Source organism: Hemiscyllium ocellatum, chromosome 5 (genome assembly GCF_020745735.1).
Source record: "Hemiscyllium ocellatum isolate sHemOce1 chromosome 5, sHemOce1.pat.X.cur, whole genome shotgun sequence".
Lineage (NCBI taxonomy): Eukaryota > Metazoa > Chordata > Chondrichthyes > Orectolobiformes > Hemiscylliidae > Hemiscyllium > Hemiscyllium ocellatum.
The window spans coordinates 109,945,054-110,089,232 of record NC_083405.1 but is presented as its reverse complement, the minus strand read 5'-3'; positions in this window follow the sequence as shown (position 1 = coordinate 110,089,232).

The window sequence follows — 144,179 nt, the reverse complement described above, 5'->3', positions numbered from 1 at the left end:
TGGTTTTAATGGAATGATTATGATTAAACAAGACCAATATTGCTTCATGTGGTTTTAAAATAAGTCATCTTCTTTTAAATGTATTTTATACTCTATATATTCAACGCATATTTGAGCAGCAAATTAATGCTTCTTTTTCTCAATTTAGCAAAATCTGTAAATTGTTTCCTCAAATGGATCAGTTTAACACCTCATTACATACTATATGCTGGTGTCTAGCCAGTATAAATGCCATGCATTAACTCTGTACAAAATTGCAAAACTGTCCTTTCATTAGAAATATAATCCAGTGAATTGTTGTGATTTTTTTCGCCGAGCAGGGAATTTGTGTTGCAGACGTTTCATCCCCTGTCCAGGTGACATCCTCAGTGCTTGGGAGCCTCCTGTGAAGCGCTTCTGTGATCTTTCCTCCGGCATTTGTAATGGTTTGTCTCTGCCGCTTCCAGTTGTCAGTTCCAGCTGTCTTTTGCAGTGGTCGGTATTTTGGGTCGGCGAACAGAACCACAACAACGAGCACCCAAGCTACAAATCTTCTCACAGACTTTGAATCCAGTGAATTAATTAGCTGCTTTACAAATATTCAGTGTTTATTTCATTGGAGAGCACTGCCCATGTAAGTGCAGAGGTCACATTCCTGAAAATATTCCCAGACCCTGGAAAACCATTTGTTTTAAAGCAATTTCAATCTCGCTCATTTAAATTGTTATTTCAAGTTTTTTATTGTTGCTTTACCTTTATCGTCAATTTGCTTTCTCAACCTATTCATTATTTTCGCAGATTCAGAATTATCTTTGAAACATCTTTCTGTGATGGTTCCAACATATTATGATCCTGAAATCAATGGATGCCAATGACACTACAAACAAGTATGATATGTAGGTTGGAATACATCTAACATGGTAAAGACATGAAAAACATAGAACAATGGGTGTTAACAGCATAGAAGATAATTTGGACACAGGACATCGGTTAGGCCGCTGGTGAAATATTACAAGCAATTCTGGTCTCCTTCCTATCAGAAAGATGTTGTGAAACTTGAAAGGGTTCAGTAAAGATTTACAAGGATGTTGCCAGGGTTGGAGGATTTGAGCTACAGGGAGAGGCTGAACAGGTTGGGGCTGTTTTCGCTGGAGCGTCAGAGGCTGAGGGGTGACTTTATAGAGGTTTACAAAATTATGAGGGGCATGGATAGGATAAATAGAGAAAGTCTTTTCCCTGGGGTAAGGGAGTCCAGAACTAGAGGGCATAGGTTTAGGGTGAGAGGGTAAAGATATAAAAGATACATAAGGGGCAACTTTTTCATGCAGAGGGTGGAATGTGTTTGGAATGAGCTGCCAGAGGAAGTAGTGCAGGCTGGCACAATTGCAACATTTAAAAGGCATTAGGATGAGTATATGAATAGAAAGGGTTTGGAGGGAAATGGGCTGGGTGCTGGCAGATGTGACTAGATTGGGTTGGGATATCTGGTCGACATGGACAGGTTGGACTGAAGGGTCTGTTTCCATGCTGTATATCTCTCTGACTCTATGATTCTATCAGTCCTCAAAACTGAATTGAACAGGTTGGCATTCAAAGCTGCAAATGAGTTGGGAAGAGGAGAGGTGATCCAGGATATGCGACAGAAGGCAGAAGGTTGAATGTTAGTGTTAGCAATGAATGGCCAATGATGTGGAAATAGAAGAAACAGTGAGTTTCTGCAAAGCATCACATGGTTACAAATTACAATATTATTGGCAAAGGCCAAATTTGAGGAATACAGAGTTCACACAGCATTGTGAGCCTCAAGGAATTTACAAAAATAGGGAATGAGTGAGGCCATAAGGGAATTGGTGACAGGGATGTACAGAGGAACCTCGATTATCCACCATTCAATTATCCAAACATTGGACTATCCGGCAAGATCAGCAGGTCCCAATGCTTGGCTAAACTATATTATCCGGCATTCAATTATCCAGAATTCAATTAACCAAATAAAATACTCCTTGCCCACGTCCACTGTAATCCAGGTTCCTCTGTACTTATTAAATGTAAACATAGCGGGACAGAGAATCAATGTAGTACAGTGAGCATGACAACAACAATATTTTTATAACAGGAACAGAAGCTGCTGGAAAAGCTCAGCTGGTCCGGCAGCATCTGTGAAGAGAAATCAAACTTAACATTTCGGGTCTGGTAAACCTTCCTCAGAACTATGGTAGCTCGGAAGTTGTCAGTTTATATGCAGAAGAGAGGAAGTAAGGAGCAAAATATAGGTATGGATAGAGCCCAAAGAGAGAGAACAGTTGGAGAGAACAAAGGAGTCAGTGACAATCTGACTAGGAGGGTGAATAGTTGTTAATGGAGACTGTTATGGCTATCAATAGATGGTGTGTAATGGCAGACTATGTGATAACAAGGCCTGGTGTGTGGGGTAAGGGCTGAGACATGGAGGAATACAGGAATGTAAAATTATTGAACTCGATATTGAGTCTGGAGGGCTGTAGGGTCCCCAAGTGGAAAATGAAATGCTGTTCTTCCAGCTTCTGCAGAGCTTCACTGGAGATGTTGGCCAGGAAACAGAGTGGTGTGTTAAAGTGGCAGACAATTGGAAGCTCAGGTACATTTTTTTGCCGACAGAACATAGATATTTGCAGACCCTGAGCTTCCAGTTGCCTACCACTTTAACACACCACCCTGTCCCCTGGGCAATATCTCTGCCTCAAACTTGCTGCAGTGCTCCAGCGAAGATCAGTGCAAGCTGGAAATACAGCATCTCATTTTCTACTTGAGGGCCCTGCGGACTCTTTGGACTCTATATCATGTTCAATAATTTTAGTGCCTGTACTCCTCCACGTCTTAGCCCCCTAACATACATACCAGGCTTTTTTATCATGTTAGTCTGCCATTACACACCACCCATTGTTAGCCATTAACAGGCTCCATTAACAGCTATTCACCCTCCCAGCCAGATCGTCATCGACTCCTTTGTCTGTCTAACTGTTCTTCTCTCTCTTTGGGCTCTATCCCCACCTGTTGTGTACTCCTTACCCCTCTCCACCCTATTTTCTGCACATAAACCAACATTTTCTTAGCTACCATCAAGTTCATTGGACCCGAAATGTTAACTCTGATTTTTCTTCATGGATACTGCCAGACCTGATGAGCTTTAGCAGCAACTTCTATTTTTGTTTCTGATTAACAGCATCTGCAGTTCTTTTGGTTTTTAACAATATTTTGTACTCTTATGAGGTCTTTACTGTAATAAAATACTCCAAAGCACTTTGCCGGAGCAGTGTAAAATGAAATAGGATACCAACCCACATAAAAAGATATTAGGGCAGATGACCAAAAGATTTGTCAAAGAAGTAGATTTTAAGGACTGTCTTGAAAGCAGGCAAGTGTGGTAGAGAACTTTAGGGAGAGAATTCCAGAGCTTAGGGAAAAGGCAATGGAAGTTTCAGCCACCAATGATAGAGTCAAAAATGATGAAGGATCCATAATTATCAGAACACACAGATATCTCAAAGGATTGTGAGAGATTACTGAGATTGGGAGGAACCAGGCCATGAAGAATTTGAAAAATATGATATTTTTGATAACAACTTATCGATCCTTCAACAACATGACATGTCCAAATGCACCTCAGAAGAGCATTAAAAAATAAGGTATGGCACTGAACAACATAAATCAGATCAGACAAGCAAAAGCTTGACTGAAGAGGTACATTTTTTAAGAAATGTCTTAAATGCCCTGGTGCAGAGGGATCCAAGTGTCCTCATTCATGAGTAACAGAAAGTTAGCATGCAGGTACAGCAGGTAACAAAGAAAGTGAATGGAATATTGACCTTTTTAGCTAAAGGAATAGAATATAAAAGTAAGGAAGTATTGAGGCAACTGCACAAGCTATTGCTGAGACCGAACCTGGAGTATTCTGCACAGTTTTGGTTCCCTTATTTGAGGAAAGATGTAGTGGCATTGGAGGCAGTTCAGAGGAGGTTCACTAGACTGATCCCAGAGATGAAGGGTTTGTCATATGAAGAGAGGTTGAACAGTTTATGCCTGTACTTTCTGGAATTTAGAAGAATGAGGGGAGATCAAATTGAGGTATTCAAGATGATAAAAGATGCTTCCTCTTGTGGGGCATTCTAGGATCAGATGTAATAGTCTGAAAATAAAGGATAGCAAATTTAAAACAGAATTGAGGAGAACCTAATTCTCCCAAAGGGTTGTGAATCTATGGATTTCAGTACCTCAAAATGCAATGGATGCTGGGACAGTGAATAAATTTAAGGACGAGTTAGACAGATGTTTAATTGGTAATGAGTTAAAGGGATATGGAGAGAAGGTAGGAAAATGGGGGTGAGGAGCATATCAGGCATGATTGATTGGCCTAATTCTGCTCCTGTATCTTATGAACTTATGATGCAAGCAAAATAAAGAAGCTAAGATGTATAAGGAGGGAATCTAGAGCTTGGGTCCTTGGTAGTTGAAGCAGAGCAATTATATTGAAAATGCAACAGCAAGAATTAGGGGGAGGGAATGCATATATTTGAAAATCACAATGAGAATTTTAAAATGAAGATATTGATTAACTCAGAGCTAAAGTAGGTCAGCAACCCTACTGATAGTATAGACACAATACTCAATATGGGTTATGATACAACATTATGAAGCGATGTGAGAATCAGCACAACCTACTCATCTGACACAAAATTCCTCCATACCTGAAGTCAACTGAGTGCAATCCTGTGATTGCCTCCAATTCCGATATAACTTCCTAGATAAGTGGACCAAAGCAGTTCACAATATTTTGTTGTGGACTGGCTACTGCCTTGCTTTGTTTTAACAAGGCCTCCTTATTTTCGTACTGTATTCCCTTTGAAATAAAAGGTCAACAGTCCAACTGTCTTTCCTGTTACCTCTGACCCTAGATATGAGCATTTTGTTATTCATGCACAAGGATCCCACATCCCACTGTGATGCTGCTTTCTGCAGCCTTGCTCCATTAAAGCAATATTCAGCTTTTTATTCTTCCTGACAAAGTGCATAACATCACATTTCACACATTATATTCCATCTGCCAGTTTTTAGCCCACCCGTGTAACCGATACGAAACCCCTGGTAGGCTCCTGTGATATCCTCATTACTTGCCTTCCTACTGATTTTTGAGTCATCCAGAAATATGACAATAATACATTCACTTTCTTCATTCAAGACAGTACTGTACATTATAATTAATTGTGGCTTCAGCACTGATTACTGTCACAGTTCATTATTTACAGGTTGCTATCCTGAAAATGCCCTCTCTATCCTAATTCTGTTTTTTGTTCAATATTTTCTCCCATGTTATTGATATTTTTAAGTCATCATTTACTGGCTTTTATAACTTTCCAATCATCTGATTTACCATTAATCTTTTTTTTTTCAAATTCCTCAGTTAGCCGCAGTCAATTTATCCCTTTCCTAGAATCCCCCTACCTCAATGGGACAAATCTTTGCTGCGATTCATGAATTATTTTTTCACGTCTGTCATTATTCTTCAACTGTGCTTTCCGCTAAATTCTTTTCCCTGTCCACTCCAACAAAGCATTTATTACTATGTAACTACCTTTATTTAATTCCTGTCTCTTTGATCAAACACAGGCCAAGAACTAGTGCATTACAAATATTGGTTTGCAATCTAGGTACATGAAGAGTTCAATTCCATCTGAAAATACGGTAAGTAAATCTTTGCATGAAATTATCCTGTACAGTCACTGAAAATAGATGGGTCAATGACTGTTAAAATATGCACATAAATGCATTAAATACTGTACTAGCAGAGAAAAATAAATGCTTTCATAACATGTAAAACAAAAGTGGGAAATTTTCCAACAAGAGATGCATTTTAAATTAAACTATTACTTTTCACAAATGGTTCAGCAGTCTTACTTCTTTCTCAGAATTTAATTGACTCTCAGCTTCCTTAAATGTTTTCACTTAACATTTCCACATTTGAGGTAATAGGAATAAATAATAAAAAGCACATATTGAATTCAAGTAAAGACAGGAAGTGTTTGGAAATCTCAGCAGATCGGGGAGCATTTGCCAAAGTGTTGAGGAGGTATCACAGAGACCTTGCAGGGTTAGTGACATGGGAGGTTAGAAGAGCAAGCGAGGAAACATGTTGCAAGCAACAGTGAGAGTATCAGAACATGAGCAGTGGATGGGAGGTGGATATAGGATAAGAGATAGAGTGACTGTGAGAAAACAGTAGAATGTAGTACATACCCTGGCAGTGCAGAGACCTTCTTCTGGGTCTGCCACAATTCCTGTGGACCACAGAGAAAGCATTGACTAGGATAGACTGCCAGGGTTGGCTGATGTGACCATCTGTGTCAGTCCTCTAGGAAGAGGATGGCTTTCTTCTGCATCAGCCCCTAAAACAGGCCCTTCAGATTCCTGTTGGAGAATCACAGTCTGATTATTTGTTTCACTTATTTGTTCAGAAGGTAGTTAATGCAATGTGCTTGATACGATACAGTGAGAAAGATGACAAATCCCTCCCAAAAACCTTAACACAATTCAGGCTGAGCAGAAAGAACCCTAAGATTTAGCCCAAATGATCTTTTAGTCATATTGGTTTAAGAATGAATTTTGACCAAGGACACCAATGAAGAACTCGGCTGCTTGTCTTCAAAATGGTGCAATAGAATCTGTTACATCCTGAGAATGCAGACAGGAAGAGTGGCACGGTGGCACAGTGGTTAGCACTGCTGCCTCACAGCGCCTGAGACCCGGGTTCAATTCCCGACTCAGGCGACTGACTGTGTGGAGTTTGCACGTTCTCCCCGTGTCTGCGTGGGTTTCCTCCGGGTGCTCCGGTTTCCTCCCACAGTCCAAAGATGTGCGGGTCAGGCGAATTGGCCATGCTAAATTGCCCATAGTGTTAGGTAAGGGGTAAATGTAGGGGTATGGGTGGGTTACGGGTCGGTGTGGACTTGTTGGGCCGAAGGGGCTGTTTCCACACTGTAATTAATCTAATCTAAGAGAGCCCACCTCTGGCAAAGCAATGCTGCCTCACTACTGTACCAATTTGTCAGTCTGCATATTGTAACACACCCCCAGAGTGAGACCTGAACCAATACCTTCTGGTTCAGAAGCAAGCTTGATACTTTAAATGTCAGTGGACAATGTTTAAATTATATTTTCATTTAGTTTCATGATTTTGCCAATAGCAATGCATTTCTGATCAGTATCTCAAAGCAAAAAATGCAGTTGTGTCAAGATAGAGTTTGTAAAATCAATATAATCTTAAATAGTCAGATGAGAAACTTAGGACAAATTTTTAAGTGGAAATCCATTGGAAAATTATAACAAGATTGTTACAAATACATTGATAAAGGAATAAATGTACTGCAGATGTCCAATCTCTATTCTCAAGCTCCAATGTACAGATAGCGAGAAATGCACCTCGATCTTCTCTTTATTATTTGCTGAACTAGACCTCAGTGGAAACTATGAAAACTCATTTAATGTTTCCCTTTATTGTAGAAAATTGTCTCCTCCAAATCTTTTGAAGCTAGTAAAATAGCATCTACTCTTTTCTATTTTATAGCTTTGAAAACCATGCAGCCATCATTGTGGATAATGAAAAAGAGGAAGGTGATAAAATTAGTGTACAGGACATTTCTTGACAAACAGCTTCCATTGAATTGAATGAATAGTGTTATCATGAAATTATTATCTAGCCACATATGCAGAAGTGCTTTAAAACTTCAGGGTTCAAACAACCAGAGACCTGTATTCTTTTAGCCATAGAATTTTTATGAGGTAAACACGTTTTATATCATAACTAATTGAAAACTGGTTCTGCTTACAGCAAAAATAATTATCATAAGCTAACTTGCTCTTTGCAAAATATTTTCTGGGACACCAAGCACAAGTACAGGGTATCATGCCATTCTTAATGGTTCATCAATTTAAAATTGCCCTTTCTATTCTCTCATAATACACTTTGGAAGTTCCACATATTTCATTTTATCTCAGAATTATTGCTGATTTGTCAATCATCTGGCTTGACAACCTTCAAACATTGTGACCTTTAAGAAGTTATGTACATCATGTATGACAGACTATGTAGGCAGTGGTGTGCATTGTGCACTTCTTTGCACTAACACAGTATTTTACAAATTACTATACAAAACATACTGGCAATAATTATGACACAAATGGTTCAGCAGTCTTACTTCTTTCTCAGAATCTAATTGACTCTCAGCTTCCTTAAATGTTTTCACTTAACATTTCCACATTTGAGGTAATAGGAATAAATAATAAAAAGCACATATTGAATTCAAGTAAAGACAGGAAGTGTTTGGAAATCTCAGCAGATCGGGGAGCATTTGCCAAGGTGTTGAGGAGGTATCACAGAGACCTTGCAAGGTTAGTGGCATGGGAGGTTAGAAGAGCAAGTGAGGAAACATGTTGCAAGCAACAGTGAGAGTATCAGAACATGAGCTTTGGATGGGAGGTGGGTGTAGTATAAGAAATAGAGTGACTGTGAGAAAACAGTAGAATGTAGTACATACCCTGGCAGTGCACAGACCTTCTTCTGACTCTGTAAGTTTAACATACTGTTAAGCTTACTTACTGTAGTTTGTTGGACAATATTTAATCATCTTGGGCTGATACTTGGAATTTTTTTAATCATACATATTGATCACTGCAGTTCAGGAGCATGATTAGCACATTCAGAGTTAAGCCAATTGTGTAAATGTGTGTCAAGCAGGACTGATATGTTTCTCAACTCCATTGACCTATATTTTATTCATTTACTTTGATACTTAGACCTAATGAGAAAACAACCTTAACTTTGAAATTTAAAAGTGATCCAGTGTCAACTGATTTCTGTGGGACAAAGTTATTTGTGCAAGTTTGTGTCCTGATTTCAATCTCACTGCTAATATGCTAAAGTCTTATTTAGCAAATGTCCCCACCACCCCCATTTACCAAGCGAAATTGTTTCACCATTGAATCCCTTTATCATTTTACATAACTCTATTACTTCCATACTCAACCTCTGATACTCAAGGAAAAGCACCTCATCTAATATACTTTGCTATCATTCTGGTGGATGTAGAGTTTTTTTTTCAAAACCAATATGTCTTTTATTAAACAGATCTGCAGCATCTGTGGAGAGAAAACAGATTCTCCTGTTCTGAAGAAGGGTCACAGGACTTCAGACATTAACAGTGTTTTCTCTCCACAGGTGGTGCCAGGCGTCCTGAAGTTTTCCAGCAATTTGTTTCAGATCACTAGCCAGATTTTATATTTATTTTTGTTTTATTTGGAGGCTTTTAATGAATCTGGAATTAACATCTAGTCTAAAAATTATTGTAAAAGCCTATCTCATTCTTAACATCTTGTGGGGAAGGAAATCTGCCATCCTTACCTGATCTGACTTATGTGTAATTCAAGTCCACAAGCAATACAGTTCACTTTAAACAGACTTTGAAATGATGTAGCCAGCCAGTTTTAAATATTCATGACAATGTGGAAAAGTAATGAAATTGGCAACAGTGAAAAACTCAAACCTCCAAAATCTCCTTATCACCATCAGGAGGTTGGTGCCAATATTTGACTAGTCAGACTAACCAAACAACAGGATAACAAAATCAGATTCAGGGCATCATACGTCACAGTGTCCCAGACACCACCATCATCACTCCTCAGTATGTCATGTCCCACCAGCTGGACAGACCCACAGGAGATGGCGGCACAGTGATCGACAACAAAGGAGCACAACTGAACAGCAGAATTGACAATGAAGATAATTATTGGTGAAGAAGAGAAAAGTTCAAAATGGAAGAGCTCTTAGAGAGAGGAACAGATCTTCTTAAAGGTGGGTCAATTTAAAAGAGATATGGCAGTGAGTAAAACACTAAATAATGTCTATTTGTTAGATTAACTGCCATAGGGAAAGCACCATTTCGATGACCACTGACAATTAACTGCCAAGATTTATTTAAATTTAAACCAGATGTGTTGACCCTAATTGGTCAAGTCATCACCCTGAGAAATAAATAGGGGAATTTTTGAACATGTGTACCTGTTCTTTATGCCTGCAAATAACAGCGTCTTATGAATTACTATACATTACTTGGAGTATGTGTGAGTGTGCCACATTTTGAGCCCAACTAATAACCCTAAATTGGTAAACAGTATAATTTGCATGTTCAGGATTATTTAGCAAAGGTTGCTCTATGTGTTATTGAGCTTCTTATGCATTTGTGCTTATATTCTACCATAGCCTCGACATGTGGTTTGTGGTTGGATTGAAAAAGAAGGAAGCATATGTCAGGTATGGACAGGATAGATTGAGTGAATCCTTAGAAGAGTATAAAGGCAGTAGGAATATACTTAAGAGGGAAATCAGGAGGGCAAAAAGGGGACATGAGATAATTTTGGCAAATAGAGTAAGGAGAATCCAAAGGGTTTTTACAAATACATTAAGGACAAAAGGGTGACTAGGGAGACATTAGAGCCCCTCAAAGATCAGCAAGGTGGCCTTTGTGTGGAGCTGCAGTAGATGAGGGAGATACTAAATGAGTATTTTGCTTCAGTGTTTACTGTGGAGAAGAACATGGAAGATATAGAATGTGGGGAAATAGATGGTGACAACTTGAAAATTGTTTATATTACAGTGGAGGAAATGCTGAATGTCTTGAAATGCATAAAAGTGATAAATCCCCAGGAACTGATCAAGTGTAGCTGCAAATGTGTTGCTGGTCAAAGCACAGCAGGCCAGGCAGCATCTCAGGAATAGAGAATTCGACGTTTCGAGCATAAGCCCTTCATCAGGAATGCATTCCTGATGAAGGGCTTATGCTCGAAACGTCGAATTCTCTATTCCTGAGATGCTGCCTGGCCTGCTGTGCTTTGACCAGCAACACATTTGCAGCTGTGATCTCCAGCATCTGCAGACCTCATTTTTTACTTACTGATCAAGTGTACCCTAGAACTCTGTGGGAAGTTAGGGAAGTGATTGCTGGGCCTCTAGTTGAGGTATTTGTATCATCGACAGTCACAGGTGCGGTGCTTGAAGACTGGAGGTTGGCAATGTGGTGCCACTGTTTAAGAAGGGTGGTAAGGATAAGCCAGGGAACTATCGACCAGTGAGCCTGATGTCAGCAGTTGGAGGGAATCCTGAGGGACAGAATGTATATGTATTTGGAAAGGCAAGGACTGATAAGGGATAGTCAACAAGGCTTTGTGCATAGGACATCATGTCTCACAAACTTAATTTAGTTTTTTGAGGAAGTAACTAAGAACTTTGATGAGGGCAGAGAGGTAGACATGAGCTATATATGGACTTCAATAAGGCGTTCAACAAGGTTCCCCATGGAAGCCATTTTGATACAGAACTGGCTCAAAGGTAGAAGGTGGTAGAGGGTTGTTTTTCAGACTGGACCTCTTTGACCAGTTTTCATTGTTTATGTAAATGATTTGGATGTGAACATAAGAGGTATAGTCAGTACGTTTGCAGATGACACCAAAATGAGACGTGTAGTGTGTAGTGGATAGTGAAGGTTATCTCAGATTACAATGGGGTCTTGATCAGATGGGTCAGTCAGCTGATGAGTGTCAGATGGAGTTTAATTTAGATAAGTGCAAGGTACTCCATTTTGGGAAAGCAAATCTTAGCTGGACTTATATACTTAATGGTAAGGTTCTAGGGAGTGTTGCTGAATAAAGAGACCTTGGCATGCACATTCATAGCTCCTTGAAAGTAGAGTTACAGGTAGATAGGATAGTAAAGAAAGCATTTGGTATGCTTTCATTTATTGGTCAGAGTATTGAGTACAGGAGTTGGGAGGTCATGTTGCGGCTGTACAGGACATTGGTTAGGCCATTTTTGGAATATTGCATGCAAATCTGGTCTTCCTATCAGAAGGATGTTGTGAAACTTGAAAGGGTTCAGAAAGATTTATAAAGATGTTGCCAGAGTTGGAGGACTTGAGCTATAGGGAGAGGTTGAATAGGTGAGGGCTGTTTTCCCTGGAGCACAGAGGCTGAGGGGTGACCTTGTAGAGGTTTATAAAACAATGAGGGGCATGGATAGGGTAAATAGACAAGGTCTTTTCTTTGGGAATGAGAGGACAGAGGTGTATGATGAGAGAAGAAAGATATAAAAGAGACCTAAGTGGCAACTTATTCATGCAGAGGGTGGTACATGTGTGGAATGGGCTGCCAGAGGAAGTGGTGGAGGCTAGTAAAATTGCAACATTTAAAAGGCATATGGATGAGTATATGAATAGGAAGGGTTTGGAGGGATATGGGCCAGGTGCTGACAGGTAGGACTAGATTGGGTTGGGATATCTGGTTGACATGGATGAATTGGACCGAAGGGTCTGTTTCCGTGCTGTCCATCTCTATGACTATAACTCTATAAATAGGAAGTGAGTTACTTGCCGCAGGATTGCCAACTTCTAAATCATTCCTGCAGAAAAATAGGTGTTTACATGGCTTGTTCAGTTTTATTTTGTTCAGCAGTGATCTCCAAGATGTTGACAGTGGGAGATTCAGCAATGTAGTAATACCATTGTATATCAAGGCCTGGTGGTTACTTTCATTCATCTTTGAGATGGTTACTGCCGAAGACTTGTTTGGAGGGAATAGGTCTTGTCACTTCTCAACCCAAATCAGAACATTGTCTTGGCATTGTAATTTGCAGGCACAGACTACTTCCTTGTCTGAGAAATGGCAAATAGAAATGAACATTGTGCAATCATGAGCAAACATACCATGTCTTATGTTCAAATGGAGGGAGGGCCATTGCTGAAAATGGCTGGATATGACTTAGAAAAGTATGAACTGGGGAATTTCAAATTTTATTCTTTGATTTAATGCCTGAGTCATCCATTAGTTGACATTGTTTTTGGAAAGGAACCATAAACACTGACTTAAAATGGCTAAAGTTAAAAATCACACTACACTAGGTTATAATCCAATAGGTTTACTTGGAAGGGCAAGCTTTTGGAGTGCTGCTCCTTTGTCAGGTAGCTAGTGAGGCAGGATCATTGGACAAAGAGCTTATCATAAAAGATCAAAGTGTCATACAACTGATGCGACATACTGAACAAACCTAGATTGCTGTTAAATCCTTAATCACTTAGAATGGGATTGCAGGTTTCAATTCATTGATATGTAAATCCCAGAACTTCTTTCAAGTCACCATCCCAAGATAACTTAAGGTTTTATAAAAGAAAGATAACATCTCAGGTCAAGCAATACATTCAAGGTGTAAGGTTAGAGTCTATCTGTTTCCCAATCACTTACAAAGTAGGAATTTATAAAATGTCACATGGACTGACTGCCGACAGTGTGCTTTTTGAACAAAATGGATTGTATCGTCAAATCCAAATCTACAAACGCAAATTCACCCCGTAGATGTGTATGTGTGTGTGTGTGTGTGTGAGAGTGAGAGAGAGAGACAGAGACAGAGAGAGAGAGAGAGGGGGGGGGGGAGAGGGAGAGAGTGTGTGAGTATGTGTGCGTGCGCGTGCTTGATTGAGTGTGTGCACGAGTGTGACAGGGTTTATGCCTGAGAGAGGGTGAGTGCGTGTGTGTGTGTGTCTGAGAGAAACCATGTATGAAAGGGGGTCTGGGTGAGTCTGATTGTGTGTAACAGTGTGTGTGCATGTGTGCTTGTATGTGTGTGAGAGTGCATATAATGTAGTGGGGTCACCTGTAGTGTGATGAGAATCCAAGGTCCCGGTTCAGGTCATCCTCATGGATCCAAACTTGGCAAACAGCCTCTGCTCAATGACTCTGCATTGCTGTGTATCCCAAAGTCCGCCTTGGAAGACGGTCACCTGAAGATCCAGGGCCAAATGTCCCTGAAAGCTGAAGTGTTTCTCTACTGGAAAGGAACATCCCTGTCTGACGATTGCTGTGCAGTGTCCTTTCGTCCATTGTCATAGCACCTGCTTGGTCTTGCCAATGTACCATGCAACAATTGCCAGTCGGGAATCACTTCAAAGGTTAAGGACATTTGGCCATGGATTTTTGGATGTCCGTTATCCAAGGTGGACTTCTGGATACGCAACAACGCAGAGTGGCCAAGCAGAGGCTGATAGCCAAGTTCAGTACCCTTGGGGATGGCCTCAACTGGGATCTTGCATTCATGTCACACTACAGGTGACCCCACTACATTATACACTCTCGCATACATGCACACACACTCTTACACATGATCACACTCACACACTCACATAGACTCCCTCTCTTTGACACAGCAAAGTGCCTCATTTGTTAGCACAGCTGCCTCACAGCGCCAGGGACCCAGGGTCGATTCCCACCTTGGGCAACTGTCTGTGTGGAGTTTGCACATTCTCCCCATTCGCTCCAGTTTCCTCCCACAATCCAAAGATGTGCGGGTCAGGTGAATTGATCATACTAAATTGCCCGTAGTCAGGGTAAATATGGGGAATAGGTCTGGGTGGGTTACTCTTCGGAGGGTCGGTGTGGACTTGTTGGGCTGAAGAGCCTGTTTCCATACTGTAGGAAATCTAATCTAATCTCATCCACATGTTGTCTCTCAGACATTCATGTGCACACACTCATTCAAACATCCACACACACACACACATATAAGTCTATGGGGTGAATTTGCAGATATCATTCTATATTGTTCAAAATGCACACTATCTGTCAGCAGTCAGTCCATATGACATATTATAAATTCCTTCTTTGGAAATAGAACAAGTTTGAACCAAGGTTGTGAAATAGGCAGACTCTAACTCACGCCTTTGATGCATTGTTCTGAGCTGAGATGTCATTTTTGTTTATAAAACCTTCAGTTTTCTAGGGAATGTGACTTGAAAGAAGTTCTAGGATTTATATATTAATGAATAGAAACCTGCAACCCATTCTAAGTGATTAAAGACTTAGGTTTGTTCAATACACCACATTAATTGTAAGACACTTTGATCTTTTACTATAAATTTTGTGTCCTATGATCCTGACCCACAATCTACCTGACTAAGGGAAAGCTTGTACTTCCCAATAAACCTGTTGGACAATGACTTGGTGTTGTATGATTTTTAACTTTGCCCACCCAAGTCCAACACCGGTACATTATGGCTTAAAAAAGCTAGAAGAATCACTTGGCCACAAGCGATTATGTTTCAACAGTGAAACAGATGCACTGTATAAAGTTGACATTTTATCAAAAGGCACCAAAGTCAGACAGCAGACAGGTTTCACTACTAAACAAAAAAGTAAGGCATATTTATTCTACATAATCTTCTAGCCTTTGACAACTGGAAAAATGGATTATTCACTATTTAAATTATTTAATTACTTACATACAAATTTAAACTCCTCAATACCTAAACATGCACAATTAATTCACAACTAAGATAGACAAGAGAGCTATCTCAGAAGAAATAGCAAGGGTGAAAACCTTAGGCAAAAAGGAGCAAATTCAGTGGATTAAATGCTCAGAACAAAAGGGTAGAATAGATGACTTCTTCACAATTGTTTTGGTACTTAGTAACGGTATCATGTTTGCTTTATGCACTCATGGGATATAGATGTTTCTGCCTAGGCCAACATTTATTGCCCATTCCTAAATGTCCAGAGGGCAGTTGGGAGTCAACCACATTGTTGCAGATCTACAGTCACATGTAGCTTAGATCACGTAAGGATGGCAGATTTCCTTCCCTGAAGGACATTAGTGAACTATATGGGTTTTTCTGACAATCCACAATGGTTTCATTGTCATCATGAGACCCTTAATTCCAGATTATTTATTTAATTCAAATTCCACCATCTACCATGGTGGTGTTGATCACACAGTGATAGAAAGTCTTCAATTTGGCATGGCCAGTTCTGATTTAGGTCTTTTCTCGTGTAGTTCTTTTTTCTTTCAAAGTCTTTGATTGTCATTTCCTGATTACAAAGGCTAATAAAGAGCATATTATCCCTTCTTGTAGGCTTCTTGAACGTCTGAAATCCAATGCCCCCCATTCCCCACCCAGATTCCATGATAAACTTCAACTAAAATAATTCAAAGACTATTGTTTAGCAGCCTTTCAACCAAAGAGTCAGCACAGAAGTATCAAGTCAAGCTTCTCCAAATGTTACATGACTAAGAGTCATGAATAAGTGAATAATGCACACTTCCACTTTTGAGGTTTGAGTTGTTTAAGTAAAGACCTGGTTCATTCTTTGCAATACAACATCATTCAAACTTCAGTTTTTCCCAGTTAACATACCAAACAAAATGTAAAGGAAACAACAGCACAGTGGTTAGCACTGCTGCCTCACAGCGCCTGAGACCCGGGTTCAGTTCCCGACTCAGGCGACTGACTGTGTGGAGTTTGCACGTTCTCCCCGTGTCTGCGTGGGTTTCCTCCGGGTGCTCCGGTTTCCTCCCACAGTCCAAAGATGTGCGGGACAGGTGAATTGGCCATGCTAAATTGCCTGTAGTGTTAGGTAAGGGGTAAATGTAGGGGTATGGGTGGGTTTCGCTTCGGCGGGTCGGTGTGGACTTGTTGGGCCGAAGGGCCTGTTTCCACACTGTAAGTCTAATCTAAAACAGGACAAGAAAAACTCAAAAGCTGAATGCAATATTTGCCACTGCTGAAGCCCCAAGAGACTAAACAATTGCAGAATCAAGTTAAACCTTATGCTTCAAAGATTGCCTGAGAAATTTAAACTGTGTACTACTTTCATCTCCTTTTGTCCTGGTTGCTTTCCCTTTCAAACTTTGTCCCTTTATGTGTGTGCATTTCAAATTATGTTGTTACTATTTCTTCCTGGGGTTAGCAAATAATAAAATTGCTATTTCTTTCATTCTAGAAGACTATGTTATTGATGCAGTAAAAACTAGCTCACGGCATTTTTGATTGGAGAGAAGTATAGCCTTGTCCTTAGAGAACTTAAATCTTGTTGTGCCCAATTGGCAAAGTTAAAAAGAAGGGAGCAAATTTACCCTCCACGGTTGGTTGTAATGGGACTGTGGTGCGGGAAAAGCACAGCAGGTCAGACAGCATCCGAGAAGCAGGAGAATCAACGTTTTGTGCATAAGCTTTTCATCACTTAATCCTGATGAAGGGGTTATGCCTGAAACATTGATTCTCCTGCTCCTCCAATGCTGCCTGACCTGCTTGCTTTTCAAACACCACACTCTCGACTCTGATCTCCAGCAACTGCAGTCCACAATTTCTCCCTGTAATGTGATTGTCCTGGGACTGAGAAGATTGGCTTGCAACAGCCACTAAAAGCCTACTTCTTCCTGGGTATAACCCCACCAGTGAAACACTTACCCCTTGATTCCCACTAGTGTACACTTTACTGGAACTTCTTGTTTGGTCAAGTGCTTCTTTGATCTCAAGAGCAGTTGTTGGTGGAACCCAAACTAAACATCAGCGAGGAGGTTACTGGTGTGTGAGTTCTCCTTCCTACCAATTTCACTATTCATAATGCCTTCCATCATTTTGCTGATAATTGAGAGTAGACTAATGTATGTAAATTGCCTGAATTCTATTGGTCCTGCTTTTTTGAGAGCAGAACAAATGTGGGAAATCTTCCATGTTGCCAGACAGATGGCAGTATTGTAAATGCATTGTAAAGATAACAGTTTGCATGCCCTGAAGGACATGAGTGAACCAGATGAATTGTTACAACTAAGCAGTAATTTCATGGTCACCGTTACTGATGCTTGCTTATTTACTTCAGATTTAATTAATTAATTGGCTGTATTTAGATTTCCCAGCTGCTGTGGTGAAGTTGAACTCAGAGCTCTTGATCATTAGACAAGGCATCTGGATCACAATTGGATCATTTGAATTTTTTATTTTGCATTTTATCAGTTTTGTTTTAGCTACATTGGCTAATTGGAATTACAGAATAATACAAATTCTAATCAAATAACGATGCAATCTTAATTTATCAGCAGGTAGCAATAGATTAATTAAAACATAATAGATTGCAAAATGTGTTGAATTAACTACGTAATGCAGTATGATAGCAATCAGAAGGAGTGGATTCACTGCACTAAATGGAATTTATAGCCCAAATTATTTGATCTTCCTCTGTAATCTTGCACTCTCTCCTAAGTAATAGACATCAACAACAGATGTAGGCAATAGTTAAATATCTGACAATAGGAAGCTTAGAACTTTCTGCATGTTTTAAAATACTTGAAGAAAGCAATACAAATCTCGATTTCTTCTTTTTTCATTTGGAGAAATAATAAATAATTGAAAAACATATCTTTTCTCATGTAATGAAAAGTTAGCAGTTAACATTGGCGCAAATTTACGTAGTTGTAAACTAAATAATTTACTCCAGAATAATGTAGGACCAAAGGGATAAATTGTGAGTCTGCTCAGACTAGTTTGTATTCCCTTGAGTGCAGAAGACTAGGCATTGATCTAATTGAGGTACTTAGGATGATTAAATAAGTTAATAGGGTAGATAGAGCTCTTTGGTAGAGCTATCCAATTAATCCCATTTTCTTCTGCTTTCCATATTATGCTGTAATTTGTTTTCTTGCAAGTAGTTAACCAATTCGCTTTCAAGCATTACTGTATTCAGGTTCTTGTGGTGCAGTGGTAGAGTTCCTGCTTCTGAACCAGTAAGAGCTGGGTTCATATCCTGCCTGCTCTGGTAATGTTTAATAATATTTCCAAACAGATTAATGAAGAAAATCAAGTGCTACTGTTGAGTGTGTTCTCACAACTGGTGGTGCTGTATTCCAGGTCATAATAACTCGATGTTTGTCAATAGTTTTGCTAGTCATTTTAAACATATACATCCCACTTCACCCTTATTTGTCACAAAAAATCATGATGATGATGTTGTTATTTTAAGTTTCAATCTGTTGTGACTTTCTTTAGGGATGTGAGCAATATATATTTATCCTTTATATGCATTCACTGTTCATGTGTTTTTTTTTAATGGAATATCCAGACAGCACTTCTTTCAGTAAACAGTCTAAGGAGAAAGGAAAAGTAGAAATCTGCCCCAGGCAGGATAACTTCAGTCAGTCTACCTATGGTCTCAAAGACAGAGGAGAAAACATAGATTGTTTTTAATTGTTTTATATGGCTAGAGTACTTGAACTATTGTCCACTCAATATCAAAATGAATAGAATGCGCAATCCCAGTGGGAGGTCTTAGATGCTGGTTGAAGCTATGTGGGCAAGGCTGGTTTCTTTTACCAGCAGAAACATAATCAGTTGGCTGTCTACAAATTGACCAAAGAGACTATGCATTATTCAGAGAAGCCAATAGAGTCATTCAATCATACAGAAAGGAAACAGACCCTTCGGTTCAACTGGTCCACACTGACTAAACATTCCAATCTGACCAAGTCCCATTTGCCAGCATTTGGCTCACATCTCTATCCTATCCTATCCACATCTCTAAACTTTTCCTATTCATATATCCATCTAGATGTCTTTTAAATATTGTAACTGTACCAGCCGCCACCATTTCTTCTGGCAGCTTGTTCCATACTGCACCACCCACTGCATGAAAAATTACCCCACAGATCTATATTAAGTCTCATCCCTCTCACCTTGAACCTATGCCCTTTGGTTTTGAACTCATCAACCATATTTTCTAAATGGGGAAAGGCTTCAGAAATCTGAAACACAGAGTGACTTAGGATTGCTAGTTCAGGATTCTCTAAAGGTTAACATGCAGGTTCAGCTGGCAGTTAGGAAGGATTCATTTCAAGGGGGCAAGAATAAAAGAGCAGAGATGTGCTGCTGAGGCTGTATATGGCTCTAGTCAGACCGCATTTGGAATACTGTGAGCAGTTTTGGGCTCTATAGCTAAAGAAGGATGTGCTAGCATTGGAGTGCATCCAGAGGAGGTTTACAAAAATGATCCCAGGATTGTAGGGCTTGTCATAGGAGGAGCGATTGAGGACTCTGGATCTGTACACGATGAAGTTTAGAAGGATGGGGGTGGGTGGATCTGGTTGAAACTTACAGATTACTGAGAAGCCTGGATAAAATGGACGTGGAGAAGATGTTTTTACTAGTAGAAGAAGCTAGGACCCAAGGGAACAGCCTCAGAGTGAAGGGGATAAATCTATAGAAGTGAGATGATGGAGAATTTCTTTATCCACAGTGTAGTTAATCTGTAGAACTCTTTGTCACAGAGGGCTGTGGAGGCTAAGTCATTGAGCATATTTAAAACAGGTTCTTGATTGGCAAGAGGATTGAGGATTACGTGGAGAAGGCAGTGGAATAGGGTTGAGAAACATTTCAGTTATAACCAAAAGGCGGAGCAGACTCAAGGGTCGTTTTGAGACTGAATAGCCTAATTCTGTGCCTATATCATGGTCTAAAATTGGCCATATCATGAGCGGATAAAACATTAGAATGATAGTGTGCTCTCCCGTCTCAATCTTATAAGATACTTGAGGGCTTAAAAGATAACCCAAATACAGGAAAACATATTTGGAAAAAGGCAATAATGGTTGGAAACAATGAAAGAAAAGACATTAGGTTTTTGTGTATTTGAGGAAAGCTTATACAGGTAGACAATCCTTTATCCAAACATCCAAAAACTGAAAAGCTCTGAAATCCAAAGGTTTTGTTTGTGAAGTTTTTTTTCTCATTAACAAGGTTGTTTGGCATGCAAACAGTCAACCCAAGTCGACACCCACTTGATGTGTGTCACTCAGATGCAACGGGGGAGGGGCATGGCCAAGCACCAACTGGTTTGTTTTTACTTAGAAGTCTGCTCCTCCGATAAGATTTTTAAAAATTTCACCATTAAACTGTCACTTATTCTGAAAACCGAAAAATTTTGAATTCCGAGAAACAGCTGGTCCCGAGCATTTCGGATAAAGGATCATTTACTTATCATCGAAAAATGGCTTTGTGCCTACTGCACAACTGCTGAGTATTGTGCAGAAACTTACAGTTAGATATTACACCGATAGCCAGGAAACCAGGAAATTAGAAACAAGTCAGGAAAAAGTTGAAGATTGAATTGAGAGAGTCAGAGGGACTAGTAGAATTAGAATACAAGGTTACTATGGCACACATTATATTGGAAAGGAAGAAATTTGAATGAGAATTTCAGAGCAAAGGACTGAAAAGTGTGGTGAGTTGCAAGCATGCATTCACCTTTACGAGACAGGGCTTCACAAGGACATGGTACAGTTTTGTAAAATGTGCCATATGACCGGAAAACTGCAACTTGCCATCAGACTAGCTCCTCTAATTTCCATTCCAGAAACATTTAGATTAGATTACTTACAGTGTGGAAACAGGCCCTTCGGCCCAACAAGTCCACACTGACCCACCGAAGCGCAACCCACCCATACCCCTACATTTACCCCTTACCTAACACTATGGGCAATTTAGCATGGCCAATTCACCTGACCCGCACATCTTTGGACTGTGGGAGGAAACCGGAGCACCCGGAGGAAACCCACGCAGACACTGGGAGAACGTGCAAACTCCACACAGTCAATCGCCTGAGTCGGGAACTGAACCCAGGTCTCAGGTGCTGTGAGGCAGCAGTGTTAACCACTGTGCCACCGTGCCGCTGTGCCGCCCACCATTTAATACAATGGTGAAAGACTTGACTGAAAATAAGACTGAAAAATCAGTATATCTTTATGGATATGGCTACACAGCTCCCAGCGGGCAATTCCTTGAGAGCAAATTCTACCAAGGTAATGGGAATGAAGTTAATTCAGTTCTTCACCTGATCTGGATGATGGATTGAGACCTAGTTGGATTGAAGTTCCAAATGTTTTCTCTCATATATTTCAGGAAGTTACGAGCAGTCTGGGTGAAACACAGTTTAAAGTCCTCCATATATCACAGCAGGCACAATGGACTTGAAAATGATACCATTCCATCATCAAAACGATGATCAGGGAATGCTTTCATGATGAGACAGACGACTAGATTTTCTTTTATTTTCCACCCGGTATTCACCAAGTGAAGTTACCATTTTTACTTGATTTGAATTAGTTTGTGGATGAGGTAAGGTATCCTCTGAAACTACTTAATATTTGTAAAACTGACAGACAAGTCTTAAATGTTGGGCTGCGTACTTGTGTTTCATGACTGGCCCATTTGAGCCCACAAAGTGGCTCAGGAACACCTTAGAGTTTCACCACTGGAACAGTACATCCAGCTGAAAGCAGTAATCCAATACATGTTGGAATATGTCTGAATTGAACACCGTCAAAGCAACTGGAGTGTCTTAGTCATGTTAATGCCTGTGTCTGGTGGTGCAGTCTCTACAGAGACTATAGAAAGGCCAGTGCAGTAAGACTCCTATTCAATTCCTTGCTTGGAAGATTCTATTGATAGAGTTAGTAGTGCCACATTTCTTAGCAAAGCAGATTTTATAAAGGGATACTGGCAGGTTCCTTTATCCCACGGCACTGAAGAATTATCTGCCTTTCACCACACAGACTTTTACAATGCCAAATGATACCATTCAGGCAATGAACTAACTAACAAGAGTGAAAGCTCCAAAAATATACCAATTCTCAGTCCTAGGGCAGCCCAGCAAATTAATACATAGACAAGACTGAAGTATTTGTATCCATCTTCAGTCTTGTGTTCAAGTCCTCACATTATGGATAGCAGTCATCAGCCAACTCAATTCACTCTGCATAATGTCAATAACTGATTGAAGATTTTGTAACCTGCAAACACAACAGGCCTTCACATGGTTAAGAAAGCAAATGTAATGTTGTCATTTATGTCAAGATGGTTGGAATGTAAAAGCAGTGAGATGCTGCTAAGACTTTATAAAGCTCTGGTTAGTCCCCATTTAGAATACTGTGCCCAGTTTTGGGTCCCACATCTCAGGAAGGACATACTGGCACTGCAGCATATCCAGCTGAGATTCACTCGGATGATCCCTGGAATGGTAGGCCTGATATACGATGAATGGCTGAGGATCCTGGGATTGTATTCGTTAGGTTGAGGGGAGATCTAATAGAAACAAACAAGATATTGCATAGCTTAGAAAGTGTGGACATTAGGAAATTGTTTCTGTCAGGCAGGAATATTATGACTCGTGGGCATAGCCTTACAATGAGAGGGGATCAATTTAGAATGGAAATGAGGAGACATTTCTTCAGCCAGAGAGTGGTGGGCCTGTGGAATTCACTGCCACAGAGCGCAGTGGAGGCTGGGAGGTTAATAGTCTTCAAGGCAGAGATTGATAAATTTTTAATCTCACAAGGAATTAGGGGATACGGGGAGAAGTGCAGGTAACTGGCGTTGAAATGCCCATCAGACATGATTAAATGACAAAGTGAACTCGATGGGCCAAATGGCCTGACTTCCACTCCTACTTCTTATGGATTATGGTCTTCAGTAAGAACACTGAAGACTTGGTCTGGCCCACAGTGGTCTCTAGACGCGGAATGGCAGTCACTCGGTACAGTCTGGTCTTGCTAATGGCAGTCTCTCAGCCTGGAATAGCAGTCTCTCAGCCCAGCTGGTCCTGGCCTGTGGCTGTTTCTCAGCCTGGAATGGTGGTGTCTCAGCCCAGCCTAGTCTGGCCCGTGGTGGTCTCCATGCCCGGAATGGTGGTGTCTCAGCCCAGTCTGGTCTTGTCCATGGCGGTCTCTTGGCCCAGCCTGGCCAAGCCTGTGGCAGTCTCTCAGCCTGGAATGGTGGTGTCTCAGCCCAGCCTGGTCTGGCTGTGGTGGTCTCTAGGCCCAGAATGGCGGTCTCTCGGCCCAGCCTCACCTGGCCAATGCGGCCTCTCAGCCCAGAATGGTGGTGTCTCAGCTTAACCTAGCCTGACCCATGGCAGTCTTTTGACCCCACATTGCCAGGCCTGGCCTGGCCGGTGGCAGTCTCTTGGCCCAGTTTGGCAGTCTCTCAGTTCGGTTTTTTGACAGCCCGTAGCAGTCTCTCGGCCTGGTTTGGCAGTAGCTCAGAATGCGGGTGGGTTCTGCCCAGGCATGTTCCAGAGACAGCAGGGGGAGATCGGGAAGTTGGCAGCTACAACAGCAGCAGCAAAGGCATCATGGCCCAACACGGGAAGAGTGACCAGTGAAGGATGCCCCATTATCTGCTGCAGCAGCATTGCGAACAAGGAACGAGTTAAGCAGAGGACTCATCAAAGACTAGAGTCATGAAGGCATACAGCACCGAAACAGACCCTTCTGTCCAGCTCGTCAATGCCAAACAGATATCCTAATCTAATTTAGTCCCATTTGCCAGCACTTGGCCCATATCCCTCTAAACCCTTCCTATTCAATTAAGATGTTGTGAAACTTGAAAGGGTTCAGAAAAGATTTACAAGGATGTTGCCAGGGTTGGAGGATTTGAGCTACAGGGAGAGGCTGAACAGACTGGGGCTGTTTTCCCTGGAGCATCGGAGGCTGAGGGGTGACCTTATAAAGGTTTACAAAATTATGAGGGGCATGGATAGGATAAATAGGAAAAGTATTTTCCCTGGGGTTGGGGAGTCCAGAACTAGAGGACATAGGTTTAGGATGAGAGGGGAAATATATAAAAGAGACCTAAGGGGCAACTTTTTCGCGCAGAGGGTGATACGTGTATGGAATGAGCTGCCAGAGGAAGTGGTGGAGTCTGGTACAATTGCAACATTTAAGAGGCATTTGGATGGGTATATGAATAGGAAGGATTTGGAGGGATATGGGCCGGGTGCTGGCAGCTGGGACTATTTTGGGTTGGGATATCTGGTCGGCATGGAGGAGTTGGACCGAAGGGTCTGTTTCCATGCTGTACATCTCTATTACTCTATTCATGTATCCACCCAGATGCCTTTTAAATGTTGTAATTGTGCCAGCCTAAAAAAAAATAAAAGAAGACAAAAAAAACCTTGCATGAAACATAGTCAGGAGCCGAACAGAGGTACAATGTAGCTCATGCTGCAAATGGAGTTATTGAGGAACATCTTGCTGGGAGCCTAAAGCAACATCTCAACTGTTGCAACTGGTCAGAGACAGTTTACAACATTTCAAGAATAATTGACTGCTACATTTTCCATAGCATTTTTCTTGCAACCCAAGAACACAGACTGATGAGCAGGAATGGACAAAAATAAGCAGAACCAGAGTGTTATAGAGGAAAGGAAGCAACAGGAACAGAGCAAAAAGCTGGTGGTTTAGCCACTAGGGCAAGATATGATCCGAGGAGCACTTCAACAATAGTATTTCTGTAAACTACAGATTTCAATTACGGAGTAATTAGGCCGTTATTACTTCTAGCTCTTCTCATTCCTTCTAATTACTGTTAATGGTCTTACCTAGTCTATATCTTTATTACTCTTTTCTGCCTTTAAGCAGCATCCTGAACTTTCAAGAAGGGACTTCACCTTGGTTTCTCATGGAACATAAAAATTAAAATCTCCAATCAGATGAACAACGACTGAGTTGTAGGGCAGCTTGTGGAACATTAATGGATTACTCGAAGATACTATCAGTGTTAGTTATTCTTTTTGAAGAGGAAAAATGAAATAAAAGGAAAGACAAGAACAACCTTGACAATATAAGGAACAGCAATGAGGTAAGTGTTGAAAATAGATTTTTTAAAAAGTGTGGAAAATCACAGAGAAGAACAGCATCCACATTTAATCACCAAGCAGCTATTACCCCCATGTGCAAAACTGCTAAGGCCAGTTTTCTTTTGATAATGAGTTTGCTAGTTATGTAGAGTCATAGAGTCACAGAGATGTACGGCACAGAAACTGACCCTTCAGTCCAACTCATCCATGCCAATCAGATATCCCAACCCAATCTAGTCCCGCCTGCCAGCACCCAGCCCTTATCCCTCCAAACCCTTCCTATTCAAATACCTATCCAGATGCCTTTTAAATATTATAATTGTACTAGTCTCCACCACTTCCTCTGGCAGCTCATTCCATACACGTATCACCCTCTGCGTGAAAAAGTTGCCCCTTAGGTCTCTTTTATATCTTTCCACTCTCGCCCTAAACCTATGCCCTCCACTTCTGGACTCCCCCATCCCAGGGACAAGACTTTGTCTATTTATCCTATCCATGCCCCTCATGATTTTATAAACCTCTATAAGGTCACTCCTCAGTCTCTGATGCTCCAGGGAAAACAGCCCCAGCCTGTTCAGCATCTCCCTCAAGCCAAAATTCTCCAACCCCGGCAACATCCTGGTAAATCTTTTCTGAATCTTTTTAAGTTTCACAACATCTTTCCAGTAGGAAGGAGACCAGAATTGCATGTAATATTCCAAAAGTGGACTCACCAATATCCTGTACAGCCTTAACATTACCTCTCAAACCCTGTACTCAATACTCTGACCAATAAAGGAAAGCATACCAAATGCCTTCTTCACTATCCTATCTGCCTGTGACTCCACTTTCAAGGAGCTATGTACCTGCAGTCCAAGGTCTCTTGGTTCAGCAACACTTCCGAGGACCTTACCATTAAGAGTATAAGTCCCCCTGCTAAGATTTGCTTTCCCAAAATGCAGCACCTCACATTTACCTAAATTAAACTTCATCCTCCACTTCTCAGCCCATTGGTCCATCTGATCAAGATCCCAATGTAATCTGAGGTAACCTTCTTCGCTGTCCACTACACCTCCAATTTTGATGTCATCTGCAAACTTACTAACTGTACCTCTTATGCTCACATCCAAATCATTTATGTAAGTGACAAAAAGTAGAGGGCCCAGCACCGATCCTTGTGGCACTCCACTGGTCACAGACCTCCAGTCTGAAAAATAACCCTCCACACCACCTTCTGTCTTCTACCTTTTAGCCAGTTCTGTATCCAAATGGCTAGTTCTCCCTGTATTCCATGAGACCTAACCTTGCTAATCAGTCTCCCATGGGGAAACTTGACGAATGCCTTACTGAAGTCCATTTAGATCACATCTACTGCTCTGCCCTCATCAGTCCTCTTTGTTACTTCTTCAAAAAAACTCAATCAAGTTTGTGAGACACGATTTCCCACGCACAAAGCTATGTTGACTATCCCTAATCAGTCCTTGCCTTTCCAAATACATGCACGTCCTATCCCTCAGGATTCCCTCCAATAACTTGCCCACACCAATGTCATGCTCACCAGATTATAATTCCCTGGCTTGTCCTTACTGCCCTTCTTAAACAGTGGAACCACATTAGCCAACCTCCAGTCTTCTGGCACCTTTCCTGTGACTATCAATGGTACAACTATCTCAGCAAGGGGCCCAGCAATCAATTCCCTAGCTTCCTACAGAGTTCTAGGGTACACCTGATCAGGTTCTGAAGATTTATCCACCTTTATGTGTTTCAAGATATCCAGCACTTTATCCTCTGTAATCTGGACATTTTTCAAGATGTCACCATCTATTTTCCCACATTCTATATCTTCCATGTCCTTCTCCACAGTAATGCCTGATGCAAAATACTTGTTTAGTATCTCCCCATCTCCTGTGCCTCCACACAAAGTCCACCTTGCTGATCTTTGAGGGCCCCTTTTCTCTCTAATCTTCCCTCTTTATCTCAATAAAGGAAGCAATTGGATGAGAGGTCACATGCCTATAGCAGGTAACAGTGCGCAAACAGTTTGAAGAATCACTCCTCTGAACATCTGGAAATCTTCTCCAGTCCAGCAATGCAGGACAAAAGCTTCAATTTTCGAAATCAGACATTTTAAAAATATAAATGGTGTTCATATCAAATTGAAAGGCATTAAAACAATGCCTTTTGGAATATCTGGATTGATATTTATAATTGCATGAAAAATTAAATATCCCATTATGAATATATGCATTTACAGAAAAAAGCACATTTCCCGAACTGATCTGGCAGTAATGAAAATAATGGAAGTATCATTAATAACAATAATTAAGCAGAGTCCTATAACACTTAAGAATTTTTTTCCTGAAAACTGACAATGTACATGTATTTTAATAAAACATGTAACAGTATAATTTGTGCCTAGGTTGTAATATATTAGAGGTTTAGTCATATAGTCTGCACACACCATATCACAGGTCTTTTTTAAGATGACTGCATAAATGAGCCTCCACAGTCTCAAATTATAGGGTTTGTGAACTTGAAATTGGACACATTGAATATTAATCCAGTAATTACTTTTATTTTGATGCAGATCTTCAAAAAAAAGTTTCAAGTACAAGCTCCTGCACCTGAAACAAAACTCTACCCGACTTGTAATCCACAACAAAAGTGTGCGCATGCGTCACAGGCACCTTCTTGGACACAAAAAATGCAACAAAGGATGAAAGCAATGGTTACTGGGTAGAGGTCAACATGTTTAACACTTGGCAGAAATGATGGGCAGTAATCATTTTGGGCTGAGTATTACTCTTTACTTACTTAGCTAAGTATCAGCTGCAACAAATTTAGATTCTCAAGTTCTGAAAAAGGGTCACTGGACCCAAAACTTTGACTCTGCTTTCTCTCCACAGATGCTGTAGAGTAAAAAATGAGGTCTGCAGATGCTGGAGATCACAGCTGCAAATGTGTTGCTGGTCAAAGCACAGCAGGTTAGGCAGCATCTCAGGAATAGAGAATTCGACGTTTCGAGCATAAGCCCTTCATCAGGAATAAGAGAGAGAGAGCCAAGCCGGCTGAGATAAAAGGTAGGGAGGAGGGACTAGGGGGAGGGGCGATGGAGGTGGGATAGGTGGAAGGAGGTCAAGGTGAGGGTGATAGGCCGGAGTGGGGTGGGGGCGGAGAGGTCAGGAAGAGGATTGCAGGTTAGGAGGGCGGTGCTGAGTTGAGGGAACCGACTGAGACAAGGTGGGGGGAGGGGAAATGAGGAAGCTGGAGAAATCTGCTGTGTTTTTTCAGCAATTTCAGTTTGAGTTTAAAATTTTTGTGGCTTTTGTTTTGCCTTGAGGCCTATCGAGATTGCTTGTCCTATCTGCCCAAACACACCCCAAGTGCCCCAGGTGCCCACTCCTACGGGGCATCCCTCATGTCACATTTTAGCTCCGTCTTCATGCACCATTCCTAAAACAACTCGTTATTCAGCAATTTTTCAGCCAAAGGACCAGTATCCTGGACACCCGCACCATATTTGGAAGGCCACTCCACACCAAGTGAAGCAGCATTCTGAACTCTTGTTGCTGATATCAGGAGATGTTGGAGAAGGGGAAGATGACACTGTAATTCTCCCACAGGGAGCCAGAGATCCTTGGGGGTGGAGATGGTTCCAGAGGAGGGATGCTCTCCTCTTGGAGGACTGGCAGAGGAGGCCATGATACTAGATCCTGGCAGCCTGGTTGCCATTTGGGTCAGTGTAGTCTCCAGGTGTGGAGGAGCAGCAAGTAATGCCATAAGTGGGTAAAAAGCTTTCTCCACCTTGTCAAGGTAAGCACCTCACTCTTCTCTCTGTTAACACTATCACTGCCACTAGGCCCTAACCATTCAGGGATCATGCTCTTGTGCTCTCATTGTAACCTGCAACATCGTCCCTTACTCACTCTTGTTACCCTCCAATTTTCCATGTGACTAATACTCCATTGTGTCTGCATTGTTTACTCACTCATCTCAGAGACCTCACCATCTTTCAACCCTCTGTGCCAGCAGCAACTTACATCTCACTCAGTCTCTTCACTTCTTTCTTTCCAGGAAAACACAGGCCCACAAGAGGGCAGAAAGGGCCCAGATGGGGAGGGCATCCTGCTCATCACAAGATATGGCTGAGGATGATCCACTGGGGATCCAAGGTGTCCATGATCTGCCAACAGTGCAAGTAGCATTCTTTATTCTATTGTAATTTTCACCTTGACTCTGCTGTTAGTGCCATTTATTGCACCCTACTTCTAACCACTGGCTACAACACCTTCACTCCCTTGTGTATTGCAGGTACCAGCAGGATGTCCACAGCCTCAGAGGAGAAATAGCCTGCTCTGCCAGAAGCCACTTCCTCAGCCCCTGAGGAAGAAAGTACTGAGGCCGCAGAGCAAGCATCATTAAGGCTGCTATTAAAGGCTGCCCTTCCTTTATTGGGCCAGCACCTCTGCATTGCTGCACATGCAATGTATTTGCGACATAAGCTGCAGGCAGGCATCTGATGCACTCATTGAGTTGATGGAGCACACTGCCATACAACAAGATGTAAGCCCTTTTTTGCTGTGGACTGCTTGACAAACAAGGTGATCTGCCCGGTTGTGAGACTACATTAATTGGCAAGAGAAGGCATGGATGCTGTGAACATGCAAGCTGTATCAAGTGAGTATTAAGAGAGCAAGCAAGCTGCTCGCAGATCCAGCTTGGTCCAATCATGAGCTGTGAGCCTTTTGCTGTTTGCAAAATCTCCTTGCAGCATCCTTTCAATGTTAGTCACTGGTGTGTCATACTATGAATGTCTGTGCTTCCTAAACATCACGCAAGTGGATTGGGGAGGTGCTATGAGGATCATGAGGACACCAATGTCCGTGGATGTGGAGTGCATTGGTGGCACTCATGGATGATGCCTTAAGATGCTATTTTGTCGTGAGATAAGCTGAAGTAACCAGATTGCCACTCAACAGGTTGGGCTGCAATTCATAAAAGAATGCTGTAAGCTTATAATTGTCAATGTGTGCACAAATGTAGTACCAGTCTAAAATCTATATTGCTAAACACCAAAATAAAAGGTTTCTCAGGAAAATGTGTAATCAACTCATCAGTGGAACAGTCTGTCTTTTAGCTTGCATTAAGGACATCACATCAGGACATGCCAAGTGATTTACAGAACTAATTTGCCTTTGAAATGCTGTCATTATTATAACATAGAAAATGTTGCAAACAATTTGAGCAAAGCAAAATCTCAAAAGGAATAATCTGAAAAAAAATAGCTTATTGATTGAGGAATAGGTTTTGACCGGAAAACCATCACTGCAGAGAGCCAACAGCTCTAACTGTGCAGCACCTGTCCAATACTGCACTGGACAGTCAAGCTAGATTTTGCGTTCAAGTGAGGCTTGAATCCACAGTCTTAAGTACCAGAACGAATGGTCAACTATAGCTGACCTTACTGAGTTACTGAGTAGCATTTGCTGTTTAGTCATTGTTTTAGAAATCTCTTTTAACAACTGAATTGCTTCCACTACAACATCTACATATTCTTCCAAAGGAAAGCTTACTGTGACATTAGAGGACATAGTATTATTTAAATGTATTTTAATAAAACTACCAATATCACTTGCTGCATTCATAAATAAAGTGTCTTATTGCAAAGAACTAAATTATGTGACCAATGCACATGGAATTATACCACAGCAAGAGTCAGTACATTTAGGAGAAAGCATGTATGTTTATTTGTTTAAAGACAGACGAACAGACATCATTTTCAGTGACCAGATGCAACACTGGGAAGTCTTCCTGAAGAAATTTGCTATTAACAAGTGCTGGCCATTTAGCATTATAAAACAAGCTGGCAGTGTGTTCAGCTTTAATTTAGCAGGGACAGTGAACACTTTGAATAGCTCTGACTCCACAATGTAATTAAAGGACTTAATGATGACAAGACCACTTTCACTTGTCAGTCATGCATGGAAATTTTCTTGACATCAGTGGGTATCAATGCCATTCAATCATCTGGTGTAATTTAGTGCTTCTTTTAATGCATAATTTTAATTTATCCAAAATTAAAGAAAGTCATCCATCCAATGACTTATTTAATTCAAGGTCTCCAAATTAAATGCTTGTTTGATTGGGGCAAACAAATGAAGAAAGAAATCCCTTCACAAAGGCAAACAATGTTACTTAATTCTGTGAGCACATTAGCAGAAGGATAATAGCTTCAGTTAATGCCTTTTTACTGCCCCAGACAAATTAACCTTCCATTCCAAATAGGGTATAAAAGGACAAATTCTGAAGTCTAGTGGAATCATACAACAGAGCTGGTTGTTTCAACCCAGGGAACTGCAAGTCCCTGTTAAACTCAACCTTTGTGTATGAATAAGGGAAATGTAACCAGAAAATGTGGGTTAAATTGTTGCCAGCTAAAAAAAACTGCATTATGTTTGATAGAAACACACTAATTTTATTGAAAATCAGCCACCAGCTAGGTCTCTTGCGTCTATCTTAAAACAGCTGTTCCTGACATTTCCGACAGATAACCCAACTGACGCTGCATCATTGAGACTTTCACCCATTAAAAGAATTGCACAATTTCTGCCACACCGTTCCATAACAGTTGCTTCAAACTTGTCCATCATAAGATTTCAAGACATCCTCATACTTATTTTAGACTTAATTGCTCTGTCAGTTGAGCATTCTTTGGTGGATGCCTCAGATTCCATCTGCAGCTGATATTCCAGGCACCAACAATTGAAAGTCTGGATGTAAACTACTATCAATACCATATCTTCCAAAGAACAGTTTACAGAGGAACCTTGATTATCTGGTATTCAATTATCTGAATAACGGATTATCCAGCAAGATTGCAAGGTCCCGATGCTCAGCTAAACTATGTTATTCAGCATTCGATTATCCAGAATTCAATTAACTGAACGAAATACTGCCTGTCCATGTTCTTTGGATAATCAAGGTTCCTCTGTATTCGGATTCATCCCTTCCCCTCCCCATCCCTTTTGTCAAACTTGACTGTTGGAACAGGCCTTGAGACCTTCATAAAGTATGTTCACATGTTTTACAATTGGCAAATTTCTCAGTTGCCAGGTGAAACCACCTACTCTTCACACCATGTTCGCATTCATTGTCATTTTAATTTGGAAGACTTATGACAGAGAGATGATATTGACACAAAGTTTCTTAGAAAGGTGTGATTGGCCATGCAGAGCATAAATTGTTGTATTTTGCCCCTCAACTTAGCATTGTGAACTTACTCCAAAACATCTTGGAAAAGTTCTTTGAATACACCATAACAGGTATAGTGAGTGAAACTAGAACATCAGAAGTGATAGAGCCTTTAGCTCTCTCAAAAACGTACAGTAAATGCAGCATTATAACACATTCAGAGTCCATGCTGAAACATGAGGCCTGGGTGTATGAGTAAATCACCAGCAGATGATATATTTGTCTGGTCTCAAATCACCTTAACTCACCTTTACTTTTTTTTAATTTGTTATTAAATGAAATGATATTCAATGGGATAATCTGCAGAGGTAACAGAAGTACACCTACCGTGATAAAAGAAAGAGAGGAAGCTACTTCAGTGGGTAACAGGATCTGGGAACACATTTTGCCAGAACCAGCCAAAGATGTGGCTGTTGCTGTAGTGGTAAAGGATGACAGCCCGGCTCTCCCACTCTCACAGCCTCCAAGAACTGCCAGTCAGCTCACCAGATCCAGCGGTACCAGTGGTGGGTTCTGTGGGAGTGGATGGCCGAAAGTCCAATGAGGGGATGAGACAGGTGGCTGAGGGTGGGGGAGTGTGGAAGGGAATGTTAATTAAGCAAAGGCAGATTTGTTGCTAAAGGGGCATTAAATTGTTCCATCAAAGTGTACCCACAATTACAGTGTATATTTGGTGCTCTCTCCTTGTGGTAGTGACCCTTCCTTATGCAGAGGCAGAAAAGGTCCTTAATTGTTCACTCAGAGTCATAGAGTCATAGAGATGTACAGCATGGAAACAGACCCTTTGGTCCAACCCATCCATGCTGCTCAGATATCCCAACCCAATCTAGTCCCACCTGCGAGCACCCAGCCCATATCCCTCCAAACTCTTCCTATTCATATACCCATCCAAATGCTTCTTAAATGTTGCAATTGTACCAGCCTCCACCACATTCTCTAGCAACCCATTCCATACACTCTGCATGAAAAAGTTGCCCAGTAAGTCTCTTTTATATCTTTCCACTCTCACCCTAAACCTATGCCCTCTAGTTCTGGACTCCCCGACCCCAGGGAAAAGACTTTGTCTTGTTACCCTATCCATGCCCCTCAATTTTGTAAACCTCTATAAAGTCACGCCTCAGCATCTGACGCTCCAGGGAAAACAGCCCCAGCCTGTTCAGCCTCTCCCTATAGCTTAAATCCTCCAACCCCGGCAACATCCTTGTAAATCTTTTCTGAACCCTTTCAAGTTTCACAACATCTTTGCCATAGGAAGGAGACCAGAATTGCATGCAATATTCCAACATTGGCCAATGTCCTGTATTGCTGCAACATGACCTCCCAACTCCTGTTCTCAATACTCTGCCCAATAAAGGAAAGCATACCAAACTCCTTCTTCACTATCCTATCTACCTGCGACTCCACTTTCAAGGAGCTATGAACCTGCACTCCAAGGTCTCTTTGTTTAGCAAAACTCCCTAGGACCTTACCATTATCTGTATAAGTCCTGCTAAGATTTGCTTTCCTAAAATGCAGTACCTCGCATTTATTGGAATTAAACTCCACCTGCCACTTCTCACATAAGTGGATCAATTAGACTTCAGAAAGGTAGATCGTAAGAACATAAGATCTAGGAGCAGGAGTAGGCAATTCAACCCATGGAGCCTGCTCTACCATTCAATATGAGCATGTTTAATCTCATCTCAGCCTCAACATCAACGTTCCTGCCTATTCTCTGTAACCTTCGACCCTTACAAAATAATGCTTAAAAATCTGTCTATCTCCTCCTTAAGTTGATTTTCTGCCTCAGTAGCTATTGCACTTTGGAGTAATGAATCCCACAGTTTCATGTTCCGTTGAGAGAATTTATTTCGCTTCATCATTGATTTAAATTGGTTCCCCTTATCCTGAAACCATGACCTCTTGTTCTAGATGGCCCCACATATGGAAACTTCTTGCCTCAGTCTACTTTGTCAATCCCCTTTAATATCTTATGTACGACAATTAGATATTTTTCTCATTCTTCTGAACTCCAGATAGTGTAGGTCTAAACTGATCAAGCTCTCTTCACCTTTCCCATTGCTGGCAAAATGACATAGGACATAGCTGATATTGGAAATGTTAATAAATGCCTTCCTTGTGTTACCTGGTCAGCCTTCCTGCCTCTTGGCTCTTTACCAAGATTAATTCAGCCTAGCAGTGTCTGAATATCTCTTTCACAGAGACACCACAAGATGAAGCTGATATGATAGCTGGTAGCTCTTTGGGAAGATAGGAGGATATTTTGAGTGCCTATAAATGAGGATGAGAAACCTTCCTGCAAGCTTCATGGAATGCAGTGGCTATGTCTCTTTGCCTCACCTTACAAATGTCCCAGTCCTGGAAGTACTCTTGGAAACAGTACATGACACGGTACTGTTTATCAGATACAAGCCAAAACATTGATCCAGAATCCAGAGTTCCCTTTCTTTGAAGTAAATGCCTGTCCTCCTGTGTATTTCCCACTTGTTCTGATTTTCTTTCATGCTGTTACAAAGGCGAACCATGTTATGAAAACTTCAGATGGTGTCTAAAGGTTTGCAGGCATGATTAGAGATGGGGAATGGCAGGTGCTCCCATACCAGCTATAACTTGTTGGTCAGGTCAGCACCAATAGAAAATGTGTTTACAATCTCCTTGCATCCAGACTGCCTGGGGAGGCATGTTTTTAAAAGTAATTTGTTATTAAATTTGACACAAGCAGGCCCTAGCTCAAGGACAGAGTTGCAATGCCTGCAAATGTTCCTCTGAAAACAGCGATCAAAAGCAATCACAGAACCCCTCAACCAAGCTGGGAGCTGATACCTTCAGCCACCACATGCCAACTTAATGTTCTGTACGTTTCACCTAAATTCTGCTTCCTCTGGGCAGAGAGACCAGCCTTATGTTTTTCGCAATTTCTGATGTGACAAAGTCTTTACTTTTCACTTCAATGGCAGATTGTCAAGTTATTTAAAGGATACCATTTTATCAATAATTGTAAGTGTTATGCAAATACATAAATCACTAGCAGAGAATTTTCCTTCTTTGGGACACGCTAAATTTCACATTTCTGATTACTGAACTCATCATGTTTATGAGTATTTCTCACTCTTCCAAAATAGAATTTTATTTTCATTTCTGAGCAGAATAATAATATCTGATAATTTGTTTTCATAATCTCATATTAACGTTAGTAGAATGACATAGGTAGGCTTTTCAGCACCCAGAACTGCGGAGGGGTGTTTGATGAAGAGAACATGATACACGAAGGAAGATCAGGAAGGGAGGAGAGCACACTGGCAAGGAGCCTGGTTCAATTCTCTCACACATTGACACTAAATGAATGGAGAAATAACCATTTAAGAGGAAATAATTTTTTACGCAGCCTTAAAATCTGGATTTTATCTGAGCATCAAACTATGGCCTGTATGAGCTGCTTACACTAAAGGTTGTGGGAAACTACAGGGTCTATTTGGTCTACTGTGATAATTGGAACCACTTCTTGGTCTAAAAAGAGGAGTCTCTTGTATTTAACAATAAATTGCCTGCAGCATCTGTTCATTTAATTTCAGTGACTGGTACACAAAGACACCCAGGCCTCATTGAACATTCCCCTTTCTTAATTTACAGCCATTCAAATAATAATATGCCTTCCTATTTCTGCTACAAAAGTGGATGACCTCATAATTATTCAGATGAAACTGCATCTGCCCACTTACTCAGCTTGTGCAAATCACACCACAACATCTCTGATCCTCTTCACAGCATATTCTTCCATCCAGCTTTGTCATCTGCAAATTTTGAGACATAACACTCAGTTCCCTCATCTAAATCAATTCTATATATTGTGAATAGCTGGGATCCTAGCACAGACCCCTCCAGTACCCCACTAGTCACTCCCTACCATTGAGGAAAAGACCCATTTATTCCTCGTCTTTGTTTCCTGTCTACTAGCCAGTTTTCTAACTAGTACTGTGAAATTCCCAAGCATTTTAATTTTACACATAAATCTCTCAGGTAGATTGCTGTTGAAAGTCTTCTGAAAGTCAAGGTAAACCAACTTGTTTGGCTCCTCTGATCAGCTCAACTAGTTACATCCTCAAAGAATTCCAGTAGATCTGTGAAACATGACATCTCTTTTGTACATCTATGCTGGCTGGGTCTGATTCTACCATTGCATCTTCCACATAACTGACGTCACATTCACTGGCCTATAATTCCCTGATGGATCTAGGGATGAGAAACTTCAGTTATGGAAAGAGATTGGAGATGTTGGGACTATTCTCCTTGGGAATGGGGAAAGGCAAGGGAATAGCCATCATTCCTTTTAAATTTCACATTCAGAGTCGATGTTACATCTTTAAGTTCAACTCTACTCATTCTCTCCTTTTTTCTTCCTGTAAATTGTGAAGTCCTCTTAAATGGAATTTATCAAAACAATGAGCTTAGACTTCCTCAGATATCAATATCTGTCAGATTTCTAAACAAACATTCCTGATTTGGCAGTTAATGAAACTAAGTTTCAATTAAGGAGGTAAAAACAATAACTGCAGATGCTGGAAATCAGATTCTGGATTAGTGGTGCTGGAAGAGCACAGCAGTTCAGGCAGCGAAATCGACGTTTCAGGCAAAAGCCCTTCATCAGGAATAAAGACAGTGAGCCTGAAGCGTGGAGAGATAAGCTAGAGGAGGGTGGGGGTGGGGAGAAAGTAGCATAGAGTTCAATGGATGAGTGGGGGAGGGGATGAAAGTGATAGGTCAGGGAGGAGGGTGGAGTGGATAGGTGGAAAAGGAGATAGGTAGGTAGGACAAGTCATGGCGACAGTGCTGAGCTGGAAGTTTGGAACTAGGGTGAGGTGGGGGAAGGGGAAATGAGGAAACTGTTGAAGTCCACATTGATGCCCTGGAGTTGAAGTGTTCCGAGGCGGAAGATGAGGTGTTCTTCCTCCAGGTGTCTGGTGGTGAGGGAGCGACGGTGAAGGAGGCCCAGGACCTCCATGTCCTTGGCAGAGTGGGAGGAGGAGTTGAAATGTTGGGCCACGGGGCGGTGTGGTTGATTGGTGCGGGTGTCCCGGAGATGTTCCCTAAAGCGCTCTGCTAGGAGGTGTCCAGTCTCCCCAATGTATAGGAGACCTCATCAGGAGCAACGGATACAATAAATGTTATTGGTGGATGTGCAGGTAAAACTTTGATGGATGTGGAGGGCTCCTTTAGGGCCTTGGATAGAGGTGAGGGAGGAGGTGTGGGCACAAGTTTTATAGTTCCTGCGGTGGCAGGGAAAGTGCCAGGATGGGAGGGTGGGTTGTAGGGGGGCGTGGACCTGACCAGGTAGTCACGGAGGGAACGGTCTTTGCGGAAGGCAGAAAGGGGTGGGGAGGGAAATATATCACTGGTGGTGGGGTCTTTTTGGAGGTGGCAGAAATGTCGACAGATGATTTGGTTTATGCAAAGATTTGTAGGGTGGAAGGTGAGCACAAGGAGCGTTCTGTCCTTGTTACGGTTGGAGGGGTGAGGTCTAAGGGTAGAGGTGCGGGATGTGGACGAGATGCGTTGGAGGGCATCTTTACCCACCTGGGAAGGGAAATTGCGGTCTCTAAAGAAGGAGGACATCTGGTGTGTTCTATGGTGGAACTGGTCCTCCTAGGATTAAGACAATTTATTTCATGAACTATTCTACACTCCTTTCTAGGAGAAATGTTGTACTGTGCTTCTGATCTCAGTCAGGTTTCCTCCAAACTGCTGATAAGCTTTCAATCTTTGGAAATGTGAAGCCAAAACCAGTCTTTGATTATCCTCAACAAAACAACACAAGTATTGGTCCTCAATGTTTACATTCACAGTTACAAATCCAGTATAACACAAACTATTTTCCATTATTGCTCAAGTTTCCCTGCTCTTTAACATAGATTGGGAAATAGTTTCGAAAAGACCCATTGACCTAGTTATTTTTTTTCAAAACATGCACAAAGCTAACCAACACCCATATGCCACTAGTTTGAAATCTAAACTCTGAAAGCTGCATTTTTATATGTACATACATAACTTACAAGCCATTATAATTGCACACATTCCAGTATTTCATTTACTTCCTACGCACTGCAGTTAGTAAATGCAATTCGAAGGGCAGCAGTAACTCGAATGGTGGGAGCTTGCACCAGGGGCCTGCCGGGAACAATGAGTCACTGATTTGAGCTTTTAAATTTGAAGTCAGAGAGCAGAGGTTTCAGGGAAGGGAGGGACTTCTTATTTTTATTTCCATCCAGCTGTATAAGTCAGTGTCTTCTCAACCCGAGACCCTGCCTTTGTCCAATCACCGTCTCTAACCTTAAAGACCAGGGACATATCAGGTGAGCGTCTCTTCTTTTTTACTTTGTGATATGGAGACTAGCAGGGATGGCAGTGCAGGGCGAGCAATGTTCCTCCTGCATGATGTTTGAGGTGAGGGATGCCATTCGTGTCCCAACCAGATATATCTGCAGGAAGTGCACCCAACTCTTGCTCCTCCAAGACCGTGTTAGGGAGCTGGAGCGGGAACTGGATGAACTTCGGATCATTCGGGAGGCAGAGGCTGTGATAGAAAAGAGTTACAGGGAAGTAGTTACTCCTAGTCATGAAAAAAGCTGGGTGACTGTTCAAAGAGGGAAAAAACAGTCAGTGGAGGGATCCCCCAGGTCATTGCCCTGAAAAACATGTATACCGTTTTGGATACTATTGAGGGGGACGACTTACCAGGGGTATGCAGTGGGGCCCAGGTCTCTGACACAGAGCCTGTCCCTGTTGCACATAATGGAAGGAGGGAAAGGAGGAGCGTGTTAGTCATTGGGGACTCAAAAGCTGGAGGCTCAGATAGAAGGAGAAAGTGAGGACTGCAGATGCTGGAGACCAGAGTTGAAAGGTATGGTGCTGGAAAAGCGCAGCAGGCCAGGCAGCATCCGAGAAGCAGGAGAATCGACGTTTTGGGCATAAGCCCTTCTTCAGGAATGAGGCTGGGGTGCCAATGGGCTGAGATAAAAGGTGCGGGGGGGGTGGATTTTGGGGAGGGGCACTGGGTATACGATAGGTGGATGGAGGTGAGGGTGTGGGTGATAGGCCGGAGAGGGAGTGGGGGCGGACAGGTCAGGAAGAAGATTGCAGGTCAAGAGGGCAGTGCTGAATTTGGGGGTTTGGGACTGAGATAAGGTGGGGGAGGGGAAATTAGGAAGCTGGAGAAATCTACATTAATCCAGTGTGGTTGGAGGGTTCCTAGGCGGAAGATGAGGCGCTCTTCCTCCAGGCATCGTGTGGCCAGGGTCTAGCGATGGAGGAGGCAAGGACCTGCATGTCCTTGGCGGAGAGGGAGGGGGAGTTAAAGTGTTAAGCTACGGGGCGGTTGGGTTGGTTGGTGCGGGTGTCCCAGAGGTGTTCCCTGAAACATTCCGCAAGTAGGTGGCCTGACTCCCCAATGTAGAGGAGGCCACATCAGGTGCAGCGGATGCAGTAAATGATGTGTGTGGAAGTGCAGGTGAATTTGTGGCGGATATGGAAGGATCCATTAGGGCCTTGGAGGGAGGTGAGGGGGGGAGGTGTGGGCACAAGTTTTGCACTTCTTGGGGTTGCAGGGGAAGGTGCCGGGAGTGGAGGTTGGGTTGGTGGGGGGTGTGGACGTGACGAGGGAGTCGCGGAGAGAATGGTCTCTCCAGAATGCTGATAGGGGTGGGGAGGAAAATATATCCCTCGGGGTGGGGTTTGTTTGGAGGTGGCATCTGTTTGGAGGTGGCGGAAATGACGACAGATGATGCGATGTATCTGGAGGTTGGTGGGGTGGAATGTGAGGACCAATGGGGTTCTGTCCTGATGGCGATTGGAGGGGTAGGGTTCAAGTGCAGAGGTGCGGGAAGTGGAGGAGATGTGGTGGAGAGCATCGTCGACCACTTAGGAGGGGAAATTGCGGTCTTTGAAGAAGGAGGCCTTTTGGGCTGTTCGGTAATGGAATTTGTCCTCCTGGGAGAAGATGCGACAGAGGCGAAGGAATTGGGAATATGGGATGGCATTTTTACAGGAGGCAAAGTGGGAGGAGGTGTAATCTAGGTAGCTGTGGGGGTCAGTCGGTTTGTAGTAAATGTCTGTGTTGAGTCGATTGCCTGAGGTAGAAATGGAGAGGTCCAGGAAGGGGAGGGAGGAGCCTGAGATGGTCCAGGTAAATTTGAGGTCAGGGTGGAAGGTGTTAGTAAAGTGGATGAACTGCTCAACCTTCTCATGGGTGCATGGGGTGGTGCCAATACAATCATTGATGTAGCGGAGGAAAAGGTGGGGGCTGGTGCCAGTGTAGCTGCGGAAGATGGACTGTTCCACATGTCTGACAAAGAGGCAGGCATAGCTGGGGCCCATGTGGATGCCCATGGCTACTCCTTTGGTTTGGAGGAAGTGGGAGGATTGGAAGGAGAAGTTGTTAAGAGTGAGGACCAGTTCAGTCAGTCGAAGGAGGGTGTCAGTGGAAGGGTACTGGTTGGATCGGTGGGAGAGGAAGAAGCAGAGGGCTTGGAGTCCTTCATGATGATGATGGAAAAGTGTATAGGGACTGGGTGTCGATCATGAAGATAAGGCGTTGGGGGCCAGGGAAGCGAAAATCATGGAGTGGGTGGAGGGCGTGGGTGGTGTCCCGAACGTAGGTGGGGAGTTCTTGGACTAAGGGGGACAGGACAGTGTCAAGGTATGCAGGGATGTGTTTGGTGGAGCAGGAGCAGGCTGAGACAATGGGTTGGCCGGGGCAGTCGGGTTTGTGGATTTTGGGCAGGAGGTAGAAACGGGCAGTGCGGGGTTGTGGGACTATGAGGTTGGAGGCGGTGAATGGGAGATCCCCTGAGGTGATGAGGTTATGGATGGTCTGGGAGATGATGGTTTGCTGGTGGGAGGTGGGGTCATGGTCAAGGGGCAGTAGGAGGAGGTGTCCGCGAGTTGGCATCTAGCTTCAGCAGTGTAAAGATCAATGGGCCAAACTACTACTGCGCCTCCCTTGTCTGCTGGTTTGATGGTGAGGTTGGGGTTGGAGCGGAGGGAGTGGAGGGCTGCACATTGTGAGGGTGAGAGGTTGGAGCGGGTGAGAGGGGTGGACAGGTTGAGGCGGTCAATGACGCAGCGGCAGTCGAATATGAAGAGATCGAAGGCGGGTGAGAGGCCAGCACAGGGTATCCAGGTGGATGGGGTATGTTGGAGGCGGGAGAAGGCGTCGTCAGAAGGTGGGCGAGAGTCCTGGTTGAAGACGTTGGTGTGGAGGCGAAGGCGGCAGAAGAAATGTAGGGGTATAGGTGGGTTGCGCTTCGGCGGGTCGGTGTGGACTTGTTGGGCTGAAGGGCCTGTTTCCACACTGTAAGTAATCTAATCTAATCTAATCGAATCTAAATGCTTGATGTCTAGCTGCGTGTCGAACTCATTGATCCCGGAGCGTATGGGGATGAAGGTGAGGCCTCTGCTGAGGACAGATCATTCATCCTCAGAGAGGGGGAGGTCTGGAGGGATGGTGAAAATACAGCAGGGCTGGGAGTTAGGACCTGGTGTGGGGCTGGAGCTGGGAGTGGGGGTGGAGTTAGTCATGTTGGTGGAGTTTGTTGTGGGGATGGAGTTCGTCATGGGGGCGGAGATCGATGTGGGGTCGGAGATTAACATGGGGGCAGAAATCGACGTGAAGGCGGAGATTGACATGGGGACGGAGATCGACGTGGGAGTGGCGTAGCGTGCGGGGTGGTCCTTGAGCAGGTGAGTGATGTCACTAGGGGCAGAAGTTGCTGCGGCGATGGCAGCCCATTTCTACCTCCTCTCCAAAATCACCCTCACCTCCTTCCACCTATTGTATTTCCAGCGCTCCTCCCCCAAATTCCGCGCCCCCCCCCCACAACCTTTTATCTCAGCCCGCTTGGCATCCCAGCATCATTCCTGAAGAAGGGCTTATGCCCGAAACGTCGATTCCTCAGCTCAGATAGAAGGTTTGTTTGGAGTGAACGCGACTCACAGTTGGTGGGTTGCCTCCCAGGTGCCAGGGTCTGTGATGTCTTGGATCGTATCTTTGGGGTCCTGAAGGAAGAGAATGACCAGCCGCAAGTTGTTGTCCATGTAGGTACCAAATACATAGGTAGAAAGAGGGATAGGGATGTAAGACAGGATTTCAGGGAGCTAGGGTGGAAGCTGAGAGCTAAAGACACAGAGTTGTTATCTTTGGTTTGTTACCCGTGCCACGTGATAGCGAGGAAAGGAATAGGGAGAGATAGCAGCTGAACACGTAGCTGCAAGGATGGTGCATGAGGGAGGGTTTCGGGTTCTTGGATAATTGGGGCTTATTCTGGGGAAGGTGGGACTTGTACAAACAGGACAATCTTCACCTGAACCAGAGGGATACTAATATCCTGGGTGGGAAATTTGCTGGAGCTATTTGAGTGGATTTAAACTAACTTAGCAGGGGGTTGGGAACCGGAGGTGTAGTTGCAGTACACAGGAGGATGAGAGTAGGAAGGACAGGGACAGGATTTCAGGGTCACAGGATTGTGATGGCAGATAGTGAAGTGGTTTGAAGTGTGTTCACTTCAACACCAGAAGTATCCAAAATAAGGTAGGTGAGCTTTCAGCATAGATAGGTACCTGGGACTTCGATGTGTGGTCATTTCGGTGATAGGAATAGAGCAGGGTGAGGAATGGATGTTGCAGGTTCCAGGGTTTAGATCTTTTCATTAAGAACAGGCAAGGCGGGAAAAGAGGGGGAGGCATGGACTTGTTAGTCAAGGATAGTATAATGGTGGCTGAGAGAATGTTTGATGAGGACTCATCTACTGAGGTAGTGTGGGCTGAGCTTAGAAACAGGAGAGGAGAGGTCACACTGCTGGGAGTTTCTTATAGGCCTCCACAGAGTTCCAGGAGGTGGAGGAGAGGATTAGCAAAATTATTCTGGGTAGGAGTGAAAGGAACTGGAGGGTTTCCTGCTGCAGTGTATCAAAGAGCCGACAAGAGAGAAGGCCAGACTGGATCTGGTGCTTGGTAATGAACCAGGCCAGGTGTTTGATTTTGTTGTAGGTGAGCACTTTGGACTGAGTGACCATAATTCTGTTACATTTAGTTTAGCGATGGAAAGGAATAAGTACATGTCACAGGTCAAGAGTTATCGATGGGGCAAGGACAATTATAATGCAATTAGGCAAGAATTAGGACATACATAGAACATAGAACATTACAGCGCAGTACAGGCCCTTCAGCCCACGATGTTGCGCTGACCTGTCATGCTAATCTGAAGAGCATCTAACTTACATTATTCCATGTACGTCCTTATGCTTTTTAGATTAGACTTAGATTAGACTTTTTTAGATTAGACTTACAGTGTGGAAACAGGCCCTTCGGCCCAACAAGTCCACACCGACCCGCCGAAGCGAAACCCACCCATACCCCTACATTACCCCTTACCTAACACTACGGGCAATTTAGCATGGCCAATTCACCTGACCCGCACATCTTTGGACTGTGGGAGGAAACCGGAGCACCCGGAGGAAACCCACGCAGACACGGGGAGAACGTGCAAACTCCACACAGTCAGTCGCCTGAGTCGGGAATTGAACCCGGGTCTTCAGGCGCTGTGAGGCAGCAGTGCTAACCACTGTGCCACCGTGCCGCCCACTAATGCTTGTCCAATGACGACTTAAATGTACTTAAAGTTGGCAAATCTACTACCGTTGCAGGCAAAGCATTCCATACACTTACTCCTATCTGAGTAATGAAACTACATCTGACATCTGTCCTATATCTATCACCTCTCAATTTAAAGCTATGCCCCCTCATGCTTGCCGTCACCATACTTGTAAAAAGGGTCTACCTGTCCACCCTATGTAACCCTCTGATTATCTTATATGTCTCCATTAAGTCACCTCTCAACCTTCTTCTCTCTAACGAAAACAGCCTCAAGTCCCTCAGCCTTTCCTTGTAAGATGTTCCCTCCATACCAGGCAACATCCTAGTAAATCTCCTCTGTACCCTTTCCAAAGCTTCCACATCCTTCTTATAATGCGATGACCAGAACTGTCTACAATACTTCAAGTGTGGCTGCACCAGAGTTTTGTACAGCTGCAGCATAACCCCACGGTTCCGGAACTCGATCCCTCTATTAATAGAAGCTAAAACATGGTATGCCTTCTTAACAACCCTGTCAACCTGGGTGGCAACTTTCAAGGATCTGTGTACCTGGACTCCGAGATCTCATCTACAATACCAGGAACCTTACCATTAGCCCAGTACTTTGCATTCCGGTTACTCCGACCAAAGTGAATCACCTCACAATTGTCCGCATTAAACTCTATTTGCCACCTCTCAGTCCAGCTCTGCAGGAGTCTCTCTGTGTCTCTCTGTAACCTACAACATCCTTCGTCACTATCCACAACTCCACTGACCTTAGTGTCGTCTGCAAATTTGCTAACCTACCTTTCTACGCCCTCATCCAGGTCGTTTATAAAAATGACGAACAACAGTGGACCCAACACCGACCCTTGCGGTACACCACTGGTAACTGGACTCCAGAATGAACATTTCCCATCAACCACCACCCTCTGTCTTCTTTCAGCAAGCCAATTACTGATCCAAATTGCTATATCTCCCACAATCCCATTCCTCCGCATTTTGTACAATAGCCTACTGTGGGGAACCTTATCGAACGCCTTGCTGAAATCCATATACACCACATCAACCAGTTACACTCATCTACCTCTTTGGTCACCTTCTCAAAGAACTCAATAAGATTTGTGAGGCACGACCTACCCTTCACAAAACCGTGCTGACTATACCTAATCAAATCATTCTTTTCTAGATGATTATAAATCCTATCTCTTATAACCTTTTCCAACTTTACCAACAACTGAAGTAAGGCTCACTGGTCTATAATTACCTGGGTTGTCTCTACTCCCCTTCTTGAACTCCCCTTTGCTATCCTCCAGTCTTCTGACGCTATTCCTGTAGACAATGACGATTTAAAGATCAATGCAAAAGGCTCGGCAATCTCCTCCCTGGCTTCCCAGGGGACTTATCTATTTTCACACACTGCAGGATTTCTAATACCTCTTCCTTGTGAACCTCAATCCCACCTAGTCTAGTAGCCTGTATCTCAGTATTCTCCTCGACAATATTGTCATTTTCTAGAGTGAATACTGTCAAAAAATATTCATTTAGTGCTTCCCCTATCTCCTCTGACTCCATACACAACTTCCCACTACTATCCTTGATAGGCCCTAATCTTACTCTCGTCATTCTTTTATTCCTTAAATACCTATAGAAAGCCTTAGGGTTTACCCTGATCCTATCGGCCAACAACTTCTCATGTCTCCTCCTGGCTCTTCTGAGCTCTCTCTTTAGGTCTTTCTTGGCTACCTTGTAACCCTCAAGCACCCGAACTGAGCCTTCACATCTCATTCTAACATAAGCCTTCTTCGTCCTCTTGACCAGAGATTCCACTTCCTTCATAAACCACGGCTCTCGCACTCTACAGCTTCCTCCCTGCCTGACAGGTACATACTTATCTAGGACACTCAGGAACTTTTCCTTGAATAAGCTCTACATTTCTAATCTGCCCATCCCCTGCAGCTTCCTTCTCCATCCTATGCTTCCTAAATCTTGTCTAATCACATTGTAATTGCCTTTCCCCCAGCTGTAACTCTTACCCAGTGGTATACACCTATCCCTTTCTATCATTAAAGTAAACATAACAGAATTGTGATCGCTATCACCAAAGTGCTCACCTACTTCCAATTTTAACATCTGGCTGGGCTCATTACCCAGTACCAAATCTAATGTTGTTTTGCCCCTTGTTGGCCTGTCTACATACTGTGTCAGGAAGCCCTCCTGCACACATTGGACAAAACTGACCCATCTATAGTACTCGTACTATAGTGTTCCCAGCCAATATTTGGAAAGTTGACAACTACTCTGTCTCTCTCAGTCCTATCGAGAATCATCTTTGCTATCCTTTCCTCTACATCTCTGGAACTATTCGGAGGCCTACAGAAAACTCCCAACAGGGTGACCTCTCCTTTCCTGTTTCTAACCTTAGCCCATACTATCTCAGTTGACGAGTCCCCAAACATCCTTTCTACAAATGTAATACTGTCCTTGACCAACATTGCCACACCTCCCCCTCTTTTACCATCTTCTCTGTCTTACTGAAACATCTAAATCTTGGAACCTGCAACAACTATTCCTGTCTCTGCTCTATCCAAGTCTCCAAAATGGCCATAACATCGAAGTCCCAGGGTCTAGATTAGAGTGGTGCTGGAAAAGCACAGCAGTTCAGGCAGCATCCGAGGAGCAGTAAAATCGATGTTTCAGGCAAAAGCCGTTCATCAGGAATACCTATCGACGTCCCAGGCACCAACCCATGCTGCAAGTTCACCCACCTTATTCCGGATGCTCCTGGCATTGAAGTAGACACACTTCAAACCAATTTCTTGCTTGCTGGTGCCATCTTGCGTCCCTGAAACTTGATGTCGGACCTCCCTACTCTCAGCCTTTTCTATACTCGAACTACAGTTTTGGTTCCCATCCCCCGGCTGGATTAGTTTAAACCCACCCCAATAGCCTTAGCGAATTTCCCCTCCAGGATATTGGTACCCCTCTGGTTCAGATGAAGACCATCCTGCTTGCAGAGGTCCCACCTACCCCAGAAAGAGCCCCAATTATCCAAGAATCCAAAACCCTCCCTCCTGCAGCATCCCTGTGGCCACATGTTCAACTCCTCTCTCTCTCCCTATTCCTCACCTCACAAGCACATGGCATGGGCAACAAACCAGAGACAACAGCTCTTATCATCCTAGCTCTGAGCTTCCATCCTAGCTGCCTGAATTTTTGCCTTAAATCCCCATCTCTCTTCCTACCTATATCGTTGGTGCCTACGTGGACCACAACTTGGAACTGCTCCCCCTCGCCCTTAAGGATCCCAAAAACATGATCAGAGACATCACGAACCCAGGCACCTGGGAGGCAACACACCAACCGGGAGTCTCTCTCATCCCTACAGAACCTCCTATCTGTCCCCCTAACTATGGAGTCCCCAATGACTACTGCTCTACTCCTCTTCCCCCTTCCCTTCTGAGCAGCAGGGACAGACTCTGTCCCAGAGCATAGAATGGGGTAGCAAAATGCAGGAGATACAGACAATGGAAATGTGGAGCTGGTAAAAGGAACAAATATTGCAAGTCCTTGATAGGTATGTCCCTGTCAGGCAGGGAGGAAGTGATAATGTAAGGGAACCATGGTTTACTACAGAAATTGCATCTGTTGTTATGAAGAAGAAGGAGGCTTATGTGTTGATGAGGCAAGATGGTACAGATGAGGCGATGGAGTGTTACAGATCAGCTAGGAAGGATTTAAAGAGAGAGTTAAGAAGATCAAAGAGAGGAGATGAGCAGTCTATAGAAAATAGAACAAAGGAGAACCCTAAAGCTTTCTATAGGTATGTGAGGAATAATAGGATTTTTAGGGTATGAATTGGGCTAATCAAAGACAGAAGTGGGAAGTTGAGTGTGGACCCTGTGAAGATCGGAGAGGTGCTAAATGAACATTTCTCGTCGGTGTTCACTCAGGAAAAGGACAATATTGTAGAGGAGAAGAATGAGGTACGAGATATTAGAGTAGAAAGGATCGAGGTTAGTTACGAACAGGTGTTATCAATTCTCGAAGGAGTGAAAGTAGACAAGTCCCCTGGCGCAGATGGGATTTATCTGAGGATTCTCTGGGAAGCTAGGGAGGAGATAGCAAACCCTTTGCCTTTGATATTTGAGACGTCATTGTCTATAAGTTTGGTACCAGAGGACTGGAGGATTGCAAATGTTGTGCCCTTGTTCAAGAAAGGCATCAGTAATGACCCAGATAACTATAGAACAGTGAGCCTTACTTCTGTTGTAGGAAAGGTTTCGGAAAGGATTATAAGAGATAAGATTTATAATCATCCAGCAAGCAACAATTTGATTTCAGATAGTCAACATGGTTTTGTCAAGGGCAGGTCGTGTCTCACAAATCTCATTGAGTTTTTTGAGAAGGTGACCAAGCATGGAGTTCAATGTAGCTAAGTGTGAAGTGATTCACTTTGATAAGAGTAACAAGAAGATCGGGTACTGGGCTAATGGTCGGATACTTGGTAGTGTGGATGAGCAGAGGGATCTTGGTGTTCATGTACACAGATCTCTGAAAGTTGCCACCCAGGTAAATAGTGCTGTGAAGAAGGCATATGGCATACTGGCTTTTATTGGTAGAGGAATTGAGTTCCGGAGTGCTGAGGTCATGTTGCAGTTGTATAAGACTCTGGTGCGGCCACATCTGGAGTATTGTGTGCGGTTTTGGTCACCATACTATAGGAAGGATATGGAGGCACTGGAACGGGTGCAGAGGAGGTTTACCAGGATGTTGCCTGGTATGGTAGGAAGATCGTATGAGGAAAGGCTGAGGCACTTGGGGCTGTTTTCATTGGAGAAAAGAAGGTTTAGGGGTGACTTGATAGAGGTGTACAAGATGATTAGGTGTTTAGATAGGGTTGACCATGAGAACCTTTTTCCAAGTATAGAGTCAGCTATTACTAGGGGGCATAGCTTTAAATTAAGTGGTGGTAGGTATAGGACAGATGTTAGAGGTAGATTCTTTACTCAGCGAGTCGTGAGTTCATGGAATGCCCTGCCAGTAACAGTGGTGGACTCTCCCTCTTTATGGGCATTTAAACGTGCATTGGATAGACATATGGAGGATAGTGGGCTAGTGTAGGTTAGGTGGGCTTGGATCGGCGAAACATCGAGAGCCGAAGGGCCTGTACTGTGCTGTAGTTTTTCTATGTTTCTTTTTTTTTTCTATGTTTCTATGTAGACGAGGGTAGGATAGTTGACATGGTATACATGGACTTCAGTAAAGCCTTTGATAAGATTCCACATGGTAGGCTGTTGGAGAAAATGCAGAGACATGGAATTGAGGGTGATTGAGCAGTTTGGATTAGAAACTGGATTTCTGGAAGAAGGCAGTGAGTGGTGGTTGATGGAAAATATTCAGCCTGGAGTCCGGTTACTAGTGGTGTGCCACAAGGATCTGTTTTGGGACCATGGCTGTTTGTCATTTTTAAATGACTTAGACGCAGGCATAAGTGGATGGATTATTAAATTTGCAGATGACACTAAAGTCGGTGGAGTAGTGGACAGTGTGGAAGAATGTTACGGGTTGCAGGTAGACTTAGATAAACTGCAGAATTGAGCTGATGGGTGGCAAATGGAGTTTCATGCAACTAAATGTGTGGTGGTGCACTTTGGGAAGAATAACAGGAAGGCAGAATACTGGGTCAATGGAAAGATTCTTGGTAGTGTGGATGTGCAGAGGGATCTTGGAGTCCATGTACATAGATCCCTGAAAGTTGCCACCCAGGTGGATAGTGCCATTAAGAAGGCATATGGTGTGTTAGGTTTCATTCGTAAGGGAATTGCATTCTGGAGCTGCAATATCATGCTGCAACTATCCAAAACGCTGGTGCGGTCACACTTGGAATATTGTGTACAGTTCTGGTCCACATATTCGGGAAGGATGTGGAAGCTTTGGAAAAGGTGCAGAGGTAGATTTACCAGGCTGTTTCCTGGTCTAGAGGGAAGGTCTTATGAAGAAAGGCTGAGAGACTTGAACCTGTTCTCATTGCCAAGAAGGCGGCTAAGAGAGGATTTGATAGAGGCATACAAGATGATCAGAGGATTAGATGGGGTAGACAGTGAAAGTATTTTTCCTAGGATGATGACGTCAGTGTGTACAAGGGGGCATAACTACAAATTAAAGGGTGATAGATTTAAGACAGATGTCAGAGGCAGGTTCTTTATGCAGAGAGTGGTAAGGGTGTGAAATGCCCTACCTGCTAATGTAGTTAACTCAGCCACATTAGGGAGATTTAAACAATCCTTAGATAAGCACATGGATGATTTTGAGATAGTGTAGGGGGACGAGCTGAGAATAATTCACAGGTTGGCGCAACATCGAGGGCTGAAGGGCCTATTCTGTGCTGCATTGTTCTGTGTTCAATGTTCTATATTCTATGTTCAATGTTCTATGTTCTAAAACTCTCAGGAACTGGAGTGTCTCTCCTTATTGATGATATTATTTTCTGGTGATACACCAACATATGTTGTCCATGTTTTGTGAGTTTTTAAAATGTAATTATTTCACAGTAATAACAATTTGCATTATCTAAAGTGTTCCCTGAAATGGCACCAACTATCCTCCCCCTCTCCAGCTTCCCTGCATGACCATCTAGGTGGTTGGAACCAAATACCTTTTTTTGTGCCATTAGGTGGCATTGCTCATATGATCACTTGAAACATGACTTGGGGTGACTTGATAGGGGTGTACAAGATGATTAGGTATTTAGATAGGGTTGACAATGAGAACCTTTTTCCATGTATGGAGTCAGCTATTATGAGAGGGGATTGCTTTAAATTAAGGGGTGATAGGTATAGGACAGATGTTAGGAGTAGATTCTTTACTCAGCGAGTCGTGAGTTCATGGAATGCCCTGCCAGTAACAGTGGTGGTCTCTCCCTCGTTGTGGGCATTTAAACGGGCATTGGATAGGCATATGGAGGATAGTGGGCTAGTGTAGGTTAGGTGGGCTTGGATCGGCGCAATATCGAGGGCCAAAGGGCCTGTACTGCGATGTAGTTTTCTATGTTCTATGTTCTATGCTTGCAGCAGGAGATCTGCCCTTCGTACACTGTATTAAACTGCACCAGCAGTTGGCCGGGTGCCTTACAAACAGTTAGCAAGTATCTTTAAGAAGTTCTTCATGAATAGCATTTTCATACCTTAATCAAGGCTACACATGAGACAACTATTACAGTAGTCTATATGGCAAAACACCATAAATCTTTTTTATATCGAGTGCTTTTGTAATGGAGTTTGTCAATTAATGCCTAGTTTTAATAAGTGACAATAAGCAAGTCTGTTTATGAATGTCAATTGTTGCTGTCCTCTTTTGAACATCACGTTCTTTCTCAATAGTTTGCAGTCTTAAAACGCTTTACTTGACTCCAATGTCAAGTATAAATCTGCAAAGCTCTTGACCTGCTGGAGATTATGATGGCTTACCACACAACATAGCTGAACATGTTCTGTCAAAGTATCCTCAAGGAAGACTTGACTTCTCTAATCGAAGTTGAACAGACAACACTTCATCAATAAGTACACTGACCTATAAAAAGGCACAATCTTCACTGAATAGTTTTACGGTGATCATTTTGTTTGCTGAATAGTAACAATAACTTGCATGCATGTAACAACATTAACATTGTAAAAGGGCCCCAAGAACTTTATAGGAGGATTATCAAGCAAACATTTTAATTATTTCTGCTAATGATGTGACTAAAAGCTTGATTACACAGTTTTCAGGAGCATCATAAAGAAGGAGAAAATAGTGTGGGAGAGAAATAGGTTAGAAAAGGAGCCAGAATACTAGGTGCACAGTGGGCATGTGGGGCCAGAGGACACTGCCACAGCATTAATTTCCCTGGATCACGAATCATTGATGATGAAAGGTGAATTCTCGACCTGACAATCTGTTGTCAAAAGACAGTCTGTTAGAACCAAAGAATGAAACAGAGAGTGCATCAGAAAAGAGATTATTGCAACAAGACAAGATACGGTGAAACACTTTAACAGAACACTCGAAGGGAAATTGCATTATTATGTTCAAATGTAATCTAAGGCAACATTGTTGGAATGAAAGTGGATGCAGTAATGACAATAATAACTGCCAAATTTGAACTTTATTTAATGTGGATAATATTCCAAGACATTTTTTGAAAACAAGGACAAAATTCGTGGATCAAAGGAAGTGAAAGAATCAACAATGACCTGTGGAACGTGTGTGAGGAAACACAATTGAAAGCTTATTTGAAAACTGTTGGACTTGAGCGGGTTTTCAAAGTTGGGGGCCCGAATGTTCTGCTACAGTAGCAAAAGGGAAGAATTGGGGAAAAGCTTTTTAAGTTGAAAGAGTGATCAAAGCAAATTCCATTGCAATTTCAAAAGGGAATTCAACACAGATTTGAACCCAACTAATTTTTAGTGCCGGGCATAAAAAAACATGAGGCCTGGGATTAAATTGGACAACTCTTTCGAAAAGCTTCATGGCTCAGGTGGTGCCGTTCATGTGATCTTTTTCTGTACTATAACATTTCATGATTCTTTACGCAAAGCATGAAGTGAAAGGGCTGAAGGGAGTAGGAAAAGATTTAAGATTGGAGAAGGTTTGAAATACATGGTCGAGAAAATTGAAAATGAGAGTAATATGAAACAGCAATTGATTTGAAAATGTACAACATTGCTGCACAAAGTCAAAGCCAAAGCAAATCATGTGAACAGGGAATGCGAGTAGGCCATTCGGCCCTTCAAGCCTGCTTCACCATTCAGTAGGTTCAGTTTAACATTTCCAGGTTAAGTATCACAGAACTATCTATTAGAGACTGTCACTAACAGTCCAGGACAGCAGAGGAATTGTCCACCAGATAATCAAAAGTCCCAGGAAATTCTTATAGAATTGATAGATCTGATGACCCAATGCATGGAAAATTTGTCTCATTATTTCAACTGATGTTTCATTTACCTAAACTAGGAAATTTTAATTCAGTTAAGGAAAAAGTGCAAGTGTTTAAGTTTACCAGACTGAATCCTGAGATGTCAGGACTGACGTATGAAGAAAGATGGGACCATTTAGGACTACATTCAATATGAAGTCTGCTATAAGGACAGATCCCACAGATAAAGAGTTCATTAGCATAAGGCAAAGACGGCAAGCTACATTTATGAAGAGGAATTTGAGACTACTTCCAAGGAAGCCAAGACAGAAAGAATCAGAGGACATTTCATGTAATTGTGTTTTTAACTTATCAAAGAGTTTTGACAGTTTAGGTAGGAAAAGGCTGTCTCCTCTGGTTAGGAAGTCAATGATGAGAGGTCGTCAATTCAAAATGATCACAGCCAGCATGACAACTGATATTAGAAAAAAACTCCCTGCTGAAGCATAGCGTGTTTACTTCAGGGTGTGCTTGAGGCAAAGAAAGTTAAATCTTTTAAGAGAATGTGTGGAAAGCTATCGAAACAGAAAAAGTTAGGGATAAGGGGCAAGCCGTCAGTGGGGAATAGCCTTGCATTGCTGTAGCAGTGAACTGATAGAGATGGCCTTAGCAGAATAGTTTTATTCCATCTACAAACCTGGTGTTTCAAAGTCAAAAAAAAATTGATCAATGCAAATATTTCAACAAGGGAAGCTAGCGATTTTTCCTAATCAACCTGTTCAGAGATATTATTACACACCTCTATAGTGGGTGGGACTTTAACCTAGGCCTCCAAACTCAGAGGTAGCAATACTACTACTGCCCATCAAGGAAGCTAGATGGAGTGTTTTACAATGTTCATTGGCCTGAAGGATCATTTGTTTACACAAAGCCAAGCTCACTACTTCTAGTACATATTATTGACATTGGTAACTTTAACCAGGCAATCCCACCTCAGAAAGTCCCAGATAGCCTCCTCTTTCCACGTTTGCAACTTCCCTTCCCTGCCAATGCACCTCCTCCACTTCCCGCACCATCGCCCTTGAACCCCCCCCCCCCCCCCCCCCCCCATGCAACAAGGACAGAACTCCCCGGTCCTCACCTTCCACCCCACCACCTCCGCATACAATGCATCATCCTCCGCCACTTCCGCCACCTCCAAACGGACCCCATCACCAGAAATATATTTCCCTCCCCACCCCATCAGACTTCCTCACCAGCCCACTCCCCACTCCTGGCACCTTTCCCTGCCACCACAGGAAGTGTAAAACTTGCACCCACAAAACTCCCCTCATCTCCATCCCAGATCCCAAGAGATCCTTCCACAAGATCAGAAGTTTACTTGTACTTCTACCAATGTCATCTACTGCATCCATTGCACCCGGTGTGATCTCCTCTACATCAGGGAGACAGGACACCTTCTTGTGGATCATTTCAGAGAACACCTCTGGGACACCTGCACCCACTAACCTCACCACCCCATGGCTGAACACTTCAATTCTCCCTCCCACTCCATCAAGGACATATAGGTCCTGGGCTTCCTCCACCACCCAATGCCTGGAAGAGGAATGCCTCATATTCCGTCTTGGACCCTGCAACCACAAGGGATCAATGTGGATTTCAAAAGCTTCTGCATTTCCTCTCCCCCACATTATCCCAGTCCCAAGCCTCCAACTCGGCAACACCTCCGGACATGTCCGTCACTCCCCTCGACCTACCATCTTCTCCCTCACCTTCGTCCACCTATCACTTTCTCAGCTACCTTTTCCCAAACCCCAGCCCCTCCCATTTATCTCTCAGCCATGACCCAGAAGCCTCATTCCTGATGAAGGGCTTATGCCGAAAATGTCGATTCTCCTGCTCTTCAGATGCTGCCTGACCTGACTGGGCTTTTCCAGCACTACACCCTGAGCTCCAGCATCTGCAGTCTTCATGTTCTCTAACATTATCAACAGAATTGGTTAAATGGAAGTAAAATAAAATAAAATAAAAACTTACAGCAAGATAGGGCAGCATAGCCTGAGAATTAGGGCCAGGCCATTCAAGAGAGATGTTAAAAAGGACTTTGATATATAGAGGATGGTAGATGTTTGGAACTCTCTTCCAAACATGCTAGATTAGTTGTTAATCAGTTGAGATAGGTACATTTTAGTTAAGGAAGGGTATTAAGGGTATGGGTCAATGGCAGATGTATGGTGTTAGGTTACAGATCAGTCAATGACCCCATTGAATGCAGAAGCAAGCTCGCGGGGCTGAATGGCCTACTCCTGTTCTTAGGTTCCTAAACTGAAAAGTTGACTACTCAGAATAATCGTAATTCTTGATCTTAGGTTGTAAATGTAGCTTTTTTCTGATGGGAAAACTAAACGGTAACGTGAAAAAACGCATTACAAAATAAAAATCTTCCCAGGCTTCTTTTTCTTTTCAGTACCCTAAACTGAGGAGACTCTAAATCTCCTGATTATATTTTTTCCCCTAGAACTGAGGAGACTCTAAATCTCCTGGTTTTATATTTTTTAAATATTTATCTTCCCAGGCTTCTTTGTATGTTTATTAAAATTGATCTTCATTTAATTCAAAATGATCAAAGATCAAGAACATTCCCATAAACAATAATGAATCAAGTTAAAAGTTTTTCTCTGAATGAAGAGGTGAGAAGTAATAATAGATTTGTGGGCAAGCAAAATCTTTCATATTTTGTTATTCATAATGGCACGTTTTCCCGTAATTGCTGACTGCTTAATTAAACAAACTAATTCATCTGTAAAATTCTCAAGGTCTCATTTTTCCCGAATTATCTTCCACATAATGGCAACGACCTGCTTATTTGACTACTTACATTTTGAGAATCGCTTTTGTTCAATTGAGATTCTTCCACTCCATTGTGATCCTGCCACTCAGGGCAGTCTGAAAGCTTTTATCACTATGGCATTCAGCATTCTGCTCTGCTGTGTTTGCTTTCATGTTTCACAGCAATGAAGTGTTGTTCTTTCTATTCATTTTGTTGTAAAAATGAGCAAGAGACGGCCTTATTTTCTCTGAGGCATTACCAACACAACTGCATCTAAACAGAACGGTATGCAATTTTGCTTTGCCAACTCTGCCATGGTCCTTAGAAAGGGCATTTTAAACCTATTAAACCTCCTCGATGAATGTACTGATAATCATGGAGCATAAGCTTTCAAAGCCTCCTTGCCCATTGTGCATTGTAAGCAGGTGTTTCTGCTAAGTTGTGTTGATTTTTTTTAAATACAATTAACCTGAAAGCTTCTCTATCAGCACAAAGATTTAAGGAATTGCAAATGCAAATTGCATGTCTGCAATCATTTAAATCCATCTTGAAATACTTGCTAGAAATCCTCAAAATTGATCCTCATTTTGAGTTGATATTAATTTCCATTTGTAGACCGTTGAGGAAGCTGTCAAAATTAAGCACTTTTCTCAGTGCAAAAGCTTTTGAATATAGTTTTTAGTTTGATGAAACTGTGGTTTAGTGCACTCCTATTATCTTTAAATAACTGACAATATTTTCTGCAGTTATTTTCAGGAACTTAAAATTGAATTATTTGTGGGTGGGGTATTAGATGCTGTTACTGCTGCTTTGTAGCTGCTCTGACCAGATCTATTGCCACAGTATGCCACACTCATCTGCCTAATGCCATCATCGTATATTTGACTATAGCTGGTTTTCAAGCACACTGTTACATTCATCAACCAACTATGCCAGGTTAACTTCCACTGCCCTTCATTTTGCCCTCTCAAAGAGAACTCTATAGCTTTTCAGCTCTGAATGAACATCTACTCATATTTTCTTATTTGGGTGTAATTTTCTAAGAGTTCTTGTTGCTCTTAAAATTTCATGTGCATTGTCATTTGTCATATGGTCTTCATGTGGAATTTTCAACATATATCTTAGCACCCATATTTCAAAAGCCTTAATTTTCTTCCATAGACCTTTATTTATTGTTCAGGTTTCAGAGTCATATTGTAAGTGGATAGAATGCAGCATCTTATGAGTTTTTTCTTATTACAAAGCTTGAGTTTTATTTTTGTGAACACGTCTTTCATCTTTGCAAAATTACTTCTGACTGTCTCTATCCTAACTTCTGCATCATAACTGCCATCTTTTGTTACCATTTGTCTTAAAGAGACAAGCTGATCGATTTATTCTAACGTACCAACATTCACTTCGGTTTTTACTGTAGTTTCTTTTAGTGTATTCCTTCTAAAAACCATTATTTCTGTGTTTTGAGTGTTCATGCTCAATCCATACTTTAAACTTCTCAGTTTTACTTGATCCATGATATTTTGTGATGTAGGATTATTTGGGTAAGACACCAATGTTAGTAATAGTTTGGTACTTCTCTATGTGTTAGCACATGCAATACATACCATGATATTTGGGTCTTTGTTGAGGCCAACATGCCAGGCCAGGTGGCCACCATGTCAGCTCTGAGCTGAGTCCAAGGCCGGGAGTCAGAGGCCAGGAATCCTTGGCCTGGAGTCTGTGGCCAGGAGACCAAGAGAGAAAAAGGAAAGAAGTAAAAAGACAGAAAAAAAAAGAAAATAATACAGATGGAATGGACAAGCTCTGTCTGAAGCATCCCACCTTGCCGCCATCTTGAGACAATGATGTCATCTAGCTATCTTGAAGATATAGTGCCTTTTCTGAGATCTGTGCAAAAATACAATAGTCTGCAGTCTTCTTTTGATTCTGAAGTGCTCCACTTCCCAGCAAAGGTATCGTGATTACAGGCAGCCAGAAGTATGCAATGTATAAATGCATTTCTCTGAATACCTCCCTTGGCATAGAAAAACAAAAGTTATAATTGTATGAAGCATCATTTTTAGTCACAAGTAACTCAGTAAAATGGTCAATAAAGTAAATTATGATTTGTGAATAGAAATAAATTGTTGCTTAACTTTTGCCGATCTCCGCACTTGCACTCTTCTACAGTCTTAAAAGTGTTTAGATCTTTTAATGGCACCTGCTTGAATATTTGTTTTCATTAGGTTGATGATCCTTCTCTGGAGTGTGTCTTCTTGGTAGCAAGTGTTGGATCAGATCAAAAATCTTGTCATTCAGCTTTAATGTCTCTGATAGTTTGATGACTTCCAGACTGTGTTGAGCTTTTTTTATACATATTCACTTGCAGATGTAGGTGTCGCAAGCTGGCCCTCATTTATTGTCCGTCTCTCAATGGCCTTGAATCACTGCAGTTCACCTGCTGTGGGTCGACTCACAATGCCATTAGGGAAGGAATTTCAGCATTTTGACCCAGTAACAGTGGCAATATATTTCCAAGTCAAGATGGTGAGTGGCTTGGAAGGGAACTTGCAGGTGTTGGTGACCTCATGTATCTGCTGCCGTTCTAGATTGAAGTGGTTGTGGGTTTAGAAGATGCTGCCTGAGGATTAGAATTAGAATCCCTACAGTGTGGAAACAGGTCATTTGGCCCAAGATGTCCAAACCAACCCTTCGAAGAGTAACCCACCCAAACCCATTCCCCTGCCGTATTGCTCTACATTTACCCCTAATTAATGCACCCAACCTAAACATTCTTGAACACTATGGGCAATTTAGCATGGCCAATTCACCGAACCTGCACATCTTTGGATTGTAGAGGAAACCGGAGCACCCAGAGGAAACCCATGCAGACACAGGAACAATATCAAGATTAGAGTGGTGCTGGAAAAGCACAGCAGGTCAGGTAAGCATCCGAGGAGCAGGAAAATTGTCATTTCTGGCAGGAGCCCTTCATCATTCCTGGTGAAGGTCTCCTGTTCGAAACATCGATTTTTCTGCTCCTCAGATGATACCTGACCTGCTGTGCTTTCCCAGCACCACTCTAATCTTGACTCTGATCTCCAGTCCTCACTTTCACCTACAGGGACAATGTGCAAACTCCAAGCAGGCAGTCACCTGAGACTGGAATCAAACCTGGATCCCTGACACTGTGAAGCAACAGTGCTAACCACTGAGTCACCTTGTCACGGATCTTTGGTGACATTCTGCAGTGTTGGTGGTGGAGGGAGTGGATGTTTGTGGATGTGGTGTTAATCAAGCAGTCTACTTTGTTCTAAATGGTGTCAAGCTTCTTGAGTGTCATTGGAGCTGCAGTCATCCAGGCAAGTGGGGAGTATTCTTGACTTGCACCAGGCTTGGGACAAAGCTGAGAAGGCAAGACCTTCATTGTGACCTCAACCGGTTCAGGAATTGAACCCATGTTGTTGGCAACACTGCATTGCAAATCAGCTGTCCAGCCAACTGAGCTAACCAAAACCCTAAGCCAATGGCTTAATGGACTGACAAATGCTGTAAATCTCTTATTATATGTTACCAGTCCAAGCTTCAGCTCATTTCAGCTGAATTGAGTGAGTTCTTCTTAAAGTCTATTATCTGGAACTGCAGAACTTCAATCCCCACATTGCATGGTTTCTGGCTTCATTTGGCCTCTTTGAATGAGCATCATCTAACCATAAAGCCTCAACTTTATCTTCAAGAGTTCCATTTAGGATCACCATCTCAACCACTTCAAACAGATCTGCAAAGTTCAGGATCTTGCAAATTGCGCCAGCATCTACTTGGCATTTCTCATTCACTCGATACTTTCCTTCTGCCATCATTCCAGAAGTCACAAATCACTTCTTACCTTTAGACCTGACAATGTTGACCTGTTGTATGATATACAGTGCTTCATTAGCAGCAATATCTGACATCTATCTTGCAGTCAACCTTCTAGGTTTGCTAAGTTTCCTTCCAGCTAAATACTTGTGTACAAAGTGATTCAGGTTCTTGCATTTAAAGTACAACTTTTGCCTCACTTGACGTGCTTTCTCATCTTTTGTCATGAGCCCTCTGCAATATTTACATCCTGAACTCAGACCTTGATGTTTTTGATAGCATTTCTGCATATATTACTGAGTACAGAATTAAAACATTGACTTAAAAACCTCCACAATTTCTTCAGTCTGGCTTGTCCACTCCTCAGTGAGGTCTAGAATGCTGTATCACTTGTCCGCAGTACTGATAACAGATTTGCTCTTTTATTTGATCAGGTTTCTTATTGAATCGTGATCCAACTCATGGTGTTCCCATTGAGACAGATTCCAATTTTGTCTCATATCATCTTTCATTTCCACAGCACTAGGGATTTTGAAATTAACAGTTATCCCGGGTCAACCAGCTGCAGTCTGCTGTTTTAATTTTTCTTTGTTGTACTTTATCGTAGCTGACTTTATCACAACTATGAAAACTCACACGATTTCAGTTGGACACTTCTGATCCTATGTTTCATTTGGTTTGCTTTAAAGGCTACTAATACTAAAAAGATGATGTCATATGACTAAAACAAATTACAATTGTACAACATACAAATGCATTTGTGTTATGGTATTGCACTGTTAACGTACAGAAAATGTATGTTCTTACCTCAAAATTGAAATTTGCTTTTATAATCACTGTGATGACTGTAACAAGGTTAGCCAGGTTGACCTCATAGAATAGGAGTTCCCTGAATGGGGCTGTTAATCTGGTTCAAACAGGGAGCCCTGGCTGACAGATCTATACAGGAGTGTCAGAGGTTCTGTTCACTCTGAGAGCTGGCTCTGAGGGAGCTGGATCAATGTCAAAGGCAGAATAACTAAAATGTTACATCATATCTGCGCCATATCTCTAAATGAGCACCATGACTTTGTTCCATTATTCTGCTTTTTTTGTTAACTCTTGCATATTGTTTCTGTTTAAATAATCAATTAATGTCCTCATCAAGCCTCAGTTGACATTTTTCTAACTCATTCATGGGTTGTGGGCATCGCCAGCAGGACCAGCATTTATTGCCCTTACCTATTTTCATTGAGAGAGTGATGGTGAGCTGCAGTGTTAGCTCCTATCTATTTAGAGTAGGTAAACCCACAATGTCATTGGGGAGGGAATTCCAAAATTTTGACCCAATGACACTGAAGAAACGGCAATTTATTTCTAAGTAAAGAGGTGAACTTGCAGGTCATGAAATCTACTGCACTGTTCTTCAAGATGGACGTGGTCATGGGATTTGAAGGTGCTAAATAGGAAGCCTTGGCCAATTTCTGAAATGTATCTTATAGGTAGTACATAATACTTCTACAGAGCATCAATCATGGTGGTGAATGTTTGTGGGTATGGTGCCAATCAAATGGGCTACTTTGTCCAAGATGGTGTTGAGCTTCTGAAGCAAGATGTAGTTTACTGCATGATAGTAATAAGGTCCAATTTACATTAGCAAATGAGACCATAGAGATAGGAGCAGAAGTAGGCCATTTGCTCCAATGCATCTGCTCAGCCATTCGATGAAATCATGTCTTCCATGATAATCACAAACCCCACTTTCCTTTTCCAATAACCCTTGATTCCCTTATTGATTAATAATCTGTTTATCTCAGCCTTGACTATTCTTACCAACCCAACCTTTAGAGTCCTCTGCAACAAAGAATTTACTACCTTCTCAGAGAAAAAGAATTACTCCACATCTTCACCTTAAATGGGCTAGTGCTCACTCTGAAATTGTTCTCTCTGGCCTTAGTCTCTCCCACAATGGAAACAAATTCTTTATCAACATTCTCAAACCCCCGTTGAATCTTATTTGTTAAAAGGAGGTTTCCTGTCATCCTTCTAACCTACTCAACCTTGCCTCATCAGAAAATTCCTCCATACCCAAAATCAATCTAGTGAACCTTTGCTAAACTCCCTCCTATACCTTAGATAAATGGACAAATGTTTAACGTTGTTAGTAAGACTATGAGGAGACCTAAATGATAGTTCATTTGATTCAATCTCAACCATAGAAAGTGTCTATAGAAGTCCTTTTCCTTTGTTGCTTTTTACTTCCTCTCCTGATTATTCAAGAGGTGCAATGGTTGCGTGACAGAGATCCACCCACCAGGAGTCATTTCTTGTGGGCGAAACTTGACAATGATTGTCAGTTCAAGCATGAATGGCAGCTTATCATATCCCTACCTGTATGTGCTGTCTGCATGAATGCACCTTCCAGCAGGAAGCACAAGCTGAGTCTCTGACTAATTTTGACATTATCAAACTCAGGAGTGCTGAAAAAACCCAAAATTCTACCTGAAATGCAAATAACCCATTAGAAACCAGATTCGGTGCTTTCCTGAAACATTATAACAAGCGTGATCTTTTTGTTTCTTTCTTGCAGTTAAAGTTCTCTGTCTCTCAATAAACTTAGCAAGCAATTTTGATTGCATTTACCTTTAAAAAGCAGATGATGTCATCTGATATACAGATTTGTTACACTGATCAATTGCTGATTGATGGCTTTTGGTAATTATGATTGAATTTCCCACAGATTGTGAAAGAAATGAATTATTTTGGTATCTATTCAGCACATCACTCTAATTTTACGAAGCATTTTATTTGCAACATTGGTTTGCATTGTCATATGACTTGTCAATCCTGAAAACAGTGCAAAACTGCCTGAATCTGCCATTACAGACACAAAACATTGTTTTCTTACTTCAAACAATCCTTATAAAAATTAATTCAGACTTTCATTATTGTAATTATATGATCCTTCAAACAGTTACCTGTTTAATGCTTCATAACTCCATATTATTTACAAAAATCGCGCTGTGATTACAGTTCCTGCAGTCAACTCTGCTTATAGTATTTGTTAATGTGCAATGAGTGACTGCATTTTGGAACATCTTGAGAAACAAGAAAGATGAGATATAGATTATTTCCTTTACAAAGGGTGGTCACTTTGGAAGGCAGTGATGTCCACTCATAGACAGAATTTTCTGGGGTAGGTGGGTGTATCCTGTACTGCCTGACAAAGAAGAGAGATGTGCATGCTGACTCTTCAGATGAGCGCCCACCAGATCTTTTGCCAATCTGTCAATTCCATGGACACTGTGGGCATTCATCTGGAACCAGGTCCCCCAGCCTTGAAAACTCTCCTGAAATGAGATGCCAGCCAAATATCGGCCAGCAGTTCCCAAACTCAGTAGTGCCACATAGAAGGCTGTGGCTGCTACTGGTAGTGCAATCCCAGACATGAAGGACCCATGGCATACATAAATGATTTGTTTAGGGGCTGGGTAGGGGGAGGAAGCAACAGCACTATGACCATTGATTGACCCACCTCCCAGAAGCCAATAAGCCACCACACTTTTTACCTCAAGGAAAGAATCATATTAAGAGGCCTGCTTGCATATGTATTAACCTCAGCATCAGTGGGTTCTGATTCTTAAGTGATCCATATTACCCACTTCAGTGATTTACTTAACAGTGAGCTGGAAAGCTCAACCCAAATTTAATTCAGGTAGAGGCAGGAAGGTGTCACAGATCAGATCTTAACTGCCAAATTAAATGCTATTCCTGCCTCTTGTCTCATCTCCTTTAAATCTGCAAGATTTCGTCCATACAAATTGCCAAGAAAGTGTTCAGGGACAAAAAAAATCTTTATAATAATCTGAAATGGTAGCAACAACATTGTGAGCTATTTAATAATTCCTGCCAACCTCAGAATCTTCACAATCCAGCCAAACCACAATGATTTTTCTCAACATTTCAGAACCGATCCTTCACTTTTAACCATTCTATCCATTTCTATATTAAGGAGGTTAGCACTGTAGTTAAGTTATGGGTCAAATTGAAAGACTTAAGTTCAAATTCCAGGATGGCAGCTGAGAAATCTAACTTCAACTAATTAAATCAATCTGGAACAATCAATCCAGTGTCAATGATGGTGACCATAAAACAACCAGACTGTCATATACCTGTCTTGTACACCGATGTTCTTTACAAACAGGCTATCTACTGTTCCCAGTTTCATTTATAGGCCAAGAGCAAAGTGTTTGAATCTAAATTAAAATGACCCAACCAGCAAATCAGTTGTCATGAAGTCAGTTCACCACTAACTTCTCAAGGGCAATTCGCGATGAACTAATTTTTTTTAAATGGAATCATACAGAACAAAAGAGACCCTTCAGCCCATCAAGTCTATGTTGCCAAAAGTAGAGTACAACATACACTAGTCCCACCTTCCAGCACCAGGCCAATAGTCTTGAGTGTTACTATACTTCCAGGGTTCATTTAAGGAAAGTTTAAAGGTTGTGAGATTACCTTCCTCAACTACCTTCCCATGCAGTGCATTCCAGACTTTCAACACCCTCTGGATGAATATAATTTTCCTCAAATCCTGTCTAAACCTCCTGCCTTTCACCTTATAATTATAGATCTTTACCATTTATCCTTCTACTCGGAGTGGCTGCTTTCTGTCCGTCTTGTCCATGCCCCTCACACTCTTAAACCCCCAGTCAGATCTCCCCTCAGCCTTCCTTGCTACAAAGAAAACAATCTGAGCTTAGCCAGCCTCTCTTCAAAGCTGAAATGCTCCATACCAGACAATATCCTGGTGAATGTCTACTCTACCTACTGCAATGTAATCACATCCTTCCTATAGTGTGGTTATCAGAACTGTACATAGCACTTCAGCCATGGCTAGCTATAATTCTGCACATCTCCAACATAACCTTTGAACACTTTGAATCAATGCCTTGATTGATAAAGGCAAGCATCCCATGTGCTTTCTTAACTATTCCATTAACGTCTCCCTCCACCTTCAGAGATCTCTAGCAAGCAACTAAAGATCCTTTAGTTCCTCTGAGCTTCGCAATTCCCTGCTATTCATTGAGTACTCCTTTGTATTGCTACTGCTTCCAAAATGCATCACCTCACACTTAACATGATTAAATTCAATCTAGCCTGCATTTGGTACCTACCCTGAATTGTCCTTAAAAAGAAGATGGTGAGCCTTTTAGAACTTCTGCAGTCTTTTGCGTGGAGTTGCATTCACAGTACTGTGCGGGAGGGAGTTCCAAAATTTTGACCCAAAGACAGTGAGGCAATGATAATATAATACTCTGTCAGAATGGTGTGTGGCTTGGAGGGAAACTTGCAAGTGGTGGTATTCCCAAGCATTTTTCGCCCTTATCTTTCTAGCTGGTGGAGACTGTGATTGTAAGTTATCTTCAGAGGAGCCTCAATGAGTTACTGCAGTGCATTTTCTTGATGTACAGACTGCTGATATTATACACGGTAGGTGGTGGAGGAAGTGAAGGTGGTCTCAAGCTTCCTGAGTGTTGTTGGAGCTGCACCTTCCAAGGAACTGGAAAGCATTCCATCGCACTTCTGACTTGTTCCTTGTAATCGCTGGGAGACATTGAGGAGTCAGTAGGTGAGTTGCATGCTGCAAATTACCAAACTCTGACCTGTTTTTGTAATTGCAGCATTTATATGCTTAGTCTAGTTCAGTTTCTGATCAATGGTAACTCCAGGATGTTGATAGTGATGGTAATGCCCTTGAATATCCAGGGGAGATGGTTAGAGAGTCTTTTATTTGAGGTGGTCATCGCCTGGTACTTGCATAGTGTGAATGTTATACAAATGTTGACTTCATTAATTGATCTGTCTGAACATCTCCAATCATTCTGAAGTAAACATTATTGGTTTTCCAAAGAAGAAACGATGTATGCAGTTGGTCAAACAATCAATCATGGATTCCATAAACACTCTATTTTTTGATTTTCACATGTGTCACATTGAGTGGCATGGTGGCTTAATGGTTAGCACTGTTGCCTCACAGCACCAGGGTTTAATTCCAGCCTTGGGTTACTGTCTGTGTGGAATTTGCATATTTTCTCTGCATCTAAGTGGGCTTCCTCTGGGTGTTCTGGTTGCTTCCCATTGTCCAAAGATGTGCAAGTTAGGTGGATTAAGCATGGGAAATACAGGGTAGGTGGGTGAGTCTGGGTGAGAGGATCAGTGTGGACTTGTTGGGCTGAATTAACTGTTTCCACACCACCAGGATTCTAATAATTTTGTATCATGAGTCTTATCACAAAAACAATTCTGTTGTTAGACTAAGACGTAACACTTGAAAATGGGATTGGAATACATAAGTGGTTGTGTTTGACCAGTATGGATATAATGGGCAAAAGGGCCTTTTTTCTATGTTGTAGACCACTATGGCTTTCATGTTAATGAAGTCAAATGCATGATATTAGTAAAGAAAATGAGACACATGTGAAAAATATTTTAAAATATGAGGAAGATAGCTAGATACGCCATATGCAATGTTTAGTTTGATTATAAGCATTATTTATGAGCAGCATAAAAGAAAATTTGATTCTTTATAAAGTAATTTGGTTCATATTTCATCCATAAATATTTCATATCTATGACCCAGGTAATAATGGTAGACCTATGCTGATTTTTTTACAGCTATTTCAAATTACTTTCCGGCCCACCAAAAGATGCCTGCAGGGAAATTTAAAAAACATCCTTTGTTGCAATTTGCAGCACCATAATAAACATTGTTGTGAAGGTTTCCATTGGCTAGTATTTTGAGTTTCATGGTGAATTATTTCCAAGAATAACAGATTTATAAAATACAAACAGGAGGGAATCATGGAGAAAATAAGAGATACAAAGTGGAAGAAAACTCTATGAATGCATTTATAGCAACAATAACTGGCAATGTATAATTGTGTATCAGATAACAGGCAGGCATTTCAAGCCATTATTCCTTCAGGGGTTACTAATATTGTCCAAAACCATAAAAATAAAACAGCTTGCTAAAATAGGATTGAATAACAACTTCCTCACCAGCAGATCTTTTCTCGTATGCAATAAATATGAAATGTTTACTTAATTTATCAATCATCACAATAATAGTTCACTGGCTCAATGGTAGCTCAATTCAGCTGTTTCATGACCTACACCAGATACTTCAGACTGACAGTCAATGCAGCATTGAGGAATCACTATCCATGTGCAATGAGACCCAGACCACAATTTCAAGATGACATAAATATGCACTAATGAAAGATTATCATAGTTGTTCCAGAATCTATTTATTTCTCAACCAACACCATGAAAATAATCGATTATCTGATCGTATACCTAATTATTATTTCTGGGAGTTGCTATGAATAAATCAATTATTTTCACTTCCTTATATTCCAATACAGACAAAACTTAAAGAGCATTTCAATGGCTATAACAATGTTGGGATATCCTAAAGTTGTGAAAGCTGTTATAAACATTTCCTTACATAATAGGCATCCCAGTCCCTTTTTGTTGCAATTTTGCACCATGAATGGAAATATTATCTTATTCACAATGTAATCTAATACATTGGTAAATAAGACTTGCTAAATAATAAGCTGTTTTACCAGCAATGCTTACACTATAAGATGTAACTCTGGGCATCTTAGATTTAGGGACAAGGAATACTTGAACAGAGCATAAATCATGTATCAACCTTATTGAAGGGTAATATTTATGTAATAAAAAGGTAAAACGACAGCAACAGATAAAGATGTCACCTGCCTTACTTACAGAATCTCTTTCAAGACAATATATTGGATGAAGATATTGATATTGACAGTATGGTCTCAACTTGGAATACTGTTGTTGTAATGCACATGCCTTAATTTGAATATTTGAAGAGTATTCCACAAGTCCCAGCTTGTTAACATGTGATAAAGTAAAAGTTACTAAAAATGTCTTGTCACGGAGCATTTCTTTTCATTTGTTCATGGAATGTGAGTGTCACTGCTCCAGCCAGCATTTATTGCCCATCCTAATTGCCTAGAGGCAGTTAAGAGTGAAAAACGTTGCTGTGGGTCTGGAGTCACATGTACACCAGACCAGGTAAGGAAGACAGATTTGCTTCCCAAAGGGGCATTAGTGAACCAAATGTATTTTTAATGACAATCAACAGTAGTTACAAGGTTGCCATTAGCTTTGTATTCCAGACTTCTTTATTGAATTCAAATTCCAACATTCGTCATTGTGGGAATAATGCCCACAATGCTACCCTAGGTTCTGGATAACTAATTCAGTGGTGTTACAGCTATGTTATCACCACCAACCCTTCTTGTTAATGCTTGAACCATTCCAATTAATATTATTGTCATGGTATGAGAATATATTATAGGTCTAATGCAGGTGCAATAGTAATGAATTTAGTTGCTTCCCTCAACATTTACAAAAATGAGATCAATTGAATTTTGTTAGGTAGGATTATCAAAGTTTAAGGTGATCTATGTTTTAAAGAAAGGTGACTGAAGTTGAGTTACTGAATATTCATGATCTGATTGAATGGCAGAACAAGATCAAAGACCTACTATTATTCTTAGGAAAATGTGGCATACAAGAGGACAACAGGTGATTGTTTCTTTTCAAATAACGTGCAGGATATGGAGAAAAGGCAGGAGAATGACATGAAGTTTGGCCAGCTAATGCAGGCATGATGGATCAAATGGCCTCCTCTTTACAAGTACCCTTCTGCAATTCTGTGGCATCTAGCATTATTGAATCTTTTATCACTGAATCAAGTCAGATCCCCAGACTGTCACATACAGCAGATAACAGTTGATCCATTAACTTCACACACACACACATGGTTAAGTTTCAGTTCATAGGAACATCAGGCTTCCAGAAGGAAAGAGAATTTGGATGCGGGATGCAGGACATGAGGGATGTATAAACAGGGCTTGGGGCTAAAGGGGCTGTGTTTAGTTCGGACCCTGGGCCAGGAGCAGCACAGAGGTCCCTAACATCTATTTGCCAGGTAATGAGTTCTGATGGTCCACTATATGACCATCTAAGACACAATTTCCTTTTGCTATTAAAAATGGCACTATTCCACAACAGTAAATCTTCCACAATATTTTTAGTTGACCACAGTTATTTCCAGGAATTTATTTTGTTCAACTAAATTTCTGTTTACAAATGCCTCTTGTCTGGGCTAAGCAAAGGACCACTGTGATGAAAAGAATTTGCAGGAACGATTCACAATAAAATTTGTATTGCTGGAGGTGACAACACAACATTATTTTTCCTTTCCTTTCTGACAAAAAAACCTTCCTTTTTGAATGCTTTTGTAAATGTTCTAAGGAGGCAAAATATTTAAATGACTACTGCAGTACATGCCTTTTTGAATTTGCTACCCCAAACAGTGACTTCACTAAATAGACTGGTAAGATTCAGAATCAATACTGCATTCTACCAACATCAATTGGAAATTATCTGAAAAATCCAACACGTTATAAGCAGGAATTAGATTTCAAAACTTTTACTATTTTTTTGAACACTAAGTAATTAATAATTAGTCTGCATGGGCACCCAGAATTGGAAAGTTTTTTTTAAAAAGCATATCATTATGCTGACAAAATGCTGTGTGGGAGTAAATGAGTCACTTTTGATATAATAGTCAGGAAATAATAGCAAAAACCGAAACCTGTACTTAATGCCTATAAACGCAACATGCAGTATTAATTACAGCAGACATGCTCATGACACCTTATTCATTTGTTCCCAGGAGCAGGCCACCTTTTTGTTCCTGATTAGCTGTGACAGGCTTCTGACAGGTTACATTCTAGGACGATTTGCAACACAGCTATAAAGTTAGAAGAAATTCTACCGATCTTGTTTGATGTAGGCTAAACTCCCAAGCTAATAGTGCACAAAATATTCACAGACGGAATGGTTTAAATAATATTTCCTCCTTAACAAGAAACAAGAACTTGATTCATTGGTGTGCCCTTATTACCTTGTTGGGGGAAAGAAAATCATTTCAAGTTAGTCGTTTAGTCAGAAATGCTAAGATGGTGAACAACATGGATGAACAACAATATTGCTTCCAACAGCATGTGGAATGTATGAGCTGAGCCTTCCCCAGTCTGTTTTGATGAGCCTCCTAACGGATTCTAAATCTGGGTCACAATTATCTCAATTAACAAAGTTATGTGGAATTTAGAGCATAGTCTGTTCAGGCCAGCTATATTATTCATTTTACTCTAAGTGGGCAACTTCCCATCTCACTTCACCTTAACGCCGAAGAAAAATACTTGAGGATGCTGGTAATAGAGAAAGTTCTGAAAATATTTAGCAGGTCTAGCAGCTTCTGTGCAGAGACAGAAATACTGTTAGTATTTCAGGTCTTTGACCTTTCATCAGAAATGAGTCTTTTTCAAGCAAGCAGGATGTCACAAGTGGTGAACCATAGGTGCCAGCGTCTCAACTCATTTTGAAATTTATATTAAAGATCTGGATGAATGGACTGAAAGTGTGTATGGTGACTAAATTTTCAGTTGACACAAATGTAGGAAAGGCAGTCTTTGGTGGAGTACAGCTTCTGTCCTCTGGGTTCACCCACTCTGTTTGCTTCTCTTTTTTTTATTCCCGTTTTGTGCTTTTTTCCTCTTTTTATTTTACATTTCTCTTGTGACGAACTCTGTCACGGTGATAGCATCCATCGGCGGCAGTGAGTGGGCCCAGCAGCATTTGACAAAGTGGTCTTGAGTGACGATGCATCATTGCTGTGGCAGAGACGGGGCTTAGTTTCCCGAAGGCATCTACTGTGCAGATTTGTGGAGGTGGGAGCAGGGGCGAGTTTCAGCCCAGTGGCTGCAAGGGCAAGGTGGGCTCTCAGCGGACTCGTGGTGGAGGTGGAGTCAATTTTGGCCTAGTGGTACCCAGCAGCATCAACGGTATCTGCATTGGGAGGACTCATAGTGGTAAGGGCATTGGTGGAGGTGAGTTGGCATCGAAGGATGGCAACTTTCATTCAGCAGTGGCAGCAGCAAAGGGAGCTGCTACCAGGCCACCAGGCCCATGGCCTAAGACAGTGCATTTAATAAGATGGATCATAAAGCTGAATACCGTTGCTTTATTTGTTCATCTTTCTGCTTTCATATTCTATGTTTCAGTTTGTTTTTCTGTATTTTTAGATGGAGCCAGGGAATGGCAACACTAAACAACATGGAGGGGCATGGATAGGGTAAATAGACAAAGTATTTTCCCTGGGTTGGGGGTATTTAGGGTGAGAGAGGAAGTATTTAAAAAGGGTCTCAAGGCTAACGTTTTCATGCAGATGGCGGTGTGTGTATGGAATGAGCTGCCAGAGGAAATGGAGGCTGGTGCAATTACAACATTTAAAAGGCATCTGGATGGGTACATGAATAGGAAGTGTTGACATGAATATGGGCCAAATGCTGGCAAATGGAACTAGATTAGGTTAGGATATCTGGTCAGCATGGACAAGTGGACTGAAGATTCTGTTTCTGTGCTGTACAACTCTATGACTCTTTGACTCTGTAACTGGGAGGAGTTAGAAATGTAATGGATGCTGAGCAAATGAAAGGGGAAGGTGAACTAACTGGAACTGCCTGCTTCCCAACTCAGATTTTCTTGGAAGTGGGTGTGGATCAAGGAAGTGACTCATCGCTGGTAGCTTAAGGGCAAACGTGTGGAGGATGAGAGTCAGTTGTGATGGGGGGGTGGTGAGGTGGAATGGGAGGTTGAGGATCATTGTGAATGATAAGGATCAGCATGCATCTTTTATCAACAAGGAGAGGTACCACTCTATTAATGTGCAATTGGGCTGCAACCATTGGATATTTACCCTCTAAGCGTGCACTCAGCCAGGAGCATGTTATGAACAATAGCCAGGTGCCAACTCACAGACACATCCTCCTACTGCCCCCTTGACCACGACCACAACTCCCATCACCAAACCATCATCTCCCAGACCATCCACAAACTTATCATCTCTGAGGATCTCCTAACCACAACGTCCAACGTCATCATCCACAAATCCTGCACCGTCCGATTCTACCTCCTTCCTAAGATTCACAAACCTGACTTCCCCGGTCAACCCATTGTCCCAGCCTACTCCTGTCCCACTGAACTCATCTCTGCATACCTTGACACCATCCTGTCCCCCTTAGTCCAAGAACTCCCCACCTACGTTTAGGACACCACCAATGCCCTTCACCTCCTCCAAGATGTTTGTTTCCCTGGTCCCCTACACTTTATCTTCACCATGGACATGCTGTCCTTGTACACATTGATCTGCTATGACAAAGGTCTCCAAGCTTTCCGTTTCTTCCTCTCACACCGCCCCATCCAGTACCATTCCACCAACACCCTCATCCGCTTGGCTGAACTGGTCCTCACCCTCAGCAATTACTCCTTCCAATCCTCCCCCTTCCCCCCAAACCAAAGGGGTAGCCCATGGGCACCAGCATGGGCCCCAGCTATACCTGCATCTTTGTTGGGTACATGGAACAGTCCATCTTCTGCAGCTACACCAGCACCATCCCCCACCCTTTCTCCCCCTACATTGATGACTGTATCAGCACTACCCATGCTCCCATGAGGTGGTTGAACAGTGCATCAACTTCAGTAACACCTTTTACACCGACCTCAAATTCACCTGGACCATCTTGGACACCTCCCTCCCCTTCCTAGACCTCTCCATCTCCATCTCCGGTGACCAACCTCTACCTCAAACCCATGGACTCCCACAACTACCTAGACTAACCTCCTCCCATCCTATGTCTTGTAAAAATGCTATCCCTTACACCTAACTCCTCTGCCTCCACTGCATCTGTTCCCAGGATAATCAATTTCACCATAGAAAATCCCAGATGGTCTCCTTCTTCAAAGACCGCAATTTCCGCCCCCCCCCGGTATGGTCGACAATACCCTCCAGTACATCTCCTCCACTTCCCGCACCTCCACCTTGAACCCCATCCCTCCCAAAGCAACATGGACAGAACCTCCCAGTCCTCACCTTCCACCCCACCAACCTCCATACACACCGCATCATCCTCTACCACTTCCACCACCTACAAACAGATCCCATTACTAGGGATATATTTCTTTCCCCACCCATATCAGCGTTCCAGAGTGACTATTCCCTCCACTACTCCCTTGTCAAATCCACTCACGGCACTTTCCCCTGCCACTGCAGGAATGCCAAACCTGTGCCCACACCTCCCCCTCACCTCTGTCCAAGGCCCCAAGTGATCCTTCCACATCCAGCAGAAATTTACCTGTACCTCCACACACATCATCGACAGTTTCCATTGCACCCAATGTGGTCTCCTCTACATCGGAGAGACATGACGTCAACTTGATGATCATTTCAGAGAATATCTCTTGAACACACTTACCACCCAACCCCCACTGCCTCATGGCTGAAAACTTCAACTCCTTTCCCACTCCACCATGGACATGCAGGTCCTGGGCCTCCTCCATCACCAAACCCTAATGACCCAACATCTGGAGGAAGAATACCTCAACTTTCATCTTGGGATCCTGCAACCACACAGGATTAATGTGGATTTCGTCAGTTTCTTCATTTCCCCTTCCCCCACCATATCCCAGTGCCAAGCCTCCAACTCAGCATGGCCCTCTTGACCTATCCACTACCTTTCCCATCTATCCACATTCTCAGCCACCTTCCCCTAACCCCACCCCCCAACCATTTATCTCTTGTCCCCTCCCCCCACCCCGGTCCACAAACCTCATTCCTGATGAAGGGTTTGTGTCAGAAACATTGATTCTCCTGCTCCTCGGGTGCTGCCTGACCTGCTGTGCTTTTCCAGCATCACTCTCTCGACTAAGATCAATACCTCGCTGATGACACTGGTGTGGCTCCCTCAGTATTCAGCTTCCTCAACATCCCATGGATTTCATTACATTGGTCAAGCAAACCGCATGCTTATTAAAAGATATGGTTGCACTCTCTGAACCCTCTCTAATGTGTACCTTGAAGGGTGTCCAGAATTATTGTCATCTGCTTTGTATGTTAAACAAACTTGCACAGGGAGAAAGTGAGGACTGCAAATGCTGGGGATCAAAGTCGAGAGTGTGCTGCTGGAAAAGCACAGCAGGTCAAGCAGCATCTGAGGAGCAGGAGAATCCACGTTTCGGGCACAAGCCCTTCATCAATAATCCACAAACTTGCACAGCAGAGGTTGGAGACTGTGCTAATATTTGGATTGGAGGATAATTAAGGGTGGGTCAGTCAGCATAATGGAGGGTGATGGTAGGATGTGTGAGCAAAAGCCATGAATCATTTATTCACATCAAGTTCCATCAGGCATTGTGTCTTATACTGTGACCTTTATGTCCCTTGCTGACTCACCATTGCCTGCCAATAATACTCAAGAAGCTTGACACCATCCAGGACAAAGCATCCACTTGATTGGCACCACATCCACAAACATCCACTCCCTTCACTCTTGATGTTCAGCAGCAGTAGTTTGTTCTATCTGCAAGATGCAATGTAGAAATTCACCAAAGATCCTTAGACAACTCCTTCTAAACCCACAACCACTTCCCTCCTCAGGACAAAGACAGCAGATACATGAGAACACCAGCATCTGCAAATTCCCCTCCAAACCACTTATCATCCTGACATGGAAATATATCACCATTCCTTCACTGTTGCTGGGTCAAGATCCTGGATTTCCATCTATGAGGGCATTGTTAGTATACCTACAGCACATGGACCGTAACAGTTCAAGGAGGCAGCTCACTACCACCTTCTCAAGGACAACTAGGGATGGGCAATAAATGGTGGCAAGCCAGAGATGCCCATAGCCCACAAGTGAATCAAAGAAAAATAAATGCTGCCACCTTCTAATCAGGGAAATACGTCAAAAAGTTTAAACGGTAAATTTCATAGAGTCATAGATTTAAGCAGCACAGAAACAGATGCTTCAGTCCAACTTGTCCGCACCGACTACATATCCGAGCTGATCTAGTCCCATTTGCCAGCATTTGGCCCATATCCTTCCAAACCCTTCCTCCCTCTGATATCGCTTAGCACTTAGTTCAAGGGCAACTGGAATGGTACCCAATGTCAGCCTTGACTGCAATGCCCACATTGATTAAAGAAGTGAAGTTATGGTCATCAGTTTGACATAATTATTCTCTTATTTTAGCCAAATATATTTCTGCAAAACCAATGCTTTATGATCTCTCATTCACCTGGAAACCTCCCTTTAAATTGATTTTTCATTGCATGCAAAATAGTCATTAAAATATCATGTTACCTTTTAATGGGACAATCAATTTTATGCTCCCCCTTTCATCAGTGAGTCCCATACCCAACAATGGTGCTGAGTACTGTATGTGTTGTCCTCTGTCTGATACGTTTATATCCACAAGAATGAGAACATAGACAAAACCTCAGTTGACTGACCCCATGACAATTACCAGATTTTTTGGTAAAAATCACTGTGAAGCTATCACACTCAGTGATTTTAAGGTGTAAATTGAGCAGTAAATTGTGGGATCTGTACATGTGCAATTAAATGCAAAAATCAGAAAGGAATTGTCTGATGTACATTGCTATTCCAGATGGTACAGTTTAACAGTAGCTTGTCAAGAAACTTAATGACAAGCCAGGTGTGAACTTGCACTATATGTGTGATACCTGCTATGCACACCAGAAAACTTTAAGTTTCATCCATTCATGTGTAAGTGAATATTTAATGCCATGGTATGTCTTAATTACTGTCAAACAATCTTATACATGTGTAGTGTTATTTTTTAACGATCTTATTGATTATAAAAGTCACTTAAAAAGTGTTTATAGCATTTCTGTCTCTTTTATCACCCTCTCTTCGACCTATTTTCCACTATTTTCTTTATTTTATCTTCTGTAAATGTTTGGCATTGAACTTAGTATTTTGAGGTAATTAGTGTCTGTTGTTGGAAACCTTTGTCGTGTATGGTAATGGTTCAGAAAACTTAACGTTCTCATTTCACAGAGTTCTACTACTTCTGAGGGTGTCACATAGAGTTTGTGGATGGAGACCATGAGTTCTACATTAGCATTTGTAGGGAACACATGTGACTAATATAGTTCCCGTGATTCCTAATAATTATACTTGGCTAGTCATATATTGTATTTCTTGCTATTGTCCAATAAGCCATCTTGTTGTTATCTAAGAACAATGTCTCTTCTGTACAGGCTCTACTGTGTAAATGATCATCAGACAAGCTGTGGGCAAAGCATAGCTGGTGGATGATGGGTGGCAGTGAATTGTCCTAAACTATCCTCACTCAGAACCACATACTGGCAGAGGTGGCATATACAATGTGGTCCCAGTAGCAGAAATCGCGATAATGCTATATTGAACAGACTGCTGCTAAAACACAATTGTTTGCTAACTTGAACAAATAGCAAGGCACCAGGCTCAACGCAAACACAGCAGTGAGGTTTGAATGACATTAGCATCATGCGAAAAGAAACAGTTATCCTGGGCAGACAAATCCCCAACAATTTACCAACCAATAAAAAAGGAGGACCCAGACAGAAAGGCACTAGGACCTGCAACACAAACAAACAAAGAGTAACAAGCTATCCAAATGATTAACAATGTTTCATACTGAGGTCTTCCTGATTCACCAGAACTATAGAAAGTTCCAGAAAAGGAACTTTCAAAAGGAACATCCAAAAAGGTATAAAAATAGAGTTTACCCACAGACTGATCTCTTGGACCCTTTTGGCTCTTCCTCAGAGGCCAGAATGGTAAAAGACAGGGACTTGCTGACTATCCAGAGAAAGAGAGGGTAAGAGAGAAAGCAGTATCTCAGTCCCACAAAGAGAGAGTGTGTGTGTGTGTGTGTGTATGAGAGAGAGAGAGAGAGAGAGAGTGTGCTCAAATCTACAAGAGACTCAAGAAGTATTGTAAGCTTAAGGGTTGAATATGATTAGAAATTCGTGCAGGATCCCTTCATCAGGAATGAGGCTGGGAGGCTCCAGGGTGGCGAGATAAATGAGAGGAGGGTGGAGCTGGGGAGAAGGCCCCACCACTCTCCTATTTATCCTTGCCCCCCAGCCCCACCCCCTCCCATTTATTCCTTCTCCCCAGCCCCAACCCCTCCCATTTATCTGTCCACCGCAGAGGCTCCCAGCCTCATTCCTGATGAAGAGCTCCTGCCCAAAACGTCGATTTTTCTGCTCCTCGGATGCTGCCTGACCTGCTGTGCTTTTCCAGCACCACTCTAATCTTGACTCTGATCTCCAACATCTGCAATCTTCACTTTCGCCTTAGAGGTAGTATTGTTTTGCAGTAAAAGCTATTGTGACATATTTCCTAATAAAGTTGGCTCGGTTTTGCACAGGTGCTGGCTTGCGTTTGTTGTGATTTGATTGCTTTGGTATTGTGGAACACCTTGGGAAGTTCATTCCTCACATTCTGATTTCAGTTGTCTAACTTGTTTTAAGGGGGAACTAGGCAACATTTTGCATCCCATGGTGGGCTTCGATAAGAGGTGACCATCAGACGTTAAGTACAGAATCCTGGTATACTCAGAAATTAAGTGCAGAAATCTGGCCAATGCTTTCTATCAAGCTGGGTCTGAAAATCAAATAAGTTAGGAAACATTGCCTATTTCTCTAAAGTCTTTAACTTTTGTGATAACTGGGAAAAGTAGAACTTGTTTTCCAACTGTGATAATGCCATGGCTTTAAGAGGTATATTTTGCTCTGTTGCTTTTTCAAATGAAAAAAGGCCGAGACAAAGGTGATGAGCAATCTGCTCTAAAGCTAATAAAAATAAACAGTGTGTGAGGCCTTGGGTCTTTTAAAAAAATCGGAACAATAGAAACAGCCTGAATGGGTGGGGTCAAGCTTCTACAGGAGCAGGATATTTAAAAAAAAATTACCTTTCAGCAGTTGCTGGAATCTTGAAGCTGGATGTGAAAACTCTTATTCCTCTCTCTGTTACAGCTAAAACTGGGGTTCTCATCCTGCTGCTAAAATTGCATGTGAGAAAATCTTTTTTATTGAATTTGCCTTTGCCAATGTATTTATGGGATGTTACTATATTGGAGCAGTTAATTAGTAGTTGTTAATATATATTTTTTATATATATATATAATATTGTTAAGCATTTTAAGAGTTACAATTCTTTTGAATTATTTTTATTTTGTCTGCACTATAATTATAATTTATGAAAAAAGTGTGTTTTATTTCAAGCTTAGTAGTTTGACCAATTGAATTGCATCTAGAATGCAATATCCTACACCTTACCTTTATATAAGAAAAAGTTAGGGTCCAGACTATCTTCTTAATATATTTTGATGTGTTTGGTCTGGTCCATAATACCTATGTGGCATAGCAAAATGGTAAGTTGTGGTGTAGATCTAAATTTCATGCAGAGATGCTCGCCGCAAGGAAAAGACTATCCAGAAGAAATGAAGCGGTTGAAGGCAAGTGAATTTACCACTTTAACAACCTTACAGCTCTGAAAATATGAGAGAAAGTGACTGCAGCAGCAATAGGTCAAGCCCAGCATTCAAAAGGCAAACAGGAAGCTAGTAAGAGCCCAAGGAAGGGCAACTGGGTTAAGGAAAGAGGGAAAAGCAATGCACCATTAGAAAGACAAATCTTAGCAATGGCAGATTTGAAGGGAGCAAGAGAAGGCATTCGAAATAAAGTTTGATATCCTGAAAGGAAGCGGGGATAGACTTTACAAAGATTATGTAAAATCCAGGAAGAGAAGGCAAGCAAGTGAAAAAGACCATTCTCAGCTGTCAGGCAGAGCATTGTCGCCATCAAAAATAAGCTACAAGAGGCACAGCTGAAGAGGAAGGGTAAAAGAAAGGAATTTTACAGGATGGTTACAGATTCAGGAGGCTGTCCAAGTCAGTTTAAGCTGGAAAGAAAGCAAATTTAAGGAAATCTCTGAAAGGGTCTTGGAGAAGTAGAAAAGTCAGGAGAAACTAAAACTTAAAAGGACTGGGACATAGTAATTACATCATTATTTCGACAGGTAGATTTATAAATGTTGCAGCCAGATTTTTGTTTAAAAATCTTTGTAGAAGACTATTTGTTGTTTTAAACTATGGAAAGTGGCAAAATATCCATTGTGCCTATAGAAGATGTAGAAAAAAATCCCTTAAGACCATAAGTTAGAGGAGCAGAATTGGGCCATTTGGCCCACCATCCTTCTCCACCAATTCAACCATGGATTGAAATGTTTCTCAACACTATTCTACTGCCATTTCTTATAACATCTGATACCCTTGCAAACCAAGAATCTATCTATCTAATTCTATCATAAATACACTCAATGACTTGGCCTCCACAGCCTTCTGTAGCAATGAATTTCACAGATTCATCACTCTCTGGCTGAAGAAATTCCTCCTCTTTCCGTTTTTAAAGGTTGTCCCTTCACTCAAACCATCTGGTGAATGAATCTGGAAATAGTGGGGAACCATCACCTTAATCACTGAAAAGACGGGAGACTCTGAAAAGTGCAGAAAACCTCAGCATGACATATAAAGGGACGGAGTCAAAGAAACAGGAATCTAAATGTTAAAAGACGTGATTGATTCCAGGTCAGTTAACATTTTAAAGCTCTATTGGAGAATTTCATACAATGTTACAGCAATACAAAGTTTAAAAAGACTGACAAATAAGCAAAATACTGTACTGTCGAGTACACACTGCTTTGAGGAGGCAACTCCAGTTAAGAAGGAAGTTAACTATGACATTCTCCAAAGCAAGTAATGATGGACAACAAATACTGACCTGGCTGGTGATGTCAACATCCCATAAACAAATAAAGCAAGATAATACTTCCACAGGAAGAGAAGAAATATACAGAATACAAGAATGATTATCATGCCAAGGTTTTAAAATTAAATATCACATTTGAATCTGAGCGGGTGATATACTGTTATGTTCAGTGGAAGTGTTGTAAATGAAATCAGAAAGACTCGTAGACAAATCCTGAGAAAAGAAGACCAATCCCACATCAAGAAAACAACACAGTCTACTCATTTTACAAGGTTATGCAGGCTCTAAAAAATCATGTGACAAATAAGCACAGAAAACAAACTAAGTATTTGATGGTAAGAATCAGTGTTAACATTGGGGATAACAAAGCATCATAGACACGGAGAGTGCTCAGCCATCACACAAGATTGCTATACCTCTAACCCTGTAGGTTAGAATAACAGAATCCCTACAGTGTGGAAATAAGCCATTCGGCCCAACAAGCTCATACCATCACTCCCACACAGTAACTCACACAGACCCATTCCCTCTACCTTATTACTCTACATTTACCCCTGACTAATGCACCTAACCTACACTTCCCTGAACACTATGGGCAATTCTGCATGGCCAATTCATCTAAACTGCACAAGTTTGGATTACTTTGAGAAGATATGCAAAAACAAGACACAGTTTCAGCATAAATACTGATGGTCCCACATGGAAGAGTTGAAGGAGATTAACAACTTTCCAGGGAATAACTGATCTGGAAACAAACAGTTGTTCAAACATCACTCTAGGAACAACCCAATGATGACTGACAGATGATTCAAGCAATCACAGAGAATACTGGAGAAACTTAGCAGACCTGGCAACATGTGTGGAGAGAGAAACAGAGTTAACATTTTGAAGAAAGTTCATACCGGACACAAAATATTACTTATGTTTTTCTCTCACTGCAGATGCTGCCAGACCTGCTGAGCTTCTCTCTGGCACTCTATGTGATTGTTTCAGATTTCCATCATGTGCAGTATTTTGGCTTTATTCCAGTAGATTCCAGGGCAGCACGGTGGCTCAATGGTCAGCACTGCTGCCTCACAGCACCAGGCACCCAGGTTCAATTCCAGTCACTGGCGACTGTGTGGAGTTTGCACATTCTCTCGGTGTCTGTGTGGGTTTCCTCTGGGTGCTCCAGTTTCCTCTCACAATCCAAAGATGTGCAGGTTAGGTGAATTGACCATGCTAAATTGCCCATTGTGTTCAGGGATGTGTAGGTTAGGTGTATTAGTCAGGGGTATATGTGGAGTAATAGGGGAATGGGTCTGGGTGGGTTACTCTTTGGAGGATTCCTATGGACTTGTTGGGCTGAAGGGCCTGTTTCCACACTGGAGGGATTTGAATATTTCTGGAATCTTAGAACAAACAAAAGAAAGAATCTAGTAAGATTGGAAGACAAGAGTTATTTCATATTGTCGACAGATGAAGTCACAGATTTTATATGACTGGAAGAAATTTTCAACAATCTTCAGTCTTCTGAAACAGAAATTTCAAGGCCAGTGATAGAGGTATTACTCGGTGAGCAATGTTGTTCAGTGATACAACTGAGAGTCTGGAAAATTCTACTTCACCAGTAATCAGCCACAACAGGTGACTGAAAACATCCATGTCAACTAACAAATCGAAGGAGATGAGCCAATTGTAACTCCATTTCTCTCAGGCCAATGCCCACAGATGCAGAGCACAGTTATGAAGAAGAATCCATTTCATCCAAGCATCCAGGATATTGTAAAAAGAAGAATACGTCCTCAATTGGCAATATATCACTTCACCCAGGAAATTTTGCTGCTACAAGGATGAAAATATCTTGTAATCAACAGAACAGCTGTGGTGAACTTTCATTAGAGTAGATGTTCTCCAAATGCTTGTGTGGAAAACTATTACAGTTAGCACTCCTGAGCAAAGGAAATTGAAGAGATACATTGTCATCTATTTAACGAAACTGGCCAAAAACAAGAAGCAATATCCAATATGTGGTATATAAATGAGATAAATCATCATCCAGTGGAGAAATGATCCACAGACCAGAATCAGGTTAAATCATGTTTTGGGAAGGCAATGACTTTACGTGATTATCACATGACCTATAATCCAGGAAAATCAGGTAATGTTCTGGGAACCTTGGTTTAAATCCTGCCAGAGCAGATGGTGAAATTTGAATTAAATAGAAATCTGGAAAAGGGTAAAATGAAACTGTTGTCAATTGCCGGGGAAAACCCAACCAAAGTTTGTGAGAAGATTTGTAGCTCGGGTGCTCGTTGTTGTGGTTCTGTTCGCCGAGCTGGGAGGTTTTTCTTGCAAACGTTTCATCCCCTGTCTAGGTGACATCTTCAGTGCTTGTGAACATCCTGTGAAGCACTTCTGTGCTGATTCCTCCAGCATTTATACTGGTTTGAATCTGCCGCTTCCGATTGTCAGTAGCTGTTCGCTGCAGTGGCCGGTATATAGGATCTAGGTCGATGTGTCTGTTAATTGAATTTGTGGATGAGTGCCATGCTTCTAGGAATTCCCTGGCTGTTCTCTGTTTGGCCTGTCCTATAATAGTGGTGTTGTCCCAATCGAATTCATGTTGTTTGTCATCTGAGTGTACGGCTACTAGGGATAGCTGGTCGTGTCATTTCGTGGCCAGTTGGTGTTCATGGATGCGGGTTGTTAACTGTCTTCCTGTTTGTCCTATGTAATGTTTTGTGCAGTCCTTGCATGGGATTTTGTACACTACATTGGTTTTGCTCATGCTGGGTATTGGGTCCTTTGTCCTGGTGAGTTGTTATCTGAGAGTGGCTGTTGGTTTGTGTGCTGTTATGAGTCCTAGTGGTCGCAGCAGTCTGGCTGTCAGTTCAGAAATGCTCCTGATGTATGCTCACAACACACTTCACATTCAACAACCAGATATATGAACAAATTAACGGAATACCCATGGGCTCACCGATCTCCGGACTGATAGCAGAAGCAGTAATGCAAAGGTTAGAAAAAACAGTTTTAACGCAACTAAAACCCAAACTATGGGTCAGATACGTGGACGACACCTTTGTAATCATTAAAAACACAGAAATAGAGAACACACACCGGATCATCAATGCCACAATCACAGGAATCCAATTCACGAGAGAGGAAGTAAAGGACAACCAGCTCCCATTCCTTGACGTGATGGTACAAAGAACACTGAACGGGGAATTCACCACGAAGGTATACAGAAAAGCCACACACACAGACCAAGTCCTGAACTATGAAAGCAACCACCCCAACACACACAAACGAAGTTGCATCAGGACATTATTCAAAAGGGCCACAACACACTGCAGTACACCTGAACTACAAAAAGAGGAAGAAGAACACCCATACAAGGCATTCAACAAAAATGGATACCCGCACAATTTCATCAACAGATGCCTCAGGGAAAGACAACGAAATGAGGACATGCCACAACCCAAAGGACTGGCCACACTCCCATACATCAGGAGCATTTCTCAACTGACAGTCAGACTGCTGTGATCACTAGGACTCATAACAGCACACAAACCAATAGCCACTCTCGGACAACAACTCACCAGGACAAAGGACCCAATACCCAGCATGAGCAAAACCAATGTAGTGTACAAAATCCCATGCAAGAACTGCACAAAACACTACATAGGACAAACAGGAAGACAGCTAACAACTCGCATCCATGAACACCAACTGGCCACGAAATGACACGACCAGCTATCCCTAGTAGCCGTACACTCAGATGACAAACAACATGAATTCAATTGGGACAACACCACTATTATAGGACAGGCCAAACAGGGAACAGCCAGGGAATTCCTAGAAGCATGGCACTCATCCATGAATTCAATTAACAGACACATCGACCTAGACCCTATATACCGGCCACTGCAGCGAACAACTACTGACAACTGGAAGCGGCAGATTCAAACCAGTATAAATGCCGGAGGAATCAGCACAGAAGCGCTTCACAGGAGGCTCCCAAGCACTGAAGATGTCACCTAGACAGGGGATGAAACGTTTGCAAGAAAAACTCCCAGCTCGGCGAACAGAACCACAACAAAAACCCAACCAGTTCACTAACATCTTTGAGGGAAAGAATTCTGCTGATTTTACTTCGTCAGGCCTAATTGTGACTCCAGATCCACAGCAATGTCGTTGACTCTTAACTGCCTTCTGGGTAATTAAGGATGGGTAATAAATGCTGACCTAGCCAGCAGTGCCTACATCCCATGATCAAATAAAGAAAAGCCATCAAGCAAAAGACATTTTTTCAAGAAAGTATATTCTGTGAAAATCTTTCAACGTTTAGACCTCCTGCATTTATGAAAACAGAGATTTGGGAGAAAAAGTTTGCTGTAAATCATTACATGTATGATTTTATGATGATTAATTATGGGACATAAAATCCGAATGGGCTATCTGTATTAGGTAATGATTCTCAAGGAGATAATGTTCTGGTTACATTGGGATTAGGATTCGGATCTATACCTTCTGATAATGTCACACAATCTCTGGATGGAGATAATGAGTCTAATCTCGGTTTCTTAGGGACCAAGAGTCCTGGCTTCTTAGGTGCAACACCTGAGAGTCCTAGTATTTACATCTAACTAGTAACGTAGTTGTACTTATTGTTATCATCCAATAAACTACCTTTTATTCAAGAACAGTGCCTCTTTTACATAAACTCTGAAGTAATGTATTCTCAACCACTGATCATTAGGCTCTTCACAAAGTATAGACAGGTGAGAATTGGTGGTAATGAACCGGCTGTAACAACCCTTGTGCTGAACCACTTACTGACAGAAGTGGTAGATACCCCAAAGTATCAATGGTGGCAACAAGGGAAATACCACAATAATCATTGCTTAGAGCTTGTGAGGTTTGAATGTTACAATTTTCAGCCAAAGCTTTAAAGCTGCCACGCATTATTATACTCATGGTGAACATGGATTGTCATATTTCAGCTTTTAATGTCTAATTGTTGCATGGATTCAATTTTTGTTAAAAGAAAGGAGAATGGACCTGAAATGGCTTCAGTGATTGACTGTTTACAGATTGAGGCAAGTTTCAGAAGATATTGTCAGAATAAATGAAGCCATTTGCACAGATGTTACCAGTTTTTATCTAGATGGATCAAAAGTAGGTAACTGAATCAACGTGAAGAAATTTACAATCTCCTGGTTTAATTGATAATTAATTGATTATGTGATAATTTTACATATTGAGACATAAACCTCTCACTTGCCAATTAGTCAGCCTTGGACAGGCAATGGGGATAGACTCCAGATTACACAGTGAACTATCTTTCAGAAGCTGTGTTTGAATAGCAGAACCAAGAGAAGAAAAAGTGGATTTGTAAACAAGAATTATAAAGTTCTCTTCCCCTTTCCTCTTGTTTCTTTTCATCATCTCAGAATTCATCAACAAACCAAAAACAGGATGGGAAAGCATCTATTAACTGAGATCTCAAAAATTTGTACAGCTGATAATAAAGTAAATCATTCAATAACTATGGTCTTGGGTTAAGAACCTAACACCTGCAAATGTGTTGCTGGTCAAAGCACAGCAGGTTAGGCAGCATCTCAGGAATAGAGAATTCGACATTTCGAGCATAAGCCCTTCATCAGGAATAAGAGAGAGAGCCAAGCAGGCTGAGATAAAAGGTACCTAACACCTCAAGTACTTCTTTAACTGTGTATCCTTTATTTTTCCCTTTGAGCTCATTACCTGTGCTTGTCTGGGTGTTTGATGCCACATTTCTATTCATTCTTTTTCTAAAGCTTTATTGGAAATAAACTGTCTCTTGATGACTCAAGAAAATCTCAGTAATTACTCCTTCATTTCCTAATCAACTATATTTTAGTTGATGTGATGATAGCAGAGTGCTAAAAGACAATAAAAGATATTTGTTGTGGCCAATTGAGAATGGGTTAAAAAGAAGCCAATTCCCCTTCCTCAGCTGATCATACCAATATGTAATTTCTCAGAAGATCACTCACTGATGTTACTTCAGCCAATGCCAGATGAGTCAGTGAGCAAGCTAATAGTTGATTATATGCTTTAACAGCCCTGAATTTTGTTTCCAGGCATTAGAACATTTTAAATTGTGGGGGGTGTTTGCATTTTGCTATTCAAAATGATCCAGAATACTCTGAAGATTGGAGGTAAAATTCTATCATGGCAGCTGGGGGGAATTTAAATTTGATTAATTAATAAATCTGTAATAAAATGTTGGATTACATGAGGTTAATGGCACAATGCCTAACGTGTCTGGTTGCCGATCAGAAGATCGTACATTTAACTCCTGCCTAATTCGAGTGTGATTCACAACTTTAAGTTACGTTCAAGTCAAGTCTGTTTAGAAAGGGAGCATGCAGTATTCACTGATGTTCTTGATGCTTTTAGGGACAGGTGAGCACCATGGGGGAATAGAGCACTTTATATTCCCCACCAATTTTATTTTGATTTAATCCCTACTCTCCCCGTTGTTGTGGTTCTGTTCGCCGAGCTGGAAGTTTTTGTTGCAAACGTTTCGTCCCCTGGCTAGGCGACATCATCAGTGCTCTGGACCTACCTGCGAAGCGCTTCTTTGATGTTTCTTCCGGTATTTATAGTGGTCTGTCCTTGCCGCTTCCGGGTGTCAGTTTCAGCTGTCCGCTGTAGTGGTTGGTATATTGGGTCCAGGTCGATGTGTTTGTTGATGGACTTTGTGGATGAATGCCATGCCTCTAGGAATTCCCTGGCTGTTCTCTGTCTGGCTTGCCCTATGATAGTAGTGTTTTCCCAGTCGAATTCATGTTGCTTGTTGTCTGAGTGTGTGGCTACGAGGGATAGCTGGTCGTGTCGTTTCGTGGCTAGTTGATGTTCATGTATGCGGATTGTTAGCTGTCTTCCTGTTTGTCCTATATAGTATTTTGTGCAGTCCTTGCATGGTATTTTGTAAACTACATTAGTTTTGCTCATGTTGGGTATCGGGTCCTTTGTTCTAGCAAGTTGTTGTCTGAGCGTGGCTGTTGGTTTGTGTGCCGTTATGAGTCCTAAGGGTCGCAGTAGTCTGGCTGTCAGTTCTGAAACGCTCCTGATGTATGGTAGTGTGGCTAGTCCTTTTGGTTGTGGCATGTCCTCGTTCCGTGGCCTACTCTCCCCCTTCATCTTCTTCACATAAGCATTGCCCTTATCAGGCCTTGCTTGGTAAATGTTTCACTAGCCGCATGGGTGCTTTCCTGGTGGTGGAAATTATGGAATAAAATTCTTGCACGAAGGTGTCATTTTACTGAATCACTGCACATGAACAGACATCCACATGTGAAGTGAGGAAAATATATGCATTATTGCTGTGCAATGTTCGTGCGGAGGATTACATAAAAAAAAGAAAAGTAATAAACAGGAGATTCAGAGAGTCTAAAAAAAAACACAAGTGATTTAGAAGGTCTCCTCAGTCTAGGGACTGGCTTTGAGCTGCCTGGGTCAGGGCCTATGTACTGAGTAGAGTTGGGGAACAAGTTCTGAATTGTTGTAAAAACCACTGAATGCCTACATTGCAGAAAGAGGCCATTCAACCCTCCTACTCTAACCCTGCAACGTGGCTGCATATCCATGGACACTACAGGCAAGTTACCATGGCCAATCTGTGTCACCTCCACATCTGTGGATTGAGAGAGGAAACTGGAGAACCTGGTGGAAACGGCAGACATAAGGTGAACATGCACATTCCACACAGGCAGTCACCCGAGGTTGGAATCAAACCTGAGTCCCTGGCACTGTAAGGCAGCAGTGCTAACCGCTGAGCCACCATGCCATCCTACTAGATTTATAAATATTTTCTACTGGAATGTATGTGCCATTCTTGGCTAGTCTTGGTACCAATTGACAGCAATGTGGTGAACTCTTAATTGCCCTCTGAAACAACTTAGCTTGTCAGTTGTGGGCAGTTCACCATCACCTTTCCTAAGGACTATTAAGGATGTGCAATAATGCTGGCCTTATCAGTAATCCTCATACCCTGAGGCTTAACATAATGTATTCTCAAAGTCAAAATTTCAAATTGATTGGCTTATTTAGATTCAATTGTAATTATCTCAAAATAATACTTAGTGCCATGATGCCATTCAAAAGTGAAAAGATTATACTCAAGTGAGGGAAGGAGTAGTGCGTCAGAGCTATAATTCTGTAAATGACATCATAAATTTGGAGCTACCACACCCAACGCAACTATATCCAGCAGATTGACAGCAGCAATATAGAAATGGGAGAAATAGCACTATTACCTGCAATACTATTACCTGCAATAAGTTTTACATTAGCCTGATTGGTTAGCATCAATTTATCTCATTCAGTTTATGTCAAAAACGATCATATAAAAATGATTCCTCTTAATCATTTGAGCTCCTCATGGGAACAATCACACAAAAGTATTCAGCACAGATTTCTGAAATATTGAAAGAAAACAAAATCCAATAAAGTCTAGGAACTCATTGATCAGAGATAGAATTATTTATTACTTAGACAGAAAGCTGTTACCAAAACTTTTATAAACTCTTTTCCATATTAGAGAACGAGCTTCACAAATCCCTGAGACATCTGAGGTAAAGTGTAAAGTCCAGCAAGCGCATGGCACATATTTTCAGTTTCATAAGACTTCAAGGTCAAACTGCTATCTTTGCATACCAGAAGGCCAAGTGCTACAGCTTAGGTCAATAGCATATGATGCTCTCATATAACTCTAAAATAATAAGAAAGATAAAGGCCAAAATACCATCGGACCTCTGAATCACTTGCTGCACCAAGATACTAACCTTCAGTGACCTATTAACAAGGACATCTTTGGACATCAACACTTCCCAATCTTTCATCACGTAAGAAGTACTCTGCATCTCCTTTCCTTCTACCAAGATTGATTACTTCACACCTTTTCACTGTATATTCTATCTGTCATATTTTTGCCCACTTACCATGTCCAAATCCCATTGAAGACTCTTTGCATCCTCTTCACACTTCTCATTCCCACTCAGTGTTTTGCAATCCAGTGCAGGTTCTATAGGGCAAATAGACTCCTACTGCACCTTAATAATTCTGGGATCCTGTGATCTATAAATTTGGAAGTATTACATTTAAATCATTAATATAAATTGTGAACAGCTGTAGGCCAAGCACAGAATGGGACAAATCTGGATGGAATAGTTCAGAAACCCTAAACATGACAAGAGTAGGTCTCTCAGCCTTTCCAGCCTGTTCCATCATTCAATGTGATCATGTTCTTAATACTAAATATCTGCTTTCTTTCCATACCCCTTGATGTCTTTAATAACAAAACATTTACCGATATCTTTCTTGAAAATACTTAGTAATTTTTTTTCTCTAGCTCTGCTTTAGAGACATAGAAGCTAGGAGCAGGAGTATGCCATTTGGCCCCTCGAGCATACTCCACCATTCAATCTGATCATGACTGATGATCAAGTTCGATACCCTAATCCCACCTGTTCCAAAATCCTTAAATCTCTTTAGCGGCAACAGTTATTGATTAGATTAGATTCCCTACAGTATGAAAACAGGCCCTTCGGTCCAACAAGTCCATATCAACTCTCTGAAGAATACCCCAACTAGACCCATTCCCCTACCCTATATTTACCCCTGACTAATGCACCTAATACTATGGGCAATTTGGCAAGGCCAATTCACCTTACCTGGACATCTTTGAATTTATAAGGCAGTAGTGTTAACCACTGAGCCACTGTGCCGCCCTATATCTACAGCCTCCTTGAAAACATAAAATGCTTTGGCCTCAATCACCTTCTGTGTATTTCACAAGCTTACCGTGCCCCCCACCCCACTCTCTAAATGAAGGAATTTCTCCTCATCTCAGACCTAAAAGTATAAGAATACAAACTTGTTTTTATTGGTTAGCTCTGTTCTTGGGACCGCTCAATGGTCATTTTCACTAATTACACTTTGTTTAAAATGATCAATTAAGTACGTCGACATTAATTTTTATTCGTTTTGAAATTCATGTTTAATGTACTACCAAACATTATCCTTTCAAAATTTGCTTATCCACCCCTTGAAACCTGAGGAATCTACAAAAATATTGAGGGAGAGGAAGTGAGTGGTTCTAATGATAGGTTCAGGTGAGAAAAGTTGGGTGGAGTCTGAAGTGAAACAGGAAACCAACATGGGCTGAAGTTTCCACTTCTCTCTTGGCTAACTCTAAGATGCAATGATTTCTTTTGGAGGTTTTCTTGCTGTGAAACCTAGTAGGTTTTCTCACCCAACTCTTGTCGAGTTTGCTATGTCAACTACCTACCCTACTCCATGTGTGTTTGCCCGTGTAGCTGCAGAAAGGCACCTTGTGGCAAGATCTAACAAGCAGAAACTACAGTAAATGCAAAAATGAGAAGAGCAGAGGCAAACATGATCTTGGAGCTACAGGTTATAATCCCTTAGAGCAGCTGGTTGAACATGAAGTAAATTCATAAAATAAGAAATTAACAGCTTGAATCACTAATGGCCTCCGTGAAACAACCATCACTTGCTGTAAAACAAATTCTGGTTCACAAAGGACCATTAAGGAAGGAAATCAGCCAGCCTTACCATGTCTGGCCTACATGCACCATCCAGATCCATTGTACTGTGCTCAACCTTTTGGCTGTTTTCTGAAACGGTCAAGCAAAACACTCAGGTCAAGGGCAACTAGGAGTGGGTGACAATTGCTGGCCTCAGAAATGATGTTCACATCCCCATGAAATAATAACAAAAATGTAAAGAGGATGACATTAAGTAATTGAGCCTGTTGCTGGGAGGGGACCGAAGTGTGGTGGCACAGCGAATGATTGTCCTTCTTGCTGCCTGCCCTGAAGGAGCAGCAGAGGTTGCATACTAAGCAAGAAATTATACTGAGATCCAAGCCCTCTTCCTAATATTGCAATGCAGTGGTTCAACAGTCCACCTGCATCACTATAATGTCATTACATTTTTAATGAGAACCATAGAATTGTTGCAGCAGAGAAACCGGCCAGTCAACCTATCTTTCCAGACTGGACCTCCAACTGAGTCATTCACATTCTGCTACTCCTTGCCCACTCCCCCCACATTGCATATGTTACTTCTCTTCAGATATTCAGAACAAAATTTAAAACAGCTTCTGACACAGGAGGCCACTCTGCCCATTACCTCTGCCACTCACTGATAAATTAACCATCCTATCTAATGCCATTTTCCAGTATTAAGCCTATTTCCCCACAGGTTACGGGACTACGGATGCACAGCCACCTACCTTCAATATTAGTTGAGGATTTCTGCTTTTACTATCTTTTCAGACAGGGAGCTACAGACCCCTACCACCCTCTGATGTAGAAATAGGTTGCATCCTACTAAGGGTTAATAAATAAAAAAAACTATCTTATTTACTTTGCAAAGGTGTCTGATCCTGCATCACTACACAGTTTCTGCACTAACAGAGCAAGACAACTGTGTTGTAAAAGGTCCCTGATGGATTGTTAGTATCACACAACCCCATTTCTGCACTGAAATATCAACTTCCCATTAGATAAACATGAATCTTCCAAACATGAGGTGAATGTGTGAGAATTGACCTCTCTCCTGTGTCGCGCAATTAAAGGGCAGCAGGACACAGTCTGAAGACTTCAATTTTAACTGCAATTATCTTTCCCGGTGAAGTGTAGTCGGGTAACAAATGGGGCAGATACTTGAAACACAAGAAAGATTCAACCAGGAACATTAAGGTCACAGGACCTGGAGAAACAATTAATGAAAAAAAGAAACCACATTTTGAATTCACACTATTATTCAAATATCAGAAGCTTCCACATTTCCAGTATTATAGAACTTGATGCTTAGCTGGTTCCTGCTTAGGGACTGAGACTAAAACCGATTTTTGCAAGATACTTGGATGTGATGTGGAAACTGAATGAGAATGCAGTGAACATGATGTAAATATATTCTAAAATAAAGTGACAATAAAAGTAGTCAGAAAATATGGGAAATGACAATACTTTTGTTCTTGATGCAATGTTTTCTATTAACCTGCTGAGTTAAGCATGGTGAAGTGCAATGTAATTGGAACTGAGAGCTATTGACCTTTATTTATTTGTGGTTCCTTGTTGTAAAATGAAGCCTGCCTGTACCCAGATGATAACTGTTTGCAAAGGTTGACTTCAATAGGAGCTCTGGGATGAACTGTCAGCACAGGGAGGTAAAACTATTACCTTTTTCACATAGCAGATGTGAGTGACACTGACATAATAGACAAACCAGATGACATCAATGTCAAAAAAAAACGCAGCCATCATATCCTGATTAGTGAATTTCGTGAATGTCTCCAAGGGCATTTTTTTTGTATGATTGCAACATTTGTATCTGCTTCCTCATAGTAATAGGACATATCCAGTGTCTTAATCTTCCAAATAGCATAAAGATGTTGCAATCAATGTACTCTTCAAGTCGTGTAAGCTGTGCAAAAGATTACCTCAGACATGCAGACATGCAAAAGAATTAAAGAGCCCATGCACTTGACTAGCGTGCACACTACACAAATACGTTAAAAGGTTGCAATCTTTCTGCCTTTTTGTCCAACTATTTTAAAACAATAATAATTTGTATTTATATCACACATGAACATAGTAAAATGTTTCAGGGTGCAGCACAGAAAATATTATGTGACCATAAACTACATAAGAAGTTAGCTCAGATGGCAATTCACTTGATGAGTGAGGTAAATTAGAAGGATCTTCTTAAAGATTAGATTACTTACAGTGTGGAAACAAGCCCTTGGGCCCAACAAGTCCACACCGAAGAGCAACCCCCCCAGACCCATTTCCCTCTGACAAATGCAGCTAACACTATGGCTAATTCACCTAACCTGCACATCTTTGGACTGTGGGAGGAAACTGGAGCATCCAGAGGAAACCCACACAGACACGGGGAGAATGTGCAAACTCCACACAGACACTTGCCTGTGACAATTGAAGAATCATAGAATCGCTAGAGTGTGGAAGCAGGCCATTCTGCCCATCAGTCCACACTGATCCTCTAAAGAACAACCCGCTCAGACCACGCCTGCTACCCTATTCACAAAACCTAGCATTTCCCACCACAGTTGATGGACCTAATCTACATATCCCTGGACACTACTAGCAATTTAGCATGGCCAATCCATATAACCTGCACACCTTTGGACTGTGGGAGGAAACCAGAGCATCTGGAGAAAACCGGCATCGAGGAAACATGCAAACTCCACACAGACAGTCACCTGAGGGTGGAATTGAATCAGATCCATGGCGCTGTGAGACAGCAGAGCTAACCACTGAGCCACCATGAGGGGAGGGGGGCGGGCGGGGGGGGGGTGGGGGGAGAGATGCTCAAGAGTCTATAATTAGATGAACAGAGATATCTTCGAAGGGTCTTGGGAGTGGACAATATAATAGAGATAAATGTATGTGTTGTGGAACCACGAGCCATGGTTTGCCAACTAGTGCCAGGCATGATTGGTGAATGGATCTGGATGCAATTTGTATCACAAGCAACAGAGATTTCATTTACCTCATGTTCAATTAAGGTGGATGTAGGAGATAAGCCAGAAATGTGTTGAAGTAGTCAACTCAAGAGATAACAAATGCGTGGATGCAATATTTCAACTTCTAGTCTCCCTCTGGCAATCTTTAAATTGTGTACTACCAAGTAGTATTCTTTTGTCACAGTGCATGTTATGTTTCTAGACTGAAAAATGTGTTGCTGGAAAAGCGCAGCAGGTCAGGCAGCATCAAAGGAGCAGGAGAATTGATGTTTCGGGCATAAACCCTTCTTCATGACTGACCTGCCTGACCTGCTGCGCTTTTCCAGCAACACATTTTTCAGCTCTGGTCTCCAGCATCTGCAGTCCTCACTTTCTCCTATGTTTCTAGACTGACAGGCAAAGTTGCATTAACTCAAAAAGCAGCACAGTAGCTTTCAACTCCAATGGCTTCAGATGAGGAATTGGGACTTCAGATTTCAGATCCACATATATATATTTACTCTTTCTTTCGGGGCACCTTACCACTCACAGTTTCTACTTCTCCCACTACCTCTGTCCTCACTAATTAAAAGGTACACCTGTGTCTTAGGTTTGATATTTTCAGGGGAAGGGTCACTCAACCCACAACGTTTACTCTGATTTCGCTCTACAGATGCTGCCAGACCTGCTGAGCTTTTCCAGCAATGTCTGCTTTTGTTTTGGATATTTTCGGGCTTGTGTTCAATTTCCTCCGTTCAATGAGTTATGGAGAGTTTGGAAAAGGTTGAGAATCTATCTTGGCTCAGCAGCACTGTTTGGTTAGGATGCAATGGAATTGCAAGGGAAAACTGAAAGCAAAGGGAATGTGATATTGAAATCTGAGTCTCCAGGTAAACAATAGTCTACTGACGTAAAGGTGTTAAGAGATTGACTAGCTGTGAGGAGTAATTATTCCCCTTTGATCTTCATGTCTTCACCTTGATCGATCAGGATCTCTCTCTTCCTTTTCTCTGTGATATCTTCTATCCCAACATTCTGCATTCCTAAAATTCTTGCCTGTTGAGTTCCTACAGTTGCTGTTTATTCTGTCTTCAGATATCTGCACTCTAAACTCTGAAATTCCCTCTTTCATGCTGTCTCCCCAGTTAAAACGCAATATGAGAAGCAATTCTTCCGCCAAGAGATTTGGCACCTGTCACAACTTTCTTCCACAATTTGCTGTCAAACCTTTGACAAATTATTCTTTTCTGGAAGAATAAACATCTTGGGTGTTTTCCTAAATTAAAGCTGCTACATAAATGCAAATTAGTGCTTTTGTCTCGGGGACGTTTTGCAGCGAGATTATATAATTATCATCTTTTTGCTATTTGCAAATTTATATCTCATGCTGGCTCAGTGGTTAGCCCTGCTACCTCACAGCACCAGGGACACTGGTTCAATTCCAGCCTTGGGCGACTGTCTGTTATGGAGTTTGAACATTCTCCCTAGGTCTGCTTAGGTTTCCTTCGGGTGCTCCAGTTGCCTCCCACAGTCCAAAGGTGTGCAGATTAGGTGGCTTGGACATGCTAATTTGTCCATAGTGTCCAGGGATTTGCAGAGGTAGTTGGATTAACTATAGGAAAAGCATTATTATAGGGTAAGGAGGTCGGTTGAGATGGGCTGGTCTTTGGAGGGCCAGTGTGGATTCAATGGGCTGAATGGGCTGCTTCCACACTGTAGAGATTCCATGATTCTATGGCTCTTTAGTCATGAAAGAAATACCAGCTTCAAACTCCAGCAGTTCAAACGCTCACATAATTATCTGCGGGAAGCTGATAGACTGACTGTTTTGTTGCTTTGTATCTGATAAAAAGCTGGTGAAGTTTGTTTGATTGAGGCACAGCATCCTCTCAGGTCACGTGTCATCCCTCATTTCGGGGATTATTGCTGCCGGTATATTCTTATCATCGAAGTGCCATAAGGTACATTTGCATCAAGAGATATGTTAAATTTGCAATAATGGTAGAATACAACATCAGTTCAACTGCATAATTTTCTGTCAGTGGTGGCAATGCTATGACATCGCTGAAAATAGAACTTGGTGATTTTGGCATTAAGCAACGGTGATTAAAGTAGAATAGAAGTTTCTGATCGCTTTATGACTGACAGTTGAAAGATCTCACCAGTAACCCATTTAGTCGGCCTTTATTATCACATTTTAACTTTATTGAAAAAAAAGGACATGCTATAATTCTGATTTATCAAGGTGATGACATGGATGGGTGAAAAAGATAATTACTCCTTGCAATCACTCAAATTTTCACCACCCTTACATCAGCAGCCTGACACTGGGGTCAGAAAGGTTGGGCTGATCTGTCATATACCTGGACAACTAGATTTGCATGTTGAATTTCTTCCCTTTCATTTAACCCTGTGATTCCACTTTACTCTGCTGTTGATGGGCCCAGATGCATTCTTAGTCTTTTTCTAAAGTCTCCACAACTCATTCTACCTCCACTGGTTCAGTTAAATTATCCCTCTTCCTAGGCAGTCAATAAAATGATTTGATTTGATTTATTGTCACGTGTACCTCAGTACAGTGAAAAGCTTTGTTTACGGGCAGCACAGGGATATACAGATCACAGGGTGGAAAAAAAACTTGGACAGAGACAGACAGGTTACACCGCATAGGGGAGTGCACTAGGTAAGATCAACATTAACAAGATCAACATTATCTGGAGTTAGAGAGCTCATCATTGGTCTAATAACAGCAGAGAAGAAGCTGCTCTTGAACCTGCTGGTGCATGTGTTCAAGCTTCTGTATCTTCTGTCTGATGGGAGAGGTTGTAAGAGAGCATTGCCAGGGTGAAATGGGTCTTTGATGATATTAACAGCCTTTCCACTGTAATGAGCCATGTAAATGGAGTCCATGGATGGCAGGTTGGCTTCCATGATGGTCTGGGCTGTGCACAAAGCCTTCTGTAACTTCTTACAGTCCTGGGCAGAGCAGGTGCCCTACCAAGCACCCAGACAGTATGTTTTCTATGGTACATCTGTAGAAGTTGGTGAAAATCCTTATGGACATGCTGAATTTCCTGAGCCGCCTGAAGAAGAAGGGGCACTGTCTTGACTGTCGCACCTACATAGAAAGTCCAGAGCAGGTTGTTGGCTATTGTCACTCCTAGGAAGTTGATGTTCTCCACCCTCTCAACCTCCACTCCGTTGATGTAGACAGGGATATGTTCTCTTCCTTTCTTTCTGAAGTTAATGATCATAGAGTCATAGAACCCCGATGGTGTGCAAACAGGCTATTTGGTCCACATCAAATAGCATCCCAGCCAGACCCATTTCCCTGCATTTCCCATGGCTAACCCATCTAGCCTGCACATCCCTGAACACTACGGGCAATTTAGCATGGCCAATCCACCTAACCTGAATATCTTTGGACAGTGGGAGGAAACTGGAGCACTCGGACAAGGCCCATGCAGACATGGAGTGAATGTGCAAACTCCACACAGTCATCCAAGGGTGGAATCGAAGCTGGGTCCCGACCGCTGTGAGGCAGCAGTGTTAACCACTGAGCCACCATGCTGCCAATGGCTGCTATGAATTAAATCACAAACTAAAACAGAAATTACTGGAAAAGCTCAGCAGGTCTTGCAGGTAATTCTGGATTCTGTCCACAGATGCTGCCAGGGCCTGCTTTTTCAGCAATTTCTGTATTTGCTTCAGATTTCCAGCATCTGCAATTTTTAATTGTGTGGAAAGAAAGTGTGAATTGGTCATTGTGGACAAGCTATTGAAATGTAATTGACAAGAAAAAGGAGGATATTAGGAATTGTGATTTAGTTCATTTATCAAACATTTTTCTTTTTGCCATTAATTTATTTGACCCCTGATTTCTGGATTCATTAAATAGCGTAACCCTCTTCTGAAACATTTAAAGAGTCTCATAAAGCACTGAGATTCAAGTGAATTGAGGAATTAAGCAGTTATGGATGAGACTTGAAACTTTTCCCAGTTATGTAAAGTCTTAATATCTGTAATCTCATAGCACTCATCAGCCCACTGGCTCATTATGCATTAAGTTGCACTTATAATGTGTTCACTGTCATGATGTTCCAATGGTAGTGAAAATGGTCAATGCTATTCAACTAGCTTAATTCAATTTTAATACTTGAGCCCTTTCATAGACTAAAATCAGTGGTGTGCCACAAGGATCGGTGCTTGGTCCACTGCTTTTCGTCATTTATATGAATGTTAGGGATGTGAAAATAAGAAGTATAGTTAGTAAGTTTGCAGATGACACCAAAATTGGAGGTGCTGTGGACAGCAAAGAAGGTTTCCTAAGAGTACAACAGGATTTTGATCAGATGGGAAATGAGCTGAGAAGTGGCAGATGCAGTTTAATTTAGATAAATATTAGATAAATGCATTTTGGAAAGGCATATCAGAGCAGGACTTATATACTTAATGTTAAAGCCCTAGGGAGTGTTGCTGAACAAAGAGTCCCTGAGTTGGGGGTTCATAGTTCCTTGAAGGTGGAGTCTCCGATAGATATGATGTTGTGAAAATTGAAAGGATTCAGAAAAGATTTTCTAGGATGTTGCTAGGGTTGGAGGGTTTGAGCTATAGGAGGAGGCTGAATAGGCTGGGGCTGTTTTCCCTGGAGCATCGAAGGCTGAGGGGTGAACTTATAGTGGCTTACAAAATCATGAGGGGCATGGATTGGATAAATAGAAAAGTATTTTCCCTAGGGTGGAGGAGTCCAGAACTAGAGGGAATAGGTTTAGGGTAAGAGGAGAACGATTTAAATGGGACCTAAGGGACAACTTTTTCACACAAAGCATGGTGAGTGTATAGAATGAGCTGCCAGAGGAAGTAGTGGAGGCTGATACAACTGCAACCTTTAGAAGGCATCTGGATGGGTACAGGAACAGAAAGAGCCTGGAGGGATATGTGGCAAGTGCTCGTAAATGGGAACTAGCTTAATTTAGGATCGCTGGTTGGCATTGACAAGTTGGGTGGAAGGGTCTGTTTCCATGCTGTACATCTCTATGACTCTATGACTCGAAAAGAAAATTGGGCTACAATTACTGCTATGATCACCTGATTACAGATTGGGGCAAATTTTGCGATACCGCTGTGAGATATATGATGCCCAACTGCAGTGTTATTACCATATCATCCAAAGACAGCGAAACCAGATAAGAAAGTTTGCATCAAGATGTTCACACCCTGCTTAATTCACATTTTTATGATAATTTCACAAACTGGCTACTGAGAAGGCTTACCCCTACCAGTTAGCCTGCTTTGAAAAACCATGAGGAGCCTCAGGAATATACAAACTGACTTTTACCAATTCATTTTTAGGACAGCAAAGCAGAGACAAGAAGCAGTAGATTTATAAGCAAGCACTGGGAAACATTCTCTCTCCTTATTTGAGTCTGTGTCAAACTCAGTAAAACCATGCCCAATGAAAGGGAAACTTTGAACAGCAAGAATTTACTCAAAATCTACAAATTTTACCATTGTTGAAGTAACAAGATAACAGCTAACCATTTGGGATTCAGGCAATTTTCACAACATAAGACTCTCAAATCTTGACCTTGCAACTGCCTTTACCTTTCTGTCTGTATGGACAATCATTTCACTCTTCCATTCCATAAGACCATAACCATAAGACCATAAGACATAAGAGTGGAAGTCAGGCCATTCGGCCCAGCGAGTCCACTCCGCCATTTAGGCATGGCTGATGGGCATTTCAACTCCACTTACCCGCATTCTCCCCATTGCCCTTAATTCCTTGTGACATCAAAAATTTATCAATCTCTGCCTTGAAGACATTTAGAGTCCCAGCCTCCACTGCACTCTGCGGCAATGAATTCCACAGGCCCACCACTCTCTGGCTGAAGAAATGTCTCCGCATTTCTGTTCTGAACTTACCCCCTCTAATTCTAAGGCTGTGTCCACAGGTCCTAGTCTCCTCGCCTAACGGAAACAATTTCCTAGCATCCAAGCCACGTATTATCTTGTAAGCTTCTATTAGATCTCCCCTTAATCTTCTAAACTCCAATGAATACAATCCCAAGATCCTCAGCCGTTCCTCGTATGTTAGACCTACCATTCCAGGGATCATCCGTGTGAATCTCCGCTGGACACGCTCCAGTGCCAGTATGTCCTTCCTGAGGTGTGGGGACCAAAACTGGACACAGTACTTCAAATGGAGCCTAACCAGAGCTTTATAAAGTCTCAGTAGCACAACGGTGCTTTTATATTCAATCTTATTATCTTTGCCAGTGTGTGTTTGATGTCACTTTTTTTGTATACTTCTTAGGATAATGGATAATAAAATTCCTCTTTATTTTACAAAAGAAAATCTTTTTCATGAATTGTTATTTCAATTTTGATCTAGTTAACTATATTTTAATTGAAGAACAATAGCAGCATGCTAAAAAGAAATGAAAATATTTGCTGTGAAGGAAATTAAAGACAGGAGAGCTAATTACCCCTCCTCACCCAATTCTAAAATTGAACTGAGATAATTTAAAGTTATAGTTTCATATGTGACTTTGCTTTTTAAATAAAGTAATACTTCTGTGACACAGAGACTCAAGAAAAGTAGTCATTCAGTACGTTAAAAAGACATGAGATATATTTTCAAGAAAGGAGTTAGAAATTCATTCATTACTTTTAAAATTGGCAGAAAGAGAAAAGATACGGTGTTAAAAAAAAAGTATAATTGAATCCTGATAAGTACATTTTTCATTATCCAAAAAATTGTCAGCTTGCTCAGACAGGATGAAAAGGGGCCAGTGTCTAGTAGGTAAGTATCTTTAAATCATGTATACACTGAGTCAACTCAATATTATCCAATATTAATGTTATTAATTTGACTGACTCAGAATGGAAATAATGCAAGATATACAAAGTACTTCCGAGAAAATATTGTGAAACCCTAAATAACAGCAACATGTGAAATATAGTTGAATCTCACACTTGAGAAAGTATTTACAATAGGAAACACAAGGTCAATGAAGGAATTTAGCAACTTCACAAGCTGAAGCATATTTTATAATATTCACTTCCAAGTTTCCACATATTTGTAAATTCTTCAGCAACTAATCACATTATTTCAAGTCCTATTTTATGGTCATTATTGTTAATTGTATGATAATTATATTCAATCATATGCAAGTATTGGATTTAATTGGACATTCATTTTTACCCCTATAAATTGACACAGATCAAACCTGTGATGACGAGTAAAGAAGCCTTTGTCTGTAATGTGCAATTCTTTAAAGTCATGTGTGTAAATATTGGCTCCTGTTCTATCCTTCTTTAACTTTCTAGATTATAAAAGCCACTAATTTTCTTCCCTCTGCTTAGTTATGCAGAAGGCACAGACGGTTCCCTACAAGAACTCATTGAGACAGAGACTATTGGTCCTTCCAAGGGATGGTTGAGGGACCTTTGAACAAGCTGAAAATACAGCAAACTTTATCTTAACTGGCATCTTATGAACCAGCACTCTTGATAAACTGACAAAAATAATATACCTCAAATACCTTAAAGTTTACTGTATTATTCTGTCCAGTTATCATAGTTATTATTGTTCAATTGAATTGCCACCTGAATTATCAACAGTTGATTCAACTTTGAGTCAATTTCTCCTCAAATACTGCAGTCTATCGTGATGCCCAAGTTGTCAACTGAAGGAGCAAGTGAGAAGGCTATCTGACAGTAAGCTGAAAATGTGTTGCTGGAAAAGCGCAGCAGGTCAGGCAGCATCCGAGGAACAGGAAATTCAACGTTTCGGGCATAAGCCCTTCATCAGGAATGAGGATCCAAGGAACAGGAAATTCGACGTTTCAGGCATAAGCCCTTCATCAAGAATGAGGCTATCTGACAGTAAGATTTGTTTATGGCAAAGTCACATTATTACTTCAGTGATTTATGCTGAAAACAAAGAAAATAAATACAGTGATATATATACTCCTGAATTACATTTCTATTAATTAGCAGATACTTTTACATTAATTACCGTGACCTTTTAATTATCTGGAACCAGCTAATTGCTGATCCCATTGGTGCCAGTGCATAAAAGAAGTTTGCAGTACATGATTAAGGGGCAAGTCAAAGCAGAGAAATTCATTTTAGAGTTCGGCAGCAAATAGCTAGCATAGGTTCAAGAGGATGAATCAACTTGGTAAAAACAAGGACTGCAGATGCTGGGAACCAGAATCTAGATTAGAGTGGTGCTGGAAAAGCACAGCAGATCAGGCAGCATCCAAGGAGCAGGAAAATCAATGTTATGGGCAAAAGCCCTTCATCAGGAATAGAGGCATGATGTCTGCAGATTGGAGAGATAAATGAGAGGGGTGTGGGGGTGTGGAGAAAGTAGTATAGAGTACAATAGGTGAATGGGGGTGGGGATGAAGGTGATAGGTCAGAGAGGAGGGTGGAGTGGATAGATGGAAAGAAAGATAGACAGTTAGGACAGGTCATGAGGGTGGTGCTGAGGTGGAAAGTTGGAGCTGGGGTGAGGTGGGAGAAGGGGAAATGAGGGAACTGGTGAAATCCACATTGACGCCCTGGGGTTGACATGTTCCGAGGTGGAAGATGAGGCGTTCTTCCTCCAGGTGTCGGGTGATGAGGGAGCAAGGGTGGAGGAAGCCCAGCACCTGTATGTCCTCGGCAGAGTGGTAGGGGAAGTTGAAATGTTGGGCCATAGGGCGGTGTGGTTGATTGGTGCAGGTGTCCCAGAGATGTTCCCTAAAGCGCTCTGCTAGGAGGCATTCAGTCTCCCCAATGTAGAGGAGGCCGCATCAGGAACAACAGATACCATAAATGATATTGGTGGATGTGCAGGTAAAACTTTGATTGATGTGGAAGGCTCCTTTTGGACCTTGGATGGTGGTGAGGGAGGAGGTGTGGGCGCAGGTTTTGCAATTTTTGCGGTGGCATGGGAGGGTGCCAGGATGGGAGGGTGGGTTGTTGGGGGGTGTGGACTTGACCAGGTAGTCATGGAGGGAATGGTCTTTGCGGAAAGAGGAAATGGGTGGGGAGGGAAATATATCCCTGGTGGTGGGGTCCATTTGGAGGTGACAGAAATGTCTTCGGATGTTGTGGTTTATGCAAAGATTGGTAGGGTGGAAGGGTTCTGTCCTTGTTATGGTTGGAGGGGTAGGGTTTGAGGACAAAGGGTTCTCCCCACTCCCACCCCCCTCTCATTTATCTCTCCACTCTGCAGGCACCCTGCCTCTATACCTGATGAAGGGCTTTTGCCCGGAACTTCGATTTTCCTGCTCCTCGGATGTTGCATGATCTGCTGTGCTTTTCCAGCACCACTCTAATCAAGAGGATGAATGGCTTCTCCCTGTACTGAAAACTCCAATAGGTTCTATGGCTCTATTTTACTTCAAACCAATTGCAAGTAATTAGAATACTGCAGTAATGCTTACATATTCCGCACATGACGTAATTTGTTCAACCTTTCCAACAGCTTTGTGCATTTAGCTGCACAAACCTCTTCCATACTGCAAATCTGAACATTCATTTTCATTGCTAATGTCGATCTAAAATTTCTAATTATACAAATAGAACAAAATTACTTTAACAAAAGTGATTTTAAAGTTATAAATAATAATTCCATCATTGTAGGTTGTCTGGCAATTGCTCATTTGGAACCCTCAGTTTTTGATGGGGATTTTTTAGATCTGGTGGAGGCAACACTCCAACCCATTAAACCAGCATGAGTCTTGAATTTTAATTCCAGTTTTCAGCTGAATTGTTATGTAGACCATATCGCCATAGGGAAAGAATTATGTTCTGTCTATGTCATTGTAATATTAGTGCATTAACAGAGAAAATCATTAGAAAATAATAAGCATAAAATTAATTAGCTCTGATTTAATAATCTCAAATAAATAAAAGATTCCAAGCTAACTGTTTAACTGAGAACATCATATTAGCTTCAATAAAATGCTGAGCAGACATCGAGAAATACAGGTGCTGTTATTATACGTGAAGAATAAATGTTAAAGAAGATTACATTGAGAACTACTGTTGAGAAAAAGCTTTTCTTCAGTGTGGCTAATATACAATAACATTTCTTTCTTAGAAATAGATCTTATTGTATTAAAAATATTAGACATTGTACTGGGAATAATGGAGGTGCTTGGGAAAGATGTATAATTTTAAAAAAAAACCTATGGCTTTGAAAACCTTAAAAAGCAAAAGCATAGAGAAAACACTTTTTGCCTCAACCTCAAATTCCCTTGTTGCACATCCTTCTATCTTCTCTCTCTCTTATCTTCAAAGCTCATATTTCAACCATTTAATCTTTATCAATTTTTGCTTGCTTTTATTCAGTTTGTGCCCACCTCATTGGTCCCCTGTGGAATTTCATAGATCTCTCCTACTACACTGCGCTTAAAAACTGCAGTGGCACAGATTTTGTGCTGCATTTCCTTTACATTCTCTATTACCCCTCCCAGTTCATACTGAGACAGACAATTTATATAAAAGGCTTTCCTCTGCTTTCATCAAGCCCAGGTTGCAGGCCCATTTTGTAACATTAATTCTCTCCCTCTAACCACCAAATCAATTCTGCACTTTATAAACTATTTCAGGCATCCGATTTATCAGCCTTGACAGAGCTTCACATAGAAATAAACAGCATTGCTGTGGCCTAGATCACTCAGTAGTCCTATTTATCATTATTTAATTCAGAGTCCTAAAATTCTCTGACATCATTAATAGCAAGATGAATCGCTGGAAAATTCCAGAATCTGTGACCAACGAGGCTGAAATAATCCATTTCTGGGGAAATGTCTGAACAGAATTGCATTCCCTGATGGGTAGCCTCTCTGTCATTAGCTTCTCCATATGCATGGGTGGTAAGCTCCTGAAGCATGAAATCCCGAAAGAGTTAGATACTTCAACTACAATTCCATTCTACATGTTGGCACTTTACTAAACGATTGTACCATCGTCTTAACAGCCTGTGCATGTTGAATCTAAATGCAACAAATTAACCCTGTTGAAGTGTTCTTAAGTTTAACTTGCTTGCAGTTGAGCTCGTGCTTTAACCTGATCCAAAAATTTTATGATGTTTGGTCAATGTCAAGCCAGGGTTCTTTCTTTCAGTGAAACAACGTGATACAAACTAAACATTTGCTTGAGATACAAACGACACACTCCATAAACCATTTAAAACTGCAGTTTGATTTGAAGCATTTGTGGTCATGTTTGATGATGCACAGATTGTCTGGGATGTTGTTTTACACCTACAACTTCACTGCAGTTCACAATAGCAGTCACCTGGCTACTCAGCGGTATCGTGAAATCAATGACTATGCAAGAAGGGAGGTCAGTAGGCAGGAATCCCCCCTCCTCAACACTCTCTCCAACTTCCCCGCACTTGATGCTATCTTGCCCCTCCTGATGATTCAAAATTACTGACAATCTTTTCACTCTCATCTTAGATTCAATTCATAAGTGAAAGTTATAAAAAATTAACTCGCTTGAAAATTTATATGGGCATTTTTACCAAACTTGGATCTAAGGGAAAAGACAGGGATGTCAACTGAATTAAATGGCATGTTAATATTTCTGATAAACCCTATGTATTGCCAAATTCACTGTGCCTCAAAATCAGTTCTATCCATGTAACTGTTTCTTGTGCCTCATATTTAAAAAAAAATGTTATTTCTATAAGGGTTTTAAGGCAATAACCCCATCCTGATATAGGGAGTCCTAAAACTCCTCTCTTCACCTCATAAAGCTTTTGCAGATGCAGTTTGTCAAATCTACATCAAAGTACCAACTAAAGTAAACTGCATGAGTCCATGACAAGAGATTTTCATATTGTTTATAAGACCATGATTAAGGAAAGGGGTGGAAGGGAGCTTTGAAAAGCTGCTGGGTTCAGTCAGAAGCTCTGTTTTGTCTGCTTCTTATAATAAATCACAGTGAGAGAAAAGGGAGATAAAGTGTTGGGTTTTGTGAGTGTGATTCAGGCAAATTTGTGGCTTTCCATAGGTTGACGGTGTTGCATTCAAGGGCTTGTAGCCAAGTGGCTGGTGATATGTTACAAAGATTGGAACTAACAAGGGGATGAAAGGCATGGCGCAGATTATGCTGATGCTTAAGGGATAGAAAGTAAGCTGGATTGAAAGGCCATAGTCGTTTCCGTAAGGTCAAATAGTAAACTGAAGACAGAATGTGAACAGATTTTGCTGTTCAATGGATAGGATAGCACTTGGTGGAAGAAACAGCAGATGGGGTACAGGATCCTGGATTCTGGATCAGTGGTGCTGGAAGAACACAGCAGTTCAGGCAGCATCCAATGAGCAGCGAAATCGATGTTTCGGGCAAAAGCCCTTCATCAGGAATAAAGGCAGTGAGCCTGAAGTGTGGAGAGATAAGCTAGGGGAGGGTGGGAGTGGGGAGAGAGTAGCATAGAGTATAATGGGTGAGTGGAGGAGGAGATGAAGGTGATAGGTCAGGGAGGAGAGGGTGAAGTGGATAGGTGGAAAAGGAGCTAGGCAGGTCGGAGGAAATGACTTGGGAGTTGCAGTGGGAGAGGGACTCCCTGAGATTCTTGTACAGAGAGGAGGAAAACTTCTTCAAGGCAGGCATCCTTGCAAGAGTAAGGGGTTATGGTCTGGCATATAGCTGGGCCACAATTTATACAAAAACCTACAGGCCATTTAAAGAGGTTATAATAAAATGTGTTCTATGAACAAAGACTCAAGAACAAAGAGAAATGCACAGTCATTGATTTGTCACTTGTTATGCAAATCCAAAATCAACATACCTTTTGAAAGAGAATTGTTGCACAATGTAAAATATTTTATTTCCCTAGTCTTGTGGAAGTTTCCACTCTGTATATTTTAATGTTCACAGTTTCAGGTGTTCTTATCTGTTGGCATTCATCACAGAGGCTATTTGGCATTTTGATGAAGCAGCAGAGTTTTGAATGACTTTGAAATTACAGAAGTGGCCAGCAATGCATTAGTCAAGATCAAAGGTAACAAAGGCATGTACAAAGGCTTCACAATCTGAAAGCTGAGACAAAGTCAGGGTGGAGAAATGTCCCAGAAGTATAAATAGACAGTTTTAGGTTTTGAGGTAGATTTGTGTATTGCCATTGTACCTGGGGAAAGCAACATCGAGAGGCAGCATGTAAGTAAGAAATAAGAGGAACCAGCAATCAATCCTTGATGGGCAACAGTGCAGAAGGGGAGGTGAGGGCATTTCATTTAATAATCTGGCAGGATTTTATAAAAAAAGAATGGAACAGATGAACTCAACCCTACCCAGATGGAAGACAGTGTAGAGGCTTTGGATGGTAAAGGCAACCTTGCAAAGGCTACAGACACATTGAGAATAATGAGAAAAGCTAATTTACTTTTGTCATAGTTATAAAAGATGTTGCTTGGAACATTTGCTACTTTACTAGGAGCAAACCTGATTGAAAGAATTCAGTCACGGAGTTCCTGGAAAGGCAGGTAGGTTTGGGAGGAAATGGCATGTTGACAGACTTTAGACAGAAAAGCAATTTTGAAGATAGGGCAATAGCTGGCAGAGCTAGAGGGGGTCAAGTGTTGGTTTTGAAGGAGAGAGAGGGTGATAGCAGCTTTGAAGGCATGTTGAAAAACTTTGATGAGAGAGGAGCATTAACAATATCAGCTAATGTGAAAGCCAGAAACAGAGGTTGAGTGGTCAGCAGTTTAGTACAAATACAGCTGAGAAGGAGTGTCTCATAAACAAGATAAACTTGATTGAGCATATGAGGAATAATAGGACTGAAACTGGTGAAAAGTTGTGAATTCAGGTCTAGCGCAGGGGGTTGTCAGGAAAGTTTGGCTGAGGGAGTAATGGTAAGAGCGAGATGTGTCAGAGACATAATGCTGGTTTGGTGCTAATCTTAGGAATAAAGAACTTTATGAGTTCCTTCCACTTATTGTTATAGGTTATTAAACTAGCTTGTGTAGATGACTGGTGGGTACAGAAAGGGATGGGGGAGTAGCATCTGAACATTATTTTGTAAGGCTGTGGATTTGGTGCATCATTGAGAAAGAGTCAGACAAGGATAAGGTCACTACAAATATAATATTAAATGTTAGGAGACTTCAGTGCCCACCACAAATCACCACAGAGTCTACACGTTACTCAGTCCTTGAAGGTGTGCCTGATGTGCTGTCTACATGCTTCAGTAATCTAACACACAGCTTAAGTGGAGAAATTGCTGTGCACAAGATACAGTATATTAAAGCACGTCACCTATAATGCATTTTAAGCTGTTCTCCACAATGGATGGAGCTACTAATCTTGGCAAGGAATTTCTGTTTGCCGTTACTTAACCAAATGAGACAAGTGATCATGCAAGAGAATTACCCACTGATGAGAGGTCACAGTGCTCTCACTTCTACCACAGGCTGTTGAGAATAATGCAGGGGTGTTTCAACATTGAAATTTCATAAAGATTGATGGCTGCATCTATAATTTGCTAATTTTGTATTCAGTCAAGAATTTAAAATGGAACTGGTAATTTTTAGTGCTGTAGCCAGATTTCCTTTGTGTTTTTGCTTGGAGCAAATGGGCAGGAAGGAACAGCCCATTAAGCAGGCAGTGAGAGTTATAAAAGGCATGGTTAGAAAAGCACCAGTTTCTACAATGCAAGCATTTTTAAGGGCATTTTTCATTTACACTTAAAGCAATAGCTATATACGAGATTAGCGTGCAGTGCTTAAATTAAATCCATACAAAATTGTCCTATTAAATCTGTTAATATATCAATGCATTTCTAAGCATTCACTACAGCTTGTTTCCTGCAGTGAATGACTTAAGAAGTGAAATTATCTTTTTATTATGTACTTGTTTTCTTTCACCTCGTCCCATCTTACCTCTGATGCTACATTTAAATGCTCATTATGAACCTACAATCATCATGGTCAGTCATCATTGACCCCCACCCCCGACCCCTGACAAATTTGTCTCCTCTTTTGAAACAATTTTACACAGAGTTTTTGAGAGAGGCAATTTTATAAGCCGAGCGAAAATACTGATAGGGTTTGAGAAGGGGGAAAGAGAAGTGAAGAGACAAAGGACGTTAAGGAAGGTGTTTCAGGGAGTGGGGTTGTGGAGCTTAAAAGACTGTCTTCAATGGGACAGGGAGCAGAGGACACACAGGAGTCAGAGGACAAAGAGGAGTGAGTAAGGTATAAATCTGAAGGAGCAGACAGTGTCAAGCCCATGGAGCAACTCAAATATAGAGACAAGAGGCTTAAAATTACTCTTTGAGGCAGAAAGAGGCAATGGAATGGAATAAAGATCTATACAGACCCAACTGAAATGAATGGACATAAAATCACCAAGGCACTCATAAGTTCATAAGATATAGGAACAGAATTAGGCCATTCGATCCATCGTGTCTGCACCACCATTCAATCATGGCTGATATGCTCCTCACACCCACTTCCCTGCCTTCTGTCTATATCCTTTCAACCCATTACCAATTAAAAATTTATCTAACTCCTCCTTAAATTTACTCACTGCTCCAGCATCCACTGCACATTGGGATAGCGAATTCCACAGATTCACAACCCTTTGGAAGAAATACTTTCTCCTCAATTCTGTTTGAAATTTGCGACTCCTTGTCATGACAATAAACATCGCAAGAACACGAATGCTGAGTATATGTTGTTCCAGGGCCATTCAAATCCTGATCTCATGACAAACTTGGTCCAACCATAGACAAAGATACTGAACTCCAGAGGTGAGATGAGAGTGACCACCTTCAAAGTCAAGGCAGAGCTTCACCAAATGTGGCTTCAAGCAGCTCCAGAGTAACTGGAGTCAGTGGCAATTAAGATTGATACTTTCTGCTGGTTTGGGCCAAATTTAGCCAAAGGTAGCTGTGGCTCTTGGAGGTCATCATCTCAGTCCCAAGACATTGCTACAGGAGTTACTCCGGGTAATGTCATGGGCCCAACTTGCTTCTGATCTTTTATCAGTGACCTTCCCATGATTGTAAGATCAGAAATGGGAATGCTCCATCTACACTGAAGCAATCCGAGTCCACGTGCAATAAGACGTTGACAACATCCAGGTCTGGACTGTTATATGTTAAGTAAAATTAATACCACACAAGTGACAGGCAATGGGCATTTACAACAAGAAAGAATCTAACCATCACCCCTTAATATAAATGGCATTATCATTGCTGAATCCCCGATCATCAACATCTTGGCAGCTGCCATTGACTAATCAATGAACTGGACTAACCATGTAAATGCTATAGCCACAAGAACAAGTCATGAGTTAAGACTTCTGAGGTGAGTAACTTACCTCCTGACTCACCATAGCTTGTCCACCATTTACAAAATAAAAGTCAGGAGTGTAGTAGGAATATTCTCCATTCACCTAGATGAGTGCAGCTCCATCAATATTCAAGCAGCTCGCCTTGACCATCCTGAACAAAGCAGCCCAATTTCACCCATCTACCACTATCAAGATTTATTCATATCACCGCTGACTGTGGCTGCATTACCCAATAGATACACTACGGCAACTCTCAAGGCTCCTTCAACAGCATCTTTCAAACACAGAATCTACCACCTGGAAAGGCAAGGGCAGCAGTTTCAAGAGAACAGCACTATCTGCAAAGTCCCTGTAGTCCAGACATCATCCTGTCTTGGAATTACATCACCATTCTCTCAATGTCGCTGGTTCAAAACCATGAAATGCTTTTCTTAACAGCACTGTGGTATGCATATCCCACCATGGACAGCAGAAGTTAAGGAATTTTCACCACTACCCTTTCTAGGACAATTAGTGATCAACAATAATTACTGGCATAATCAGGGACACCCACATACTGTGATTGAATAAATAAAAACAGATGCTATAAAAATACCTACAGATAATTTTAATGTTTTTACTTTTTGCAGCATTTGAAATGTTAATTATTGGGTAATGCGTTATGTTAGAAAACAATCAGCATACTTCAGAAATCAAGTTGAGGCTCAAATTAAATCAGGTTTGCAATCAGATAGACTTCCTTTCCTCCAAATCTTAACAGCTGCTCTGAGTCACTGCAGTCTTCAGCTTGTTTCAATACCATTCCAAATGTACAAAAAAATGTACTGTAAAGCTGCCTCAATTACAACTCTGATTGTCTCAAACTGACAATCAACAGTATTGATTTGAGAGTCTTTGTGGATATAGAATCTCTAATAAGCTTATGATCAACTATACACTGGGAATCATCATGCAGTCTTTTATCTACTTGAATAGATTTATGCCTGTTCCTTGCCATTGCTTGTCTGCAGTATTCACTTAGTGCTCAAATTAGTCAAATATTTCACTCATCAACTCGATTATCCTTCATATTTAGCAAAGTGACTCACACCCATTGGGTATTTAAGTACAGACTAAAAAGTTGGTCTTGCTATCAGTATCCTCAGAAAAATTAAATTATCACAAGTAATTATGATTAATTTTGATTTTTTGAATGTCTTGTAAACTTTTAAAGCATTTGTTTTTGAGGAAGATTGAAGCTGATGACTCATTTGGGGTAAAACTGTGCTCACAAAATTGTTGAGCCCAACAGTATAAAGGATCTAAATAGTTATGCTCACCAATATTACGATTAAGAACTTGAATATGGGCTTTCTTATGACTTGATGTTAATTCATTCTGAGCATGTAATTATTTAATTACTATGTTATCTTTTTTGAGTAATGTAAGATATTTTATCATATGCTTTGGTTATTTGTAGGTTAGATTAGTACTCAGTTGAGTCTTTTACTTTCCTCTTTTTTTGTTAGTTGTGTTTTGGTTATTATTTATTTAATATTTAATTGTATATTAGTGTTTATATTTGTTTGTGTTATTTTGTAAGTTTGTAAAAATTGCTTTAAAAATTTCCTTTTTCTCCAATAAAAATGTCTATTAAAAAAAAACTTGAATTTTGTACCTGTTAACCCAACTGTTAGCTTTAGAGTTATGTTGCTAATTTGATTCTCTCCTCAGCATTATTAATTCATCACCGCTGCCTGTGGAAAGATGTGTATTTTCTCATTTAGTCTTCTAAAATGTGTTTTTCTTTGCCAGATGTTTGACAAAATATCTGAGAAGTGGAACTCATCCCAATGATCAGGAAGTGTACTTCTTCAGAAACCCAGCTCTTCCTAGAGATTGTGTGGTCCAAGACTAACAATGGATTGAGTGCATTGGAATAAATTAATGTAAGCTCCATTCTGACTTCACATGGAATTGACCATTTAATCATTGCATGACTGACAGCAGTTACAGGCTCAAAACTCACTACAGCATTCCTTAAATTATATTAAGTCTACATAGAAGCTTAAGCAATAGATCAAGTACATCAATCGCAAGGGAATAACGTTATTGACTCGGTTTGCAGGTGAAGTGAGTGATATGGCACTTCCAGTATATGTTGAGCTTGTGATTTCTCAGGATGTTTTTCCTGGAAACACTGTTCGCCACGAGGTGTGGCCGATCACATAATCACCTACAGACTGTCTACTGAAGCTATTATTAGCTTTCTCAGATTTTCTCCATTTGTCTCTTGATTGCAGACAAGTTAACAAGACATTTCGCACTGGGTGATGTCTCTTACTTTGTTCCCCTACTGCTGCTCTTCACTTATAGTAAAATCCATCAGTTTAACAAACCTTTATTGTATAAAAGATGAACTACCTGCCAAGCTTCCAACATATCAAAGCAACCAATTCAATTAATAAAAAGTTTCATTCACCCAGTAATTTTGCAGAACATGACATCTTCCATATCAAAATATATTTGATACATGCAGTTTATGTCAGTTTAATTAAAACAGCAATAGAACATTAGAAAACAGCAATACACATCCTCTGATAAAATGTGTTCAGTGTTACACGCAAACTAGATGAAATTCTAATAAGCAGTTTTGACATTTTCTGCGATTTACCTTATGGCTAGTTGATGCATATGTGTGCATAGTTGCCATTGCCTGCTTTTAACAACCAATATATCAAACAACAAACTATACAAGGGACAATTGGAAATCTTTCCTTCTGGAGGAATTCAGATAAATCAGGACAGACGGTTATAGAGTCATAGAGAAACAGACCGTTTGGTCCAACCTGTCCATGCTGACTAGATATCCTAAATTCATCCAGTTCCTTTTGCCAGCATTTGGCCCATATTCCTCTAAGCCCTTCTTGTTCAGATCCCCATCTTAATGCCTTTTAAATGTTGTAATTGTACCAGCCTCCACCACTTCCTCTGGCAGCTCATTCCATACACACACCACCCTCTGCATGAAAAAATTGCCCCATAAGTCATTTGTACATATTTTCCCTCTCACCTTAAACCTATGCCCTCTAGTTTTAGAGTTCTACCCTGGGAAAAAGACCTGAGCTATTCACCTTATCCACCCCCTTCATGATTTTATAAGCCTCTATTAGGTCACAGGCTCCCAGCATCCAACACTCCAGAGAAAACAGCCCAGCCTATTCAGCTTCTCCCTATCACCCAAACCCTCCAATCCCACCAACATCCTTGTGAATCCTTTCTGAACCCTTTCAAGTTTAACAATATCTTTCCTATAGCAGGGAGACCAGAACTGAATGGAGTATTCCAAAAATGACCCAGCCAATGTGTTGTACAGCTGCAACATGACCTCCCAACTACTGTAGTCAATGCACTGACCGATAAAGGCAAGCGTACCAATTGCCTTCTTCGCTACTCTGTCTACTTGTGAGTTCACTTTCAAGGAACTAAAGTTAAAGTTAAAATTAAACTTAAAATTGTACGAGTCTTTTATATTCATTTATGTCTCAGTTTGCCTTGTCAATCGAATGACAGCAGCTCCAACAACATAACACTCCTGCAACAATGGATGTCAATCTAGAATTTGAGTGGGAATGGGGAGCACACCCTCAAACTTCTAATGGAGGTGAGAAGATATTCACAGAGACAATGATTACATTAAAAACATGGCTATAGTGAATTTGTCTTGAGCTTATCTCTGGACTGAACTTAATTGCCATAGCTACAGCTCCAGTGAGGGCATCCCATTTTTTGGAAGCCATGCTGGATATCGAAGTTTATCAGGCCTTATTAACACTTATCGAAGTTTATCAACACTGCCTGCTGTTCGACAGAGGCAGCACTTCCCGGGGTAACAGTTCTTCATTGCAGCAATGCCCACCATGAGCAGTTCCAAAAATGCCAATGTGGCTGACGCAGAGGAGTGTAGGTAAATTGGTTGGGCTCACTGGGACCAGTCAGGGCAGGTGACAATGAGATGAGAAAGCCATTGTTTAGAGCAGGGAATTGATCTTTGATGCTAGTGGTGCCATCTTAGGTCACGCAATACCTGATTAGGTGAGATCTCTTCTGAATGTCTGCCTGGTAACCCACATAGTGCAGGGTGTTAACACTTCTGGTAGGGTGCCAATTATTAAGACCTTAGCCACTTCAATCAACCTCGACGTAGTGGGAACGCATTCCTCAACATTCCTTCCCACTGACTTAATCAGTGGGTGAATTCAACAAGGTTTTGGTGAACTCTATTCCCTGTCTTTCCTCCTGAATCAACAATCCCACATTCTCCCCAACCATCCCTGCTGCTTCTCAAGGTTTAGAGTTAAGTTCATCCCAATGGTCCTTGTAGAGTTTGCTGGTCGTTCATTTTTTAACACTTTGGGGATGTTGGCTTATGAGTGTCGCAGATAAGTTATGACTTGGAGGTGCCAGTATTGGACTGGGGTGGACAAAGTTAAAAGCCATACAACACCAGGCTATTGTCTAACAAGCTTATTTGGAAGCGCTGGCTTTCAAAGCACTGATCCTACATCAAGTGTTCTCTGGGACACCCGGACCAACCAACCCAATCGCCCCGTGGCTCAACACTTCAACTCCCCCTCCCACTCCATCAAGGACATGCAGGTCCTTGGACTCCTCCATCGCCAGACCATAGCAATACGATGGCTGGAGGAAGAGCACCTCATCTTCTGCCTAGGAACCCTCCAACCACAAGGGATGAACTCAGATTTCTCCAGTTTCCTCATTTCCCCTCCCCCCACCTTGTCTTAGTCCCAACACTCAAACTCATCACCACCTTCCTAACCTGCAATCTTCTTCCTGACCTTTCCGCCCCTATCCCCACTCCGGCCTATCACCCTCACCTTTACCACCTTCTACCTATCGCATTTCCAATGCCCCTCCCCCAAGTCCCTCCTCCCTACCTTTTATCTTATTTTGCTTGGCACACTCTCCTCATTCCTGAAGAAGGGCTCATGCCCGAAACATCGATTTTCCTGCTCCTTTGATGCTGACCTGCCGCGCTTTTCCAGAAACACATTTTCAGCTCACCCTCTGTGTGAAAAAGTTGCCCCGTAGGTCTCTTTTATATCTTTCCCCTCTCACCCTAAACCTAGGCCCTCTAGTTCTGGACTCCCCGACCCAATGGAAAAGACTTCGCCTGCTTATCATATCTATGCCCCTCATAATTGTATGAACCTCTATAAGGTCACCCCTCAGCCTCCGACGCTCCAGGGAAAACATCCTCAGCCTGTTCAGCCTCTCCCTATAGCTCAATTCCTCCAACCCTGGCAACATCCTTGTAAATCTTTTCTGAACGCTTTCAAGTTCACATCTTTCTGATAGAAAGGAGACCAGAATTGCACGCAATATTCCAACAGTGGCCTAACTCTCATGTTTCTTGTTTGCGGGCTGTATGTATTGAATTCAATTTCACAACTTTCTATGGTTGTTTTGTTGGTTTGCTACCAGCATTGATTCCACTGCTATACCATAAAATAAATGGGAGCTGCATAATTCTGCAGAGAACAAGGAAGTTTCTGTTTCCATGTTTCAAAGCAAGGAAGATTTATCAAGTATTTGGTACCTAGCTCCTAAACTGTTATCCATCTGGGGAGGTAAGATGTAGAGAATAAGGATAAAGTGTCCTTTCTCTGACTCAGAGCATATGACAAGTTATGTTTCCCAAGCATCTCCACAAGGTCCTGCATTTCCTCCATACATAAACAATAAAGAGTTACAAGTATGTTATGACACGGTGATGAATCCCTCTGCTAATTAAACCAACCACCTAGAAAAGTTCACCTCGCCTCATAATCTGTTAAACTATGGAGTGACAGAGAACTCCCAGATTCCACTACTTAAAAGAAAAATAATATAAACTTTTCCTTAACTTTAAGAGTGAACATTAAACAACAATTATTCACAACTCTAAGCCACTCTTTCTCTTAACTGCTTGTTATCCGCCTCCAACTCTATAACAATATACTGTTTCACTAAATACCCATATTAAAATTATTTAATTTCAACCTACACAGCAGCTGTAATCTCCGGTGTCCTTTTTCTTTTGGTTGAAGATCTTTCTGGCACATCTTCTGTCTTTTACTGCAAAGATATTTCATATGAAAAAAGGTACCTTAGATTGAGAGTGTTTTGAATAGCAGTCTTTCTTGATGGTAGTTACTCTGTCTGACTTTCAAAATGCCTACCTTTTTGTATACCCCAGTGTCAGATTGTTTCATTGGTAGGTTGTTGCAAAAACAATAAATTCAAACTCAATTGGGTTTTAGTATCCTGGGGCATAATTTAAACTGATTGGTTACATTTGAATTGTTGTCAAAACAGCAACTAACTCAGATATCTATTTCACAGCCAAATGTTACTTATTTTCAATTTTCCAGAACACTCTGGAATTGCTCGTTAGTAATATGACAGGTGCTTGTGAGCTGTCAGTGCAAAACAGCATTCACTCTCTATTAAAGGTCCAGTACACGCCTTTAACTTCATAACAGGTGACACTCAGTTGTTGGATACTGAGTATCAGTTACTGTACTGTGTTTTTGTGGAATCAGCTAATATTGATAGCAACACTAATACAAAGTCTTTTGGTTAAAATATTGTGTGCAATTCTGGTCTCCTTCTTATTGGAAGAATGTTGTGAAACTTGAAAGGCTTCATAAAAGATTGACAAGGATGTTGCTAGGGTTGGAGGGTTTGAGCTATAAGGACAGGCTGAACAGGCTGGGATTGTTTTCTCTGGAGCATCGGAGTCTGAGGGGTGACCTTATAGGGGTTTATAAAATCATGAGGGACAATGATAGGATAAATAGACTAAGTCTTTTCCCTCATTTCGGGGAGTCCAGAACTAGAGGCCATTGGTTTAGGGTGAGAGAGGAAAAATTTCTAATGGGCCTAAGGGGCAATTATTTCATGCAGAGGGTGGTACGTGTATGGAATGACTTGCCAGAGGAAGTAGCAGAAGCTAGTACAATTGCAACATTTAAAAGGCATCTGGATGGGTATCTGAATAGGAAGGGTTTAGAGGGATATGGGCCAAATGCTGGCAAATGGGACTAGATTTGGCTGGGATATCTGGTCGGCGTGGACGAGTTGAATCGAAGGGTCTGTTTTTGTGCTGCACATCTCTATAACTCTAAAAAATGGTTTGGGCCACGCCATGTTTATCTGCATATTAGTTCATCAGGGTTTGAATGATTTTCAAGTATTCTCAGGCCAGTTCTCTGGCTTCAGAACTGAAAGGTTCAGTTGAGTTCAACTTTAGAGTATAAATGATCATGTTTATTTCTTATATTTATTGTAAATTATATTCATCAAAGACCCTCAGAACTCTGCCACATCGTCTGACAAGGAGATGTCCTCATTCTGTTGTGAAAACCTCTCCTCGAGTCTTTTCAAGAACCCTTGCACTTCAGGCCTGTCAACAAATTCTTTCAAACTATTGCGTCATTGGGTGACTCCCTGGTGGCAAACAAAGTAACACTGCATCTTTTACCCGAGTCAAAGGAGTATTGATGACTGTGCTGAACACTGTTATTAGGTCTAGTACCATTCTAATAGCCAAAATGTCTGGTTGTATGTTGAAGACATCCATTAGTTATCCATGACTTCCTGGAATATTTTCTATAACACATTTGAGCCTTGATCTGACTGTATATCAGTGGGCAGACCACATTAGGTTATGAATTGGGTCAATTTCTCATTGACCGATACAATTCTCAGGAGAATGGTCTCTGGAAAACATGATGGAAAGGACATACATGCTCTCCCCTTTTTTTGATTTGGGCAGGAGTCTCATACAGTACGGTAACACTTTCAGAATAGCAACCCATGAATCATAGGTGTCTATCTTATTGCATGATGGAGTTTTCCCACAACATGGTAGATGTGGGAGGCTCTGCCGAACCTTGCTACATCCTTATGGAGCTGTGGTCACTAAAAATGCTAGATGATGTGGTCTTGAGTTTTGTATATATACCTAGCCATTAGAATCTTGTGACCTCATTGCAATATATCCCCACTGTACCTTAGCAGTGCCACTGTCTTGTGGATCACAGAGACTCCTCATTCATCTCTATGAGGGGTTCTCTATTTCCTCATTGTCACCTCATTGTTAACACAGTAACATTCAGGGCCTGCTCCTTCCTCAGTGTTAGCTGCCTGAGCTCATGTTCTAACAGTAGCTCAGCTTGCTGGGCTGCTACCAAGGAAGTACTATTTATTATCTTCTTGGGGTTTTCTACATTCCTGAAAAAGGTTTAGGACAGCAAGACCAGAGGGTCTTCTGATTGCGGTGCCATTTACTGAGCTGGGTTGGCCATGGACTAGGTGACCACACAGTCAAGAAAAATGCCAGGCTTTGTCTCCTACAGGTGTACAGTCTCCCTGATTTCAACGGAGTTCTCAGAGATCAATGCTATTAGTGGGACAATTCCCAAAGTTACTGACACTGACATAAATGCAGTGGGTAGATGGAATGAGCATGTACCTCCTCCAACCCCTTTTACCAGCACCTTGGCACTCAGTGCACTCTCTCCAGCATTAGAATTTAGCTGGCCCTGGTATCCCTCCATATCACTACAGGCTTGCAAGGGAAATGTAGCCACCCTTTCTTTAGATACAAAATCCAGGTAATTCTCAGGGATTTGTTTCACTGTGTCAACAGTCTCGGGAGTGACTTTGCAGAGATTCACAGGTGTAGTCAGAGCTGAAGGGACTAAGTGCATTGCTGAATCTTTTTCATTGTTCGTGAGACACAAATTTCAAATCCTCAAAAGTAGCTTCCTCTAATTCTGCAAGGAATGCACTGGAATCGAATGAAGACATTTATATGCTGCAGGGATGTAAACTTGAGACAATATTTTCAAGTTCTTTCTCTTTCAAAAGTTGGTTTTGAAGTGGCAATGTACCCTATTCGATTTGCTTTTTGTTCCATCTATAGATTTGACTCATAGATAAGAGCCTACACTTTGTTCTGACCATCCATGGTTGAGGTTCCCTAATTTTCCTAAGGTTCCAGACAGGATATTGCAAAACATTTCAGTTCCCAGCTGAAAAGAGGTGAACAGGTTCCCTTTGGTTATTCACCCACCCCATCGGTTGATCACAAAATGGCTATTTTTCAAAGGATCCCTTCCTTTTGGAGATAACCTTCTCCCAGACCTGAATTGTCTCAAAAGGAGGCAATTTAACCCAGTGTGTTTGAATTAACAAAAAAAGTGAGCTTATTAATTACTGAACACAAGAAGTAAAAATAAAACACGAGGCACATACACACAGATTAGAAATCAGAATTTTGTCAATAAAGTTATAGGTTACAAAGAATATGTACAGATTAATTACTGAATTGTTTATGAAGAATGGATAGTCGAATGTTGCAGTTCTCACTGTGGATGTCACCAGTAGCATTGAGATTTTTATTTTTTTAATTTGAAACAGGCTGACTGACAATGCCTCGAATGAGAGATTGTTTATTCTTCTTTCTGTCCTGCACTGCAGAGGCACATAAATGGTTGTTCCCAAGTTGTGACCATTACAGCACATTAGTTCAAATATTAGGATGTCAGGCCACCAACTCAAACCGGAGGAAGTGAGGACTTCAGATGCTGAAGACCAGTGTCGAGAGTGTAATGCTGGAAAAGCACAGCAGGTCAGGCAGCATCCGAGGGGCAGAGAATCGACATTTTGGTTATAAGCCCTTCATCAGGAATGATGGTCCTGTTGAAGGTCTAATGTCCAAAACATCAATTCTCCTGTTTCTCGGAATCTGCCTAACCTGTTCTGCATTTCTAGCACCACAACCTCCACTAACACAAACAGATCAGCATAGAAACTTACTTTAAACCCTGTCTGTTTGCATTTCTGAAAGTCTAAAAAGGCAAATATGTCTCTTACCTATCAAGCTGTCTTTTTTAACCATCATATTGAGTCTCATACACTCTGAGGAATTTACAAGTAAAGTTTGCAGTGCACTTTCACCTTTGGAATCTCCTTTTACATCTCATTAAAGTATGTCTCTCCAGGCAGCCAATAAATTCACATCTGCAGTCACCTTTTGGCAGCAAGTCTTTTTTTTTAATTTAAAGAAAAGCATTTTAGGCCAGTAGTCCAGTATGTCTATCAATTATCCAAGGTTAGGATTTATGATCGTGCCAATGCTATCAGTTGTTTTGCAACAAGATTCTAATTACAATATTTTAAAATCTGTTTCTTTCTATTCCTGTAGCTCTGTGCTGCTTTCTAAGTTTTTGCACTTCTTTCAATGTTTTCCCTCCTTTTACAATCATTAAAATGTTGGTTTCTTTGAGGATTTTCCTGCTTTTCACAATCAAGATGGTGATCTCATCCTTCTGCTTGGTTGCACAGGACATTTTTCCACCTTGGTCTAAAACACCAAGCATATACTTCTGCTGAAATTTTCAATTAAAGATCTTATGTAAAAATAATGGTTTAATTACTGAGTCCGTATACTTTTAAATATTTATAATTTCCTGACAGTGTTTCTTGTTATATTGGATCTCTTTATCTTTGCTCATTCTCAGTTTAATTAAATCCTGATGTTTTCCTGATTCTGTAAGCCTGTCTAAACTTCCTGCTGGCTCTTTCATGGTTGCTTCGAGTTGCACCTCATGAAATCTAGTTAATAGTGGCAAAGCTCACTGTGAGAGGTGACATCTCACTTTTTTGCACTCCCTTGCTTTCCTTTTCTGGTCTCAGAAAGCTTTCCTAGAATTAGTTCTGTTTCACTTAAGATCTCTACAATTAATTCAGAGATTTCAGCTGCTTCTTATTGAGGCTTCTTCTCTGAGGCATCTACATTCTCTGATTGTGGCTGGCTTTTTTTGTTCTCTTTTCCTAGTCCTTACACTTACCTTTATGCTTCGTAACAGTATTTGAATGAAGTTTGTCTTTGGAGATTCCTGAAGAAGGGCTTAAGCCTGAAACGTCGAATCTCCTGTTCCTTGGATGCTGCCTGATCTGCTGCACTTTTCCAGCGACACATTTTCAGCTCTGATCTCTAGAATCTGTAGACCTCACTTTCTCCTCCTTTGTCTTTGGAGTGCCAGCTTTGCCTTTTTGCTGTTGTAATCTCTGACCTTTAGTATCATGTTTCAGCTGCTGCCTGACTTTTCAAGTTTTATTTTCTTCCGAGTCCTCTGGATGTCGTCTCCTCATGGCGGTGGTCAATTTGACTCCACTGCAACCATTTTGTATTTTCACCTTTAGTACTCCTGGTACCTTGCCGTATTTGCTAGTTCTACCAGTACAAGGTTGTAGTGATTGGAACCTGCTGGACCTTGTTGACTGCAAGGTCCTTGCTTGAGGTGGTTAACCTGTGCCAATCAGGAAATCTCTGGCTGACCAATATAAACAGGGGATCAGGTTCAGGCAGCGGGCCGTGGAGGGGGTTGTTATGGCCAATTGCCTGCCCCTTATCTGCGGTTATATCAGAGCCTGGGTGTCCTTGGAGAAAGAGCACGCAGTGTCCACCAACACCCTCGAGATTTTCAGAGAAAGGTGGGCATCGCGGGGTGTGGAGTACATTATTTCCCCCTCCAACTCTATTTTGATTTGATCCTTGCCCTCCCCTTCACTGTTTGATCGCACAGCATTGCCCTTTGATGTGAAGGGCACTGCTTGTCACTGGCCACTCAGGTATTTCCTGGTGGTGGGAATTGAATAAAGATTTGTACACCTGTTGTCTTTCACTGTGTCTCACTGCACACACACAACATGGTGCTGGGGAAAAATAAGCACAGTTAGGTGGTAGTGTGGGGGTAATAAAAAAAGAAAAGGGGAAAAAAAAGAAAATATATATATAACCAGGAGATTTAGAATCTCCTTAGATAAAAGAAAAATAAATAGGGAATCTCCAGAAAGATGCCAGTGGCAGTAAGTGAAAATGTTCAATGGTGCTGATGGAGAGTATTTCTGGTAAATTGATGGAAATCTTCTGAAGTTTGTAAATTACAACAATAAAAAAACCTTACACAGTAAAAACGAATGAGGGGATTTAGAATCTCCTCAGTTCAGGGACTTACACTGAGCTGGCTGGCCACAGCCAGTGCATAAGTAAATAAAGGGTTACTTGATGATGGAATACTGTCCTCTGTGCAGTAATTTCAAAGGTACTGAATAAGTCTTGTTTGAGAGGCTTCACTGACTCGTATCCTTCTTAATGTTTGCTTTGTCTTGGTCTACCTAGTGATTAATGTGAGGCAGTTCCCCCTGTCAACATTCTGGGATTAACATTGACCCGAAACTAAGTGGATTAGCCATATGAATACTACAGTTGCAAGAGCTGGTCAGAGGCTAGGAGTGCCAAAGCCTGTCCATCACTTATAAAGTACAAGTCAAGAGTGTGATAGAATATTCCCCATTAACTTGAATAAGCTCTAGTAACACTCCAGAAGCTTGATGTTATCCAGGGCAAAGCAACCCACTTCATTGGCACCATATCATAACATTGACTCCCTCCACCATCAACATTCAGTAGCAGTAGTGTGTGAGATCTAAGGTGCACTGCAGAAGTTCAGCAGTGTGCTCATTAGGTAGCACATTTCCATACCCACAACGACTTCCACCTAGAAAGTTGAGGGCAGCAGATACATGAGATCACCACCAACCACAAATTCCCTTCCATGCCATTCACCACTCAGACTGGAAAATATACCACCCTCTTTCAGTGTTATTGGATCAAAATCCTAGTATTCCCTTCCCAATGATACTGTAGGTCTGCCTACACCAAATGGACTTCAAGGGCAACTATGGACAGGTAACAACACGTGCATCCCATGAGAGAATAAACAAAAGGATACAGAGTATGTGCAGAAGATGCATTATTCTGAGATAACAAGAATGTTTAATACATAATACCAAAAAATGCAAAGGATTTGCCCAGGCATGGGAGCTAGTACAGTTACATCTGCTGCCTCCAAAAGCTACAGGCCTTTTCTCTGCACACAGTCTGAAAGATGTATGATTATCAGTAGAACAAGTAGAGGCAATGTAACGTGAACTAGGAATACTGCCCCATGCAATACATTCAATTGCAGATTTTATTAATTTAGTTTAAATGCCAGTAACTACCATGATGGGATTTTGACCCATGTCTTAAAACATTCACCAGAACCTATAAATTACTACTCTAATGATATGACACCCAGTCCCTCCTCTAGGTTGCGTGGCTTACCAGTAAGAAAATTAAAGGGAACACTGATTACAGCTTATCCCACTAAGGCAAGAATCGTGTCCTCAAAAAGGAGGTGTACATCCAGCACGCTACCACCTATCTTGGTTTTCTCCATCCTATTGTGGGCATTTTTCTCCTTGAATTATACAAAGTGCATGATTGATTGAAAATAAGGTGGCTGGCACAGCTGATAGTGCTGGTACAGGTGAGGGAAAGGTAGTGAGGTGTCCCAAGTGAGGGAAGATATTGAATGAAATATTGAGAGTGGTAAAGCATCAGCCTTGGTAAGAAATAGGTGCAATGGCAGAGTGAAGTGTGAGATAGCTGAAAGCAAGTGGTGGCCCTTGCCCTTTCAGTATGCAGAAGATCAATGAATGTCTCCCTGTAATAGTAGGTGTTCTTCCAGACAATTAACAATCATGGGCAGGCTGGCAACATTGGAACAGGCTAGCAGAGTCTTATACCATTATCCCTGCAGTGGGGCCTGGAGAAAGTTCCTCTAGCTTATCGCTCCACGCTTCAGGCTCACTGCCTTTATTCCTGATGAAGGGTTTTTACCCGAAACGTCGATTTCGCTGCACTTTGGATGCTGCCTGAACTGCTGTGCTCTTCCAGCACCACTGATCCAGAATCTGGTTTCCAGCATCTGCAGTCATTGTTTTTACCCTGGAGAAAACAGATGACTCGCTTTGTCACCACCCTATCTGGGATGACTCCAGGTCCCTGTCTCTTCCTCCACCATTTCTAGAGGAATTCTTCACACCCACAGTTGGGAAAGGCAGCCCCTGACTAACAGCACTTAAGGCTCCATCGAGACATACAGCATAGAAAGAGATGCTCCCAATCTGAGCAAACCCCATTTGCCAACATTGCAGCAAGCTTGAAAGGCCAAATGGCTATCTTCTGCTCCTAATTCAGATGTTCATAAAGCTTTTTATACATAGAAGACAGTAAGATTTTAACACAAATATCAAAATAATGTTTCAACCAATTTCCAACAGCATTCAGTTCAGATAAAGAAATGTAAATCCTAACACAACTCTTTTAACATTTACTTAGAATCAGAGTCATACAGCATAGAAACAGACCCGTTGGTCTAATTTATCCTCACCGACAAGACAGCTCAATCTGACCTAATCCCATTTGCCAGCATTTGGCCCATATCCCTCTAAACCCTTCCTATTCATACACACATCCAGATGCCTTTAAAATGTTATAGCTGTACCAGCCTCCACCACTTCCTCTGGCAGGTCAGTCCATACACGCACCACCCTCTGCATGAAAAAGTTACCCGCAGGTCATTTTTAAAGCTTTCCCATCTCACCTTAAACCTAGGTCCTCTGGTTTTGGACACCCCCACTGTAAGAAAAAGACCTTGGTTATTCACCCCATCCATTCTCCTTATGATTTTAAAAATGTCCTTGTAAATCTTTTCTGCATTCTCTGAAGTTTAACATTAACCTTTCTGTAGAAGGATGACCAGAATAGACAATAGACAATAGGTGCAGGAGTAGGCCATTCTGCCCTTCGAGCCAGCACCACCACTCATTATGATCATTCTCAATCAGTACCCTGTTCCTGCCTTATCCCCATAACCCTTGATTCCACTATCTGTAAGAGCTCTGTCCATCTCTTTCTTGAAAGTATACAGAGACTTGGTCTCCACAGCATTCTGGGGCAGAGCATCCCATACACCCACCACTCTCTGGGTGAAGAATTTTCTCCTCAACTCTGTTCTAAATGGCCTACCCCTTATTTTTAAACTGCGTCCTCTGGTTCTGGACTCACCGATCAGCGAAAACATGCTTCCTGCCTCCAGAGTGTCCAATCCTTTAATAATCTTATACGTCTCAATCAGATCCCCTCTCAGCCTTCTAAACTCAAGTGTAAGTTAAATCAGGAGCTGAAATTGGCTTGTCGCGAAGATGTTACTACAGTTGTTATGGGGGATTTGAACATACAGGTAGACTGGGAGAATCAGGATGGTATTGGACCTCAAGAAAGAGACTTTGTGGAGAGCCTCAGAGATGGATTCTTAGACCAGCTGGTGCTGGAGCCGACCAGGGAGAAGGCAATTCTGGATCTGGTATTGTGCAACGAACCAGAATTGGTCAGGGAAGTGAAGTGAAGGAGCCATTGGAAACTAGTGACCATAATTCAATAAGCTTCAATCTGCAATTTGAGAGGAGAGGGTACAATTGGAAGGGACAATATTTCTGTTGAATAAAGGGAACTATGGAGCTATGAGGGAGGAGCTGGCCAAAGTTCAATGGTGCAATACCTTAGCAGGGATGACAGTGGAGGAACAATGGCAGATATTTCTGTGTATAATGCAGAAGATGCAAGATCAGTTCATTCCAAATAGGAAGATCAATCCTAGGAGGAGGCATGGGTGGCTGTGGCTGACGATGGAAGTTAAGAAACATATAAAGTTAAAAGAGAAAAAGTATAACATAGCAAAGATAAATGGGAAAACGGAGGACTGGGAAGCTTTTAAAGAACAACAGAGGATTACTAAGAGGGAAATACGCAGAGAAAAAATGAGGTACGAAGGTAAACTGGCCAATAATATAAAGGAGGATAGTAAAAGTTTTTTTTAGGTATGTGAAAGGCAAAAAAATGGTTAAGACTAAAATTGGGCCCTTGAAGACAGAATCAGGGGAATATGTTACGGGAACAAAGAAATGGCAGAAGAATTGAATTGGTACTTCAGGTCTGTGTTCCCTGGGGAAAACACAAGCAATCTCCCTGAGGTAACAGTGGCTGAAGGACCTGAACTTAAGGGAATATATAATTGCTAGGAATTGGTGTTGGAGAGACTGTGAGGTCTGAAGGTTGATAAGTCCCTGGGGCCTGATGGTCTACATCCCAGGGTACTAAAGGAGGTGGCTTGAGAAATCATGGATGCATTGGTGATTATTTTCCAGAGTTCAATAGATTCGGGATCAGTTCCTGCGGATTGGAGGGTGGCTAATGTTGTACCACTTTTTAAGAAAGGTGGGAGAGAGAAAGCAGGAAATTATAGACTAGTTAGTCTGACCTCAGTGGTGGGAAAGATGTTGGAGTCTATTATAAAGGATGAAATTACAACACATCTGGATAGTAGGTCAGAGTCAGCATGGATTTATGAAGGGGAAATCATGCTTGACTAATCTTCTGGAATTTTTTGAGGACATAACTCTGAAGATGACGAGGGAGATCCAGTAGATGTAGTGTACCTGGACTTTCAGAAAGCTTTTGATGAAGTCCCACATAGGAGGTTAGTGAGCAAAATTATGGCACATGGTATTGAGGGCAAAGTACTAACTTGGATTGAAAGTTGGTTGGCTGATAGGAAACAAAGAGTAGTGATAAACGGCTCCATTTAAAATGGCAGGCAGTGACCAGTGGGGTACCGCAGGGATCAGTGCTGGGACCGTAGCTTTTTACAATATATGTTAATGATATAGAAGATGGTATTAGTAATAACATTAGCAAATTTGCTGACGATACTAACCTGGGTGGTAGGGTGAAATGTGAGGAGGATGTTCGGAGATTACAGGATGACCTGGACAGGTTAGGTGAGTGGTCAGATGCATGGCAGATGCAGTTTAATGTGGATAAATGTATGGTTATCCACTTTGGTGGCAAGAACAGGAAGGCAGGTTAGTACCTAAATTGAATCAATTTAGGTGAAGGGGCAGTACAGAGGGATCTGGGTGTTCTTGTACACCAGTCAATGAAGGTAAGCATGCAGGTACAGCAGGTAGTGAAGAAGGCTAATAGCATGCTGGCCTTCATAACAAGAGGGATTGAGTATAGAAGCAAAGAGGTTCTTCTGCAGCTGTACAGGGTCCTGGTGAGACCACACCTGGAGTACTGTGTATAGTTCCGGTCTCCAAATTTGAGGAAAGACATTCTAGCTATTGAGAGAGTACAGCGTAGGCTCACGAGGTCAATTCCTGGAATGGCGGGATTATCTTACACTGAAAGACTGGAGTGACTGGGTTTGTATACCCTTGAGTTTAGAAGACATATAAGACTATTAAAGGATTGGACACTCTGGAGGCAGGAAATAAGTTTCCGCTGATGGGTGAGTGCCGAACTAGAGGACACAGCTTAAAAATACGAGGTAGACCATTTAGGACAGAGATGAGGAGAAACTTCTTCACCCAGAGAATGGTGGCTGTGTGGAATGCTCTGCCCCAGAGGGCAGTGGAGGCCCAACCTCTGGATTCATTTAAGAAAGAGTTAGATAGAGCTCTCAAAGATTGTGGAATCAAAGGTTATGGAGATAAGGCAGGAACAGGATACTGATTAAGGATGATCAGCAATGATCATATTGAATAGTGGTGCAGGCTCAAAGGGCAGAATGGCCTACTCCTGCACCTATTGTCTATTGTCTATTGTATGCAAGCCCAGTCACTCCAATCTTTCAGCGTAAGATAGTCCTGCCGTTCCGGGAATTGTACATCGTATTCTAAAAGAGGTCTCACAAATGTTCTGTACAGCTGCAAAATGACATCCCAACTCCCATTCTTAATGTTCTTAATGTTCTGGCTAAAGAAGGAAAGCATACCAAATATCTTCCTCATGATCCTGTCTGCCTGCAACTTCACTTTCATGGAACTATGCATCTGCTCCCCTCGGTTTCTTTGTTTGGCAACTTGAAAGGGTTCAGAAAAGATTTACAAGAATGTTTTCAGGGTTGGAGGATCTGAGCTACAGGAGAGGCTGAACAGGCTGGGGCTCTTTTCCCTGGAGCGTCGGAGGTTGAGGGGTGAACTTATAGAGATTTACAAAATTATGAGGGGCATGGATAGGATAAAAAGACAAAGTCTTTTCCCTGGGGTCGGGGAGTCCAGAACTAGAGGGCATAGGTTTAGGGTGAGAGGTGAAAGATATAAAAGAGACCTAAGGTGCAACTTTTTCACACAGAGGGTGGCATATGTATGGAATGAGCTGCCAAAGGATGTGGTGGAGGCTGGTACAATTGTAACATTTAAGAAGCATTTGGATGGGTATATGAATGGGAAGGGTTTGGAGGGATATGGGCCGGGTGCTGGCAGGTGGGGCTAGGTTGGGTTGGGATATCTGGTCGGCATGGACAGGTTGGACCGAAGGGTCTGTTTCCATGCTGTACATCTCTATGACTCTATTAACTGCATAAGTACTGCCCTGGTTTGCCTTACCAAACTGCAAGATCTCACATTTATATAAATTAAATTTCATCTACCACTCTTTAGCCTACTGGTTTATCTGATCAAGATCCCGTCGTACTCTGAGATAATTTTCTCACTGTCCACCATCAACTGTGGTGTCATCTGCAAAGCTACTCACCATGTGTCCTATATTAACATTCAAATTATTTGTATAAATGGCAAAAAGCAATGGACACAGCACCAATTCTTGTGGCATACCGCCTAATGAAAGGCTTCCAATCCAAAAAGCAACTGTCTACCACCACCTTCCATCTCCTAACTTCAAGCCAATTTTGTATCCAATTGGTTAGCTGTCTGTGGATTCCATGTGATCTAACCTTACTAAACAGTCTACCATGCAGCACCTTGTTGAAATCATTGTGGATAACATCCACCACTCTGCCTTCATCAACCTTCTTTATCACTTCTTCAAATAAGATGTCTTGCTTCAATCGTATAGACCCTTGGTAAAATAGGATCTGAAGTATTCTATGCTGGTTTGGTTCCCTTGCCCAAAGAAGGATATATTTCCCATAGAAGGAATGCGACAGCATTTCACCAGAATAATTCCTGGTGGGTGAGATTGTATTATGAGGAGAGATTAAGGTGACTGGACCTGTGTTCTGTAGAGTTTTGAGGAAAAGAGATGACCTAATTGAAATGTACAATTTCTTAAGGGTTAAATAGGATGGATTCAGCAGGGATTCTTCCCCTGGCTGTAGGGATAAGCAGCAAGCTTTATTTTAGCTTTAGGCCTGAGATGAAGAGGAACTTCTTTACTCGGTGGTTAGTGAAGCTTTGATTTGCTATACCTGGAGGGCAGGGGAAGCGCAAACATTGAGTCAATAGATTTTATGGTAATAATGACAGACAGGGTTATGGGGATATCACATAAAAAGGATGTTGAATCAGATGATCAGATATGTTCTAGAATGGAGTTGGCTCAAAGCATTGAATAGTTTACTCCTGCTCAACTGTTCTGACGTTTCCATAGGGAAGGAAACAAAGGCAGTGGAACTAGTTTTAATAACTCTGGCAAAGAACCAGCACAGAAACTACTGAATGTAAAAGTAAAAGTAAAGGCAACTAAGTATAGGGGTGCTGCCTAACAACTGGGAGTGGTTTAACCTGAGCCTCAGGCAAGGGAAGAGGTTGAAATGGAGAATCCTTCATAGTAAACTCAGTCAGTGCAGGAATTGAACCCACATTATTGACTTTGCTTTGCATTGTTGGCCAGCTATTAACCAACTGAGCTCTTTACGTAACAGGCAGTGGTTTCTTCCCACATCTTTCCATTGAGCCAGCTGTTTGTGTCTTCAAAACAATTAATAACTTGCAGCTAGAGACTTCTGATGTCAGTACCACTTTAAAAAACACCCGATTCATGCCAAAATGATCCATTAATCATTGCCATCATTACTGCTCTAATGACCTTAGCTTTCAAGAGGCAGCCTTCATTTGTGATTACTGACTTTATAATAAATTCTAGCAAGCTGATTTTGAAAGTCCACAAAATCATTTGTGACTTCATGAACAGTGAATTGAACATTTATCCCAGTTGCTTTTAATATAGTAACAGCCGGTAGATTAGATTTTCCATTGAATTATAGTGGTACTTCAGGATTTTTGAATACTTAGATACTTGCTGCACCTTTCTGTAATAAAATAAATAATTGTCACTTTAAATGCTAACAGTAATCATGTTAAGTATAAATGTGAATATTATCTCCAGTATAGACTATTACTGTTTTCAATTATAATATATCACACAGCAAATACAAAATAAAACTGCCTCATCCTTTTTTCCTCCTCTCATCAAAGCATCTCAGAAACTCCTGCTAGTACGCATATTGTTAGGAACTTCATTCTCTCATTTCCCTCACCAAAATGGCAATATTTAAGCAGTGACAAAAGGGGATACCCTGTCTTGTAGTCTCCGGACTCTTTTACTATGTACCCATCACTGATCATCATGTCGTATAATTTAACTTTAATTCATTCAGGAGACATGGATGTTACTGGCTAGGCAGTGTTTACCACCCATCTCTAATTGCCCAGAGGACACTTAAGAGTTAAATTGTGCAGCACAGATGCTCAGTGGTTAGCACTGCTGCCTCACAGCACCAGGGAGCCAGGTTCAATTCCATCCTTGGGCGACTGTCTGTGTGGAGTTTGCATATTCTCCCTGTGTCTGCATGGGTTTCCTCTGGGTGCTTTGATTTCCTCCCACAATCCAAAGGTGTGCAGGTTAGGTGTAGTAGCCATGCTAAGTTGCCCATAGTGCTCAGGCATGTGTAGGTTAGATGCATTAGTCAGGGGAAACCTAAAGTAATAGAGTGGGGGAATAGGTCTGGGTGGGATACTCTTCAGAGGGTCAGTGTGGACTTCGGGGCCAATTGGCCTGTTTCCACACTGTAGGGATTCTATGATACATTGCTGTGGATCTGGAGTCACAAGTAGGTCAGACTAGGTAAGTGCAGTTGTATAAGACTTTGGTGCGGCCGCATCTGGAGTATTGTGTGCAATTTTGGTCGCCATACTATAGGAAGGATGTGGAGGCACTGGAATGGGTGCAGAGGAGGTTTACCAGGATGTATGGTAGGAAGATCGTATGAGGAAAGGCTGAGGCACTTGGGGCTGTTTTCATTGGAGAAAAGAAGGTTTAGGGGTGACTTGATAGAGGTGTACAAGATGATTAGGGGTTTAGATAGGGTTGACCATGAGAACCTTTTTCCACGTATGGAGTCAGATATTACGGGGGGAGCATAGCTTTAAATTAAGGGGTGGTAGGTATAGGACTGATGTTAGGGGTAGATTCTTTACTCAGCGAGTCATAAGTTCATGGAATGCCCTGCCAGTAACAGTGGAGGACTCTCCCTCTTTATGGGCATTTAAACGGGCATTGGATAGGCAAATGGAGGATAGTGGGCTAGTGTAGGTTAGGTGGGCTTGGATCGGCGCAACATCGAGGGCCGAAAGGCCTGTGTTGTGCTGTATTTTTCTATGTTCTATGTTCTATGTTAGGTTCCTTCCATCAAGAACATGAGTGAACCAGATGGGCTGAAAATAAAGAATGCTGGAGATCACTGGTCAGGCAGCATCCATGGAGAGAAAGAAAGCTAACATTTTGAGTCTAGATGACTCTTCAACAGAACTACGACTTTTCCCAACAATCAACAATGGTTTCATGGTTATCATTAGACTGTTAGTTTGAGACTTTTATTGGAATTAAATTCCATCATCTGCCATGGCAGGATTAGAATCCAGGTCCCAAGAACATTCATGGGTCGCTGGATTAACAGTCTAGTGATAATACCACCAAGCCAATACCTCCCCAGTTGGATTATTGGTCACAATAAAGAAAATTTGCTGTCAATATCTTCCTTCATGAATGTGATCTACAGGGGTCTGCTTTCTCTAGAGTTATTGAGGATCAATGAAGTAATCAAATGATGAGACTTTTGTCTGCGATAAACTGTTTATTACATGATAGTAATCAAGTACAAATACAGTGACATGATAGGCATTGTAGCTAAGATAATAAAGAGGTCTAGATGGCAGGTCTCAACATGGCCACTGGAGAAATAAAACACAGTTCATAATCTGATAAGGAAAGTTAGAGCCAGTACTGGTAAACATGCCAACTGTCAACAATTCCTGTAACAACCAATGTGGTTTACTAATATTCTTTAGAGAGGGAAATCTGCTGTCCTTACCTGATCTGACATATATACGCCCCCCCCCCCCCCCCCCCCCCCCAGTGACAATGGTTGATTAAAACACTAGTGCTAGGATTCCACAAGTCCCAAAGGGATCTGTTGCAATTGTAAGAACTTTTGTAGAAGGGGTCATGCTGCCTTCCTCTCCCCGTCCTGCTCTGAGGCCATTCACAGTTCTGGTGCTTGCCTTTGTACTGCTCCTTTTTTCTCCCTTTTCTTCGGCTGCCCTCACTTCTCTTGATGGAGTTGAAAGTAGGACCTTATTGTCAGCCCTCCCATTCTCCCAGGTCTACCCATCATGAGTAGTCAGACAGCAATCAAAAAAGTCAATTCCTAATGAGTGAGCCAATATGATGTCACCTAGTAGCCCACTACAGACTAAAGCAGAGGGTGGGACTTAGAAATACCCACTAACTCTGGTGTCCAACAGTGGTCAACCCTTGGTCCCTCCAATTTCTCATCTTCATGATGCCTCTTGGCTAAACGCTCTGAAAGCATGGTGTTAGTTTTGACTTGCACACTGATAACACCATGTTGCCCCTCACCACCATTTCTCTTTCAATCCCTCCACTGTTGCTAAATTATCAATCTGCTCATTTGACATGCATGTTCAGATGAGCGGACATCTCTTCAAATTAAATTTTCGGAAGACTGAAGCCATTGCTTTCAATCATCATTCCAAACTCAGCTCTTCCGATACTGACTCCAAACCTCTCTGACAGCCTGCGATTAAACCAGTCTGTTCACAACCTTGGTGTAACACCTGATCCTGAGCTGAAAATCCAAGCCTCATGCTCGTGCCATCTCTGAGATCACTGATTCCCACTTGTGTAACATCACTCAGCTTCACCCATTGGCTCATCTGTCGCTTTTGTTACCTCTAGACTCAACTAATTCTGAGCTGGTTGCTCTCCCACATTCTACCTTCCATAACTTTGAGGTAATGCAAAGCTTTGCTATCCTATTTTAAATCATGGCAAATTTCATTGCCTTGTCAATCTTGAGTTAACTGGCCAAAGATAACATTGCAGATAGGAATAGAAACCATTTCAAATGATTCTCTGGCTGCAGTTTATAAGAGTGGAACCAAGTGAGCATACAATAGAAACAAACACGAAGAATGCTGGATTAAAAACTCAGCAGGTCTATCAGCATTTGTAGAGAGAAACAGAGTTAACATTTTGAGTCTGGAATCACTCTTCTTTGGAAAAGCTGCATATAGGTCAAAAAGGGCAAGTTTATCCTTGTGACAGTAACATGGGATGTTATTTGTGACTTCCACAAGAGTCACTTGTACCAGGTCCACATTTCTCCATCTCTTTAGGCTCTGGTTTACACTTTGATTTCTTGTGAAGGTGGGGCTTCAGTTAGAATCAATCTACACTCAGATTTTAGCCATCGACCAACTCAGATCGACCTGCATCAAACCAAGGGGTCACCCAAAGGGTAGGAGATTCAGTCCTTGAGGAATTGTTCTCAGTGCAAACTCTGCTAAATTTAACTTAGCTCCAACAGCTCTAAATCACATCCTAAGGGCAAACTTAATGATGGAGAGTTTTCATCAAGAAATGGAAAGTACAGCACAGGAAAAGGACAAATAACCCCAAGTGTCTGTGCTGGTGCCTTCTTTGATAAACCTATAATGTCGACTTCACCAGTTTCCAAATCTTCCCTCCCCACCACCTCATCCCAGATCCAAACCTCCAACTCAGCACTGTCCTCTTGACCTGTCCTACCTATCCATTTTCCTTCCCACCTAACTGCTCCACCCTCCCCACTAACCTAGCACTATTACCCCCATGTGCATCTACCTATCGCCTTCCCACCTACTTTCCCCCCCAGTGCTACTCCCACCCCTCTATTTATCTGGCAGCCCCCTTCCCCTCCACACATATGATGAAGTGCTTATGCCCAAAATGTTAACCCTCCTGCTCCTCGGATGTTGGCTGACCTGCTGTGCTTTTCCAGTGCCATACTTTTCAACTCTGACTCTCCAGTACCTGCAGTCCTCACTTTCTCCTACAATTATCTAAATCCTTTTGTGTCATTCCTTTTCAGTAAATTATCCCATGCTTTTTTAAATGGTGCTAATTCTTTCCAAATAGCAAATTATTTAATAGCTCCCTTGACTGTTCCAATGAGAATTGTTGGCTCCTTATTCACCATCAGTCTAAAACAATCTCTCATTGTTAACCCACAGTGAAGTCTCAGGTTTCACTCTGACTTTTACTGATAGATCCTCTCTTAATTATCACCAATCAGAATTGCTTCAGCTGCTCCCAACCCTGCAGAAAATGCTGTGCCTCATGGCTATCACATTCTTTGATATGAGTCTGGGAATAAACATTTAGATGGACATCAAAAATATTGGCTGCAACATGTTTTCACAATCCTGAATGCCCAACAGCACTCAGAAACAAAAGCACGACATGAAAATCAGTTCAATAAGAGCAGGACAAGATGTTCAACCATAGAATTCAACTCAACATCCAATTGAAAGCATACTTTTCAGCAGGTATCACCAGGGAACTGGCAGGAATAAAGTATATATCCAGTTTGACTTTCTTCCCCTTCCTCAAACAGCAATATTCATCTCTTCTTTTTGACATAACAAAAAAAGATTTCTCATTTGTTATCTAAAGCTGAAGAAACAGTAAAGCAATACATTTGGTCATAGAGAGGTGAATAGCAGGGGATTGAAGCCTCTGTCTCCTCTCCCTTTCCTGTCTCATACAACACTGTAAGTTCTATAGTTTTATTTTGAAGCAGGAATTAGTGCCTCAGGCACTTAATGTTCAACAGGAATATCATCACACCAATGAACATCAGGAATTGTCAGAGTATTGCAGATCAGATATCATATGTTGTTGCTGCCACCTTCAGGCGTCCAGAGTGAAACTTAATTTCCAGTGAAAAACAAGGAAACTGAATATTTGTCAACAAACCACACACTTAGATATTTCACAGTTCAAAGCCACATTTTACAATGACATATCTACAACTCCCCAATGGGAAAGCAAATGTTCTCTCTCTTCCTGTTGAAAGGAATTCCACCACTTTAGTGTTCTGTTAAATTTGTAACAAGAGCATATCTTCCCCAAATCTAACTTCAAATTCATCAAGGAAGAGGCCACATGAAAGGTAAAAATAATATTTTAATTACAAAACCAACCATTTTGCACCATCTCCCCATCTCCAAACATTCTATCTTATTGGTATAGACAGGGTGGATAGAGAAAAGCTTTTTCCCAGGGTGAGGGATTCCATAACGAGAGGTGAGAGGTAGAAAGTTTAAGTGGGGGGTGTACCCACTTCGTACAGAGGGTGATGGGCATTTGGAACAAGTTGCCAGCAGAGGTGGTAGAGGCAGACATGGTAGATTCGTTTAAGATGCATCTGGATAAATGCATGAGTAGATGGGGAGTAGAGAGATACTGATGCTTAGGAATTGACCGACAGTACATTTGGATCGGCTCAGGCTTGGAGGGCCGAAGGGCCTGTTCCTGGCTGTAAATTTTCTCTTTCTTTGTATGTTATGATGTCTGGAGAAACCAATTGTCTTTTAAAGGATGCAATTTTCCCAGTGACTTACATGAAGGAAGAAAATAAATATTAAGGTTTGTACAGTAACACATTGAAACTAACATTCGTTGAACTTTTTTAGTAGTTAAATGATAGCATGATTAATTTTTCACAACAACCGAAAATATCCTGCCATAAAGCAAGACAAAGCTTTTCACTGTACCTCGGTACACGTGACTACAAATTCAATGCAAGTCAAGAATAATTTTCCTCTCCTTTGCATTCAGGTGAATTGCCATCTGGCTTTCAATTAGTTTTGATCTGGATTCCTGTCCCTATGCCACTGGGACACAAAGGCTTGTTTCCATCTAAGCAGAGTTCCTATTTCATCATTCTTGGACATTCTGTTTGCCTTAAATTAAAACTGAGAATTTAAAATGAAACAATCTTATAAAATTTAGCACTTGTAAGCGTCTGCAATTGTTTTCAAATTTCAAAAATTGGCTTTTTCAAATGAAGCAATCCCCACAAGTGGAATGGGTAGAGTCATAGAGTCATAGAGATGTACAGCATGGAAACAGACTCTTCGGTCCAACCCGTCCATGCTGACCAGATATCCCAACCCAATCTAGTCCCACCTGCCAGCACCCGGCCCATATCCTTCCAAACTCTTCCTATTCACATACCCATCCAAATGCCTCTTAAATGTTGCAATTGTACCAGCCTCCACCACATCCTCTGGCAGCTCATTCCATACACGTACCACCCTCTGCGTGAAACAGTTGCCCCTTAGGTCTCTTTTATATCTTTCCCCTCTCACCCTAAGCCTATGCCCTCTAGTTCTGGACTCTCTGATCCCAGGGAAAAGACTTAGTCTATTTACCCTATCCATGCCCCTCATAATTTTGTAAACCTCTATAAGGTCACCCCTCAGCCCCCAATGCTCCAAGGAAAACAGCCCCAGCCTGTTCAGCCTATCCCTATAGCTCAGATCCTCCAACCCTGGCAACATCCTTGTAAATCTTTTCTGAACCCTTTCAAGTGTCACAACATTTTTCCGATAGGAAGGAGACCATAATTGCATGCAATATTCCAACAGTGGCCTAACCAATGTCCTGTACAGCCACAACATGACCTTCTAACTCTTGTACTCAATACTCTGACCAATAAAGGAAAGCATACCAAACGCCTTCTTCTCTATCCTGTCTACCTGCAACTCCACTTTCAAGGAGCTATGAACCTGCACTCCAAGGTCTCTTTGTTCAACAACACTCCCTAGGACCTTGCCATTAAGTGTATAAGTCCTGTTAAGATTTGCTTTCCCAAAATGCAGCACCTCGTATTTATCTGAATTAAACTCCATCTGTCACTTCTCAGCCCATTGGCCCATATGGTCCAGATCCTGTTGTAACCTGAGTATAGAATCATACAGTTACACAGCATGGAAACAGACCCTTTGGTCCAACTCAGTCACGCTAACCAGGTTTTAGTCCCATATGCCTACACTTGGCCATGTCCTTCTACACCTATTATTGGCCTAAAATAAAGCAAAGCACTGCGGACAATGGAAATCTGAAACGAAAATAGAAATTACTGCACAAACTCATCAGGTCTGGCAGCATCAGTGGACAGGAAGCAGAGTTAATGTTTCAAGTCCAGTGACCCTTCTTTAGACCCTTCTTATAATCTGAAGAAGTGTCACTGGATGCAAATTGTTCGCTCTACTTTCTCTGCACAGTAGCTGCCAGAACTGCTGAGTTTCTCCAGAAATTTCTGTTTTCGTTATTAGCCCGTTGAATTCCATCTTTTTTAATAGCATTCCCAAGGATATTACCTCTCATGTCTTTTTTTTGTGTGTGCAGATCTGGGATGATTTTGGGATGATTTCGGGATGATGCAAGGGGTGGGCTGCTAGTTAGCAAACAGGATGGAATCTGTCAGAAAGGGAGAGGGATGACCAAGGGTCAGCAGTGCACTTCAGCACTCCTAGTAAAACTGAGCAAAACATTCCTATACCACCTAGCCAGAGATGCAGGAAAATTTTCTTTTACATAAAATGTACCTTTTTAATCAAGTTGTAGGTGTACCATGTTTTCTAGAACACAGCTAGAAATACAGCTAGAATACAGCTACCATGTTTTCTAGAGCGCCAGCCGTTTACAAAGGAACACAAACACGTCGTCAAATGGGTGCTGACTGGTGTGCATTTTGCATTGCTAATGTTTCAACTTACGTTTCATACTGAGATATTGGGCCTCCCCTTTTCTACTTTTACCAATAAGAAGGTCACTGCAATTATTTTGTGTATGCAGCATGTGCACATTACGTTGAATGCTTGTTTATCCATTTTAGCAATGTAGATTAACCTCTATCACAGCATTAAATAAACCTATATAACCAGTAGCTGGAAATACATTTGCATCCCTGTTCCATTTCAATTGCTTTCTGTTAAAAGGATGGTAACAGACTTGTAAATAGCACAGTGTAAATGGAAACTTAGCTGGCAGCTACAGCAAATGGTCCTAACACGATTTTGAGTTTTTAAACCCAATCTACAACCCAATGAAACATACATATTTAGACTGGAAACTCTAATTAGATTCACTCCCATCATGTTCCTGTAATCTGTGAATGAATAATGTTCTTATCCAGTTAAAATTAGATGTTAAAACAGTTCTAGGGAACTCTATAAAATAAATTTTATGGAGCACTGCTGCATAAAAGCAAATGACTGGAATAGAGTACAATTTGAGTGAAATGTTTAAAGATGTTACAGTTGCATTACGTGAATGCTTAACCTGATATTCCAGATTTCTCACTGGCCTGTTCTACATATAACATGAATGTAAACAGTCAGCTGAGAGCACAGACCTCTAGTCCAGCTAATTTTACAAAGGGATTAAAGCTGCCATCTTTACCAGCCAGGTGCCAACAGGGCCTTTGCCATTCTTCCAGTCAATAACAAGTGTTTCCTGAGCTTCGAATATCTAAGCAGAGTAAGGACCATCTGGAGAAAGGCAATAAGACTTGACCAAAGCTTTGTGCTGAGATTTGCAAATTCTGCAGGAGTAATTCTTTTTTTACCTAACAAATTATGCACAAGATTATTGATGCAGAAAAGAAGGGAATTTTTTGTCATAACACTTCAATAATAGATTCAGCTGCAACATGTTAAAAGGAAGAAAAACACAGTCAAACTGAAGTAATGAGTACTGAGCTCATGCAGGATCTGTGAAATAATTGTCTTGGTAACAGGGAATGCAGAGATGACCACAAGAGCTATACAATTAGCAAGATAATATGCAAGTCAAAAATTCTGTCGATCTTGCCCATGTTACTTTCTCTGCCTTACCATGGGTTGTGTTCTTTTCAACAATCTCACACCAAGCAATCTCTGGTTCTATGCCAGAAGCAATTTCTCCAATTCCCTGGCAGTGTAACAAACATGATGCAAGGGAAGAAAAGTGATACAAAACCTACACCTCCTCTCTCCACATGAATTTTTGACCTTGCTGTAAGAAGAAAGTAATAACAACAAACAGCAGAAAAAGGTCCTCACTTGGAGGCATTCAAAAGCATTTCAGTCTACGTGGATATCCCTCAATGACTTATGTTGATGGAATTAATATACTAAATGGAGCATCTTTCTTGATATCCTACTTGTCTCACACCCACAAAGTTTCTCGCAAACTAAAAATTTTTAAACATTATTGCTCCTCTTGGGTATTTAGACTGTGGGAGGAAACCGAAGCACCCAGAGAAAACCCACGCAGACAAGGGGAGAATATGTAAACGCCACAAACAGTCATCCGAGGCTGGAATCAAACTCGGGTCCCTGGCACGGTGAGACAGCAGTACTAACCACTGAGCTGCCACCAATAACTCTGTAGGATTGTGGGATTGAATTCTTGAATCAAGATGGTAGAAGGAGCCTTGACAGAAACATGTCTTATCAGTACAGGTGCCAATCTTCAGCCAATTTGACATTAAAAAATGGCTGAAGGCATTGGGTTCTGCAAAGCCCTGTGATCTCTGACAACATTCCAACAATACAACTGAAGATATGTGCTCCAGAACTTGGTGCATCCCCAGCCAAAGTCTTTCAATACAGCTACAAAACTGATGCCTAACTGACAATGTGGAAAATCATCCAGGAAAATCCTGTACACACCAGAAAACAGAACAAATCCAACCTGACCAATTACTACCCTTTCAGTCTACTATCAATCTAGGAGAGTTCAGAAATCCTGTGCTGTCTAACACACCTCCAAATTCCCCAAAAGTGTGTCTACCTTCTCCAACTCAGGAGTGTAATGGAATGTTTCCCAATTGTTTGGATGGTGTCATTCCAAAATACTCAAGAAGCCTGATATTGCGCAAGATAAAGCAGCCCCACTTCATTCGTCTCACATCCATAAACTTTCATTCCCTCCACCACTTAATCTCAGTAGCAACAATCTGTGCCATCTACAAACTACGCTTCAGAAATACACCAAGGCTCCTTCGACAGCACTTTCCAAATCTGCAACTACTGCAATTCATAAAGATAGTGCTGCACTTCAATACCATGACCTGCAAGTACCCCGCCACAATCAAATTACTCACTACCCTTGAGATTCCTGAGACCTGTTCTTCGGTATGCTTGACAAACAGACTTGATTGTTTGATGGATCAAAGGAAGGTTTAGATGATTGAATAGGAAGAAATTGCAAGGTATTTGTTATATTGTTGCATTGAGTTCAGCAAGGCACTATATATTTATGACAGCTAGATTACATCACAGCATGTGACACCAGTATAAATATATAAATGAATTAATATTTATGTTTGAAGAGGGTAGCATTAGTCTCTGAATTTGGATTTGGAGTCTCCCAAAGTCTCAGAATTGTGTTGTTGGTATTGAGATGAAAGGAAGCTGGGAACAAAGATAACTAGCCAACATATTAACTTGGATGCAAGGTTCACATGTTTCACATTGCCATGGGAAAGAAGATCATGCAAGTTACTTTTTAAATCATGTTACAGGCTTCCCGACAAATCAATGAGTTATAACAGAGAATTGGGATGAGTGGCAGATGGATTTTAGATAAATGTGAGGTCTTGCATTTTGGTAAGGTAAACCGGGGCAGGATTATCAGTTGGACCCTCAGGGGTGCTGCCGAACAAAGAGGCCTAGAGGCGCAGTTGCATAGTTCTTTGAAATTTGAGTCACAGGTAGACAGGCTGGTGAAGAACGCATTTGATACACTTGACTTTTTTGGTCAGTGCATTGAGTGCAGGAGTACAGACACCGTGTTGTGGCTCTATCGATCATTGATGAGGACACTTTTAGAATACTGTGTTTCATTCTAGTTTCCCTGCCAATGGGAAAGGATTGTTAAACTTGAAAGGGTTCAGAAAAGATTTACAAGAATGTTCGCAGGATTGGAGGATCTGAGCTCCAAGGGAAAGATGTAACAGGCTGCGGATGTTGTCCCTGGAGCGTTGAAAGTAAATGTGACCTTATAGAGGCTTAGAAAATCATGAGGGGCATGGAAAGGGTGAATAGCCAAAGTCTTTTTCCCAGGGTAGGGGAGTCCAAAACTAGAGGCCATACATTTAAGATGAGAGGGGAAAGATTCAAAAGGGACCCAAGGAGCTACCTTTCCACACTGAGGGCAGTGTGTGGAATTAACTGCCAGAGGAAGTGGAGGAGGTTGGTACAATTACAAGATTTAAAAGGGATCTGGATAGCTATATAAATAGGAAGGGTTTAGAGGAACATGGACCAAATGCTGGTAAATCATAGATTCATAGAGTCATATAGATGTATAGCATAGAAACAGACCCTTCGGTCCAAACTGTCAATGCCGACCAGATATCCCAACCCAATCTAGTCCCACCTGCCAGCACTCAGCCCATATCCCTTCAAACCTTTCCTATTCATATACCCATCCAAATGCCTCTTAAATGTTGCAAATGTACTAGCCTCCACCACTTCCTCTGGCAGTTCATTCCGTTCATGTACCACCCTCTGCGTGAAAAAATTGCCCCGTAGTTCTCTTTTATATCTTTCACCACTCACCTTAAACCTTTGCCCTCTAGTTTTGGACTCTCTGACCCCAGGGAAAAGACTTTGCCTATTTACTCTATCACTGCCCCTCATAATTTTGTAAACCTCTATAAGGTCACCCCTCAGCCTCCAATGCTTCAGGGAAAACAGCCCCATCTGTTCAGCCTCTCCCTATAGCTCAAATCCTCCAAACCTGGCAACATCCTTGTAAATCTTTTCTGAACCCTTTCAAGTTTCATAACATCTTTCCGATAGGAAGGAGACCAGAATTGCAAGCAATATTCCAACAGTGGCCTAATCAATGTCCTGTACAGCCGCAACATGACCTCCCAATTCCTGTACTCAATACTCTGACCAATAAAGGAAAGCATACCAAACGCCTTCTTCACTATCCTGTCTACCTGCGACTTCACTTTCAAGGAGCTATGAACCTGCACTCCAAGGTCTCTTTGTTCAGCAGCACTCCCTAGGACCTTACCATTAAGTGTATAAGTCCTGCTAAGATTTGCTTTCCCAAAATTCAGCACCTCACATTTATCTGAATTAAACTCCATCTGTCACTTCTCAGCCCATTTGCCCATCTGGTTAAGATCCTGTTGTAGTCTGAGGTAACCCTCTTCGCTATCCACTACACCTCCAATTTTGGTGTCATCTGCAAACTTACGAACTGTACCTCTTATGCTCACATCCAAATCATTTATGGAAATGACAAAAAGTAGAGGACCCAGCACTGATCCTTGTGGCACTCCACTGGTCACAGGCCTCCAGTCTGAATAGGACATCTGATCAGCACAATGAGTTGGGCCTAACAGTCTGTTTCAGTGCTGTATATCTCTATGACACTGACTCTATTTTAAGAAAAAACAGTTTTTTAAAAAGTACATATTTGCCCAAGATCTTTGAATTGCATAAAATGATAAAGGCCCTTAGGCTGGAAGATAAAGGCTTTAAACAAAGCTTCAGCCACAAAAAAACCGCTGGCTCCACAGATGTTCAATTGAAGCTTGTCAGATTCTGTCATTCATAAAACAGGCTAAGCAGATCCATTAGAATGTCAAAGTCTCATCCAGGGATGTCGGTTGAATGTTCTAAAAGGTGTCAAGGCTCCTTGTCTTCTGAGAGAATAAGAGTTAAGGAGATACTTCAAAGGGCTCTGGTACATAAAGTGGCTTTGTTTGATGGAAAGTAACATAACAGCCATTCCACTTCCATTGTGGTAAGGGCAGATTGTGAAAGCTATTTCGTGAAGGACCTAGAGGAAAAACTCTGAGAGACACCATCAAAGAGGGTCTTGGCCAGGGGAGTACAAAATGGATGGTCATCATAAATTGAATTCTGTTTTAAACAAGATATCCAGCAAACTGCAAGTATGGTAGATGTAATACCAGTGAGGAACAAGACATCTTCCCTCACTTCCTCAAGATCCATTGACCCTCTGAGCTCACTGTAAAGGCAAATGTCATGCCAGAAGTTTTTATTTTTGCTAGATTTGACTTCAGGTTTCAATCCCTTCATCTCAGAAAGGAGAACGTCAAAGAACAACAGAATGATATTGCTTGTATCTTTTAGCCTTGCCCCTACTCTTAATGTGTATTTGTATATTTAGCTGATAACCTTATGACTTTTACTTGAATCATTATAATAATAGTAGTTTAGCATAAATTAACTTTTATCTTGCTTGCTTAAGATTAAAACTTTACTACTGGTTACTTTTTCAATCCAAAAGTAAAGGGTACTGCATGCACACACATAAAAACTGTAACTCTCAGATGAGTTTGAGGAAATGCTTTATATGTGTTTTTTGGTAAATGGAAAAAAGCAGTGGTTCAGTATGGTCAGCAGAGAGAAAGGGAGGTTTTGCTTTATGAACTAACACAGCCAGGAGAGAGATGCTGTCAATTTAAGAAAAGGTATGCTGCAGCCTTTTAAGGATTCCAGGAGATTTGTCATGGATGGCTGGAGGGAAGAAAAATTAGGAGGGAACAGATTTACTGCTGCCAGTGGATTTAAGGAATTCACTTAAAGCTGAAAAAATCACCCTGAGACAGTTACTCAGCGTGACTATTTATCGAATGTAAGATATAAAAACCAATTGGACGTTGGGAGCAACTGTGAACTAACTGCCAAAAGGGATGCAATTTCAAAGAATGCAATGTGTGACAAGTTTTCACTTACTGCCTGGAGTGGCATGCTGCAGGACTGAAGTTTGAACAGCCTATTCTTGTCTGAAGAAATGAGACATTAAATATTTGCTGGCCACGTGGTTTGCAGAATATGTAAGGTACACAGCCACACCAGATGTAGCATGCATAACTGAATCATTAATGAAATTGTACTTACTTGTATGAGCAGAAAGTGCATTTCAGTACAACCACTACAGTAATGTGATCCTTCTTTTACACATATTGGGTCACATTAAGTCAGTATAAGTTTGCAATAGAGGTACAGCACCACCTAGATGGCGTCTGGAAGTTTTACAAACAAGTCTCCTTAACTGTATCACATATGAAGAATTGTTAACAAACAGATAGAGTCTGAACTAGTCAGTGCTATTTTGAATAGTGAAAAGAGAACACAAAACTATAAGAGGGTAAGAAAGATCTAGTGATTGAGCTACAAGAAGAGAGATGAAGATAATGTTTTGATTTAGTATTTTATAACCCCAACAATAACAGAAATCTGAAAAAAAACTTCACATTTGTGGTAGTTAATTTTCAGTACCTGCAATTATTTGGTTCAAAACTAACACTCATCAGGCTATTTAAAAAAAACCTTAAACTTGATTAGACTCGATCCACGAGTGTAGGTACTTAATAGATGAAACAAAATCGGAGGTTGCTGGAAAAACTCAACAGGTCTGGCAGCATCTGTGAAGAGAAATCAAAGTTAACATTTCAGGTCCAGTGACTCTTCCTCAGAGCGGAACAGTTCAGTTTCTAAGGAAGGGTCA